This window comes from Phyllobates terribilis, unplaced genomic scaffold, assembly GCF_046119375.1.
Source record: "Phyllobates terribilis strain yellow unplaced genomic scaffold, ASM4611937v1 Scaffold_1__5_contigs__length_1240528914, whole genome shotgun sequence".
NCBI classification, from domain to species: domain Eukaryota; kingdom Metazoa; phylum Chordata; class Amphibia; order Anura; family Dendrobatidae; genus Phyllobates; species Phyllobates terribilis.
The window spans coordinates 425,140,892-425,285,070 of record NW_027362761.1 but is presented as its reverse complement, the minus strand read 5'-3'; the positions used below and the strand labels follow the sequence as shown (position 1 = coordinate 425,285,070).

The 144,179-nt window shown below is 44.2% G+C and overlaps 1 protein-coding gene and 1 long non-coding RNA gene across 2 annotated transcripts; one reads left to right on the top strand and one right to left on the bottom strand.

Moving 5' to 3' along the window:
- Positions 1-59,058: 59,058 nt before the first annotated feature.
- LOC141264974 (uncharacterized) lies at positions 59,059-60,709 on the bottom strand. Its single transcript, XR_012320030.1, has 2 exons — positions 60,605-60,709; positions 59,059-59,477 (listed from the first exon to the last, which is right to left on the bottom strand). It is a non-coding gene; the product is annotated as an uncharacterized lncRNA (long non-coding RNA).
- WDR36 (WD repeat domain 36) lies at positions 60,705-104,561 on the top strand. Its single transcript, XM_073677431.1, has 23 exons — positions 60,705-60,972; positions 63,195-63,222; positions 63,602-63,702; positions 65,749-65,866; positions 75,977-76,109; positions 77,375-77,429; positions 86,016-86,148; positions 86,238-86,413; positions 87,908-88,028; positions 88,838-88,903; positions 89,269-89,352; positions 90,430-90,584; positions 93,929-94,043; positions 95,393-95,558; positions 95,724-95,832; positions 95,934-96,013; positions 98,856-98,963; positions 100,891-100,991; positions 101,114-101,253; positions 101,497-101,613; positions 102,750-102,831; positions 102,933-103,120; positions 103,903-104,561. The coding sequence occupies exons 1-23, from the start codon at positions 60,814-60,816 to the stop codon at positions 104,050-104,052; spliced, it is 2,685 nt and encodes an 894-aa protein (XP_073533532.1). The 5' UTR covers positions 60,705-60,813; the 3' UTR covers positions 104,053-104,561.
- The last annotated feature ends 39,618 nt before the right edge of the window (positions 104,562-144,179 follow it).

The window sequence follows — 144,179 nt, the reverse complement described above, 5'->3', positions numbered from 1 at the left end:
TTGCGCAGCATGTGCACAGCACATGCGGATTATCATTGGGGACCATGGCAGGCCTTCTACCATGCATTTTTTAAGCATTTCTGCAGCGTTTTTGCCGCTGCGGAAACGAATAAAAAAACACATCGTGGGCACACAGCCTAACAGATAAGTTGCAATATTTATTTGTTATGATCTACAACGAGAATGTGATATGTAATGGTGGATGATCCTCTTTAATGTTATGAATCTAGGCAAATGGAAATGGATAGCTAGCTAGCTACACTAGATAGATAGATAGATAGATAGATAGATAGATAGATAGATAGATAGATAGATGGAAAGACAGATACATAGATAGATGGAAAGATAGATAGATAGATGGATAGATAGATATTAGATAGATAGATATTAGATAGATAGATAGATAGATAGATGGAAAGACAGATACATAGATAGATGGAAAGATAGATAGATAGATAGATGATAGATAGATAGATAGATGGAAAGATAGATAGATAGATAGATAGATAGATAGATAGATAGATGGAAAGATAGATGGAAAGATAGATGGAAAGATAGATAGATAGAGTCCATTGCATGTATATTATGTAACAATTTTCTCTCTGTTACAGGATGCTATGCATGAAAGAAAAAGAAGGCGCAGACGTAGAAGGGTACACACTCTCTATTATCTATACTATTGCTAAATGTGCAATGACCATCAAAAGAACATTTCACTACTAAGTAACAGCTATAAAATTAATTATAGGCCTAAAAGTTTTCAATTTACAATTCACACCAAAAAAAATATTTTGGATAATTTTTAGACTAAAAAACATTAATTTTAATGTATAATTCTGTGTCTTTGTACATTATATAGCGTTTGTATTACTTGTATATTAACTGGTCATTGTATTTTTTTCTAGAATATTTTTAACAAAGATCTGTGTCTTCAAATGCTGGGTCTTCGTCAACTGTGGATGATTTATAGAGCACATCCTAATCTCAAATGAAAATGTCCTTCACGAAAATACAAAGACTGAATTATGTGCTGTAAGCTCGTTACAGGTTTATGTGATGTTCATTGTACACAATGTGGGAGATTTATCAGAACTATTGGAGCAGTAACGCATAGCAGCCAATCACATTCTGGCTCTCATTCTTAGTGCTCGTGAAGACAACCGTAGTTTTGGTCCGAGCGCAATCCATCAAAAAATTTGGATCGTTTTCAGACCAATGTTATTCAATGGGGCTGTGCACAAGTCCACTTTTCAGAGCATGCACGATTTACCTCCGACAATCAGATGGCATTCGCCCATTCATGTCGATGGGTCAGTGGAAAATATCGGACTGCACTCGGATGACATCAGACTGTGGTCCGATTTTCACGGACAGACTGAATGGAGAGACTTTTTGGGTTTATTTTAATTAAATTCTCCACATCTGAGAAAATCGGATTACAGTCTGATCAGAGTCTGATCAGAGTGTGATTAGCATAATCGGCCCTGATTTTCTCTGATGGAGAACATACGGTCGTGTGACCCTAGCCTTAAGATGTTCTTTTTAAATTAAAAGCTGACATATGATTGGCTGATATGGCTAATTGCTCCGCTTGCTCCACTTTCCCTTACACTAGTTTTGATAACTCTCCTATTTTGCATACAGGACTGTATTAAGTCTCTACCTTTCCATTACAATATAAGGCCTCATAGAGGTGTTGTATTATTATTACAATTCTCATTTTTAGACCTGCTTATCAATTTAATGCTATATTCACATTGAGTTTTTTTCATCTAGATTTTTCTAACCGAAGAAAAAAAAATCATGTGAAAACATTCAATTTTTTTGAATGCAGTTTTGTGCAAGGGTTGTTTTTTTTCTTGTCCACACACATTTTGCAATAAGTTGTTGTAGGTCTAGAGAGTAGAACATAGTAGTACTAATATGTCCTCTAGTAAGTGTGTTTTTCCTTCTTTTCTAGAATGAAAGAAAGTAATCTTCATATAAAAATTCTCTTGAGAAAGGCTTTATCAGCCGTAGTAATTAGACTACAGTAGATGTTCTACATCACTGATAAATATAAGGCAATACATTGATTGTAACTTATATATAAAAATTCGAATTAAGCGTATAAAATACTAAGTATAATACTAAGTTTATAAATATATATAGATATATAAATTCTATAATATATTTTAGATAGTAGCTTTGTATGCAGAGCTGACAACCTTATTATGAGACTTCTGTGATGTTAGTGTACTTTGTGCTAGTATTTTTATTCCTGGTGGAGGTATACCCTATGCAGATTTCATATATTTACTATAACCCAGTTTTTTGGGGATAATCAGGTACCTATAAAACCTCATTATTGCTGGATTTAAAGGATTTTACTGCAAATAACCACAAATGTAGCAGAACTAAATTTGTCACTACACTGTTTTTTTAAATACTTAAAAGGAAAATCTACTAAAGTCGTCATTTGAGAGAGATGACTACTCCTTCTTGACTCCACTTTATACATGCATGCCCATCTGAGCGTATATGTGGATTAGGTTGGGAATAAGTGAATAAGCAAAATATTATAGCCCTATGGTAGAAGCTTATCTACCAGTGGAAAAAAGGATTGGGTGTATTAAAATCCAACATGCTTAATCATTCATTCTTCCGATGCCCGCCATTGGGAGATTTCTATACATGAGACATCAGCAGCCAATCCAAATCTCAAATGAACAGCCCACTTTAAGGCTGCGTGCCCACTATGCGGTTTTGAAGCGTTATTGATGGGGAATTTCCAGAGCGGAAACGCTTTAAAAACGCTTGGTAATACGTGCCCCATTGTACCCAATGAGAATCCGCATGTTCTGTGCCCATGCTGCGGAATTCTCCGCAGCGGATTTTCTGTGCGGAAAAATCCGCAGCATGTCCATTATTTGTGCGTTTCCGCATGCGGATTTGACTGCTCAATGCATTTGAAAAACACAAGTCAAATCCGCATGTAAAAACACTGCAAAAACGCTTTAAAAAAGCGTGTAAAATCCGCAAGCGTTTTTACTGCCAAGAACATGCAGAAACGCTGCGGAAATTTTCTGCTTCAATTCTGCATCGTGGGCACATAGCCTAAGGAGGATTAGGACATGTGCACACATTAGGTATTTGCTGCGTTTTTGTCCCGTCTTTTCCGCGCAGTTTTGTCACAAAAACGGAAAGATTTCACAGAACTGCCAAAGTGATTGAGATTCCTGAACTCTCATGCGCACATTGCTTATTATTTCCTAGTACATATGAAGCAGTTTAAAACCTGCAGCTTGTCAATTATTTCTGCATTTTTACATAGTTTTTCACTTATTCTAACGATTGGGAAAAAAACGCATAAAAAAATGCATGCAAGAAAATAGTAAAAAAAAAAATATAGCAAAAACGCACGTTTTATGCTGTATTTTCCCTGCTTCAGTATTTGCAGCAGAAATGTCGGCAGCAGATTCTTAACATGTGCACATATCCTTATGACTCTACAGGTTTGCTCCCAATGCAAAACTGTGATATCACAGTGAGTTGTGCTAAAGAGACAAATTCAGCTCTGCTGCATTGAGGGCATGTATTGACCGTACATGCTTACAGATAGAATCTATCTATTGCACTAATATTTTTTCACATTATGAAACCTTGTTTTTCATTTGCACTCAAAAACTTTTGAATACTTTTTTAAACCATATATTTATGGTAATTATTACACTTTCTAGTAACTTTTTTTCATTGTTTATACTTGTTCTATTATTTTAGCGTGACAATGAAGCTCCATTTTGGAGCAGTTAAAATGTATTGCACACAGCAGTTTTATCATATTATTAATATTGACATTGCTCCATTTACACGCAGGGGCAATGCTATCAGGTATAACCCCTTCCCCTGGAAGCATTCTGCGCCCTAATGACTAGGACAATTTCTCAGCTATTTTTGCATGTGCTGGTAAACTTGCTATAAAATATTTATTTTTTAGGTTATTAAAGTGATATTTGCCACTTCTTTAAGGTTTAAACCTTTTTTGTGAGGTAGAATTAAAAAAAAATTCTATAATAATAATCGTATTTTTTCCAACATCGTGTGGCAGCTATTTTGATATATTACATGCCCCAATTAAGGTCGCTGTATTAGGAGCAGGGCTTTGTTTACAATAGATGGGCATATATTTATTTTTTATAATTATTTGCTATGATTTTTTTATATATAGTGTCATTTTTTTTTAAGATGTGTACCAAAATGTCAGAGAAGACCCTTTGGGTTTTTGATTTTTTTTCTTACTTTTTTTTCTGTAACGTATTACCCTTATAACAGAGGGTGCCATTAGCAGCTTACATTAAAGGGGTAAAGCAGTCATGGCAAGTCGCTGTCAGGGTTGTGCCTTACCTAGTTTGAGCCAGCAACATGGTAATGTCACCTTTTTACTTTTACCTAGCAAGGGGATACTTTGTGATCAGTTTATTGTCAAGTGTGATTGTTCAAATCAGCTAATGTTTTGGAGACTGTATGACTATGGGAATTAAAAGTGCACCGTCTTAACCCTACAGTCCCTGCTAGCAGAATATATAGACACTATTATAAAAGCTTGTATTCTGTGAACAGACTGCTCATAGAAGCTGTAGTGATCCCTCCATTCTAGCAATTATTTTATTAGCTTCCACCTTCATACAGGGTGTAACAAAAAAGACGTCTCAATGCCTCCTTTTGAAATGTGAGACATACAGAAGTAGAGCATGACCCTATAAACTTCTATGGGTGCTGTATTATGGCTCTATAAGGCTTGTAGGTTGGACAGAGCGGTAATATGATTGTGTGCATGAGCCTTAAAGGGAATCTGCGACCAAGTTTTGCTTTGTAATCTGAGAGCAGCATGATGTAGGAAAAGAGACCCTGATTCCAGCGATGTATCACTTATGGTACTGCTTGCTGTCATTTTGAATAAATCAGTTTTCTCTGCCACAGATCTAGCGGTTCTCTAAATGCTGAGCTCTGTATAACCCCATCCCCTCCATTGATTTTCAGCTTACAGTGTACATTGTTCATCAGCAGAAAGCTGCTAACCAGTGGTGGGAGCTCATAGCGGGAAGACTAAAAGGCATGAGATAACTAGTCCTCTAGTGATAATCTCACTGATTTTATTGAAACTGCAACAAGCAATCTAGTAAGTGATACATCACTGGAATCAGGGTCTCTGCCACTACATCATGCTGTTCTCATAGTAAACACCTGCTGATAGATTCCCATTAACAGTAATAATCTTTTGTCACAGCAACATAGGTTTATTCTAAATAAATTCAAAATTATAAAGAGATGATTGCTTAAACAAAATCCTATTCTTTCACTTCCATTTAGGTTGTTGTACTGTAGCCCAGTCTGGTGAAAGTCAACACTTTTGTCTAATTGTTCTGTATTATCTTTTGCATATTACTTTTTGGATTGTATTGTAGACTGTCTTAAAGGGGATTCCCAGCCTTGTAACGATATTTTGAATAAACATTATATTAAATTTTAAAATAAATGTTTGTTTGCCTTCACTTTACTTACCATGCCACCACTTACCTGTTCCCTACAAATTCTTAATTATTCCAATGCAGCAAGGACATGTTGTCCAAACCCATGATCTCAACAGGTAATCACTGGCCGCAGCAGTGCTGTGTCACCATTGTGTTCAGTGGTATATATAAAGAGCAGAGAACTGATTTCAAAGGTAAATAAATATTTTTGGGGCATGTAAAGACACCAATTTTAAAGAGGATCTGTCAACTCTCCTGACATATCTATTTCAGTAACTGTTTGCATACTCAATAAAATAGCAATTTGTTGTGCTGCTCTTTTGCTATTCCTCCTACAATCTGGTGTTACCATTCATCTTGTCAAATGAATGTGTCCTTGCACAGTACGCACTGTAAGGGTAGGTGCAGACGACCATGTATTCTCTCATCCTAAAGAATCGGGTCGATTGTCAATTCATGGAAATCGGACTGCACTCAGATGTCATCTGAGTGCAATCCGATGGTTTCCACAGACTCATACGAATATCGGATCAAACTCGGCCATGCAACAAATTTTTTCTTCGGCCAGCTCGGTCCGAGGAAAAAATCAGACTTTTGCACAGTCCCATAGGACCATTGGACCAGGTGAGATCCAATGTTATGTTGGATCGCACTTGGACCATCAATACAGTCATCTACACCTGCCCTTGCAGAGTTTCGGGAAACACTCCCAGTTGGTAAAAACAAGTTGTCAGAGGAATGACACAAGTTTCAGTTATAGAAAAGGTGCTCCAGAATTGTAAAATTATTTTACAAAGGGAAGAATAATTATTTACGAAAACCAACATGTCAAGAGAGCTGATATTCTTCTTTTACAATCTTTACACGACTGGAAAACCCCTCAAATTGCTTATATTTTTTTAAATATAATTTCAATTTTGAAAAACTTGTTTATGAATTTGTCTAAACCATTTAAAACCAAAATGTTGAAAACTATAATTAATACTTTTAGTTTAGAAGCATTTGAACTGTACTGATAAGTATAACTGAACTTTACTATGTAAGTAATCTTAATGTTAACAAATGTTATAATTAACATTATTTTTAACGATATTAAATTATGGGACAGATTAATATTTAGAAATATAACACTATTAAGAGATTAGTTACATTTAAAAATACCCTTATTTACTGTCTGCTCATTGATTATTTTGTTGTCATAATGGTCATAAAGAATATTTACTGGAAAATATATCTGTTAAAACCACTGCTAAACCAACAGTGCATGCTATAATTTATATACCATGTTTTTCATTTCAATTTGTGAAATGTATTGAAGACTGAAGCTATGCTGACCTTACTTTGTACTGTTGTAATTTTATAATAAATAAAATAGTAGTACATTTATTAAACTGTTTGATCATTTCAAGGATATCGCCAGCAGAACCCGTTTCATGCCCTACTAGATATCATAAAGGGAGTTTGCCATTCTCACTATATGACCCAAAGTACAAAGCATAGCTGTTATTGTAAAGAATATTGCCAACTTAGCCTCAATTTCAAAGACTTTCAATTATCAGTATTGTGGATGTGCTGCCGCTAGGAATGGTGATAATATAGAATTACAGTAAAATAAATACCTTTTATTGAGGTATTTTCAAATCACAAACCGTTTTTCAGCTGCATATTGTAGCCTTCATCGGGTGTTTGGTTGTCCTTTCCTGTTCACCTGTGTTTTGCTGCAATGACCTGGCAATATAATTACTCAATATATAAACATCAGCAGACAGTGATCAAGTGCTTTTTTTGTATATCCTGTTTTCTGACCTTTGTATTCTGACCAACCATTTGCTTTTTGACTTTGTTCCTGACTAGACCTCTTAGTATTGACCCCATGTCACGACACCTCTTGCCTCTGGTTTGCTCCTCCGGCCAGCACCCCTTCCATGGAAGCAATCCAGTGGATGCTGTTGTAAGACAAGATCCCTGTACAGGGGTTATGTCACGATTTAATCACTCACTGTGTCCTTGGGACGCTGTGAGTATAAGTCAACCCAACCTATAGGATCTGGTGTGTGCTGGACTGTCAGTATGGTGAGTGACAGCCCAATCGTCAAATTTGAGGCTGGGGTGTGCTGGCAGCCTCAAATTTGACAGCCCTGCTGCTCAATTTGGCCTACCTGCGGGCTTTCCTCCAGGTGTCTCCTGCTCGTGATAATTCTCTAGCTGTTTAACTGACTAGCTATGAGCAGGCCATTGTCAGTTGTAGCTTTGCTCAGTGGGGTGTGTGCTCAGTGCTCTGTGTCTGATTTCCTGATCTTTTTTTGCCAGACCTTAGATTTATCTTGACTATTTGTGTACTTTATCCCTTTTGCTCTTGACGCTCTCTGACCTCAGGTACCTGACCGCGGATTTGGTCTATGACTATCCGTTTCTCTTATCCCCTCTTCTTGATGTACCCACCTGGCATTTGAACCCAAACTGTGACTTGACCACGCCTTTGTCTTGGCCCTTGTACTACAAGCCCTCCTGGTATCTGAGCTCGGACCCCCTAACTACCCTGCCCCATGGCTTGTCTGTGAATAGTGACTCAGTGTGACATTACAACTGACCTTTACTATTTTTTGCCAGCATGGATCCCATGCACATGCTTGGTGATCATGTGGCGAATCTGACTCAAGTGATTCAAGATCTAGCTGAAAATCACCAGAACCTTGAATCTTCACAATCCCAGTTGCAGGGCCAGGTGGATGGCTTTATGAAAACTCCCCATATCTCTTCATTGCCACCAGAGACTGCAAACTGCACCTTATGGCGTTCAGTTGGTCTCCTCCGAACCAGTAGTGGCCTATCCTGATAAATTTTTGGGGGAGAAAAAACAGTTTATGGTATTCAGGGAGAGCTTAGGCTAATTTTTACCGTACAACCCTGGTCTTCAGGTGATGAGTACCAGCAGGTGGGAATAGTCATGTCCCTATTGCGAGGGGGTCCTCAGACTTGGGCATTTTATTTGTCCTCACAAGCCCCAGAATAGTCTTTGGTTGACACCTTCTTTGATGCCTTAGGGGTTATCTATGAGGAACCCGACAGAATCCAGGCAGCTGAGGCTGGGATCATGAACCTGACACAGGGGAGCTGCCCGCTGAGGACTACTGTACTAAATTCTGACAGTGGTCCACTGAGGTTCAGTGGAATGATGCGGCCCTCAGGTGCCAATTTTATAGAGATCTGTCTGAATCCCTGAAGGACGCTCTGGCGCTGCATGATCCTCCTTGTTCTTTGACGGAGGCCATAACCCATTCTGTACGGATGGACCGCAGAATTCATGAGAGGCATGGTGAGCAACAGGATGCTTTGCATACTTCCCTGGAGCATGCGGTAGAGCCAAAGGAGGTTGGCTGCCAGTTTTCGTGCTGTGGAGAAAAAGCATAGACAGGATCTTGGAGTCTGTTTCTACTGTGGTCTCAGAGCTAATTTTTTGAAGGACTGTTCAACTCGCCCTCAAGCAAGCAAGCTGTCGGGAAAAAGTCTAAGTCTGGGTAATAGTTGAGGAGGTCAACCAGACTTCCAGGTACCCTTTTTCTGCTCTAATAAAATACAGCTTAAAACGGTTTTGTCTTTCCAGTACGAGGTATTGCCAGCATTGGCTTTCATTGACTGCAGGACTGCAGGTAACTTTATTGATTCTGGACTGCTTCGCAAATTAGGATTAAAGATAGCTAGTCTGGAAAAACCCATTCAAATTTTTGCTATTGCCAAAACACTTACTTCAGAACTTTGTCAAATTGTAATGGTGGAATTCATGCTTCAAGTAGGAGCACTTCACTCTGAATCCTGTCCTGTTTTGTCTGGGATAAGTTACTTTCTGGGGAGGTATTGGGGCTTCCATGGTTGCTCATTCACAGTTCTTTTATTGATTGGTGTCAGAAGGAAATTGTTAAATGGAGCCCCAGTTTTCACTAGAAATGTCTAAATTTGGTACAAAAATGCTATGCAAGTCTGGAAGGTCAGCCTGGCTACCTGAAACACTTTGAAGATGTACACTGATGAGCAAAAGGGTAACACTGTTTTGAACGTTTGACTTTCAGGCTCCATATCTCACCATCCACTACTGCTTCAAGCGTGATACTACCATCATTTTGTAGACAATCATCTTGGCTATCGCATACATAAATTTGACTTGCAGCAATTTAGCATATGATTAGTTATGCAGATTCTTGTCATGTCACTGCATTGTTACTGTTTTGCCCCTGGTGGTGGAAAAATCTTTTTCTTCCTGTATACTACAAATTACGAATGATGACTGTTTAGAATTGAGGAGCAGCCGTGAATATTTCCCAAGAAAAGAGAAACTGCACCATCCAACTCATCGATAGCGCTCTCACGGCCAAGAAAATTGCCAAACTGCATCATGTGAGTGCCATGACAGTTGGAAGAATACAAAATGAAGTCCGTCCATCCATTCAAAAGCCAGGAGGTGGATGTCCAGGCAAAATATTGGAGTCAACATATCGGCTCATCACAAAGTCTATCAGTTCTGGTGCGACAAACATGGCAGTGGAGGTGGCTCATATGATTCGTAATAGTGAGATCACAGATGTCCATGCAAGCACCAAGACTTACACAAGTCTGGAATGGTGCCCTGAAAAAAAGTGAAAAGGCTTCGACTTCAATATCGTCATAAGAGGTGTCGGATAGAATTTGCAAAAAAGTATGAAAAGTGGAAAATAGAAGGTTGGAAAAGGGTGGCTTGGAGCGATGAGACAAAAGTCAATAGACTAGGCTCTAATTGGTGTGGAGTGTTGGAAGGGAGGCCACAGAGCAGGAGGTTGCAGTAGTCGAGGCGGGAGATGATGAGGGCATGCACTAGTGTTTTTGCAGAGTCTTTGCTGAGGAATGAGCGGATCCGGGAGATATTTTGAGTTGGAGCTGGCAGGAAGTGGAGAGGGTTTGGATATGAGGTTTGAAGGCAAGATCAGAGTCAAGGGTTACCCCGAGGCAGCGAGCTTGTGGGACTGGGGAGAGTGGGCAGCCATTAACTTTGCTGGATAGGTCAGTTGGGGGGGTTGAGTGAGGTGGGGGAAAGGTGATGAATTCAGCTTTATCCATGTTAAGTTTTAGCAGAGAAGAAAGATGAAATAGCTGAGTTGATATAGGGTCAAGAGAGGTAGATCTGTGTGTCACCAGCATAGAGGTGATACTGAAAGCTGTGAGACTCTATGAGTTGTCCCAGGCCAAAGGTGTAGATGGAGAAGAGCAGGTGCTCTAGAACTGAGCCTTGGGAGACACCGACAGATAGGGGGCGAGATGAGAAGCTGGTGTGTGAGTGGGAGATGCTGAATGTCCGGTCTGTTGGGTATGAAGAGATCCAAGATAGGGCCAAGTCCATGATGCCAAGAGATGAGAGAGTCTGTAGTAAGAGGAAATGATCCGCTGTGGCTAAGGCAGTTGACAGGTCCAGAAGTAGGAGGACGGAGTAGTGTCGCTTGGATTTGGCGGTTAGAAGGTCATTGGTGACTTTAGTCAGGGCAGTTTCAGTGGAGTGATGCGGTCGGAAGCCAGATTGTAAGCGGTCAAAGAGGGAGCATGAGGAGAGATGGGAGGACAGTTCAAGGTGGACTTGTTGTTCCAGTAGTTTTGAGGCATCGGGGAGAAGTGATATGGGGCGATAGCTAGTAAGAGAGGATGAGTCTAGGGAGGGCTTTTTGAGGATGGGTGATTGAGGCATGTTTGAAACATGAGGGGAAGACACCAGTTGTTAGTCACAGGTTGAAGAGGTGTTGATCTTCTGTAATGGTGGAGAAGTTGGTTTTGGAGGAGGAGGGTTGAGTAGATATGAGGAGGGGCTGAGGGGACTTTAGGCAAAAGCTTTGTCTGATGTTGTCGGTATTCTGCTTGAAGAATGAGGCAAACTCTTCAACTGAGATGAGAGGGAGGAGGCACAGGGGGACGGAGGACAGAATTGAAAGTGTTGAATAGCTGTTTGGGGTTGTGGGAAAAGGAGGATATGAGAGATGAGAAGCAGGTTTGTTTTGCGGCAATGAGTGTGGAATTGAAAATAGTGAGGGATTGTTTGAATGTAATGAAGTGATAGTTGGAGTGAGACCTTTTCTATCTCCGCTCAGCATCCCTGGAGACCCGTCGCAGTTATTTAGTCATGTTGGTGTGCCAGGGTTGCCTATTGAATCTGCGAGCTTTGGTAAGTGTGAGAGGAGTGATCGAATCGAGAGCTGCAGCTGTTGAGGCGTTATATAAAGCAGCAACATCAATTTATGTCTGTAAGAGCAGGAGAGATTGAGAGAGTGAGTGCAGGTCAAGGTGTTTGAGATTTCTGCGAGGGTGTGCAAGTTTGTGGAATGGGGATTGTGGACCTGGATAGGAGAGGGCAGAGAATGTAAGTAGGTTGTGGTCAGAAAGAGGGAGAGGAGAGTTAGAGAAATTAGATAGGGAACAGAGGCGGGTGAAGATGAGGTCTAGTGTGTGGCCATCTTTGTGAGCAGCAGACCATTTAGCAAGGCTGAAGGAGGAAGTGAGGGATAGGAGCTTAGAGACCGATGAGTGGGAAGTGTCAATGGGGATGTTGAAGTCACCTATGATGATAGTGGGGATGTCAGTGGAAAGGAAGTGAAGCAGCCAGGTGGTGAAGTGGTCGAAGAAAGTGGTGGCTGACCCTGGGGGGCAGTAGATGACAGCCAGTTGGAGGTTGGAGGGGGAGTAGGTGCGCACACAGTGCACCTCAAAAGAAGGGAGAGTAACAGAGCGTGGTAGTGGGATTTGGGTGAAGGTGCAGGTATCTGACAGGAGAAAACCTACGCCTCCACCATGTTTGCCGCTGGGGTGGGGGTGTGGGAAAGGTGGAATCTGCCATACGAAAGTGCGGCTGGAGAGGCCATGTCAGACGGGGTGAGCCAGGTTTCGGTGATGGTGACGAAGGAAAGTTTGTTAGTAATGAAAAGATTATGAATGTAGGAAAGTTTGTTGCAGACGGAGCGAGCATTCCATAGAGCTCCTGTTAGTGCAACTGGGGAAGCGGGGACTGGGTGGATGGCTATGAGGTTAGAAAGGTTGCGAGAGTTTGTGGTAGATCGTGGATAGGAGGTAGAAGTGACTGTGGGGATGTGGTGAGGAGGACCAGGATTTGGAGAGATGTCGCCGGCAGTGAGGAGCAGAGAAAGTGTTAGTAGGTGAGAGTAGGAGAGGGCATGAGGTGGCTGTCCATGTTTGGAGACACAGGATTTAATGTTGAGGAATAGTTCTGAGGAGGAGGTGAGATGGATGGGGAGGATAGAGGGAGAGATGAAGAGTTCATTACTAGGAGTAGGAATTAAGGGGGTTAATATAAGTGGAGGACTATAGGGGAAAGAGTGGAAACTAACAGAAACATAGTTAAAAGAGAGTAAGCAGTCAAAGTGTGGGTTACCTGACACCTGCCCTGACTAACTGCCTCTGAAATAACTGCCACTTAGCGCTAAAGCCTTTACATTTTATCTGGGCCTGAACGTACTGCCATGAAAAACTATGTGAACGAAGGTTTATGGAAGTGTCATATCCATCCTTCCTCCTCCCTGAGCCTGCAGGCATTTTCTTTGTAAAAAAGAAAGATGGTGACCTCCGTCCTTGCCTTGATTTCCGAGAACTGGACAAAATCACTGTTAAGAATACTTACCCACTTCGACTCATCCCCAACCTTTATAATCAGCTTATGGTAGCTAAGTGGTTTTCTAAGCTTGACCTTAAAGGGGCTTACAATTTGATACGCATCAAGAAGGGTGATGAGTGGAAAACTGCGGAGGCTTTATTCGAAAATCTTCTCATGCTATTTAGGTTAACCAATGCATCAGCAGAATTTCACAACTTTATGAATCATGTTTTTTCTGATTACATTGGGAGATTTGTTGTGATTTACTTTGATGATATTTAAATTTTTTCACCTGATTTGGACTCTCCTCAGGAACATGTCAATCCATTTAGTATTACAAAGATTGAGGGAAAATTCTTTGTTTGCAAAAATTGAGAAATGTATTCTCTGTTCAGGAAGTTTCATTTCTGGGATACATTTTATCGGCTGTTGTTTTTAAAATGGATCCTTGGAAGGTGCAAGCTATAATAGATTGGGTTCAACCTAGTGACCTGAAAGCATTGCAATGTTTTCTAGGATTCGCCAACTTTTATAGGAAATTCAACTAAAAACCTCTTACTGATCTCACATGTAAGGGGGTGGATCTCAAAGTTTGGTCACCGGATGCTATTGGGACTTTTGAAAATTTGAAAAAGTGTTTTATGTCTGCTCCTGTTCTAATCCAATCTCATCTTCTTCAAGAACCATTCATTGTGGAGGTGGATGCTTCAGAGATAGAAATAGCGGCTGTTTAATCTCAGGGGCCCAAAACTCTGACTAGTTTGTGGCCACGTGCATTTTTCTCAAAATAATTTTGTTCGCTGAAATTATGATATTGGGAATCGTAAGTTACTCCCTGTTAAATTAGCCTTTGAAGAATGGAGGCATTTTTTGGAGGGGGCAGTTCATCAAAACATTGTGATCACTGACCATAAGAATTTAGCTTACATTGAATCAGCTAAACGAAAAACTCCTAGACAGGCCAAATTGTCCTTACTTTTCTCTAGATTCAATTTCTCTATCACATTCAGGCCTGGGTCCAAGAATGTGAAGGCTGATGCATTGTCACACAGTCTTGATTCAGTTTTGCCTCCAGAACCTCCATTCTCCCTAAGTGCATTGTGGTTTCTGTGGTATCCTCAGAGTTGGAAGCAGGGATCCGTAAAATTCAGTCATTGGCCCCGTCTGCTCCAGGTGCAAAATTTGTACCTGTGTACTTAAAATTGCATCTGTTACAGGAGTTTTATGATTCCGTCTTGAGAGGTCAATCTGGAGTCACAGCTATGCAGATAACTATTTCCAGGCTCTTTTGGTGTCTGTCTATGAGTAATGATATTAAAGATTTTGTATCCGCTTGTGAAGTCTGCACACGTGCTAAAGTCTGTCTTAAGCGGCCGGGGAATTGGCTCCATTGCCAATTCCAGAAAAATCGTGGACTCATCTGTCCAAGGATTTCATCATGTATTTGCCTCTGCTGATGGGAAAACTTGCATTTGGGTGGTGGTAAACAAGCTAATTTTGTTCCTTAGTCAGGGTTACCTAATGCAGAAACACTCAAAGGTTGTTTGTCATGTGGTGAGGTTGCATGAAATTCCTCTTAACATTGTGTCTGATAAGGGAGTGCAATTTGTCTCCAAGTTCTGTAGAGCTTTTTATAAGAAACTGGGGATTGACTTGTCCTTTTTCTCTGCTTACCACCCTGAAACCAACAGTCAGAGAGTACAAATCAATCTTTGGAGCAAATTTTGAGGTATATTTTGTTGCGGCTCAACAGGAGGACTGGTCCTCATTCCTACCTTTGGCTGAGTTCCCCTTTAATAGTTGGGTCAATCAATCCATTGGAACCTTGCTTTTTTTGCAATTATGGTTTTCATCCCCATTTTCTAGGATAAGTTCTGAGTTTCCTGGGGTAGAGATCGTCATACAGATCGGGGATGTCTGGAGGGAGGTTCAGAAGAATATTGGAGTTGCTTACGTTCGCCAAAAACGGAAGACTGGTTGATGATGTTCCTATTTTTAAACGTGATAAGGTTTGGTTGTCATCCAGAAACATTTAACTTAAGGTACGTAAGGTAAGGAAGTTGGGTCTGAAGTTCATTGGGCCCTATGAGATAATGGAAGTGATCAATCCAGTGGCCTTTAGGTTGAAGTTTTCTCTGTCTCTTCACATCCCTAATGTCTTCCATAGATACCTGTTGAAGGAGTTTGTCCCTTCAGTGATGTCGCCCTCATCCTCACCTCCTCAGTTTGCGGTCGATGGCAGTTTATAGTACCAGGTGCAGAGAACTGTGGATTCTCGGATGGTCCAAAATTCCCTCCAGTACCTCATCCATTGGAAGGGACATGGACCGGAGAAGAGATTCTGGGTTCCAGCCTGATCCATGAAGGTCAATTGATTGGTCAGAGCCTTTCATTCTAGGTTTCCTGGAAAGTCTGGGGGTCCGGTGGCCTCCCATAGAAAATTGGTTACTCTCACGGTTTCACCAATCACTGTTTCCTTGGGACGCTATAAGTGACAGTTCAGCAGTCCTATATGATCTGGAGTGTACTGGACTGTCAGTATGGTGACAGCCCAATTGCCAAATCTGAGGCTGAGCACTCAGTATTTTGATTGACAGCCCTGCTGCGCAATCTGGCATAGCTTGCGGCCTTTCCTCCAGGTGTCTCCCATTCTTAATAATTATCTAGCTATTTAACTAACTAGCTATGAGCAGACCATTGTCAGTTGTAGCTTGGCTCAGTGGGTTGTTAGCTCAGTGCTCTGTCTGATTTTCTGATCTTTTTTGCCAGTCCTTGGATTTATCTTGAATATTCATGTGTATTATCCCATTTTCTCTTGATGCTCTCTGATCTCAGGTACCTGACTCTGGACTTGGCCTCTGACTATCTGTTTCTCTTATCCCATCATCTTAACGTACCCTCCTGGCATTTGACCCCAGACTGTGACTTGACCACGCCTCTGTCTTGTCCCTCTGTACTACGAACCCTCCTGGTATCTGACCTCGGACCTCCTGACTACCTTCTCACACCTTGTCCATCAGTAGTGACTCAATGTCACAGATTAAAGGGTGAAAGCCGGGGTTCCTCTGGAATCTACCTGACGGAGTGGCTCGCACCAAGTCTGTCTGAGGTAGCCATACAATAAAATATAAGCTCATTTTTGTGCAATTAATTCCACTTCTGAAGGTACAGTATCTTCTAAGAAAATGTTTTGAGCCATTAAGTATCTGAGACTTCTTATGCTTAATCCAGTATCTTCATGGGATCTTTCTGCAGTCCTGAATCAATTGTTTACTTTTCCTTTTGAGCTGCATCATGAATGTGACCTTTGCCTTTTAACATGGAAAATCCCTTTTTATGTAGCTAATTCTTCTGCAAAGTGGGTCAGGGAATTACAAGCTCTGTCTGCTCAAGAACCCTACATCAGGTTCTGTTTGGACTGTCCCATACTAAGAATGGTTCCTGGTTTCCTTCCTGTAGCTCCAGTCAACAACATCAATCAATATACTTACTTGTTCTATATAATGGTTCCGAGGCTAATACTTAGTCTTTTCATCTTCTTGATGTGACGAGATCGGTTTAAATTTACCTGAAAAAAATGCAAAAGTTCAAGAAGCTGGAAGCTATATTTATTCAGTTCCAAGGAAAGGGGAAAAGCATTTAAGTCTTTCCTCAGCCATTGGATACAAGGCACGATTACCTTCTGTTATTATAAAGAATATCTTGTCATTCTGATCTGAAAGCCCATATGGCAGTAGCTACTTCCTGGGTCAGAAAAGGATTATGTCTCCATGGACGAGATATGCTAAGCAGCCACTTGATAGATTTGATAATAGATTTGATATCAGCTGATAGGCGCCCTTTGGCAAAAAGTACAGGAAGCTGCTTTTTGCTAGATACCTCTCCACCTCCCACTCCCTATTTTTGTACTGCTTTGCTCTCACTTTATTTGCTGCCTGAGGATGATAAGGAAAGTTTACATTTACTCATTAAAATTTATTCTTACTGCCACCCCGAAGGCAGCACAGGTTTTCTTCTATTAAAATCTTAAAGCTGTCAACTCACAAAGTGAGTCATTGTCTCAAATGCGCTACAGTATATGTGTGGAATGTGCAAACAATTGATGTTTCTTCTAACAATAGTGCAATAGTGGTGTTGAGACAGTATCAAGCTTTAATATCATGTAGATGCATAAATGCCAAATGTGGGATGATCCCTTTTTCCCAAGCAAAATCTGAATAAAAGAAGGTGGCTTCAGCATCCAATGAGCATACTCTTGCTTTAACATGGCATCACAAATACAGAAACAGCAGCAACATTGGACGGATTCCGCTGAGCTATATCATATATGTTGTTGTACTGCGATCCATCCATGACCAATCAAATGATTATGTTGAGCTGTACGGTTGTTAATACTAAGTATCAATCGCTTTGTATGAAGGACCCTGATTAGACTCCCATTGTTGTACTTCATTATAGGCCTCGCAATCCCTGCTCTCTGGCTTTAGCAGTAGGGACATTTCCCTTTTCCAGTCGACATGAGCACTCCATAACAATGGCACACCCAGATATTTTCTCTAAAGCCATGAATGGAGAAGGCACATACTGATTCGTAATGCAACTAATCAAATATGAGGAGGCAGTTTAGGTTGACCAATGTCGGCCCTTCCTAGTAAGCTGGAGAGCCTCAGTGCTGTAGTAGCCAATGCTGAAGTCTTAACCAATCAAGAATATTTTTTCTGAGCATTCCCAGTAAGATTGGTTATGCAGTCCACATGCTGCAGTCGACTCACAGATCTATTCTTATTTTTATCTTTTTCTGTATTGTTTGTATAGTTCTTATTAAATCACACTTGATCTTGAACATATATACCTATGGTATATTGGTAATGCTATTATAATGTTCTATGACATGTTTGTTATAAAAATTGTATTTATTGGTGGATACAGTTTGTACAGATGTTTTGATTGTTTATAGGCGGGTTAAATAGAAGAGCTGTGTACTCCTGTATTAGGGCTTGCTCACACGAGCGTATATCATGACTGAGTGCTATCCGGGTACAATACTATGGGGCAGTGCAGATCTGCGATTTTTGATCATGCCAAATAGAAACAATCGCAGCATGCTGATGATAGGATTACGCGCACCTATACAAGTCTATGTGTGCATGTGAAACATCGGACTGCACTTAAGTTCTCTGTCTTCTCCACACCTGCGCTGCGATTCTCTCATTAAGGTGAAACTCGGATCAGACTCTGACAGAGTTTGATCCGAGTAACATTAGCATAATTGGCCCCATTTTCTCGCATGAGATAAACAACGGCCACGTGACCCCCGCTTTAGCTTGAGAAAGTCCCAGACTACACTCTTTATTGGAAGGAATATAAACAAAACAACAATTTTGACTCTTTAAATTTAATTGTATGCTTTATTTCAATTAAACCATTTTTTATTATTAAAACTGAGATTTGGGTTTTATTGTACATAAACACACATAAATATATATAGATATACACTGTATATCTATATATATTGTGGTAGATTGGCTCACTTGGCTGCTTTCAGAGGTAGACACAGGAACGTTTCTTCTACTGATTTATTTAAACATGGCATAAACCAGTTCAGGATTTAACAAAATAAACATGGCCTTTCTGCCAAAACAGCAAAACAAAAGATAACTTATAGCACAGTCCATATGCCTGTGGGATTCGCCCAATCAGGATAAAATATACTTCAGCTCCCACTGGAGCTCCAGACTGGAGACTTTCTTGCCTACAATACACAGACAGAAAAAAAAACTCAGTGGCCGGGCATTTAACCTGCTGAACCACACCTTTGAGGTGGAGATATGCTGGGTAGTCATCCCTCCCATCTCTTATAACTACTCACAAAGAAACCAACCCTATCATGGCCGATTAACCCCTCTCAGCACATAAAATGCTGGAGAGAAACTTCTGGGTTTCACATCACGGATGTTCGTGATCCATATCTCCCCTCACATACATTGCTAGTGACCCTGTCACAATATACACTGTGTTCCAAATTATTATGCAAATAATATTTTCTCCGATTTTCCCAAATTACCTATATGAATTGCAGTCATTTTAATTTTCCAGTCAAATAACTATTAGAGTACAATTGAAAGGTTTTTGTACAAACTGCCTATGATAACAGTATATTTTTAAAAAAATAAAAAACTCAAACTGCACTCAAAATGCATGTTCCAAATTATTATGCACAGCAGAGTTTTCAACCTTTTCATTTTAATAAAGAACAAAAAAATGGTCATTTTTGAAATTATAAGCATAGCAGGTTATTACAAACTGAAATCAAACAGTTTTCAACTCAAAACTTTATTCTAGGTGATGTTACATTTGCACATAGGACCGCTTGTTCGAAAGGAGCTTCTGAACTCTCTCGTCCATTGAATTTGTCAGGTTTTGGATGGTTTCTGCTTTAATTGTTATGCATGAGGACAGAATACCCTCCCAGAGCTGTTGCTTAGATGTGAACTGCCTCCCACCATTATAGACACTCCTTTTGATGATGCTCCAAAGGTTCTCAATGGGGTTGAGGTCAGGGGAGCATGGGTGCCACACCATAAGTTTGTCCCCTTTTATGCCCATAGGAGCCAGAGATGCAGATGTGTTATGTGCAGCATGAGACGGGGCATTATCATGCATGAAATGATCTCGATGGTCCAGATGGATGGAGTGGAGGATGGCTGGTTGATGGACACCCCATGCAAACACGGCTACGGCGCTAACAAGGAGGAGGTGGAGTATTGTTTTGGGCTGGAATCATGGGGAGAGAGATTGTCGGCCCTTTTAGGATCCCTGAAGGGGTAAAGATGAACTCCATAATGTATGTTGAGTTTCTCAAACAGCACTTCCTGCCATGGTTCAAGAAGAAGAACCGTGCATTCCGAAGCAAGATCATTTTCATGCATGATAATGCCCCGTCTCATGCTGCACATAACACATCTGCATCTCTGGCTGCTATGGGCATAAAGGAGGACAAACTTATGGTGTGGCACCCATGCTCCCCTGACCTCAACCCCATTGAGAACCTCTGGAGCATCATCAAAAGGAGTGTCTATGATGGCGGGAGGCAGTTCACATCTAAGCAACAGCTCTGGGAGGGTATTCTGTCCTCATGCAAAACAATTAAAGCAGAAACCATCCAAAACCTGACAAATTCAATGGACGAGAGAGTTCAGAAGCTTCTTTCAAACAAGCGGTCCTATGTGCAAATGTAACATCACCTAGAATAAAGTTTTGAGTTGAAAACTGTTTGATTTCAGTTTGTAATAACCTGCTAATGCTTATAATTTCAAAAATGACAATTTTTTTGTTCTTTATTAAAATGAAAAGGTTGAAAACTCTGCTGTGCATAATTTGGAACATGCATTTTGAGTGCAGTTTGAGTTTTTTTTTTTTTTAAATATACTGTTATTATAGGCAGTTTGTACAAAAACCTTTCAAGTGTACTCTAATAGTTATTTGACTGGAAAATTACAATGACTGCAATTCATATAGGTAATTTGAGAAAATCTGAGAAAATATTATTTGCATAATAATTTGGAACACAGTGTATATATGACAAGGAGATAGGAATTTTGCCACCATCCAGAAATTGGCAAGGCCAAAAATTGTTAATCAAAAGTAGGGGCAGGTTCTTGGACTTACTAGGTCACTCTCAGGTCATCAAGCATGAGCCTCACGTTAGGGTCAATTTAAAGCCCTGTAGGCTCTGTGTGTTGGCAGATGTTGCCCAGCTCTCGGCTTTGGGCAGAGGGGGAGGGTATGTAGCAATGCTATGTAGGCTAGGGTTAAATCCTAGCTCTGCAGGTTTTTATTAGTACACCTGGCTAGCGCTGCATATAAACAGGCTAGGTGTTCATCAAAGGGTCTATACTGTTTAGTTAGCACCTGGACAAGACTATTTTATTTTTATGATTTTGTTGTTTTGGCACTGTGTAACCTATGGAAAGCAATAAAAGCTGGACGTGTTTGGACCAAAACTGCATTGCCTGTGTGAACGCTACCTAAGACCTATTGCCTACCAGAGCGAGTGAATCTTTACAATATATACAGCATTGGCCAAAAGTGTTGGAATCCTTGAAATTTTACCAGAAGTTAAGTATTTCTCCCAGAAAATTATTACAATTACACACTTTTTGTTATACACGTTTATTTCCTTTGTGTGGATTGCAGCAACACAAAAAACTGAGGTAAATTGGACATGATTTCACACAAAATCCCAAAACTGGGCCGGGCAAAATAGTTGGCACTGTCAACTTAATATTTGGTTGCACACCCTTTGGAATAAATAACTGCAATCAATCGCTTCCTATAACCATCAACAAGCTACTTACATCTCTCAACTAGAATTTTCGACCACTCTTCTTTTGAAAACTGCTCCAGGTCTCTCATATTTGAAGTCTGTCTTCCCCAACAATTTTAAAATCTCTCCATAGGTGTTCAATGGGATTTAGATTAGGACTCATTGCTGGCCACTTCAGAACTCTCCAGCTCTTTGTTTCCATCCATTTCTGAGTGCTTCTTGAAGTATGTTTGGGGTCATTGTCCTGTTGGAAGATTCATGACCTAGAACACAAATCCAGCTTTCTGACACTGTGCATTACATTGCCCCCAAAATCCTTTGGTAATCTTCAGATTTCATGATGCCTTGCACACAGTCAAAGCACTCAGTGCCAGGGGCAGCGAAACAACCCCAAAACATCTTTGAACCTCCAGCATATTTGACTGTAGGTACTGTGGTTTCATTTTTCCACAAGACGTTTTCACAGAAGGATTTTGGCTTACTCACACACATTTTGGCAAACTGCAGTCTAGTTTATGTCTCTGTATCAGCAGGGGGCTCCTCCTGGGTCTCTTGCCATAGTGTTTAATTTCATTCAAATGTCGACAGATAGTTTGCGCTGATACTGATGAACCCTGAGCCTGCAGGACAGCTTGAATTTTTTTGGAACCTGATTGAGGCTTATCCACCATCCGGACTATCCTGCATTGCAATCTTTCATCAATTTTTCTCTGCCATCCACATCCAGGGAAATTAGCTGCAGTTTGTAAACTTCTTGATTATGTTGTGCACCGTGGACAAAGGAACATCAAGATCTCTGGAGGTGGACTTGTAACCTTGAGATTGTTGATATTTGTGAGAAGCTGGCGATGGACTAAAGACTATTGGACCAATGGACATAGAGCAGAGTTCACGTCTCTAAGGGATGCAGATTTTTTCCAGCATGGAACACTGGTTATATCTATCTTATTGTCGTGTTTTATTGGAGATTTGTTTTCTCGTCAGATTAGGTGCACGAGTCTCTCCTGGAGAGTGTTCAGACTCGGGAATCGCTGTTTCCATTCAGTAACAGTAAGCAGAGGAAGAAGTGCAGGTTGGATCTTAAGTATACGTAAGGCCAGACACAAGATTGGTAATCAGGTAAAGCAATCATTCCATTACTCTTGTTAGTGTCACAGATGCCTCAATTGAGCCATTGTTTCATATGACACTGTACGTTGACTCTTGTTGTACGTTAATTTGTTAATTTGTAAATGCCTGCTGAGTACATATCGCATCAGCCCACTGCAGTTTACTAATCTACACAATTTAGGACAAATATGCATGTTAGTTGAACAGTCAAACAGTGAAGGATTTCTTCCCCCCTGCCTTCACCCAATCCTGTGGAGGAATGTCATGAATGGGAGCTGTGGGTATAAAGTCTCTGGCTCCCTCTTCAGAGAGGTCTACAGGAACAGCTCAAGGAACAATGGCTTCATCAGGTGGAATACAGGTCTGCTGCTCCGACATGTGTATAACAAACCATGTGTAATTGTAATAATTTTCTGGGAGAAATACTTCATTTCCTAGCACAATTTCATGGGTGCCAAAACTTTTTTGTGCAGCGTGTATGTATATATATATATATATATATATATATACACACACACACATGAAACACCACATCCTAGATATCACTGAATTAGTTATTCCAGTTGCAAATCTTTATTCATTACATAGTGGAATGCTTTGGAAACAATAAAACATCAAAATTATCAATGTAAATCAAAATTAATATCCCAAAGAGGTCTGGAATTGGAATGATACTCAAAATCAAAGTGGAAAATCAAATTACAGGCTGATACAACTTCAGTGGAAATGCCTTGTAAGATGGCGTGCTGGACTGTCGTGGATGGAAGGTATGTGTCCCCGAGGTGCCAAGCCTCGGTGATGTAGGACCTGGAGAAGTAGGGTCCAGCACACATAGTGCTGAGAGGTATTTTAATGGGCCCGAATTATGGGTCCGGGTTTTACGAGCAGTTGAAAAAGCTGGGTGGGATCAGCTGCTCACTTACCTCCAGTCCAGGTTCTGATTTAGGGCAGCAGGTGCTATCTCACTCTGTCTGTTTTGTAAGATGAGGAGGCCTTGCATATGCTGCTCAGACCTTGCTGGAGTCAGAGAAAAGCACTGACATTTAAACGGCTGAGCCAGTGCTTTATATGGACTGGTTATTTTTAATTTTTGTTCAGTTATACCTTTTGTACCTGGAAGAGGCTGTTTCAGTTTGTTATCCAGCATGGTTTATGGACATTTAGTAAACTGCACATTTATTTGAACCGATGAACTGCATTTCTGTGTGTGAACAAGCGTCTACCACAGAGCCAATCCCTCACAGCCCCAAGACAACGAAATGATGCTCAGCAGTGTGTGTGGTCCCCATGTGCTTACAATGCCTGGCCATGCTCCTGATGAGGCAGCAGATGTTCTCCTGAGGGATCTCCTTCCAGACCTGGATTAAAACATCAGTCAACTCCTGAACAGTCTGTGGTGCAACGTGGCGTGGGTGGATAGAACAAGACATGATGTCCCAGATGTGGTCGATTGGATTCAGGTCTGGGGAATGGGCAGGCAAGCCCATAGCATCAATGCCTTCATCATGCAGGAACTGCTGACACACTTCAGCCACATGAGGCCTAGCATTGTCATGCATCAGAAGGAACCTAGGGCCCACCGCACCTGCATATGGTCTCACAATGGGTCTGAGGATCTCTTCCTGGTACCTAATGGCAATCAGGGTACTTCTGGCTGGCACATGGAGGGCTGTGCGGCCCTCCTACGAAATGCCTCCCCACACGAGTAATGACCCACTGCTAAACCGGTCATGCTGGAGGATGTTGCAGACAGCAGAACATTCTCCACGTCGTCTCCAGACTCTGTCACGTCTGTCACATGTGCTCAGCGTGAACCTGCTCTCATCTGTGAAGAGCACAGGGTGCCAATGTCGAATCTGCCAATCTTGGTGTTCTGTGGCAAATGCCAATCGCCCCCACTTGTGGACCCTCATACCACCCTCATGGAGTCTGTTTCTGACAGTTTGAGAAGACACATGGATGTCAGTGGCCTGGATTTATATAGTGTTACCAAGTTAATAGTTGAAAAAAAGAATAAAAATGGTAAAAAATAAACATTATACTCACCTTCCGATGTCCCCCGGACTTTTCTCCGCTGCATCCGGTCTCTTGTACGGATCGCGGTGGTGTGAAAGGACCTTTCATGATGTCATTTAGTCATGTGACAGATCACGCGACTGCCGACGTCAGCGGTCGCGTGACCTGTCACATGACTAAATGACGTCATGGAAGGTCCTTTCACACCACCGTGAGCCGTACAGGAGACCATACGCAGCGGAGAAAAGACCGGGGGACATCAGAAGGTGTGTATAATGTTTATTTTTTATTTTAAATTCTTTTTTAAACAGGTACCATGGTACCCGGGTCTGGAGGAGAGTCTCCTCTTCTCCAGACCCGGGTACCATCCGCACATTGAATCGCTTAATATCCGCATGTGCACATGTAGTGATGCGGATATTAAGCGACTCAATGCAAGTCAATGGCGGCAATTACGCTGCGTGTCCGCAAAGTTAATGGACATGCTGTCTATTTTTCCGCAATGATAATCCGCAGCGGAAATTTCGGCAGCATGTGCACAGCACATGCGGATTATCATTGGGGACCATGGTGCACGTATTACCAAGCGTTTTTTAAGCGTTTTTATGAAAAATGCATAGTGGGCACACAGCCTTATAACTGCGATCAGACTCCAGAAAGTGAAAGTCCCATAGTAGGACTAAGTAAAAAAGTACCGCTAAGCAAAAAGTGGAATAAAACGCAATCAATCAAAAAAAAGAATGAAAATAAAAATGGTATCACTGAAAACTTCACCTTGTCTCGCAATAAAACAACCCGCCATACAGCTCCAGAAGCAGAAAAAAAAAAAAGTTATAGCTCTCAGAATAAAGCGATGCAAAAATAATTATTTTTTCTGTAAAATAGTTTTTATTGTGTAAAAGTCTCAAACATAAAAAAAGATATAAATGTGGTATCGCTGTAATTGAACTGACCTGAAGAATAAAGCCACCTTATCAATTTTACCACACGTGGAATGGCATAGAAAAAAACAAAAAAAAAAAAACAATTCCTGAATTGCTGGGTTTTATTCATTCTGCCTCCCAAAAATCGGAATAGAAAGCGATCAAAAAATGTCATGTGTCCAAAAATGGTATTAGTAATGTCGTCCCGCAAAAAACTAGCCCTCACAAGACTCTGTTTGGCGAAATATGGAAAAATTATAGCTCTAAAATATGGCTATGCAAAGCTATTTTTTTCCAAAAAAAGTCTATTAGTGTATGACAGCAACCAAACATAAAAACCTGATATAAATCTGGTATCACACCAACTTGAAGAATAAATTAGTCTAATCGATTATACTGCGCGAGGAATGGTGTAAAAAATAAATAAAAACAATTCTTGATCTACAGTTGATTTGTTCATTCTGCCTCCCAAAGATTGCAGTAAGGCTCGGCGCACATTTATCCAGCACTCTGCGCTTACATTGGGGTTTCCATGTAAATCTCTGAAATATGTGATTCAGATGAAACCCCCAGTGGAAGATTCCCTATAAGGCAGAGGGAGGCACTGTGGATGTCGCCTGGCTATTATCCGGCGGTGTCTGTCTTTTTAGGCATGCATAAAAGTGCAGTTGGCTGCAGTTTTGTGCACTTCGGAAAAGAAGTATAACGCTGAACAGAAGCTAGACGGAGTCCAGAATAACTCTCTGCTGCCTCATTATAGTGAATGGATTCCTCGGGGATGTCATCTGAATCACGTCGTTAAGAGATTTAGATGGAAACCCCGATATACAGTAAATGCTCAGCATAGAGCGCATGATTAATGTGATCCCAAATGTTATATAAAATGTTCCCAACAAAAGCTTCAACTCAATCCTAAAAAAAAGCCCCCACTCAGGTCCATCATCTGTTAACGGAAGTATAGGGGCTTCCACGTTACTGGTAGTACAAAGGCTCTGGAAAAGCGCTATAGCTCCTCGCTCCTCAAAAGAAATCCAATGAATTCCCGAGTCTCGCCTTGTGGCTGACCAGTACTGTACAGCCACATATGGGGTGTTGCTACGTTCACCAGAAATTGTGGGACAAATTTTGGTGCATTTTTACCCACTTCCTCTTGTGACAATGTAAAATCTTGGGCTAAAACAAAATTTTGGTGGTAAAAATTTAATTATTTTTTCTTCACTGCCCAATGGTATAAAATTCTGTGTCACATCCATTTTGTCAATATGATCACTGCACTCTTAGATGAATTCGTTGAGAGGTGTCATTTAGAAAATGGGGTCACTTATGGGGGGTTCTGCTGTTCTGGCACTTCAGGGGCTCTCCCAGTGGGTCATGGCGCCTGCAAACCATAACAGTAAAATCTGCACTATAATATGGCGCTCCTTCTCTTCTGAGCTTTGCACTGTGCCTGAAAAGTATTTCCCGATTAAATATAGGGTATTGGCATACTCAGGAAAAAATGGTCCTCAGTTTGTTGTAAAAGTTTGTCCTATTAGCCCTTATTAGAAATATTAAAAACTTGGAGCTAAAACAACATTTTAGTGGCAAAAATATAATTTATTCTTTCTTCACCGTCCAATAGTATAAAATTCTGAGGCACATGTGGTGTCAATGTAATCACTATATCCCTACATGAATTCATTGGGGAGTGTAGTTTGTAAAATGAGGTCACATATGGGGGGTTTCTGTTGTTCTGGCACCTTAGGGGCTCTGCCAATGTGACATAGCTCCCTCAAACCATTCCAGAAAAATCTGAATTCCAATATGGCTCTTCTTCCGTTCTGAGCTTTGCACTGTGCCTCAAAAGTCGTTTTTGACCACATATGGGGTATCGGTGTACTCAGGAGAAATTTCACAACATATTTGGGGGGTCCATTTTCTCCTGTTATCCTTGTGAAAGTGAAAACATTTGGGGCTAAAACAACATTTTTGTGGGAAAAATATATATTTTTTTCATTTTCACAGATAAAAGTTTTAAAATTCTGTGAAGCGCCTGAGGGTTCAAGGTGCTCAACACAAGTTAGATAAATTCCTTGAGGGGTCTAGTTTCCAAAATGGGGTCACTTTTTGGGGGTTTCCACTGTTTAGGAACATCAGGGGCTCTCCAAACAGGACATGGCATCTGCTAATGATTCCAGCTAATTTTGATTTCAAAAAGTCAAATGGCGCTCCTTGCATTCCGAGCCCTGCCGTGCAGTAGTTTTCTTCCACATATTGGGTATTGGCGTACTCAGGAGAAATTGAACAACAAATTGTATGGTGCAATTTCTTGTTACCCTTATAAAAATGCAAAATTTGGGGCTAAAAGAACATTTTTTGTGGGAAAATCTGATTTTTTTATTTTCACGTCTCAATGTCAAACTTCTGTGAAGCACCTGGGGGTTCAAGGTGCTCATCACACAACTAGATAATTTCCCTGAGGGGTCAAGTTTCCAGAATGGTGTCACTTCTGGGCAGTTTTCACTGTTTAGGCACATCAGGGTCTCTTCAAACGTGACATGGTGTCCGCTAATTGTTCCAGCAAATTGTGTATTCAAAAAGTGAAATGGCGCTCCTTCCCTTCCGAGCCCTTCCGTGCGCCCAAAGAATAGTTTCCCTCCACATATGGGGTATAGCGTACTCAGGAGAAATCGCACAACAAATTTTGGGGTCCATTTGTTCCTGTTACCCTTGCAAAAATAAAAAAAAATGGGTCTAAATTAAAAAAAATTGAAAAAAAGTTAAATGTTTATTTTTTTTTCCCACATTCCAAAAATTCTTGTGAAGCACCTGAAGGGTTAATAAACTTCCTGAATGTGGTTTTGAGTACCTTGAGTACCTTGAGGAGTGCAGTTTTTAGAATGCTGTCAATGTTGGGTATTTTCTGTCATATAGACCCCTCAAAGTCACTTCAAATGTGATGTGGTCCCTAAAAAAATGGTTTTGTAACTTTTGTTGGAAAAATGAGAAATTGCTGGTCAACTTTTAACCCTTATAACTTCCTAACAACAAAAAAAGTGTTTAAAAAGATTGTGCTAATGTAAAGTAGACATGTGGGAAATGTTTTTATTAACTATTTTGTGTGACATATCTCTCTAATTTAAATGCATAAAAATTTAAAATTTTCAAAATTTTCACCAAATTCAGTTTTTTTCAAAAATAAACCATAAGTGATATCGAAGAAGTTTTACCACTATCATGAAGTACAATATGTCATGAAAAAACAATCTCAGAATAAGTGGGATCAGTTAAAGCTTTCCAGAGTTACCTCAGAAAGTGACACTGGTCAGAATTGTAAAATTTGGCCTGGTCATGAATGTGCAAAAATCCTTGGGGGGTGTAAAGGGGTTAATTTGCATTTTATTGCATGAAATAAGTATTTGATACAATAGAAAACAGAACTTAATATTTGGTACAGAAACCTTTGTTTGCAATTACAGAGCTCAGACTTTTCATGTAGTTTTTTGTTTCCACACACAGCAGCAGGGATTTTGGCCCACTCCTCCATACAGATCTTCTCCAGATCTTTTAGATTTCAGGGCTGTCGCTGGGCAACATTGAGTTTCAGCTCCCTCCAAAGATTTTCTATTGGGTTCAGTTCTGAAGACTGGCTAGACCACTCCGGGACCTTAAAATGCTTCTTACTGAGGCACTCCTTAGTTGCCCTGGCTGTGTGTTTCAGGTCATTGTCATGCTGGAAGATCTAGCCACAACCCATCTTCATCATACTGAACTGATGATTTTTACAGCAAAATTTTTGCCGTGAAAAGGAGAACACAAAAAAACAATAGCAAAATTGCATTCTTTCACAATTTCACTCCGCTTTTTTTTCACTATATTTGACAGTAAAGTGAATATCATTCAAAACTACAACTAGTCCCACAAAAAAACAAAAAAAAAAAACCAAGCACTCATATGGTGGTGTCAATTGAAATATAAAAACGTTATGGTTCTTGTTAAAAAGATGAAAATAGAAAAGCAAAAAGAATAAATAAATAAAAGGGAGAAATTGCCAAGTAATGAAGGGGTTAATTAAAACAGTGCAGTAACTTGCAGTTTCTTAATCATAATGTGCCATCATTTTAGCGGAAAGCCTTGAATGCTGATTTGCATTTGTACTTCTGAACTGCAGGAATGTAAAACTTACCATTACATGACAGGCAAATTGAAAACCCAGAACAATACTAGTATTGTGGCCTGATTCAGAGTTAATAGAATATGACTTGTACAAATGCCATGGAGAGTAAACAAACACACTAAAGACAGCTCATTTAGCTTATCTCATGAACCTAATTGGGAGATTCCCCTGCTTTGCCAGCTAAATACTTGTATGAAATAGTGATGTGTATTACTCAACACATTTTTCTGTTAGGAACCCTATGTAAATTATGTGCTCAGCAAATCATAGAGTACAATAAAAGTGTTAGATACAGTATGATAAAATACTAACCTCTTAAATCCCCTGACATTCTTTGTATATTTTATTGCAGCAACCACGTTGCCATACAGCACTTGAATGCTTCAGCCAATCACTGGCCTTTCTGGTGATACCTACATACCGGATTAGACCACAAAGGCTATTGATTGCCTGCAGCGGTCATATGAATGGACGTAATGTTGTAACTGCAGGACATGTAAACAAAAAACAGTATGGATGAGCAAAGTCACATATGTCAAATTCTGGCCCTCGGAACAAATCTAGCCTGTAGAGTGAATATATTTGCCCTGCGACGACAGGAGGTCCCCTGAGTATATTGGGCCCGAGACACCGGGCAGGTCCCCCGCCCAGCATCGCACTTTCGACTATATCGGCAACACAGGGGGTATATATGTATATACTCAACCACCACTTGATAAACAGATCCCAGCAAGTATAGTGGTATAGAGGTTAAAAAGTAACCTTTAATTAATTGTGCGGATAAAAAACCTATATAGACATAGGGTAATAATAAAATAAGGTCACATGGACCAAAACCACAGACATTACTGTCAAATCAAACAGAACTTAATGGCATAAAAATTAAACAGAACCATTCCTGTCCTAGACGTCCTTTATAAACGCTCAGCATACCATCAGTGGTTAATAATGAGAATACAATTGATGCAATAATATTGGAATGATCTCACCAGCCACATAGATAGCTACTGCTCCTAATAGGGATAGTTCAGTACAATCAGGGCGTCAGAACAACGTCAATCATCAGCCTCTGCATGTGACACCACTCCCAACGCGTTTCCTTATCTCCATAATTCTTCAGGGGAGATGTGGGTGTTGATAATCCCCTATTAACAGGGGTGACCGTCGCCAGCCCAAAACTTCCTACAGGCTGCGCAACTTATTCATGCTTCCCATTCTTTTTATATCCGCCCGCATTACTAGAACACTGGTAAGTCACTTCCGGTTCCCGCTGTTCCACATCCGGTCCGTGGAACGTAGGCTGCGGCTGTGACACGCAGACGTCACATCCGGGGCGGATGCCCGGAACCTCATAGGTACAGTGCGGCGTGTGCATCAGAGGAGGACGCGTCACGTGGGGTAAACACAGACCACATGGTATCGCGAGGGGGCCATCATTCACACACGCTGGTCCCCCTAAACGCATCCACCCGGGGATGATGCCGTCTGGAGAAACCCGGATCCGAAAACCCCGGCTAAATAAACAAATGCGGGGGCAAATATTAGTGATACCGCATTTGTCCCCCAATGATTAATGACAGGTGGATCTCATTCAGAAATGAGAACAGCGGGTACACAAAATATAATAGGTATATCCCAGAGACACACATGTATCACCCAGAACAAAAACAACCCCAGGTGGCAGGAGGAGGTGGATACAAGGCAAAAGAGGAGGCTGAGGGGTTGAGGAGCGGAGGGATGGGGGAGGGGCCAGTAGAGACAGGGGCAAGGGACCGCATAATAAATTCAATTGGAAATGGGAAAGAGAGGAAATAATGAAGGAAAAAAGCCTATCCGTCCCTAGTATGTCCCAAACCGCTGATTCCTACCTGGCAGTGGAGGTTGGCACCATAAGAACCTGCGCAATTGGCGCCCTCTATCCCTACTCTTCTGACCCTATTAATCCCTATGCTTACAGAAAAGATCTGAAAGACAGTTGTTCATTCAAACCATATGGAGACATAGTCTGTGTATATCCATTTAGTCTCCCTTTGAAGGATTAGTCTATCTCAGTCACCCCCCCCTTGGGGGGACAGAGATCTTATCAATCCCCATGAATTGCACCACATCCACACGATCTGGGTGTGTAGTATTCACATGTCTAGCCAGAGGGGTATGTTACGGATCCGGGTGGTGGAACCTCTGTGCCGCAGTGCAAGGAGGGACCCAGAGGGGCGTAACTAAGTATCAACTCAGACCGACCCTGGTAGTACGGCGGCTAACGACTCCGTGACCAGGGAGGGACCAAGCAGAGGGACCAGGTGCTACTCTGGGGACGACCTTGCAAGAGAGTAGGTGGCTCCCACGGGTCAGATGACTGGGACTGACCGGTATAGCGGAAGGGCACAACAAGCAGGCAGAAGTCTCTGGGTTAGCTGACAGGTGGTCACGGCACGTGACGGCAGGGCAGGCTGAAGTCTCTAGGTAAGCAGACAGGTGGTCACGGCAAGTGACAGCAGGAGCCTCCAGGTAGGCTATCAGGTGGTCACGGCAAGTGACGGCCGAGCCTCCAGGTAGGCTAGCAGGTAACAAGCAGGTAACAGGCGAGTGCTCCCAGGTGAGTGGGCTAGCAGGCACGGCAGGTAGCAGGCAGGTAACAGGCGAGTGCTCCCAGCTGAGAGGGCTAGCAGGCATGGCAGGTAGCAGGCAGGTAGCAGGCGAGTGCTCCCAGGTGAGCGGGCTAGCAGGCACAGCAGGTAGCAGGCAGGTAACTGGCAGGTGCTTCCTGGTAAGCAGGCGGACTTGCCCATAGACAGACTGGTGGGTTAAACGGAAGACAGACTGTCGGGCTGGAGAGTGGTCAGGCTGGCGGACTGGGACAGTAGTCAGGCTGGCAACTGGACCTGAGGGCTGAAGCAGAGGTAAGTATACTGTGCAACAACTATTGCTCGGGCACCTCCATATTGGAGGAGGTGCCTAATAAATGGGAGGTCCTCCGGCTATTGGCCGGGGACTACTTAGGACGGCGTGCGCGGCCCCTTTAAGAGAGAGGGAGCGCGTGCGCACCCTAAGCACAGTGCCCGGGAAGCAGCGCGCGCCGACAGCAGCAGCAGGAAGAGGAGCGCTGGAGGACGCTGCGCGGGGAGCGAGGAGGTGAGAGGGACGGCGTCTCTGCCTGGCAGGGGGCAGAGACGCCGATGCTACAGTACCCCCCCTTTACGCCCCCTCTTTTTTAGGCCAGAAAGAAATCTTTCAAGGAGAAGCGGGGCGTGGATGTTCTCCTTGGGTTCCCAAGTTCTCTCCTCTGTGCAAAACCCCTTCCAATCCACCAGAAAAAAGATTTTTCCTCTTACCCTCTTAGTGGCCCGGGGCAGGGGAAGTACCTGGATTGTTGGAAAAAGAATTAAAGACAACTGGTTTGAGGAGAGATACGTGGAAGGAGTTGGGAATCCGTAAGGTGGCTGGAAGCTTTATCTTGTAGGCCACTGGATTGATTTCTTTAAGGACTTCAAATGGACCGATGAACCGAGGACCCAACTTGTAGGAGGGTAGTTTGAGCCGAACATGTTTGGAGGAGAGCCAAACCTTGTCTCCCGGACGGAATTGAGGCGGATCCAGACGTCTTTTGTCAGCAAATCTCTTCAACCGCTCAGAGGACTGAAGAAGTGCGGACCTAGCATTCTCCCAAATGGTGGAAAATTCGCTGACCAGAGACTCCGCGGCAGGGTTGTCCACAGAAGTGGAGACGGGAAACGGAATCAGGGGATGTTGACCATAGACTATAAAGCTAGGGACTTGGAAGTCGATTCGCTCTCATGGTTGTTGTAGGAGAATTCGGCCCATGGTAGAAGGTCCACCCAATCAGTATGGTGAGCATTAACAAAGTGCCGGAGGTAGCCGGTAAGGATCTGGTTGATCCGCTCCACTTGACCATTGGAATGTGGATGGTAAGCGGAGGAGAAATCTAGGGTGACATGGAGCAGCTTACACGTAGCTCTCCAGAAACGTGAGGTGAACTGAACCCCTCGATCCGACACGATGTGGAGGGGTAGACCATGGAGACGGAAGATATGAAGGAAGAAGTCTTTAGCTAGCTCAGATGCAGACGGGAGACCAGGCAGAGGGATGAAGTGGGCCATCTTAGAAAAGCGGTCGGCAACCACCCAAATGACTGTACAACCGGCAGAGACAGGGAGATCTGTAATAAAGTCCATAGCAATGTGTTGCCACGGGGCATCAGGTACGGGAAGAGGTAGGAGATGACCGGCTGGTAGATGTCTGGGAACTTTGCTGCGGGCACAAGACGAACAGGCTGAGACGAAGTCTACCACATCCTTGCGCAGGGTAGGCCACCAGTAATGTCGGGTAATGAGCAGGAAGGTCTTTTTCTGGCCAGCATGGCCGGCTAGTTTAGATGAATGACCCCAGTGAAGAACCTTCTTCCGATCTGGTACTGCTACAAAAGTCTTACCGGGTGGAAGACGAGTCAGATCCAAGGGGGCCACATTCATAACCTTGGAGGGATCAATGATGTGCATAGGCTCCTCCTCTTGGTCGGAGGACAGGAAGGATCGGGATAAGGTGTCGGCTTTGACATTCTTGTCCACCGGGTGGAAATGTAGGACGAAGTCGAAGCGGGCAAAGACCAAAGACCACCGGGCCTGACGCGGATTGAGTCTTTGGGCATTTTGGAGATATGCCAGATTTTTGTGATCTGTATAGATGTTCACCGGGTATAGAGCCTCTTCAAGCAGGTAATGCCACTCCTCCAGTGCCAACTTGATGGCTAACAATTCTCGGTCTCCAATGGAGTAGTTGCGCTCAGACGAGGAGAAGAGTTTGGAGAAGAAGCCGCAGGTTACCATTCTCCCGGATGAAGATTTTTGGGTGAGAACCGCTCCGGCTCCGGAGGAGGAAGCATCAACCTCCAGGAAGAACTGTTTGTTGCAGTCCGGACGGTGCAGTACTGGGGCAGAGGAGAAGGCTTGCTTTAAGGAAAGGAAGGCCTCCTCAGCTTCGGGCGACCATACCTTGGGATTTGCTCCCTTACAGGTGAGCGCAGATATGGGAGCAGTCTGGGAAGAGAAGTGCGGAATGAAGAGACGATAGTAGTTGGCGAAGCCCAGGAATCGCTGAATCGCCTTCAACCCCTCCGGACGGGGCCACTTTAGGACAGCAGAGAGCTTCTCAGGATCCATTCGTAAGCCTGTCTGGGAGATGACATAGCCCAGAAATGGAAGAGAGGTCTGCTCGAAGAGGCACTTCTCGTGTTTTGCATAGAGGTGGTTCTGCCTGAGCCTAAGCAGGACCTGACGAACATCCCTCCGGTGTGTGGGAAGATCCGGAGAGAAGACCAAGATATCGTCCAGGTATACCACCACGCAGGAGTAGAGAAGATCACGGAAGATGTCATTGACCAATTCTTGGAAGATGGCGGGAGCATTGCAGAGACCGAAGGGCATCACCCGGTATTCATAGTGACCGTCCCGGGTATTGAATACCGTCTTCCACTCGTCTCCTTGACGGATATGGACCAGGTTATATGCTCCACGTAGATCCAACTTGGAAAAGATCCTGGCGCCCTTAAGGTGATCAAACAACTCAGAGATGAGCGGCAGGGGGTATTTGTTTTTTTACCGTGATCTGATTGAGTCCTCTATAATCAATACAGGGGCGTAGCGAGCCATCCTTCTTATTGACAAAGAAGAATCCGGCTCCAGCCGGGGAGGTAGATTTCCGGATGAATCCCCTAGCCAGATTCTCCTCTATGTATTCGGAAATGGCCCGGGTTTCGGCCGCCGACAATGGATAAATACGCCCACGGGGTGGAGTGGCACCAGGTACCAGGTCGATCGGGCAATCATATGGCCTATGGGGTGGCAGTGTCTCTGCTTCCTTTTTACCGAAGACATCCGCATAGGACCAGTAAGGAGCCAGAAGACCGAGTAAATTAGCTGGGGTAGGTGGTGGACGAGCCGGGCGAACCGGAACCAGGCAGGTCCTGTGGCAGTCCTGACCCCACCGGAGTACTTCACCGGATTGCCAGTTCAGCACGGGTTCATGAGTCTGGAGCCAGGGTAGACCTAGCAATAGGGAGTGGGAGAGTCCGGGTAGCACATGGAAGGAGATTTTCTCAGAGTGCAGCATTCCCACCTGCAGGGTTATGGGTTCAGTGACGAGCAGGATGGTCACCGGAAGGAGTCTTCCATCCACGGAGGCCACTGACAATGGTTCAGCCAGAGCTTTGGTGGGAATCCGGTATCTCTCTACCAGGGACTGGGAAATGAGGTTTCCAGCCGCTCCAGAATCCAGGTGAGCAATTTCAAAGTGACGGTTCTCTCCCCAGGAGATAGAGACAGACAAAGTCAGGGACGGAGAGGGCTTACTTTTCCCTAGGACGGCCTCTCCGAGCGGTCCTAGACACTGGAGTTTCCCAGCTTCTCCGGGCAGGAACGGATGAAGTGCTCCTTACTGCCACAATAGAAACAGCTCCCCTCAGATCGGCGTGACTCTTGGCGAGATTTGACCATCTTGGTCTGGTTGATCTGCATAGGTTCGGGCGACTGCGCCCGGGGAGTGACTGGTTGAGAGGCAGGTCTCTGGAAAGTAGGAGCAAGGTGAGGAAACTTTCTCTCCCGGGTAGTCTCTTTGGTAAGTTCTTGGAACCGGATGTCAATCCGGGTAGCTAGTGACACCAGGTCATCCAGGGTGGTAGGAATGTCCCGACCGGCTAACTCATCCTTAATCCAACCAGAAAGACCCTCCCAGAAGATGGACACCAGAGCCTCGTTATCCCAGGCAAGCTCAGAAGCGAGGGTACGGAACCGTATGGCATATTGGCCCACGGTGAGACTCTCTTGGCGGAGACGTAGCAGAGAGGAGGCTGAAGAGGATTTTCGTCCAGGCTCATCGAAGACTTTCCGGAAAGCAGCGAGGAAAGACGATAGGTCGGACACCAGGGGATCCCCTCTCTCCCACAGGGGATTTAGCCATGCCAGTGCTTCCCCAGTGAGATGGGACATGATGAATGCCACTTTGGCCCGGTCGGAGATGAACTGATGTGCCAAGAGTTCAAAGTGCAGGGTGCACTGGTTTATGAAACCCCGAGCTAGAGCGGGGTCGCCTCCAAAACGAGGAGGTGCAGAAAGCCGGGGCCCTGAGTTGGATGCCGTGGTATTGGTGGGCAGCGGCGCTGCCAGAGCGGGTGTTGCTCGACTTGGGGCAGACACAGGTGGTACAGACAGAGTGTCCAGGCGAGTGTTGACAGACCGCAGGTAGGTCAGGATGGTTTCCTGTTGGGATCTCTAACGAGAAACCTCCTGGTACAGGTCAGCAAGCGAAGGGGCCTGGGGGCCACCGGGTTCCATGGCCCGAGCAAACTGTTACGGATCCGGGTGATGGAACCTCTGTGCCGCGGTGCAAGGAGGGACCCAGAGGGGCGCAACTAAGTATCAACTCAGACCGACCCTGGTCGTATGGAGGCTAACGACTCCTTGACCAGTGAGGGACCAAGCAGAGGGACCAGGTGCTACTCTGGGGACGACCTTGTAAGAGAGCAGGTGGCTCCCACGGGTCAGATGACTGGGACTGACCGGTATAGCGGAAGGGCACAACAAGCAGGCAGAAGTCTCTGGGTTAGCTGACAGGTGGTCACGGCACGTGACGGCAGGGCAGGCTGAAGTCTCTAGGTAAGCAGACAGGTGGTCACGGCAAGTGACAGCAGGAGCCTCCAGGTAGGCAATCAGGTGGTCACGGCAAGTGACGGCCGAGCCTCCAGGTAGGCTAGCAGGTAACAAGCAGGTAACAGGCGAGTGCTCCCAGGTGAGTGGGCTAGCAGGCACGGCAGGTAGCAGGCAGGTAACAGGCGAGTGCTCTCAGGTGAGCGGGCTAGCAGGCACGGCAGGTAGCAGGCAGGTAGCAGGCGAGTGCTCCCAGGTGAGCGGGCTAGCAGGCACAGCAGGTAGCAGGCAGGTAACTGGCAGGTGCTTCCTGGTAAGCAGGCGGACTTGCCCATAGACAGACTGGCGGGTTAAACGGAAGACAGACTGTCGGGCTGGAGAGTAGTCAGGCTGGCGGACTGGGACAGTAGTCAGGCTGGCAACTGGACCTGAGGGCTGAAGCAGAGGTAAGTATACTGTGCAACAACTATTGCTCGGGCACCTCCATATTGGAGGAGGTGCCTAATAAATGGGAGGTCCTCCGGCTATTGGCCGGGGACTCCTTAGGACGGTGCGTGCGGCCCCTTTAAGAGAGAGGGAGCGCGCGCCCTAAGCACAGTGCCCGGGAAGCAGCGCGAGCCGACAGCAGCAGCAGGAAGAGGAGCGCTGGAGGACGCTGTGCGGGGAGCGAGGAGGTGAGAGGGACGGCGTCTCTGCCTGGCAGGGGGCAGAGACGCTGATGCTACAGTGTATCTCTTTTGAGAACAATGTCACGTTGATGTTCGCTCACCCTTTTTCTCAATTCTCTCTTGGTTTTTCCCACGTACTCAATTCCACATACGCATGTGGCCTTATAAACAATACCTTTGGACCTACAATTGATGAAATGCCTAATGGAGAAGGTCTCACCAGTGACATTGCTAGTAAAATTCTTGCCTTGCGTCATTACCTTACACGATATACAGCCACTACATCTGAAACTACCCCTTAGGGGACTTTGTAGCCAGCTATCATTTTGGTGGCCAATATAGTGGCTGTGAACTAACTGGTACCTAAGGGACCTTCCTCTTCTGTAGGTAATCAAAGGTCTTGAACGAACCATAGCACCAATATCCTCATCCATCTGGAGAATAGGCCAATGTTTTTGTAGAATCTTCCGGACCATGTGTGACCTGTTGCAAAAAGTAGTGATAAATCTACATGCATCATCATCTGCAGTGTCTCTGAAGGATGACAAGCTGGATGCAGTGCTCAGCTGCGATCCAGCCTGTCATCTCAATGCCATCCCAGCGTGGGAGAATTCTCCTGCTGAAGCGCTGAGCGCAGGAGATTTCTCCCACGCTGTCAGTGACGTGCATGAGGTGAGCTGAGTTCATTGGACATGAACTCGGCTCATCTGGATGCCGTCACAGTGAGACACTGAGGAGCGCATTTCTCAGTGTCTGCGGCATGGCAAGCTGGATGGCAGCTTTCGGCTGCGATCCAGCCTGTCATGTGAATGTAGCAGAGCTGAAGCTGTCCTGGGAACCATGGAAAGGTAAGGATGAGGTTGCTTTATTATTTTACTTTTATTGCGGAAGACATTGGCTTCAGCTGGAATGGGCGTGATGGTAAGTATGGTTTAATTTAGAACATTAAAGAATTGTGTGTTTATTTTAATTAAAGGACTTTATTCTGGGTGTTTGTGTTTTTTTTAAATACTTTACTAGAAATTCATGGCGGTCATGTCTAATATTGGCGTGACCCCATGAATTTCGGGCTTAGGGCCAGCTGATAATACCAAGCTGGCTGTAACCCCTTTATTACCCAGTGAGCCACTGCACCAGGGCCCTGGATGAGTTGGGTACAGCGCCAGAAGATGGCGCTTCTATGAACGCGCCATTTTCTGGGGTGGCTGCAGACTGCAATTTGCAGCGGGTGGGGCCCAGAAAGCTTGGGCCTCCCTGCGCTGCGGATTCCAGCCCCCAGCTGCCTAGTTGTATCTGGCTGGACACAAAAATAGGGCGAAGCCCCACGTATTTTTTTTTCAAATTATTTCATGAAATTCATGAAATAATAAAAAAAAATGGCTTCCCTATATTGTTGTGTCCGGCCAGGTACAAATAGGCAGCTGGTGGTTGGGGGCAGCCCGTTCCTGCCTGCTGTACCTGACTGGACACAAAAATAGGGCGAAGCCCCACGTCAATTTTTTTAAAATTATTTCATGAAATTCCTGAAATAATTTAAAAAAAATTGACGTGGGGCTTCGCCCTATTTTTGTGTCCAGCCAGGTACAGCATCCAGGAACGGGTTGCCCCCAACCACCAGCAGTCTATTTGTACCTGGCCGTACACAACAATATAGGGAAGCCCTTTTTTTTTTTTATTATTTCATGAATTTCATGAAATAATTAAAAAAAAAATACGTGGGGCTTCGCCCTATTTTTGTGTCCAGTCAGGTACAGCAGGCAGGAACGGGCTGCCCCCAACCACCAGCTGCCTATTTGTACCTGGCCGGACACAACAATATAGGGAAGCCCTTTTTTTTATTATTTTTTCATGAATTTCATGAAATAATAAAAAAAAAAATACGTGGGGCTTCGCCCTATTTTTGTGTCCAGCCAGGTACAACTAGGCAGCTGGGGGCTGGAATCCGCAGCGTAGGGAGGCCTAAGCTTTCTGGGCCCCACCCGCTGCAAATTGCAGTCCGCAGCCACCCCAGAAAATGGCGCGTTCATAGAAGCGCCATCTTCTGGCGCTGTACCCAACTCATCCAGGGCCCTGGTGCGGTGGCTCACTGGGTAATAAAGGGGTTAGGGCCAGCTTGGTATTATCAGCTGGCCCTAAGCCCGAAATTCATGGGGTCACGCCAATATTAGACTTGACCGCCATGAATTTCTAGTAAAGTATTTAAAAAAAACACAACACCCAGAATAAAGTCCTTTAATTGAAATAAATGCACAATTTTTTAATGTTCTAAATTAAACCATACTTACCATCACGCCCATTTCAGCTGAAGCCAATAGTATTCTGCAATAAAAGTAAAATAATAAAGCAACCTCATCCTTACCTTTCCATGGTTCCCAGGACAGCTTCAGCTCTGCTACATTCACATGACAGGCTGGATCGCAGCCGAAAGCTGCCATCCAGCTTGCCATGCCGCAGACACTGAGAAGCGCAGGCATGCTTGCGCTCCTCAGTGTCTGGCTGTGACGGCATCCAGATGAGCCGAGTTCATGTCCAATGAACTCAGCTCACCTCATGCACGTCACTGACAGCGTGGGAGAAATCTCCTGCGCTCAGTGCTTCAGCAGGAGAATTCTCCCACGCTGGGATGGCATTGAGATGATGCTTGCACTCTGCAGTGTCTATGAAGGATGGCATGCTGGATGGCAGCGCTCAGCTGCGATCCAGCCTGTCATCTCAATGCCATCCCAGCGTGGGGGAATTCTCCTGCGCTCACCACATGCTCAGGAGAATTCTCCCACGCTGTCAGTGACGTGCATGAGGTGAGCTGAGTTCATTGGACATGAACTCGGCTCATCTGGATGCCGTCACAGCCAGACACTGAGGAGCGCAAGCATGCCTGCGCTTCTCAGTGTCTGCGGCATGGCAAGCTGGATGGCAGCTTTCGGCTGCGATCCAGCCTGTCATGTGAATGTAGCAGAGCTGGAGCCGTCCTTGGAACCATGGAAAGGTAAGGATGAGGTTGGTTTATTATTTTATTTTTATTGCAGGAAATCGTTGGCTTCAGCTGGAATGGGCGTGATGGTAAGTATGGTTTAATTTAGAACATTAAAGAATTGTGTGTTTATTTCAATTAAAGGACTTTATTCTGGGTGTTTGTGTTTTTTTTCAACTTTGACTATGGGGTTAGTAATGGGGGTGTCTTATAGACGCCTCTCCATTACTAACCTGGGCTTGATGTCAGCTGGCATTATAAGCTGACATCAACCCCAACCCTATTACCCCACTGCCACCGCTACAGGGCAGTGGGAAGAGCGAGGCTAAGTGCCAGAATTGGCGCATCCTATGGATGCGCCATTTCTGGGGCGGCTGACGGCTGGTGTTTCTAGCCTGGGAGGGGGCCAATATTCATGGCACCCTTTCTGGGCTATTAATATCAGCCCCCAGCTGTCTGCCTAGCCTTTGATAGCTATTAAAATAGGGGGGGGGGGCCGCATGTCATTTTTTGGGGGGGTCCCCCATTTTAATAGCTAGTAAAGGCTAGGTATTCAGCTGGGGGCTGATATTAGTTGCCTGGGAAGCTCCGTGGGTATTACCCCCTTCCCAGGCTTCAAACATCTGCCCCAGCCGTCTGCTTAACCTCCGCTAGAGACTAAAATTACGGGGAACCCTACGCCAATTTTTTTTTTAATAAATCCTTTATTTTAACACTAAATGACAAGTACAGTAACCAACACTGTCACTCTACTTATTATATATGTGACTGACATGTTTCTATCTATCTAATCTATGTGTGATGCTCTATTCTTTCTGTTCTAAATTGTCGGGTACCGATGTATGCCGCTGATGAATTGCCGGCCGGCTTTTTTAAAGAGATGGGTGCATGAAAACACTATTATTTTTTTTTAATAAATCCTTTATTTTAACACTAAATAACAAATGAGGTAACCAACACTGTCACTTTACTTCTTATATATGTGACTGACATGTTTCTATCTATCTAATCTATGTGTGATGCTCTCTTCTTTCTGTTCTAAATTGTCGGGTACCGGTGTATGCCACTGATGAATTGCCGGCTTTTCATGTTTCACTGTGAGCACTGTTCCCATCGATTTGGGCAATCACTGTAATGCCACAACCACCATGGCTGTGACATTACAGTGAGTGGCAGACAATCCCTGCATGATTGGTGCTCTAAATAGCGGCAAACATGCAGGACGGGGACCCGAGCTCCCGCCCGAGCATCTCGAAAGTACTCGGCGAGCTCCGAGCATCTCGAGTACTGAGATGCTCGGGCGAGTACCGAGCAGTGGCGAGCATGCTCGCTCATCACTAGTGAATACATAAACTCCACTATTGTTGTACATGTTAGAAAATGTAAAGTACACAGTTAACATTTTTTGATCAAAAAGTGCAAAAGTCATCCAACCACATCAGGGTTCACCTAAATGCGGTTGGTCTGGTCCCTATCACTATTGCTTCACCTCATTGACTCATTGATTTCAGTGTGTTGACGCTTAATGTATATACTTGTGCATATATATATATAAATATATATATACAGTGGGTACGGAAAGTATTCAGACCCCTTTAAATTTTTCACTCTTTGTTTCATTGCAACCATTTGGTAAATATTAAAAAGTTAATTTTTCTCATTAAAGTACACTCTGCACCCCATCTTGACTGGAAAAAAACAGAAATGTAGAAATTTTTGCAAATTTATTAAAAAATAAAAACCGAAATATCACATGGTCATAAGTATTCAGATAGCAAAGTGTTTTCAAGTTGCCCTTTCCTCAGTTCGAAATGTAATTAAGAAATGACAGGAACAGTGGAAATCAAGATAAAATTTGGAAGACCAAGCAAAATTTCAGTGAGAGCTGCTAGTAGGATTGCTAGAGACGTAAATCAGAACCCCCATTTGACTGCAAAAGACCTTCAGAAAGATTTAGCAGACTCTGGAGTTGTGGTACATTGTTCTAGTGTTCAGAGACACCTGCACAAATATGACCTCAATGGAAGAGGCATCAGAACAAAATTCCTGTGTCCGCACCATAAATTTCAGCACCAGAAATATACAAAAGAACATCTAAACAAGCCTGATGCATTTTGGAAACAAGTCCTGTTGACTGATGAGGGTAAAATAAAACTCTTTGGCCACAATGATCAAAGGTATGTGTAGAGAAAAAAGGGCACGCAATTTAAAGAAAAGAACATCATGCCAACCATTAAGCATGGGTGTGGATCAACCATGTTTTGGGGTTGTGTTGCAGCAAATGGCACGGCGAATATTTCACGGGTAGAGGGAAGCATGGATTCAATGAAATTTCAACAAATTCTTGATTCAAACATAACACCATCTGTAAAAAAGCTGAAGTTGAAAAAAGGATGGCTTCTAGAGATGGATAATGATCCTAAACACATGTCAAAATCCACAATACACTAACCCAAAAGGCGCAAGCTGAAGGTTTTACAATGGCCCTCACAGTCTCCTGATCTGAACATGACTGAAAACTGTGGCTAGACCTCAAAACAGCAGTGCATGCAAGACGACCCAGGAATATCATAGAACTGAATGAATTTTCCAAAGAAGAATGGATGAAAAACCCTCAAATAAGAATTGAAAGACCCTTGTCTGGCTACAAAAAGCTGTGATACTTTCAAAAGGGGGTGCTACTTAGCACTAATCATGCAGGGTGCCAAAACTTTTGCATAGGCCCATTTTCCTTTTTGTAATTTTTAAAATGTAAACTATGAAAATATATATATATTTTTTGCCTAAAATACAAAGGAAATGTGTCTTTAACTTTAGGCCTTTTAGAGATCATTTCATCTTCAACTTGCTTAACTGTTTACATGCCATTGTATATGTTAGTATATTGTCCACATAGCGTATTTGTGCACATGTACATTAATTTAATACTAAAGTTGTGTGGGCCCAATTTTTTTCTATTCTTTTCTTTCTTTTTTTTATTTCCATATGTGTTTTTTCTTTTTTTATACCAATAACTATAAGTCAAAACGTATGATTGTGTTCTTGATCAAAGCGTCAAGGGGTTGTCCAGACCTTTTTTTCTTTTTACAACCAAGCCCAGTGTGGACTAAAAATAAAAATATAAAAATGTATATGCTCACCTACTGATTCCCTACCACTTTCAGCTTAATCCAAACTAGAGTTGCAGAAATCCATGTACCTGCCACCAAAACAACCGCATTCAGATAAATAAGTTTTGAGTAATATTTACACAGGCAGCACGTGAGCCCCCGCTGACGTCACGTCAAGTGAGGCGTGACTCAGCGCTGGGGTCCCCGCAGTTGCGGCTGGGTTGTGGGCGGGGTTATTCCCCGCGTCACACCCAGCATCCACTGCGTGCTTTCCCAATGAATGGGGACAGGGAGAGCACGCGGTGGATGCCGGGTGTCACGCGCGTGGTAACCCCACCCACAACCCAGAAGCCACCGGTGGAACGCGGAAGAGGGACCCTCGGCTGCAGCCTGGACTTGTCGTGACGTCAGCGGATGTCAGAACCGGCTGCAGCCGGGGGTCACGTGCTGCCTGTGAGCGGCCACCGATAGCGCCGCTCACAGGCAGAAATAGCACCAGGAGGTAATTGGAAAGAAGCTTCTATTTATCATTAAAACACATTGGCATATTTTTAAAAGTACTGGACAACCCCTTTAAAGGGAACTTGTCACTAGATTCATACCTCCCAAACTGACAGCTACGTATGTTTGACTATGAAATGCTGCAGCTTTTCAAAGAAAAACATACCGTATTTTTCGAACTATATGATGCACCGGACCATAAGACGCACTCCAAATTTTGGGGCGGAAAATAGAAAAAAAATATTGTTTATAAGATGGGGGTCCATCTTATAGTCTGAATATGTACGGTTTATAGGTATCTTACCTGGGGGGCGGTGGAGCAGGGGGTCACAGGAGGCAAGGTCCCTCAGGAAGCCGGCGGAAGTGGAGGAATGCTGAGGACCTGGGGTGTTCCAGCAGCGGAGAGTTGCAGTGGTGGTGGAGCAGGATCGTAGGAAGCAGGGCCCTCCATTCCCTCCCTCAGGAACCTGGTGGCGGCTGCAGAAGAAGAGGTGAGATGCCGCGGTGCCGGTGTCTGGCTGTCGACAGTGAGGCAGAGCGGTGTTCCCTGCTTTCCGGTGGCCGCAGCCATCTTCCTGAAGCCCTGATCTACAGGAAAATGGCTACCCGCGCCGGCGCATGCGCAGACTGGGATCTTGGCAGCCATTTTCCTGTAGATCAGGAAGATGGCCACGGCCACCAGAATGCAGTGCAAACCGCTCTGCCTCACCTCCAACAGCCAGACACCGACCCCGTAGCAACTCACCTCTTCTTCTGCAACTGCCTCCAGGTACCTGAGGGAGGGAACGGAGGGCCCTGCTTCCTGCTCCACCACCACCACAACTCCCGACACGTTCGGACCATAAGACGCACCCTATTTTACTCCTAAATTTGGGGGAAAAAAGTGCGTCTTAGGCTGTGTGCACACGATGCGTTTTTAATGCGTTTCCGCGGCGTTTTTGCAGCTGCGGAAACGCATTAAAAACGCATGGTAGAAGGGCAGCAATGTTCCCCAATGGAAATCCGCATGTGCTGTGCCCATGCTGCGGATTTTTCCGCTGCGTTTATGCTGCGCTCAAAAATCCGCAGCATGTCCATTAATTTTGCGGAAACGCGACGTTTTCGCCACCATTGACTTGCATTAGAACGCGCCAATACTGCAAGACTGCATTTGTACTTGCGTTATTGGCGCGTTCTAATGTGCGGATGGTACCCGAGTGTGGAGAAGATGAGACTCTCCTCCACACCCAGGTACCATAAAAAAGCAGTAAAAACAAGAATAAAATAAAAACTAAATGTATACTTACCTTCTGTCGGCCCGCGCACCGCTCCTGTTTGGTTCCCGGCACTTTGCAGTGAGTTGAAGGACCTGCGCTGACGTCAGAGTCATGTGACGGGTCACGTGCCGCTGACGTCGGCAGGTCTTTCAATTCACTGTTGCCGGCAAGGGAGAACGGAGTGAGCAGGACACCGGGGGCCATCAGAGGGTAAGTATACATTTATTTTTTTATTTTTACCACTCTCTCGGGTCACACTATATAAATCCATGCTGTTTGCATGGATTTATATAGTGTGACCTAGTTGTCACAAGCACTTTCCAAGTGATGCTAATCGCTTGGGAAGCGCTTGTCAATCTGCATGCGGAAATGTCAGTGGGACCGCTTCATTTCCGCATGTCCCTGGCAGGAAAACGCATGTACAATCCGCATGCGTTTTTTTCTGCCAGGGAGAAAAAATCCTGAGCATTTCTGCATCGTGTGCACATAGCCTTTGGCTGTGTGCCCACTATGCATTTTTTAAGCGTTTCTGCAGAGGCAATTCCGCTGCAGAAACGCTTAAAAAACGCTTGGTAGAAGGTCTGCCATGTTCCCCAATGATAATCCGCATGTGCTGTGCAGAAATTTCTGCTGCGGATTATCATTGCGGAAAAATCCGCAGCACTACCAATTATTTTACGGAATTGCGGTGTTTTCGCTGCCATTGACTTGCATTGGACCACATGACATCCGCATCACTACATATGCACATACGGATATCATGCGGTTCAATGTGCGGATGGTACCCGGGTTTGGAGAAGAGTAGACTCTCCTCCAGACCCGGGTACCATAGTACCTGTAAAAAAAAGAATAAAATAAAAAATATACATTATACTTACCTTCTGATGGCCCCTGGTGTCCTTATCCGATCCGTCCTGGCTTACCGGTAGCTCGAGATTGTCTAAAAGGACCTGCCATGACGTCATTTAGTCATGTGACAGGTCACGCGACCGCCGACGTCAGCGGTATCTGTGACTTCTAGTCTCTTCCGCCACCCTGGGGCTGTATACCCAGGCCCGTTGCCTGTATCTGTGACTTCTAGTCTGTTTCTACCACCCTGGGGGCTGAGTTCCTAGGCTCGTTCCTGTATCTTGTTCCTGGTTCAGTTCCTGTCTGAACAGTGTCCTAGCCCGTTACTTGTTTGTCTCTATGTTCGTATCTTTCCTTTTCCTGCATTGCCTGAACCTGCACCTAACTCCAACTCGTTGTCTCTGTACTTCTGTTTGTGAGTTTAGTGTCCACCTGCTACTTCATTGTAAGTACATTGTGTGTATCTGCTCTGCTTGTCTACCGCACCTGCGGGTTTTGCTCTGCTCTGGTTGTCTGCCGCACTTGCGGCTCTGTTCCTGTATCCCAGTCTGTACTGGTCCCTATCCTGCCTGCGTTCCTACCTGCCAGTACCCACCTGTCTGCATACCAGCCATGCCTGCCAGTATCCACCTGTCTGCATACCAGCCGTGCCTGCCAGTACCCACCTGTCTGCATACCAGCCGTGCCTGCCAGTACCCACCTGTTAGTATGCCAGCCTAACCTGCCTGTTCCTGCATTCCCCGGTGTGGGTCAACAGCTGTGACCGGGGCCTGACCTGGAGTAGCACCTGGTCCCTCTGCTCGGTTCCTCCCTAGTTCACGGAGTCGATTGAGCCACCGTGCGACCTTGGTCGGACCGAGTTGATACTTAGTCACGCCCCTCCAGGCACTCCTCGGTTCGTGGTCTAGTGGGATCACTAACCACGCTCACGCCAGTCAGTCCAGGCATGTGCGTAACAGTTTGCTCAGGCCATGGTCCCCGTTGAGCCCCACGGCCCTTCGCTCTCAGAGACATTTGAATTCTTGTCTGGCGAATACGTGCACCAAGGAAAAAAATTTTCTCAAGCTGAGGTCCAGGCGATTTACGCACCAGCCCAAATGGAGCTATCAGCACTCGTTCCTGCGGATCCACCACGGTACTATGGGGATCCAAAACAAAGCCATGCATTTGTGGAGCAATGTATGCTGCATTTCAAATTCTATGCTCACTATTTTCCCACTGATCGGATTAAAGTAGCATTTATGATGTCCTACTTAGCGGGTCATGCCTTGAATTGGATCACCCCCCTATGGGAAGCATGGGATCCTATCGTCTCTGACCTGCAGGCCTTCCAGGTGGCCTTTCTAATGGTCTTCGATGACCCTAACCCTGAGGCTTCTGCTAAAGCTTCCCTTCCCAATATCCTGGAGCAGTCCCGATGGGTGATGCGTGTAGGTAGGCCACCAGCTCTCCAACCTGAAGAGACTGCTGCCCACACAGAATCCACACAGGATGACGATGCTCCACAAAATACTTCTCTTTCCACCCTCAAGAGGCAGTCCAGACGTGCAAGGCGTAGAGGTAAAGGGTCACGTCAAGCTCTGTCCTCCCAAAGACCTCCTGTTCCCCAGCCTGTAGAGGCAGCTACCCGCACAGAATCCATGAAGGATGACCATGTTCGTCAGGCAAAGCAGAGGCCGGAACTCAGTCACAAAATCGGATTGCGGTCCCGCTGCGGTTGTTTGGGACACCCTGACGGTCTTTGTTCAGCGAAGGTTGGAGAATCCCAAGTCATTAGGCTTGTAGGAGAGGCTGCCCTTGGCATTAGTGTTTCCTCTCCACAGATGACCGTGACTGTCTCCGTGGCAAGTGAAGGCCTCAGATTAACCGGAAGTTTCGGGCGTAAAGCCTTGAAGAGTCGGTGTCTGATTCCCGTCCGACAACTCCAGAATCCGGTTTGGGCATTGCCCTACTCAGAAACAGTCAAAATATGTACAAATTAAGCTCCAGATTGGAGCATTACACATGAAGAAGTTCACATTCCATGTGCTGTCTGGTTTACCCACAGGTCGTCTAGAGCCGAGAGATCTAGTGCCCGCTCGGGTCTGGAGATCCTGCATGGTGTTTCCTGGGGGACTGCTGAGGTACAAGGGGTGTCCAGTCCCCATATCTTGAGGACAGTCAGCAGTGTCTTCTTCTTTTTCTTCACCAGATATGCTAGTCGTTGACTTGCTGTGCCCTGAAGTCTCCAAAGGAAGGGAAGCGGAGGCATTGTCCCCACATAATCTCAACGATTGTACCAATGATTTGGCTTCAGGTACTGCCCCGCCTCGCAGACGTATCATCTCAGAAACCAGACTGAAGTTGGTCCCTAAGCAAGGATCCTCCATCTCTAATAAATCTGGAAATAAGTCCATCAAGGCGGTGGCTATCTCCAAGTCTCTGCACCCCTCCAATCAGGCAGAGGACTTCCAGTTGTCTCCTGAATCCTCCGGGGTGCTACCTGATAACAAATGGAGAGAGACTTTTCTGCACCCTGTACCTGGTACTTCGCCCACTTCATCCAGTAAGCTTGGCAAAGTGTATGTCAAGGCGGTGGTTACCCCCGAGTCTCTGCACCCCTCCAACCCGGTGGAGGATCTCCAGTTGTCCCGTGAATCCTTTGGGGTGCTACCCGATATTAACAAATAGAGAGAGACTTTCCTGCGTCCTGTTCCTGGTACTTCACTCACTTCATCTGTTGCTGAGGATGGCTCGATGGGAGGAAGCATCCTAGTCACCAAGATGGTGAGACCAGTTTCGCTCCCTCTAGTGGACAGAAGAGGTAATCTTCTTGAAGAGAAGGATCGGTCTCCAAATTCTCTGCAGAAAATCCTTGCAGGCTTGAAGAAGAGGGGGCGTAAAGGGGGGGGGGTACTGTAACATCTCTGGCGGCGTGCTGGCATGGTTTACCACCTCCTACCATGCAAGACCGCCATCTTACCTATCAGTCCAGGCTGCACATTTTGCTCCAGTACCTGCTGTGTGCATGTTTCTTGTCTGATTGCTTAGGGCGGCGGCACGGTTACTGCCTGATTCTTATAGTTACTGTGTGCGCACTCCTAATGCGTCCCCAGCCTATTGTTGTGAGTCACTGGATACATAAACCCCCTCCACCCAGTAGGAGGTGCCTGAGCAACACTTTCTTTCAGTGTGTTCTGTGCAACTGAGTTGCCAGGTCCTGTTCTGTATTTTGTCTGTTTCCGCCTCCCTGGGGGCTGAGTACCCAGGCCTGTTACCTATAGCTGTGACTTCTAGTCTGTTCCGCCACCCTGGGGGCTGTATACCCAGGCCCGTTGCCTGTATCTGTGACTTCTAGTCTGTTTCCGCCACCCTGGGGCTGAGTTCCCAGGCTCGTTCCTGTATCTTGTTCCTGGTTCAGTTCCTGTCTGACCAGTGTCCTAGCCCGTTACTTGTTTGTCTCTATGTTCGTATCTTTCCTTTTCCTGCAGTGTCTGAACCTGCACCTAACTCCAACTCGTTGTCTCTGTACTTCTGTTTGTGAGTTTAGTGTCCACTCGCTACTTCATTGTAAGTACCTTGTGTGTATCTGCTCTTCTTGTCTACCGCACCTGCGGGTTTTGCTCCTAAATTGCAAGGCACTTTTATTTCCCCAACCATTTCCTCCCTGTTGATAAAAATTAGATCCAAGATGGCAGATTTTCTTGCTCTCTCTTCTACCTTTTGAAAGAAAGTTGACAGCGAGAGAAGATAAGAATTTTCTGGACTCATTACTTTTGGCTGAGAGAGATTCCCAATAGCGATGAGCGAGCATGCTCATCACTACTCGTCACTCGCATCACTGTGCTTGACATGCTTGTTAGTCAGCGATTATTTTTTTAAAGCTCAGGCGAAGCTTGAGTCCCTGCCCAGAATGTTTAGACCTTTTTAGACAGCCAATATACATGCGGGGATTGCCTGCCAGTCACTGTAATGTCGTAGCCAAGTTGATAGTGGCATTACTGTGATTGGCTGGCGGCATAGTATCATCAGGTCTATATAAGACCTGGGACCCTATGCTCGTCACAGTCTACCCCGGAAACAGACACAGTAGGGAGAGCTGCTGCTGCGTGAGGGAGAGAATTTTACCTGCGTTTAGGCAGGGATTTATTTCTGTAATCTGCAACAACAGCCCTAATTGCGAATAATGAATATTAATACTGCTGTTAGCAGTAATTAGGCAGAGATTGTAGTGGGATTGTGTAGGACAGGATAGGGTTTTTTGCACGTCCTTTCTGCTGCTGGGACTCATATTAAATAGCCTTTCTGAGGGCTACTAATAATGTTTTTGCTCTTAATCCTGCAAATTGTTGTGAAAAGACATATCATACGCCATTTACACTGCTCAAGTTGTGCGTTAAAAGCATACAGCCAGACTTGGTTGATTGGAATAGTATTGCTATATAGTGCAAGCAGTGAAAAAGTCCATCTAAGGTGTGCTAAACTTGTTGTGATACAAATACTGCAAAGTGTTCTCAGCATCAAAAAATTCTACGCTATTTAAACTGCACCAGTTGTGCATTGAAAACATATATCCAGACTTGTCCGGTAACCAGTATCATCACTATACTGCTATTACTTGGTAACAAGTCCATCTGAGATGGACAAATTTTACTGTGATAACAATACTGCACAGTTTTCTCAGCAGGGAAATATCATACGTACTTTAAAATGGGCAAGGCACGTGGTAAGGGATGGGGAAGTAGACGTGATGCTGATGGTAAGCGCAGAGGCCGTGGGCATGGTGAAACTGTGCAGTAGCCATGAGTCTGTACAACATAATCCTCACCCTGATCCTCCTTCCTCCCACCATACCGAGTGCACGGAGACAAGTGATCCCTCACTTGGACAATTCGAAGAGCTGTTCATATTTCCATTTATAGATTCTAGCCTCTTTCCCGCTTTAAGCGCGACATGAGGAGATCGCATGTAGCAATGCCAAAATATTTGAGCAGCCACGGTCACAAGAAGGCGACGGTGGGAAAGTGCAATTACTGTCGCAAGAGGTAGATGATGATGACACACAATTGCCAGCAAGTCAGGAGGAAGACCAGGGTGAGGAAGTGGAAGACGAGATGGTGGACGATGAAGTCACTTATCCAACCTGGGAAGGTGACATGCAGAGCGAGGACAGCAGCACAGAGTGGGAAGGATCCGCAACACCACAACAGGCAGGAAGAGGCAGTGGGGTGGCCAGAGACACAAGGCAGGCAACTGTTCCCCAGAACATCAACACAAGGGAAGTAGCCAGTCCAAGGGTTAGGTCTTCCCAAATCTGGCGCTTTTTTTAAAAACTGTCCAGTTAACCCAAAAAAGGCCATTTGCAACATTTGCCATGCCAGCATCAGCAGGGGCAGCAAACCTACCAGTCTGGCGACCACCAGCATGCTCAGGCACATGACAGCAAAGCACCTGACTAGTTGGGCCAAATGCCAGGGTCCAGAAACAGTGTCTGTGGGTGACACCACTGCCTCTTCCCTTTTTCTACATGCACATCAATTCCCTGTCCATGACGTAGGCTAAGATGCCTCCCACCCTGCACCTGTTGTTGCACACTTGCAACCACCATCGGCAACCACGTCCACGTACAGCGTTCAGTTGGCCCTACCCCAATTCATGGAACACAAACGTAAATACGCAGCCACCAACCCACAATACTAAAAGGCCACATTTCCAGACTGCTTGCCCTGGAAATGTTGCTGTTTAGGTGTCACGGGTGTGTCAGAGGTGACAGACAGAAGTCCTGCAGTGGTTTGCAGATCTCCATGTTTGGCAATGCAGACAGCTGCCTAGATAGGAGGCTGTGTTTAGGACCCAGCGACTACCTCACTTTAGTCTGGGTGTATACAGTGCCTACAAGTAGTATTCAACCCCCTACAGATTTAGCTGGTTTGATAAGATGCAAATAAGTTAGAGCCTTCAAACTGCAAACGAGAGTAGGTTTTATGAACAGAAGCATAAATCTTACAAACCAAAAAGTTGTGTTGCTCAGTTGAATTTTATTAAATTTTAAACATAAAAGTGTGGGTCAATTATTATACAACCCCTATGTTTAATATTTTGTGGAATAACCCTTGTTTGCAATTACAGCTAATAATCGTCTTTTATAAGACCTGATCAGGCCGGCACAGGTCTGTGGAGTTATCTTGGCCCACTCCTCCATGCAGATCTTCTCCAAGTTATCTAGGTTCTTTGGGTGTCTCATGTGGACTTTATTCTTGAGCTCCTTCCACAAGTTGTCAATTGGGTTAAGGTCAGGAGACTGACTAGGCCACTCCAACACCTTGACTTTTTCCCTCTTGAACCAGGCCTTGGTTTTCTTGGCTGTGTGCTTTGGGTCGTTGTCTTGTTGGAAGATGAAATTACGACCCATCTTAAGATCCTTGATGGAGGAGCGGAGGTTCTTGGCCAAAATCTCCAGGTAGGCCGTGCTATCCATCTTCCCATGGATGCGGACCAGATGGCCAGGCCCCTTGGCAGAGAAACAGCCCCACAGCATGATGCTGCCACCACCATGCTTGACTGTAGGGATGGTATTCTTGGGGTCGTATGCAGTGCCATCCAGTCTCCAAACGTCACGTGTGTGGTTGGCACCAAAGATCTCGATCTTGGTCTCATCAGACCATAGAACCTTGAACCAGTCTGTCTCAGAGTCCTCCAAGTGATCATGAGCAAACTGTAGACGAGCCTTGACATGACGCTTTGAAAGTAAAGGTACCTTACGGGCTCGTCTGGAACGGAGACCATTGCGGTGGAGTACGTTACTTATGGTATTGACTAAAACCAATGTCCCCACTGCCATGAGATCTTCCCGGAGCTCCTTCCTTGTTGTCCTTGGGTTAGCCTTGACTCTTCGGACAAGCCTGGCCTCGGCACGGGAGGACACTTTCAAAGGCTGTCCTGGCCGTGGAAGGCTAACAGTAGTTCCATAAGCCTTCCACTTACAGATGATGCTCCCAACAGTGGAGACAGGTAGGCCCAACTCCTTGGAAAGGGTTTTGTACCCCTTGCCAGACTTGTGACCCTCCACGATCTTGTCTCTGATGGCCTTGGAATGCTCCTTTGTCTTTCCCATGTTGACCATGTCTGAGTGCTGTTCACAAGTTTGGGGAGGGTCTTAAATAGTCAGAAAAGGCTGGCAAAAGAGATCTTTAATCCACACATGTGAAGCTCATTATTCTTGGTGCCTGAACTACTTCTTAATACTTTTAGGGGACCAAACAGAATTCTTGTGGTTTGAGGGGTTGAATAATAAATGACACTCTGAATTAACTTTTAACGTTTTAAAAAAAAAAAAAATTTGCTGCAGTGCATTTCCCACTTCCAGGCTGATCTACAGTACAAATGTCACAATGCCAAGTTAATTCCGCATGTGTCAACCAGCTAAATCTACAGGGGGTTGAATACTACTTGTAGGCACTGTATATACCTGGTGTGTCTAGGTGGACGTCACCGGTTATACTCATTTCTACTTGGAACTTGGCTGAAGCAGCATCTTGTCCTCTCTAGAGTCTTGAGGCCGTGTGCCCTGTTGGAGTTCTTCTAAAGCTGAGTTGTTGTGTCCCTGTGTTGTCTTCCCCTTTTGTTTTTAGAGTGCTAGCGGAGGCTGACTAGTGCTCATCTCCTTCCACCCCCAGCTATAGCCTTACACAAGGGATAGTATGATGAGGCACGTGATTGGTGACAGCTGCGGAGGCTGTATAGGGACGTAAGGGGGAGACAGGGTGACTCTAGTCCAGATTAGGAGGTCACCTCTTCCCCCTTTCCCTAGTGTCTGGACTCCCTTTCCCCTCTGTGTTGCACTCACACCTGGCATTACTCTTTGTGTTGCACTCACACCTGGCATGACATTAGGCTTGTGGAGACGGAAGCTTTCCACATCCTCATGGTGGTGCAGTCCCTCGCTCCCCAGCCGCCACTATTTCTCCCGGTGTGCTATCCTCACCTTACACAAGCACGTGTCCCATAACATCAGCCGTGCCCTGAACAATGCTTACTGGGAAGGTCCACTTAACCACGGATTCATGGACAAGTGCTTGTGGCCAGGGATGCTACATTTCCCTGACGGCACACTGGGTGAATATTGTGGAAGCCGGGACCCAGACAGACTCTGGGACGGAACACGTGATACCGGCCCCGAGGACTGTGGGCCCTGTTACAAACAAGGTTGCTTCCACCTTCTATAACAGTTGCTGCACATCCTCCTCAGCCTCTATCTCCAAAATGTCAACATCACTCGCAAGCTGGAGGCACTGCAGGACTGCCTCAGCAAAGTGGCAACAGGCTCTGCTGAAGCTAATCTGCTTAGGTGACAAACTGCACACCGCTGAATTGCTGAAAGGTCTAACAGACCAGACTGAAATGTGTCTCTCGCCCCTGAACCTACAGCCAGGCATGGTCGTGTGACAATGACTGTAACCTAGTGGCGGCTCTGAAACTTGGCAACCTCACACATGTACCATGCCTGGCCTATGTGCTCAACTTAGTGGTTCATGGGTTTCTTAAAACCTACCGAGATCTGCCCGAGCTACTTGTGAAATTACGCCACGTGTGTGCCCATTTCCGCAAATCAGCTACAGCTTCCGCCACCCTGGAAGTGCTTCAGGAGCATTTGCAACTTCCAGCCCACCAACTGGTGTGCGATGTCACTACGCTTTGGAACTCATCGTTACATATGCTGGCAAGGTTTTGTGAGCAGCAGAGGGCAGTAGTTGAATACCAGCTTCAACATGCCCGTCGGTATTCCGGTCAGCCTCCGCACATAAGAGCTGATGAGTGAGCATGGATGTCTGACATCTGTGCCTTTTTCCAAAACTTTGAGGACTCAACCAAGATGGTGAGTGGCGATGACACCATAATCAGCGTAACCATCCTGTTTCTCTGTCTACTGAAATGCTCGCTGCTCACAATTAAAGAGGAGGCTTTGCAGACAGCAAGTTGAGATGGAGTAAGAAACTATACAGGGTGATGCTACATAGCCCAGCCTCATTTCATCTTCTTAACGCGGATTGGGTGATAATGAGGAGGAGGAACAGGAGCTTGTTCCGTGCGTACGCAGACTGTACTACCCACACCACTTTCATCCCGTCTGTTCAGCATGGATGGCCTGAAGACAAGGAGGAGAGCGTGGACAAGGAGGAGGAAGAGGAGAAGATGGAGAAGTTGTGATCTTGGTGGAGACAGGGAAGTCTTGGCTGTTGGTAGTCTGGCACACATAGCTGAGTTTATGTTCTGCTGCTTTTCCCGTGACACTTGCGTTGAACGCATTTTGGCCAACATTACTGGTTGAGCACCCTTCAAGACCCACCCTACAAGGAGAACTTTTCAACTCTCCTTCCCGTAGAAAAAGATGTCTACGAAAATGTTGCAGTACCAAAAGGCCCTAGTCGAAGATTTATTAAAAAAAATTCCCATCTGGCAATGCTGCCGGCAGAGGTCACAGTTCCTTGGACAACCAAGGAGTAGACACGAAGGAGACACACTCCAGATGCAGCAGAGGTAGGGGAACACTATTATAGGTCTGGGACAGTTTTCTCAGACCCTCCCATCGCCCAGATCCTGATGCGCGGTGTACTCTGACAAGGAGGGAAAAGTTCTGGAAGATGTTGAAGGATTACCTTGCCAATCGTACCAGCGTCCTCCGTGATTCCTCTGTGCTTTACAATTGTTGGGTATCCAAGCTAGACACGTGGCATGAACTGTCTCTCTACGCCTTGGAGGTCATGGCCTGCCCTGCCGATAGTATTTTGTCAGAGCGAGTTTTTAGTGCCATGGGGGTTTTTATAACTGATTGGCGCATCCGCCTGTCAACTGAAAATGAACAAGGGCTGGATTGGCCCACACTTCTCAACACCGGATGACAGCAGTGGAACATAAACTCAAATCCAGTGTTTTTTTTCGGGTTTATTCCCATGCACCCCTTCCCACCCAAACATGGGTATATGCTTCAGGATTTCGTCTTTTTTGTGTCGTCCTCCTCCTCCTTCACCACCATATCAACAGGGTGATCATGCTACCCTCATTAATAATTTTTAGAAGCCTACCTCTATTCTTTTATAGATATGTGTACCCCCCCAGGGGTAAATGTTTTCCAGCCCATGCACTTAGTGCATGCACATTACCAGTCTAGGATACCCATTCCTTAATAATGGGAAAAAGCGTTTTCTGAGGCCTTCCACTACGTCTCTTCAAAGGAGTATTTGTCACGGGTGTGTCAGGTTTGACAGACAGTCATAAGGGATCCAGCTGTAGAGGGTCGCTGCATTTGGCCTTGCAAACCTATTCCTGATCCTTTCATTATACCTCTCCCTCTAGGACCCATCGGTGATCGTCACCTTCTGCTGCAAATTACCACACCCTTTCTGGATCATTAAATACACTTACTTTCTCCAGAGAGTTGCTGGTGATAGAGTTTCCGCTTCTATTCAAGCCTGAAATTCTAGTAGTCGGCTATAATTTCCTTGGAGTTCCTTTGTGAATTGTAGCCATGTTCTCTCTGGTGTCATCTTAAAGCTAAGTGTATTCCCTTGTTTGTTTCCCTGGTTTGTACTTTAGTTTGCAGTGGGGTTGACTAGTGCTCACCCCCTCCCATCCTTACCTAGGGCCTAGCTCTAGGGTCAGCTAGGGCTAAGGTATCCTGCTCGGCAATAGGTGCGGACGCTATCTAGGGTCTATAGAGGAGTCAGGGTGTCATTATATCTGTTTAGGGGTCTCCATTCTACCCTTTCCCTCTCTCTTTGTAGGGCTCCCTCCCCTTTTCCCATCATTATACACTGGGTTTTCCCCATACCTAGCGTGACAGTATTGGAGTGCCTCCTTCTAATTTTTGGCATCCCTTGCACTTAGTACATATGCTTTACCAGTCTAGGAGACCCACTCCTTAGTAATGGGAAAAACTGCTTTTCGGAGGCTCCACCTTCTAGTTGATATACACATATATTTACGTTCCAAAGCAAACATTACTAGTTTAGTGTCGGGTAAGTGCCCTAAATTCAAGCCAAACAACTCATATCATTATAGCAACAAAGAGGAGAACATTGAGGTTAGCGGTTAAAAAACATAATTTTTATTAATTCAATTTCTTAAAAAATTGCATGTATATTATAGTATACAGTTTTAGATGTAGAGATGGGTACCCAGTAAGGGCTGAAGTACCCAGGCACAAAACAAATACATGGGTTGCAAAAATCAACTGCATTCATTGAACATAGATAAAGGGCTCAGGTAGAATTTATAGCAAGCACACTACACGGGGAGAGGTAGAGATACATTGGTAGTCCATACAATGTTATATGTAGTGGTCCATGCAATAATCTACCTGATGAATCATGCAGCACAGGTGTCTTGCACATAGAAGAGAGTGAATAATTAGATTGATAATACATATAATATCTTGTGCATAACTTCCGTGCAGCAGATTACCCAGTAGATTATATCTTTACAGTCCCTGCAGTAATGAACACTCATAAAAAGTAGAGGACCTGTATAAGGGAGCCCTAGCAGCAAGTATATTAATGAAGTATGCCAAGAAGGCATGAATATGAAGAGAGCTCCCTCCAGACTAAGAGGTCAAAGAAAGAATCAGAGGTAATGCATACCCATGTTAGTGGGATCCGTGCCAGGTCCTCAGCCCAGCCCCAAACGCGCGCTTTCGCAGTGTAGCTTCCTCAGGGGGCGTCCCATCTCTACATCTAAAACTGTATACTATAATATACATGCAATTTTTTAAGAAATTGAATTAATAAAAATTATGTTTTTTAACCGCTAAACTCAATGTTCTCCTCTTTGTTGCTTTACCTTCTAGTTGATGGAACATTTTTGGAAACCTAAAAAGCCGGTGAGTTCTATTAGTATATGATCCAGTGCCTTGTTGTGGGCTGTCAGTTGTTCGTCACATAGAGAGTTCTCACACTGCAGACAGGATTTCACAGCAGGGACAGGAGACTTGGTACAGTAACTACAGAAGATCCTGGCCTCCTCCATATCAGGCGGAGTAGATGCGAAACGCTCCACTAATTTCATCAACACTGCTGGGGAATATACAGTCCTATGTGCTGCTACGGACAAAAAAATTTTTTTTTCAGGGCCGATTCAAATCTATTCTATATTGTACAATATTACTATATTACCTCTCTTATCTGCAATTTGAGTACGGTGAGCTATCGCACTAGGGATAGTGTATTACTGGTATGTAGTCAGAGATTATTGCCTTATAGTCCTTGCTGCTGCAATGGAAAAAAAATTATATTCTATTCCCTATTAATACCGCTGTGTTAGCAACATTTAGTATAGGGACAGGTGCTAGGTATTATCTGCTGGAAATGAGTGTTCATTCTGGTCACATACAGGTGCATCTCACTAAAATAGAATATCATCAAAAAGTTAATTTATTTCAGTTCTTCAATACAAAAAGTGAAACTCATATTATATAGAGTCATTACAGAGTGATCTATTTCACGTGTTTATTTCTGTTAATGTTGATGATTATGGCTTACAGCCAATGAAAACACAGAAGTCATTATCTCAGTAAATTAAAATAATTAACAAAAAACATCTGCAAAGGCTTCCTAAGCGTTTAAAAAGGTCCCTTAGTCTGTTTCAGTAGGCTCCACAATCATTGGGAAGACTGCTGACTTGACAGATGTCCAGAGTCTGGAGGAAGAGTGGAGAGGCCACAATCCAAGCTGCTTGAGGTCTAGTGTGAAGTTTCTACAATCAGTGGTGGTTTGGGGAGCCATGTCATCTGCTGGTGTAGGTCCACTGTGTTTTAAATTAATTTATTTAACATCTTCAATACAAAAAGTGAAACTCATATATTATATAGAGTCATTACAGAGTGATCTATTTCAAGTGTTTATTTCTGTTAATGTTGATGATTATGGCTTACAGACATTTTTTCTCCCTTGTCTTCTATGTGGAGCCTAAAAAAAGCATGTAAAAAACTGCAGTTGCTTTTTAAAGTGCAGAATCAAAACTTTTCTGTACTATAAAAAAACATTTAAAAATGCAGCTTTGCATCTGCATGAAAAATGCATCAAATGAGGAGGAAAGGGCATAAAAAATGCAATAGAGAAGATTGTTATTGTGTAGTTTTGTGCGCTCATCTGCAGAAAACAAAAAACACAGTATTTATGCTACATGTGAACACAGTCTTATAGAAACAAAAAAAGCCAGATGTTGTATAGTGAAGAATCAATAAAAATGAGAAAATTCTCGCTGCTACGGCTGTAAATGAATGAACAACCCCCCCCCCCCCCCCCCCGAGGGTAATAGATTTGCGGCCTCCCGTCCAGCTGTCAGGTAACACTGACTTGCATGCTGGACCAGAGTCCCATGAATCCTCCTGCTCATCTCTAGTCCCAACTATCCCGAATACAGCGGACAGTCCCCCTGCATCTTCTGAATTTTCCTCACTACCACCGCCCCTCTGACAACTCCTCCTGCCAGTGTGGAAAGAAATGGTAAATTGGTGTGGCTAGAGCTGTGGTCAAAATTAACCGCGATGTGCTATGTGCCCCACATGACTAGTCCCTCTTTCTGTTCTTCATAAGTTGGGAGGTATGTGTGCAGATTTAGTTGTAGAAAGTCCCAGACCTGCCCCCATGCAGGAATGGCATCAATTTCAGTCACAGAAATTTCTGCAACCAAATCTGCATAGTGTGAATTCACAGTTACACTGATACAGTATAGGGTTGTAATCTGTTTTTAGAAGCTATGAGGCAGCAGGAAGCCATTATAAAACACAATGCAGCTCCTGATGAGCCCCTTGAAGCAGCCTATTCACCCTTGTCCTATACTGACACTAATATATATATATATATATATATATATATATATATATATAATACAAGTAAACAATAAGAATATACACTAATAAGAGATGAAGAAATAACTAGACCCGCCGCTAAGTATTACCGCGCCAGCAGCTGACAGCGCCACAGAAACATCGTCCCACTCTCCTAGGAACCAGGACAGCGTGGAACACAAGTGCAGGCATCTGCGCGGCGGAAGAGTGAGAGTGCGACACTCACAGCCGGAAGTCCTATTGCAGCCCGTGTTGTGGAGCCTGCAGCTTGCCTACACGTGGTTGTCACGGTGCATCCGGCTAGCTGCTGTGCTGAAACATGGAGGCGGAAAAAGGAGGCCGGGGAAGCGTGTTATTCACCGGGTACCGCTCCATGGGCATGTACAGTAATCACTTACCCCACGTAGTGCGCTACCACAAGAAGCACAAGGAGTTTTACCTGGTCACGGCTGTGGGGAAGACTTTCCACACGTATAATGTGAGTATGCTGGCAGTGCAGTGGTGGTAATATACAGGAGGCTTGTGGCAGCTTGTCTATGAGGCATGATGCACTACAAGGAGCAGACTGATTGTGGTCAGTAGTGATCACTGCGTCCTTACACCTTACTGATGGGTCATTAGCAGGCGAGCCGGCTCTGTAAAATGGGAGCCACTTGTGTGTCCGAATAGCTCTCACTGGGGGTTAAATTGTGATGTTCAGCTCCTGATCCTACTGAAACTCTCCACCTGCATCTGACTGCGGTGATTTTACTGTAAATGTGTTCTCCTGCCTGTGAATACATACTTAATAGGGATCCGTGTGGGACTGCCCGTCACTGCTTATAGGTAGACTGTGCTGATGAGTGTCACATACCCGGCGATATGACGAGTCGCAGCACAGAAGTGATGTTTTCACTTGATCAGACATGGAAGAAATCCGGTTATTTTTAGCTCACTGGTTTAATTTTGTTATAAGTTCTAAAATAAATATGGGGAGAGACGTGACATAGGAATCAGTTTGTTTCCAAGGCTTCCTAACCTGCTTTATACAATATCCCAAGATCAGGACACCACCATTCACCATGTAAAATATGAAGCTGGTTAAATTTAATGTTGACTTTCTATTATCCTAAAGCTGCTGCCTTTATAAACTAGTGGGTGGTGGGGACAAACTGACCTGCTCTGTCCACAAACCACAGCTGATTGCTAGAGGGCCCAGTTGGGAACCCTTTGTGAACAGGTTATTTTGAGCAGTATATCTATAGGTGGAACAATTCGTTTAAATGTATGATTGTGGACATGTCCTCGCTGGAGGAAACATTGTTGTCTCACTACTTGTACTTTTCCCGCGTATTCCTTATGAAGGTGCGTGCATGATATACAGGTGCATCTCACTAAATTACAATGTCATCAAAAAGTAAATTTATTTCAGTTTTTCAATACAAAAAGTGAAACTCGTATATTATATAGAATCATTACAAACAGAGTGATCTATTTCACGTGTTTATTTCTGTTAATGTTGATGATTATGGCTTACAGCCAATGAAAACACAAAAGTCATTATCTTACTAAATTAAAATAATTTATAACAGCTTGAAAAATGTTTTTAAAATCCGAAATGTTGGCCTACTGAAATGGATGTTCAGTAAATGCACTCAATACTTGGTCGGGGCTCCTTCTGCATCAATTACTGCATCAATGCCTCGTGGCATGGAGGCGATCAGCCTGTGGCACTGCTGAGGCGTTATGGAAGCCCAGGTTGCTTTGATAGCTCGTCTGCATTGTTGGGTCTGGTGTCTCTCATCTTCCTCTTGACAATACCCCATAGATTCTCTATGGGGTTAAGGTCAGGTGAGTTTGCTGGTCTATCAAGCACAGTGATACTGTTGTTTTTAAACCAGGTATTGGTACTTTTGGCCGTGTGGACAGGTGCCAAGTCCTGCTGGGGAATGAAATTTCCATCTCCAAAAAGCTTGTCGGCAGAGGGAAGCATGAAGTGCTCTAAAATTTCCTGGTAGACGACTGTGCTGACTTTGGTCTTGATAATACACAATGGACCTACACCAGCAGATGACATGGCTCCCCAAACCATCACTGATTGTGGAAACTTCACACTAGACCTCAAGCAGCTTGGATTGTGTGCCTCTCCACTCTTCCTCCAGACTCTGGACATCTGTCAAGTCAGCAGTCTTCCCAATGATTGTGGAGCCTACTGAAACAGACTAAGGGACCTTTTTAAACTCTTACGAAGCCTTTGCAGATGTTTTTTGTTAATTATTTTAATTTACTGAGATAATGACTTTTGTGTTTTCATTGGCTGTAAGCCATAATCATCAACATTAACAGAAATAAACACTTGAAATAGATCACTCTGTTTGTAATGACTCTATATAATGAGTTTCACTTTTTGTATTGAAGAACTGAAATAAATTTACTTTTAGATGATATTCTAATTTAGTGAGATGCACTTGTATCTGAATTGAAAGGTTTCCGGAATCATGGGCCGCATAAATCAAAGATGGGCTTCGTAATTATAAATATCCATGTTTTACTCTGAAAGGCAACAAGGTTTCAGAAAAAACGTACAGGGAGCTGGGAACAAATTGATTAAGTGGACAGGTCACAGTGACCGGCTCTCCTCCGAGTTCTCTCCTTCCCAGCTCTTCTTAACATCCAGGTTTTTCCTATGTGTTAATCCTATTTATTTTTATTTTTTTTAAGGTAAACAAGCTTGGTCAAGTTGCTGCCAGTAAGTATAGAATCAGTTTGTAAAAAATTACAGTTGTTTAACCTGATGATATTCTTGTGTGGAAATGTTTTGTTTTCTCACTGACCTCAGTTATTTCCATTGTGCACATCTCCAGGCTTTCACTTGCATGATGTGTACATTTGTTTATTTTCTTTGCTGTATTACTGTATGCGGACAGATCATTCTCTATAAATGGAGATCATATGGAAATTTTCCAAATTGAAGACCCCAAATTGGTCCTAAGTCATTTAGCCACTGTGTAATAATCATATTGAAGCCATTTCTGTATACTGTAATGAGAAGTTGCTCTGCTCCTTTATCATTGCAAGCATTTATCCACCTTGTCAGTATAATTGTAATGTGATATATCCACTTTCAGGCAACGCACTTCCAGAAAATATTAGTTGTCTTGCTGCAGACCGCATGCTGGTGTTTGCATCTCATGGAAATCTCCTTAAAGCATTTGCTAGGAACAAAGAGGTTTGTAAAATCTGTTGCTTCATTACTTTAGTTGCCTCTTGACTGAATTCTTCCCTTTTAGGCCAACTTCGTGTATCAATGTTTCACAGTCTGTGTACAGACAGCAATGTACAACCTGACTGTGGGTCTCCTGACTCAAACAGCCTCATAGGCATATATATATATATGAGGCTGTTGGGTTTAGGTTAGGACTTCCAAAGCCAGTCCTTACTTGGACCATGAAACACGCATATATGTACCCAGGCATGGGAGGCTGTTTATATTACCTTATCTGTATTCTTAGTGTCTATTTGCTTTGGAGCCCTCCTTTAGGTCTCGTGTCTATGGCCATATTATACTGTACAGCATACTGTTTGTATGGAGTTGTAACAAGGCATCTATAAAAAAACCTTTTTGACAGTGAGTGTGATCAATGAGTGGAACAGGCGGCCACGAGAGGTGGCGAGTTGTCCTTCAATGGAAATCTTCAAACAGAGGCTGGACAGATATCTGTCTGAGATGAAAAAAACACAAAATTTGAGCTTGGTTTTAGTTGGTATACATGCAGCACATAAATGCATGTTTCACAATGGCCATGAATCAGAAAAACCTACAAGAAGCAAAATGAACAAAAACCCTGCTGTAAATAAATAAAAAGCAAGTGCATTTAAATAAAATAGGGTTCTTAGTAACACTGTTTTTGATCAAAAATAGTATATACCCCATCCCACCATCGACAAGGTGAACCCGCTCGGGACGGTCCTATACTATCTAATATTAAAAACCTTACCGTGTGTCAAAGTTGACCTCAATGTGTGAATAAGGGCAGACAAAGGACCAAACTGTGAACACCAGCCTAGGGAAGCTTTAAATGTATTATCCTGCTCTAGGAAGGGAGGCCACACCCAGGTTTGCATAGAATCCAAAAAATACTAAGAAAAAAGACAAAGTTTGAGCTTGGTCGCTGGTGGGATGGCTTATATACTATTTTTGATCAAAAACAGTGTTACTAAGAACCCTATTTTATTTAAATGCACTTGCTTTTTACTTATTTACAGCAGGGTTTTTGTTCATTTTGCTTCATGAAGCTTTTTCTGATTCATGGCCATTGTGAAACATACATTTATGTGCTGCATGTATACTAACTTAAACCAAGCTCAAATTTTGTGTTTTTTCTTTGTATATTTTGCATTCTGTGCAAACCTGGGTGTGGCCTCCCTTCCTAGAGCAGGATAATACATTTAAACCTTCCCTAGGCTGGTGTTCACAGTTTGGGACTCAGTCCTTTGTCTGCCCTTATTCACACATTGAGGTCAACTTTGAAACATGGTAAGGTTTTTAATATTAGACAGTGTAGGACCGTCCCGAACGGGTTCATCTTGTCGATGGTGGGATGGCTTATATACTATTTTTGATCAAAAACAGTGTTACTAAGAACCCTATTTTATTTAATGCACTTGCTTTTTATTTATTTACAGCAGGGTTTATGTTCATTTTGCTTCTTGCAGGTTTATCTGTCTGAAATGGTTTAGTGAATCCAGTATTGAGCGGGGGGTAGGACACGATGACCCTGGGGGTCCCGTCCATCTCTAACATACTATGATTCTACAGAAGACTACACAGCCATTGTATTCAGAATCCAGATGAAAAATGGTGCCTCTGATGCAGCATCAATGGTGTCCTCTAAATACATTGCTTTTAAAGGAGAATTTTTCTGTAATATTCAACAGCCTCTGATCACTTAACAGAATACACACTACTGTACACTATTCATCTGTATTGTTGAATTATTTGCGGGTCATAAACTACATTGATACAAAGAACATATTGAATTATTTCAGAAAGCTATGTACTGGAGATATTCTAAAAAACAAAAATCACTATAAATATGTCAGCCAGATATATTTGTAATATGATTTATTCTCCAGAAACCCATGTGGAAGCGTTTTTTTTTACTTTTTGGAATTTCAAGTAAATAAAACATTTGTCTGGTCACTTTGTATTATACTATACGGCTCGGTGCCTTTCTTTCCATATACTTTGGTGTTTTTTTGTTTCTTTTTTCAGGTTGTCCACACATACAAAGGTCATGATGCAGAAATTCATCTTGTGCTGCCTTTTGGTGATCATGTAATTTCTGTGGATACCAACAATACTGTCATTATTTGGGATGTCCAATCACAAGGTAACAAAAATGGAATATTTAGGGTGCGAAGTGTGTTGGAGTAAAATGCATTAAGTTTATTAAGTATCGCACCATGGGTTGTCCTAAAGACAAGAGACACGTTGTGACCAAAAGTTTTTAGACTTACATAAATTTTGGCTTTCACAGTTTTTGTGTTTTCAGAGCTTTTAGTCATATGTCTCTATGGTTACTGTCTTTCAATTATCAGCAATACATACGTTTTTAAACCTTTATTGACAAAAACATCAAGTTTATGTAAAGACTCCATATTTAAAGTGCTGACCCTAAGGGTATGTGCCCACAATCAGGAAATGCTGCCGTTTGACTGTGCGTGCTTATGCAGTATCAAACCCGCAGCGGACAGATGTTACAGCATAGTGGATGGGATTTCTAGAAATCACATGTCCACTCTACTTGCATCTGAGGCTGCGGATCACCCGCGGACACTGACATGCGGCGCATCTTGCAGGCAGCAGCATGTTAATTTCTCTTGCGGAGTCACTAGTCTCAACAGAAATTTGACCAATAGAATATATTGAATGCGGTAAATCAGGTTCAGTGAACACATGCGGATTTACCTGTGTTCAATAGAACGCAACGTTTTGGACTCAGCAAAAATATGCTGCATCCAAAGCGCTGCTACGTCCGGATCGTGGGCACATACCCTTATTTTTCAAGACTTCTGCAATTCGTCCTGGCAGTTGGATAACAGCTCCTGGGCCAAATCTTGACTGGTGGCAACACATTATTGTCTAAATTAGTGCTTGGAGTTTATCACAATTTCTGTGCTTTTGTTTGTCCACCCACTTTTTGAAGATTGACCACGGTTTCTCCATGGGATTGATATCTGGGGAGATTCCTGACCATGCACCCAAAATTTCCTCAGACAAATTAACTTTACCTCAGTCCTCTGCAGTCCAATCCTTGTACGTCTTACATAATGCAGTCTGCCCTTGATGTTTTTTTCTTTGCGTGAAGTTGCTCCCTTGCTGACTTTCATGACACCAGCCCAGCCTCCAAAAGCCTTTGTCTCACTGTGCATGCAGATGCACTGACCTTCCTGCTGCCATGCTTGAGCAAGCTTTGTACTGGTGATGAATTAATCCCATGGCTGCATCCATTTTAAGAAATGGTCTTGGCACTTGCTGAACTTTTGGGCCGCCCTGAAGTCTTCTTCACAGCAACTGAACCTCTCTATTTGTAGTCATTCATGTTCGGATACATGGTTGATTTAGGAGCAATCTGACAAGCAATCTTTTATCGCTTTATGGAAATGAGTTCTTTCAGGCTATGGGGCGTTCGCTGGCCAGAAGATGACACTGCTTTCTCGCTTCATTATCCCATCTTTCTCCCACATCGTCACTGTGCCCCTGTGACGTCCCACGCTTGCGCATTCTGACTGCAGTTGATACTGTTCACCGTTCCGCCTTCTATGGGCATTGGCTTCACTTTTGTTCTGCGCAGCCTCCAGAGAGTCACGGTAACTTCCTCTCCCAGTGTTCTTCGGCGCCAAGAAAAATGCACTCCTGACTTCCTTCCTCCCTCCTGCATAGTAAGCATGTCTTGTCAAAAGATGATATTTCCACAACTCATCATTCATTAGACATACAGGTATGACTCTTTTCAGCAGTCTATAACTTATATGCCCATCTTAGTAGGTCAGATCGCTCCAATGTGGTGACAGATTCCCTTTAAATGTTTTGGATTTTACATTTAAAAGTTTCATTTTTAAATGGGTTGCTGTGGGCTGCCATTATTATTTGCTAGTGTTTATAAGTGTCGGGGCACGATACTCACCACAAATATGGCAGTCACATGGCATAGGAGACTGCAGTCGGCATCTTATCTCAGCACCGTTTTAATTAGTCGAGAGCTGTGCACTGGTTTAAAATTTTTCTCTTGTCACCTGTAATTGTTGTGATCTGAGCAGAGCTGTCATGTCATTGTGACGCTCAGATTACTGTTGTTACCGGTGAGCATTCCCTAGGTATAAGCACCAGCGATGCGGCATTGACGTCATCCAGTGACGTGTACTTACTGCTGGTGAAGTCACTGCCACAGTCCTGGTGCTTTGATTTGACAAACACATTATTGTGATCTGAGCAGAGAAGTCATGTCATTGTGATACTTTGTTCACAGTAATAACCGGTGAACGCTCATCAGATCCAAGCAAACAGGGCTGCGGCAGTGACTTCATCCAGCAGTGAGTACATGTCACTGGATAAAATCACTACAGTAGTGCTAGTGCCCAGACCTGATGAATGCTCACCTCTCATTACTGTGATCTGAGTGCCGCAGCTTAGATCATAGTAATTTATATATTAGAAAAACCCCACACTCAAGATTTTAGTGAAAAATTATATAGAGTTTTTAATGAAGTAGGTACAATAGAATAGACAAACGTTTCGGTCCCTCGGGACCTTCATCAGTGTACAAGGCAAGGGTCATGATGGTGGATAAAATCCACTACGGTTGCTGATCTGAAAACTGTCAATGTATACTTTGTAGTATAAATCAGAAATGGTACGTTCGTGGCAATGGCTGTGGTGTGCTGACCTGTATGCAGTCCAGTGTGAACGCGGTGTCCACCGCTTGTTGACTGCACCACCATTGAACAAGCGGTGCCGAGTGATGTCAGAGGTCAGCGCCCGATCCAAGATGGTGGCGTCCTGTAAAGCGCTCCTGGGCCGGTTTCTTTTTTTTGGAGCCTCGGCCTGGGAAGGCAGGGAGGGCCCTTGAACCGGAGGCACATGGACAGCCGCTCGAGCGATCGTAGTGGCAGCCGCAGGAGCAAGGTATCGAACACCTCTGAACCATCCAGAAAGGAATCATCGCATGTTCCGCCACAGCCTCCGAATCCAGAGCCTAAGAAGAGTAGCGCCAAGCAAAAGCACAGGATTTGTGCCCTATGCCAAATTTCCCTTCCCACAGATTGGCAAAAACAGCTTTGCTCAAGCTGCATTAATAAAACCATAGCAGAAAGTTCTCTGGATTTCGCATCCAATCTAAAATCCATAGTCCACGCAGAGGTTCAAGGGTCCCTGAAGGGGTTACTTAGAGGGAAGAAAAAAATCCCATAAGGATGTCTCCTCCAACTCTGATTCCTCCCAGTCTGTGGATCTATGGCTGAGTGATTCATCATCCTCTTCCTCATCGGATAATGGTAGACCCTGCTTCCCGATTGAGGGTACGGACAAACTGGTCAGGGCAGTCAGATCAACCATGTGTCTGGGGGAGGAGAACGCAACCAGATCCCGGGAAGACCTTATGTTTGCGGGCCTTGGAGAAAAAAAGACTCTCCTTTCCGGTAAACCCTAAAATTCAGGGACTTATTGACCGAGAAAGGAGGAAACCAGAAAGATCAGGGGCCTTGCCCTCCTTCTCTAAGAGAAGGTACCCCTTTGAGGAGAAGGACTCTGAGCCTTGGGATAAAATCCCCAAAGTTGACGGGGTAGTGGCCAGATCATCCAAAAAAATCATCCCTACCCTTGGAGGATTCAGGCATCCTAAAAGATGCCTTTGATAAAAAGGCTGACTCCTTTCTATGTCACACTTGGGAGGCTGCAGCAGGAGGCCTGAAGCCTGCGGTAGCAGGCACCTATGTTGCAAGGTCTCTCTTGGTGTGGCTCCAACAATTGGAAGACCAGCTTAGGGATAAAAAGATCCCTAGGGATAGAATCCTTTCTAATCTGCCCCTAATGCAGGCAGCGTCTGCCTTACTAGCAGACTCTTCTGCGGACTCAGTTAGACTTTCGGCTAGATCAGCAAATTTATCTAATGCTGCCAGACTGGCCTTGTGGCTCAAGGGTTGTCCGGGTGACCTACAATCCAAACATAAGTTATGTTCCCTCCCTTGTGACGGCAGACTCCTGTTTGGCCAGAAGCTGGATGACCTTTTAGAAAAAGCGGGCGACAGGAGCAAAGGTTTCCCAGGATTTTCGGGGGAATCAAAAAGATTGTTTTCGGAGAAGGAAATTTAATTGGGGTCGCCCTCCAGTAGACAGGAGAAGATGGGAGTCCAAATCAAAGAAGGAGTTGGGCTATATGTTTGCAGGATCCTCCTCCATTACTAAAAAGTATTCCCAATGACACTAGACCGGAGGTAGGGAGAAGACTTTCCCACTTTATTCCAGCTTGGGAAGCCATTACATCAAACCCCTGGATTCTGAAGATTGTGAGTGGTGGCCTGAAGATGCGGTTCAACCAGATTCCTCGCCGGACCTTTATGATTACCCCCAAGAGGAAGGGCCAGGAAGAACAGATAGCTCTGGAGTCAGAAATATTGGAGCTAGTAGAGAAACGGGTCCTTCTCGAAGTTCCGATATCACAAAGGGGAAGGGATTCTATTCCCCTCTGTTCATGATATAAAAAACAAATGGGTCCTTAAGGACCATCATCAACCTCAAGAGTGTAAACCTGTTGATAGAGAACCAGACTTTCAAGATGGAGTCAGTGAGCTCGGCAGTGAAGCTCTTGCACTACAATTGCTTTATGGCAGTAATAGACTTGAAGGACGCATATTATCATGTCCCAATTCATCCAGACTACCAGAAATATCTGAGAGTAGCCCTGTTCATTCAGGAAGAACTGAGGCATTTTCAGTTTACTGCCCTACCTTTTGCCTCTCCACAGCCCCGAGAGTATTCATGAAATTAATAGCAGAAGTAACAGCCTTTCTACGAATCAAAAACGTAGTGATCGTTTAATACAATAATGTTACACGAAAGAATAGAAGCCACAAGAACTGACAGCCTGATAACATACTTCGACACCTTGACCCCCTGGATAGATTTTCACACGGACACACAGCTAGCTGCAGCCCTGCGTATTTCCCCTTGATATGGAGTTTGTATATAAAGATGGGCATGATTGGATCATATTAGCTTGGTAGGCCTAATTAAAGGACATCATATTACGTGTCATTTGGGTCACTTTGAGTTTGCCTATCCATTTGTAACAAATTAAAGGTGGACAATGAGATTTAGGAAAAATGATTGACATGGTAACCTCTGGATATCCATTCCCTCCCCTTCCCATGTTGAGTCTGGAGTCTTATTTGTATTTGTTTGATGTGTTACTGTAAAAATGTAAAAAGCGAAGGGACAAATGGACATGAATAGTATTATACTCCCCCTGTGTGGGGTAATTGTCACCGAATTTATTGTTCCTTTTCAAATAAAACAATATGAAACTAAAAACGTAGTGATCGTTCCCTACTTAGACGACTTTTTGGTAATAGGGAAATCAGAAGTCCACTGCTCCAGTCAACTTCTAGAAGTCACGGCGGTGTTGCAACAGCTAGGATGGTTGATAAGTACCCAAAAATCAACATTAACCCCCTCAAGGACTCAAATTTTCCTGGATCTAATCCTGGATTCTCGTCTCCAAGCCTGCTTCCTCCCAAAAGATAAGGTCCACAAAGTAATCAGTTTAGTCTCGAAAGCCATACGGTCTCCAGTGATGTCCCTGAGAGAAGCAATGTCCCTCCTGGGCTCTGACTGCCTGTCTCCCAGCAGTCAGATGGGCTCAAGGGCATATGAGACTTCTTCAGTGGGAGGTCCTGTCAGCGCAGAGATCCTTCAATGGGCGTTTAGAAAGGAAGTTTTCGCTCTCATAGAAGCTGTAGATTCCCTTTCATGGTGGACAAACAGGGAAAATCTGACCTCAGGCATACAGTGGTCCAGACCAGTAGACCGGGTGATTACAACCGATGTGAGCGGCTCCGGATGGGGGGGGTCATCTAGCAGAGCTCTCAGTGCAGGGTCACTGGGCATACCACGAGATGGGGGCATCCTCAAACTTAAAAGAACTTTGGGCAGTGGAGAAATCCCTGATAGGCTTCCTTCCTCGCATTCAGGGTCACCCTGTCCAGGTCTGGTCCGACAACTGGACAACAGTAGCCTATGTAAATCACCAGGGGGGAACAAGGTCACGCTCCCTGATGACTGTGGCAGACAGAATCCTACATCTGGCAGAGCAACATCTCCCATCCCTCAGTGCCCTACACATAAGAGGGGTGGAAAACACAAGGGCAGATTTTCTCAGCTGCCACACCATAAGACAGGGGGAGTGGAGCCTCAACCCGTTGGTCTTCTGACAGAATGTCCAGTTATGGGGGCAACCAGACATAGATCTGTTCGCCACGAGAGCAAACAGGAAGGTAGACAGATTCTGTTCCTTGAACCCAGCTGAAAATCCCCATGCTGTAGTTGCCCTCCAGATCCCTTGGAAGTTCAGGAAGGCCTATGCCTTTCCCCCGTTAGTATTGGCAGTGGTGAGGAAGATTCTCATAGCCCCTTTTTGGCCCAAGAGACCCTGGTTCTCTAATGTCGGTTTCAGATCCCTGGGTTCTACCAGAGAGGCCGGATCTTCTCACTCAGGTATTCCACGCCCAAGCCAGAGGATTCCATCTTGCGGCGTGGAATCTCTACTAAGCAACAAGGGTTTTTCACCAGGTTTAGTCTCTACCCTACTGGGTAGTAGGAAACCAATAACAACTAAAATTTATAGCCGAGTCTGGGGGAAGTTCCTGGATTTTATAGATGCCCCGTTATCAGACAAGCCTCCAATCAAGGGAATCCTGGAGTTTCTGCAAAAGGTGCGTGACCTGGGTCTAGCCACGGGGACTCTTAAAGTTCAGGTGTCTGTCTTGGGGGCACTGTATAATTGTAACTTGGCTGGGAACAAGTGGGTCTCTAGATTTATTAAGTCCTGCGCCAGAGCCAGACCGGTTCGGTCCCTTAAAGTTCCTTTCTGGGACCTGAATCTGGTCTTGAACGCACTTACCAGTGACCCGTTCGAGCCCCTACAGGACGTCTCTCCAAAGATCCTCACCCTTAAAACCATCCTTTTAGTGGCCTTAACATCAGCTCGTAGGGTGGGTGACCTGCAGGCCCTTTCATTCGATCCTCCGTACATGCAAATTCATGATGATAGGGTCACCTTGCGTCCAGATCCAGCATATCTTCCCAAAGTGGTGTCTAGATTCCACAGTAACCAGGAGATTGTATTACCCTCGTTTTGCAGCAATCCGAAAAACCCTGGGGAAGTTAATCTCCTAACAACTAGGTTATGAAATTAACATTCTAGTGAATGGAGGAAGGACCATTCCTTGTTCCTGGCCTTTCAGGGGAGTAGGAAAGGTCACGGGGTGTCCAAGGGTACCATTTCTAGGTGGCTTAGGGAGGCCATTTGTCTAGCCTATACATCCACAGGAGTTTCGGCCCTGGATAATGTCAAGGCTCATTCCACCAGAGCCGTAGCAGCTTCCTGGGCGGAGAGGGCAGACGTCTCAATCGATTAGATATGTAGAGCTGCTACTTGGTCTACACCATCCACCTTCTATAAGCACTATCGGTTGGATCTGTCCTCCTCTGACCTCACCTTTGGGAGAAGGGTACTTCAGGCGGTGGTCCGTCCGTAGGGTGCTCATAATTTTCCAAAATTCTCTCAAGTTGTGCTGTCATGGGTGAGGGGAAAACACCAATGTTACTTACCGGTAGCCTGTTTTTCCTGAACCCATGACAGCACCCCTGGTCCCCGTCCCCCCCCCCCCCCACCCCCTTTTTTCTGGTTCGGGAGGTCCTCTCAATGCTCTGTAATCAAATGAAGCGAGGGAGAGGTACCGCCCTTTTATTTCAGACTGTTTCCTGTCCTTGAGGGGGCGGATCCCTCTCTCAAGGTGTGCTGTCATGGGTTCAGGAAAAACAACCGGCTACCGGTAAGTAACCTTGTTTTTTTTTGTTTGTTTTTTGACAAATTTCCATAAAAAATTTTCACCACTTAAATAAAAAAAAAAACTATACATGTTTGGTATCTGCATACTTGTCCTGACTAGGGAAATCAGATTGCCCAGTATTACCATACAGTGAACATGTAAAAAAAAACAAAACAAAAAAAAACATTGTAAAATTGCACTTTTTATGCAATTTCAAAGCACTTAGAATTTTTTTTTCCGTCTTCCAGTACACTATGTGGTATGGTGTCATTCAAAAGTACAACCCGTCCCGCAAAGAAACAGAAATGGCTATATTGACGGAAAAATAAAGTTCTGACTTTTAAAAGGGGAGGAAAAATCCTGCTTACTTGTTTAATTAAAATATTTCTCCCCTCCCCTGCACGTCAGTGACCTGTGATGTGCAGTTCCCATGGCCGGATCCCGCTCCTGCGCACATCACCTGTTATTCCCTGCCGTCTGTGTACAAGTGTAGAGCAGAGAAGTCACTCTGACTTCCTGGCGGCTGCACACTAGATCCCTGCTCTACATTTATACACGGACGGCAGGGAAATAACAGGTGAAGTGCGCGGGATCCGGCCATGGGAATTGCACATCACAGGGGAGGGAAGAAATATTTTAATTAAACAAGTAAGCGGGACTTCTTCCCGTCCCCTGGACGGGAACACAGTGTAACCCACAAGTAATAAAAAGCAATTTCACAGCCACAAGACCGCTAATATGGGACATACAGGTAAGTATAGATTCACATTTCTATCACCTGTATGCCCATATTGGCAGTCTGATAGGTCCCAGGGGGTGACAGATTCCGTTTAACTAGTTAAATGACGCTGTCAATCTTTGACAGCGGCATTTAACAGCACCGCGCCGGAAGCGCTTCACATGATCGCGGGTCACCGATGGGCTGGCATGACAGCCCGGGGTCTGCAGGAGACCCCTGTGGCTGTCATGTCCAGATTTGCTATGAGTGCTGACCACATTTTAAAAATGTTTTTAAAAATATAAAAAATATAAAAGTTTAAATCACCCCCCTTTCATCCTATTTAAAATAAAACAATAAAAAAAAACAAATACCCATATTTGGCTTTGCTGCGTTCAGAATCGCCTGATCTATCAATATAAAAAAATAATTAATCCAATCTGTAAACGACGTAACAAGAAAAAAATTCTAAACGCCAGAATTACGTTTTTTGGTCGCAGCAATAACGGGCGATCAAAACATCGGATCTACCCCAAATTAGTATCAATAAAAACGTCAGCTCGGCACGCAAAAAATAAGCCCTCACCTGCCCTCAAATCACGAAAATTGGAGATCCTACAGGTCTCGGAAAATGGCACCATTTTTTTTTTTTTTTTTTTTTTTAGTAAACCTTTGATTTTTTTTTTTTCACCACTTAAATAAAAATGAACCTATACATGTTTGGTGTCTACGAACTCATAGTGACCTGGAGAATAATAATGGGAGGTCAGTTTTAGCTTTCAGTGAACGTGGTAAAAAAAAAAAAAAACTGGAATTGCACTTTTTTTTTGCAATTTCACCGCACTTGGGAAAAAAATTCTGTTTTGCAGTACACGATATGGTAAAACCAGTGATGGCGTTCAAAAGTACAACTCGTCCCGCAAAACACAAGCCCTCACATGGCCATATTAACCGAAAAATAAAGAAGTTATGACTCTTGAGAACAAGGGGAGCAAAAAGCGAAAACGGAAAATGCTCCGGTCATTAGGGGGTTAATTTTTTTTTTTCTTTTTTTTTTTTTTCCTTACATCAATAATACTTTACATTTTTTTTCAATTGTTGAGAAACATTTTTCATTGGTGACATATTCCCCAGAACTTAATTTTCATGGCAAGGAATGATTTTGCAATTTATCTGATAACTCTTCGTAACAATCTAGATAAAAAAGGGGCAAACATTATGGAAACCAAAATTTGTGTCAGTCTAAAAAATTTTAGCCACGATTGTATATTCTTTTCTATGAGCAGGTGTAGCACTGTCTTTATTTAGTGATGGTAAACCTGTCAGACCCTTGGTGAACTCGTGCTTCTATAGAGAACCTCTTTCTTTTCTTCTCACTTTTGAAAAGTGATGATGGACTCGAAAACCCATAATATACGGGTTTATAATGTGTATTTAATGCCACAGAACTGTCTGGCTCAATTCACAAATTTAGTTGCCCCCAATTCTGTTTTGTATTGTGAACAGTCATTCTTTACCATAATTACACAAAATGGACTGTGATTCTTTACTAGAGCACTTGCTTTGTTTTATAATCCAAATGCTATGTTCTTCTTCAGAATTATAATATCAGCCAATTAAAGAGCAAAATATTTAATATTTTAAACAGATATTTAAATATTTTATTTTTCCACAGAGGAATATTTACAGCTGAATTTTGAGAAAAACAGTTTTGCTATTTCTGCAATAATGCATCCAAGCACATACTTGAACAAAATCCTCCTAGGAAGTCAGCAAGGCTCTCTTCAGTTGTGGAATGTGAAATCCAAGTAAGTAAGAAATTTCTGCAATTAAAGGGTAATCCAGGGCATTTTTCCTATTTACTTACGTGCCTGTTCTGCACGCCACCAATGTTTGCCGGCTCACAGCGGTTACAGACTGCTCCTGCCGGCGATTCTGCGGCTTCCGCCGCGTCATGTCGACAGAGTAGCTGTTTCTCTTCTGCTCTGCTCTTTAATGGGGCGTGACTGCCGATGTCATGCTAATTGACAGCTTGCTCCCCCCTGCTAAACTATGGGAAGCCGGATGTCAATCAGCATGACGCCAGCAGTCTCGCCTTGTCGACAGAGCAGCCTGGAAGATGAAGAGCTGCTCTGTTGATGTGGAGCAGTAGAATCGCCACCAGGAGCGGTCAGTGGCCACTCTGAGCCCGTGCCAGGTAGTTGGCAACTACCTGCCTGTTCTTAGGCCCATAGTAAAAAATAAATAAATAAATATTATAGTCCCAGAAACCCCTTTTAAATCAGCGCCCCATTGTTTTATCTTCGTCATGCATTAGATGCAAAGTATTTCACAAATGTAAAGGTTGGTTCAACGATCCATTATCGCATATATTGCTTAAAATATTAGCTCTAGGCATTTTTATATAATAAACAACAAACAAAATCTGAGGACAGTTCATAAAGTTTTTGCCTTATCCATAAAGTTAAAGAATCATAATGGTATGGCTGAAGTATGCCACTACTGCAGAGGTTATTATTCTAAGGCAGTGTCACAGTAGTTGACTAGTATGTGTGTGTTTAGTATCAGACTCTATAAAAACTATTTGCGTCTATCAGGATAGACACAAAAAAAAAGTATAAATCTTTCCACTAAACACGTTTTCCTGACTAAATCTGCAGTGTGCCTATAACATATTGAACATTTATAATAATGACAAATCCATTGTAACATGCCTCAGATCAAATAAACTGCATACTCCCCTCCAAGACCGGCATCTCTCTGTTGCCATGTGGCAACATAACGGGACTGTGAAGGCTGCAGCCCATCAGCGGCCGCTGCAGCACTCACATAACAGCAGTGTCGCATGACAGCCTGTGGGCAGACACAATGCTAACATTGCTGGAACGTTGCCTGTCCGGGAGGCAAGTATATGACTCTTGTTTCTTATTTTTAATTTTTTCTTGGCTAATGTATCTCACAGAGGCTTTTTTTGTCTAAATATGGTACAAGTGGCTTTTCAGTAACATAATGAACCGTGACTATCTGTGATACCACTGTGAAGATATTATACTTTATACATTTTCTTTCTTAGCAAACTTTTGTTCACCTTTCCTGGTTGGCAAACAGGAGTGACTGTTCTTCAACAGGTAAGTACATTTCCAGATTTTGTAGCTGTTAATCTGTTGCGTAGTACTGCGGAACGAGATATTGAGAAAGCAGGCTGCATTTATATATTAATGATTTTAATGTTTGGTAATGAATAGTTTATATTCACATGTAGTAACGACATCAACATCAGCAACCTCTAATTTGTAGCACAATTACATACGTTCTCATCCAGAATACCATTTCCGCTTTATTTATAGGGTAGGAGAGGAGTCTAAAACCTTCTATAAATCAGACATTAGTGGGTGATCCAACTCAGGCAAGTGAAGGCATTCACTGGGCCAGAGCAGAGATGTCCCAAGTCCTAGTACATTAAAATTACATTGTTTTTATTTATTTTACTAGTCTGCTTTAGTGAAATGCAATGCAACAGCTGTGCGATGGACCAGATTGCAGGGCGTTAACATGATGATGCATGTTAACAGAGGATGTGCATGTACAACAGTTTTTCTGTGAAAGGACATGGGGCAGTACACAGTGTGTAATTGGATTAGGGCAATGAAGCGGATCACAGCACAGCTTACTTTGCTGCATGCTGCAAAACTTGAGTGCCCTTGTCTTCTGTTCAAAACCTGTCAGTAGATAAATGCTGGCAGCTTGAAAAACTAACAAGTTCCCCCACAACAATGAAATGCATTGTTTTAGAGTCAATGGTAAAATAAAATAATGTTTTTTTTTTTTTGTTTTTGTTTTTTATTGTATACAAAACTCAATTGCTTGCACACAATTTTCTAATACAAATTGATCATTAAGATTGTCCCTTAGATCCCGACGGTGGGTTAGCCATCACAAGGGAGCTTTAGCAGCAACCAGCACATGTACAGTGAAGTAAAGCATGCTGACTTCATCTTTATCTGTACACTGCACGTGAGCTGAAGGCCGCCGGACACATCCAGTGTTATTATTTGAAAGAGAGAATAAGACATAGTGTACAATACCAGCCAAAAGTTTGGATACACCTTTTCATGCAGTAGTTTTCCTTGTTATTATTGGAATGTGCACATTGTAGATTCAGCCTGAAGGCAGCAAAACCACAAATCAATGTATACAGAACAAGGAGTAAAGAAACACTTATGCAACAAACCAGAATTCCTCAAAGTATCTTACTTTTACTCTGACATCTACACCTCTTTTGCATTCAGTAAAGAAGCTTCATCAGGTACTCACCTGGAATAGCTTCCATCAGTCTTTAAGGAGTTCCCAGACATGCTGAGCAGTTATTGGCTGCTTAGCCTTCACTGTGGTCCAACTCATCCCAAACTTTCTCAGTAGGGTTGAGGTCAAGGGATTATGGAGGCCATGTAATCTGACAGAGTAATCGGACACAGAACTCCAACCCTCTCATTCTTGGTCACACAGCCTTTATAGCCTGGATGTCACCAGCTGTGTGTGTATATAAATATATATACACTGCTCAAAAAAATAAAGGGAACACTCAAATACCACATCCTAGATCTGAATGAATGAAATATTCTCATTGACTACTTTGTTCTGTACAAAGTTGAATGTGCTGACAACAAAATCACACACAAATCATCAATGGAAATCAAATTTATTCACCATTGGAGGCCTGGATTTGGAGTCACCCCCAAAATTAAAGTGGAAAAACACACTACAGGCTGATCCAACTTTAATGTAATGTCCTTAAAACAAGTCAAAATGAGGCTCAATATTGTGTGTGGCCTCCACGTGCCTGTATGACCTCCCTACAATGCCTGGGCATGTTCCTGATGAGGTTGCGGATGGTCTCCTGTGGAATCTCCTCCCAGACCTGGACTAAAGCATCCGCCAACTCCTGGACAGTCTGTGGTGCAACATGACGTTGGTGGATGGAGCGAGACCGGATGTCCCAGATGTGCTCAATCGGATTCAGGTCTGGGGAACGGGCGGGCCAGTCCATAGCTTCAATGCCTTCATCTTGCAGGAACTGCTGACACGCTCCAGCCACATGAGGTCTGGCATTGTCCTGCATTAGGAGGAACCCAGGGCCAACCGCACCAGCATATGGTCTCACAAGGGGTCTGAGGATCTCATCTCTGTACCTAATGGCAGTCAGGCTACCTCTAGCGAGCACGTGGAGGGCTGTGCAGCCCTGCAAAGAAATGCCACCCCACACCATTACTGACCCACTGCCAAACCGGTCATGCTGAAGGATGTTGCAGGCAGCAGATCGCTCTCCATGACGTCTCTAGACACTGTCACGTCTGTCACATGTGCTCAGTGTGAACCTGCTTTCATCTGTGAAGAGCACTGGGCGCCAGTGGCGACTTTGCCAATCCTGGTGTTCTGTAGCAAATGCCAAGCGTCCTGCACGGTGTTGGGCTGTGAGCACAACCCCCATCTGTGAACGTCGGGCCCTCATACCACCCTCATGGAGTCGGTTTCTAACCGTTTGTGCAGACACATGCACATTTGTGGCCTGCTGGGGGTCATTTTGCAGGGCTCTGGCAGTGCTCCTCCTGTTCCTCCTTGCACAAAGGTCGGAGGTAGCGGTCCTGCTGCTGGGTTGTTGCCCTCCTACGGCCCCCTCCACGTCTCCTGGTGCACTGGCATGTCTCCTGGTAGCGCATCCAGCCTCTGGACACTACGCTGACAGACACAGCAAACCTTCTTGCCACAGCTCGCATTGATGTGCCATCCTGGATGAGCTACACTACCTGAACAACTTCTGTGGGTTGTAGAGTCCGTCTCATGCTACCACAGGTGTGAAAGCACAACCAACATTCAAAAGTGACCAAAACATCAGCCAGAAAGCATTGGTACTGAGATGTGGTCTGTGGTCCCCACCTGCAGAACCACTCCTTTATTGAGGGTGTATTGATAATTGCCAATAATTTCCATCTATTGTCTATTCCATTTGCACAACAGCATGTGAAATTGATTGTCAATCAGTGTTGCTTCCTAAGTGGACAGTTTGATTTCACAGAAGTTTGATTTACTTGGAGTTATACTCTGCTGTTTAAGTGTTCCCTTTATTTTTTTGAGGTGTGTGTGTGTGTGTAATATGTGGAATGCGCTGGGAACACTAAAACATAAAAATTATCAATGTAAATCAAAATTAATATCCCATAGAGGTCTGGAATTGGAATGATACTAAAAAATCAAAGTGGAAAATCAAATTACAGGCTGATCCAACTTCAGTGGAAATGCCTTGTAAGATGGCAGCTGGACTGTTGTGGGCGGGAGGTATGTGTCCCCGAGGTGCAAAGCCTATTGATGTAGGGCCCAGCACACATAGTGCTGAGAGGTATTTTAATGGGCCCGATTTATGGATCCGGGTTTTACGAGCAGCTGGAAAAGCTGGGTGGGATCACAGAAGTGTGATTTACTTGAAGTTATATTCTGTTGTTTAAGTGTTCCCTTTATTTTTTGGAGCAGTATGTGTGTATATATGTAATAAATATATATATATATATACACAGTACAGACCAAAAGTTTGGCCACACCTTCTCATTTAAAGATTTCTCTGTATTTTCATGACTTTGAAAATTGTACATTCACACTGAAGGCATCAAAACTATGAATTAACACATGTGGAATTATATACTTAATAGTGTTGAGCGAACATGCTCGACACTGCTCGGTACTCGCCCGAGCATCACGCTACTCGGGATGTTCGGCGAGCACCGAGCATTTCCGGGTTACTCAGGCGGGAGCTCGGGTCTCCGCCCTGCATGTTTGGCGCTCTTTACAGAGCCAATGAACATGCAGGGATTGCCAGCCAGTCACTGTAATGCCGCAGCCATGTTGTTTGTGGGCATTAAAGTGATTGGCTGGCCGCACAGCGTCACCTCCCAGACGATCAGCCCGTCATGATTGGTGTGTGTGAGTGTGTGCGGGATGTGTGCGGGTGTGTGCGGTGTCTGTGTGATGTCTGCGGTGTCTGTGTGATGTCTGCGGTGTCTGTGCGATGTCTGCGAGTGTGTGCGGTGTCTGTGCGATGTCTGCGAGTGTGTGCGGTGTCTGTGCGGTGTCTGTGCGATGTCTGCGGGTGTGTGCGTGCAGGCAGACATAGGCCGATGTGACACTACTACTCCCATCGGCCTATGTCTGTCCCCGGTCCACTCGTGCCAGCAGGATCAGCTCGATGGGAGCAGTAGTTCCCATCAGCCTGATCCTGCTATTTAAATTGCCCTACTGTGTCCCCAATAATTTTTAAATACATGTCATTGGTGGCCAGTGGTTGCCTACAATAAATTAGTTCATACATTACCTGTCCCCGCCGATCGCCACCTAAAATAAAGTAAAAAATAAAAATCTACACCTATACTCACCTAGACACCTAATTCCCCGAAGCCATCGATCTCCTGTAATAAAATATAAAATAATAAACCACAACCTTATCCTTACCCCTCCGTAGTAGTCCACGAGTGTCCCACGATGATCTCCAGTTTAGAGCAGCCACATAGAATGTGACCGCTCTGAACCGCTGCCGCCGCTAGAATGACGGGGCCGTAAAGCAGCCCCGTCATTGCATAAGCGGGTTCGCCGGAGTTCAGGCAGCGCTGCTCCGGTTAGCTCCTTTACGGCCCTGCTGTATCGTGAGAAATTCCCACGGTACAGCAGTGCCGTAAAGGAGGTCTCCGGAGCTGCGCTGCCTGAATGCACTCCGGTGACCTCAGTCAGTGGCTCCCGCTGCCGGGAGCGGACGTGTTCCCGGCAGTGTGAGCTTACAGCAGCCATGGACAGCTGTCACCATCTCCAGATGTGACAGCTGTGCATGGGAGATCAGCGCAGGAACGTGGACAGGTAACTATTTTTTTTTAGTAAACTAAGAATTAAATAAAATTGTGTGTTTTATTTCAAATAAATTATTTTTTTCTGGGTGTAGTGTGTTTTTTATTTTTAACACTTTGTAGGTTAGTAATGGGGGTGTCTTATAGACGCCCATCATTACTAACCTGGTCTTCATGGCAGCTGGCGCTGACATGAACCCCAACCCTATTACCCCCTGCAACCGCACCAGGGCAGCGTGGAAGAGCGAGGCTAAGTGCCAGAGTTGGCGCATCCTATGGATGCGCCATTTCTGGGGCGGCTGACGGCTGGTGTTTCTAGCCTGGGAGGGGGCCAATATTCATGGCACCCTTCCTGGGCTATTAATATCAGCCCCCAGCTGTCTGCCTAGCCTTTGCTAGCTATTAAATAGGGGGTACCCCACATCATTTTTTTGGGGGGGTCCCCCATTTTAATAGCTAGTAAAGGCTAGGTATTCAGCTGGGGGCTGATATTAGTAGCCTGGGAAGCTCCGTGGGTATTACCCACTTCCCAGGCTTCAAACATCTGCCCCAGCCGTATGCTTAACCTCCGCTAGAGACTAAAATTATGGGGGATCCCACGCCAATTTTTTTTTTAAATAAATCCTTTATTTTAACACTAAATGACATTTGAGGAGTTAATAAAGATGCAGTCCCTAAATTATTATTTATTTTTTAATTAATTTTTCCCAAAAATTTTGACGTGGGCTTTGCCATATTTTTGTATGCCAGCCAGGTACAGCATCCAGCTTCTATGAACGCGCCATTTTCCAGGGTGGCTGCGGACTGCAGTTTGCACCGGGGGGGGCAGAAAGCTTGGGTCTCCCTGCGCTGCAGATTCCATCCCCCAGCTGCCTAGTTGTACCTGGCTGGACACACAAATAGGGAGAAGCCCCACGTATTTTTTTTTTTAATTATTTCATGAAATTCATGAAATAATTAAGAAAAAAAGGGCTTCCCTATATTGTTGTGTCCAACCAGGTACAAATAGGCAGCTGGTGGTTGGGGGCAGCCCGTTCCTGCCTGCTGTACCTGGCTGGACACAAATATAGTGCGAAGCCCCACGTCCATTTTTTTTCAATTATTTCAGGAAATTCATGAAATAATTAAAAAAAAATTGATGTGGGGCTTCGCCCTATATTTGTGTCCAGCCAGGTACAACTAGGCAGCTGGGGGCTGGAATCTGCAGCGCAGGGAGGCCCAAGCTTTCTGGGCCCCACCCGCTGCAAATTGCAGTCCGCAGCCAACCCGGAAAATGGCGCGTTCATAGAAGCGCCATCTTCTGGCGCTGTACCCAACTCATCCAGGGCCCTGGTGCGGTGGCTCACTGGGTAATAAAGGGGTTAAGGCCAGCTTGGCATTATCAGCTGGCCCTAAGCCCGAAATTCATGGGGTCACGCCAATATTAGACATGACCACCATGAATTTCTAGTAAAGTATTTTAAAAAAACACAACACCCAGAAAAAAGTCCTTTAATTGAAATAAACACACAATTCTTTATTGTTCTAAATTAAACCATACTTACCATCACGCCCATTCCAGCTGAAGCCAACGATCTCCTACAATAAAAGAAAAATAATAAAGCAACCTCATCCTTACCTTTCCATGGTTCCCACGACAGCTTCAGCTCTGCTACATCGAGATGACAGGCTGGACCGCAGCAGAACGCTGCCATCCAGCCTGTCATCCCACAGACACTGAGAAGCGCAGGCTTGCTTGCGCTCCTCAGTGTCTCTCTGTGACGGCATAAAGATGAGCCGATGTCATGTCCAATGAACTCGGCTCACCTAATGCACGTCACTGACAGCGTGGGAAAATTCTCCTGCACTCAGCGCTTCAGCGTGAGAATTTTCCCACGCTGTCAGTGACGTGAATGAGGTGAGGTCATGTCCAATGAACTCAGCTCACCTCATGCATGTCACTGACAGCGTGGGAAAATGACACCTGGCTATGAAGTTCAAAGCTCAATGAGGTTACAAAACCAAAAAAAAGTGGTTTAGTAAGTCAGTAAAAAGTAGGTAAGAGTATTTAAAACAAGAAAATAAGGGTGCCCATACTTATGCACCTGTCAAATTTTGTTTGAATGCAGATTGCACATTTTCTGTTAGTACAATAAACCTCATTTCAAGGCAGAAACATTACTGTGTCCAACAGTTATTACATATATCAAACTGAAATAGCTGTTGCAAAAACACCAATTTTTATAAAACATTAAGCTTAAGATTAATAGGGGTGCCCAAACTTTTTCTTATAACTGTGTGTATATATATATATATATATATATATATATATATATATATATATATATATATATATATATATGTATATAATTATTAATGTACTTTTGACGAGGCAGCAGACCTGTTCATTGGAAGTTGTTCCAGGTGACTACCTGATAAAGCTGCTTGAGAGTATGACAAAGGTGGGTAAAGCTGTCATCAGAGTTTGAGAGGCACTTTGAGGAATTTTAAGGTGTAACACCTATTCTGGTTTGTTTCACATGTGCTTCCTTATTCCTTGTTTCAATGTGTTACCTTGTGGTTTTACTGCCTTCAGTCTGAATCTACATTGTGCACATTCCAATAAGCATAATGAAAATCATTGCATAAACAGGAGTGTACAACATTTTTGACTGGTGCTGTATGAGATACCAGTCAAGTTACATAGTCACACATTACCTTTCACATAACCTCTCTTGTCAGTACGCACAATATACCACAACGTATACAGTATGGAATATAGTATACTAGGACATCAGATGCATCGATAGAAGATGTGTTGGTATGTATCTTACTATGATTACAGAACATCAGATATACCAGTTGCATAGTATGCTGTATAACACCTGGTGTCAATGTGCACAGTATATTGCATACAATGTACAGGATCATACACAATTGGTATATATGATGTAGAACAGCCTGGCTGATCGAAAAAATTGGGATCAGGAGGGAAAAATTAGCGACTAGATGATGCATTGTGGTTGTGCATGTGTCCTTCCCTTTGTCTTCTCACGTCATTCAGTTGAATTTGATGGACGTTTTTTTTGTTCAACCTTATTAACTATGCAACAATGTGTTATACAAGATATTATGTGAACGGTATATCTGATTTCCTGCAGTATAGTTTAATCTCTAGTCACATTTAATATCTGTACCTATAATATGCACATAAAGCAGCTTGAACATTCCTACAGATTGGGTGATGTATTTTCGGGTAATGTACTGAATGGACAGCATATTGATCCAATAATAATCGGTGTACCTGTTCACACCAGCAATTTGTCAACCGGACAGATGGTCCATGTGAAAAAAAATTGGGTGGCTCCCTAGACTGCTCCAGTTACGGACCGAACTAGTGCATGACATTAGCAGGCAGCTCCTGCACTCATCCACTATGGGGTCAAGCACAGGCAGCCAGTCACGTCACAGTCCCCAATATTAGCCCTACCTACATAGCGGGGCAAAATTAAATTAAAAATTCTGAGCAAAAGTAGAAGCGTGTTGAAGAGAAACTGCAAACCGAAAGAATTAAAGCACCCAGCCCTAGTGAGGAGAGTCTTCTTGGAGCTGTTCTCTGGCTCCTTCCCAGCTTGGCTTGGGTGACCGGTTTCTTCCAAAATACAAAACCATTTAGAGAGAAGCCATAACGGATCCTCCGGTGAACTCAACTCTTTTTCTGACCTTTTTTTCTCTGTGATGCTGCAGTGTTTTATTAAAAAGCTTTCCTATAAACTTTCAATGTCACCGGAAGAGTTAAACATAAAAACATAGTATTATGCTAACCATTTTTGTTCACTCATCCATTTACAGTCTCCTGCAGTGGATGTTGTGGCTATTGGTTTGACAAGTGGTAAAATTGTATTGCACAACATCAAATTTGATGAAACATTAATGACTTTTCAGCAAGACTGGGGTCCTATTACTTCAATATCCTTTCGTACCGGTGAGTTCAGGTTTCAGCCTTATTTAAACAAAAAAAAACAACCTACGTCTTGTGTTTGATCTGAATGTTGATTTGTTTCTGGTTTTTAGATGGACATCCAATATTGGCAGCTGGAAGTCCCATTGGCCACATTGGACTATGGGATCTAGAAGAAAAGAAGCTGATGAGCCAAATGAGGGAGGCTCATTCCACTGCCATTGCTGGTCTAACATATGTTCATGGAGAACCTCTTCTCATCACCAATGGTGCTGATAACGCTATACGGGTAATAATTTTTGGATGTTTAAATCGTGTCTCCTTTTATTAGCAAGTGTGCTGTCTAAATCTGTTAATAGTTTTTAGTATTTGTAACTACAAAAAATGTGGTAATATGCTGCCATCTAGTGGTTGACGCTAAGAATACATCTCAGCAGAAGAAAAAAAGTCTGTTCCTCCCGTAGAGCCTACACTTGGCCCACAGACACCCAGCTATTCAGATTAGCTTTTCCTTTTAGCGAACTCTTCCATTAGGTAAGGCTCCAAATGGTGGCTGTCACCTCTCTTGCATCCGGCACCCTCCTTTTCTCCCTAGCTTGTTCTCAGCTTTCCACCTTTTAATGAGGAGATTGCTTTCTTCCCTTTTGGCATTTCCCTGAGAGGTTCTTACACAATCTGAAGTAGAAAAAGCTGTGCAGCTTTACTTGCCTCTCTTGGCTACATTCAGATGCCTTGATGGCTATCCCAGGTCGCCTTTGCAGAGGTCTGATCACCTCTGGGATTACCATTGCACACTGGTTTTGATCTGCCATTGTAGAAGATAGGGCTAAGCTATGGTGCACCTACCAGGGCTTTGCTCACTCCTTCCGTGTGGTAGAAGCCTTCTGGGTTATATGCCTCCTGGCGTCTGTTCTTGTTTTCCATAGGGCCGCTACTTACTCTTCAATCTACATCTTTGCGGAGCTCTTCCCTTGCGTCGATGAATGCATGTTTTAGCAGATGGGTACTGCAAGAGGCAATTACTTGGGTGGTAACCTGAGGGTTGCTGTTCTTCCTTCTGAAATACTATTAGTTTTTTCAACCCCAGGGCCTGTTTTAAGACATCCCATAGTTTGTGTCCCCCAATGAAGCACCTTAGAGAAGAGAATTTTTTTAATACCTTAAAATCTTTCTCGTAGCCTTCATTTGAGAGACACCGCACCCTCCCTTGTTTGAGTGGTCTCTGTTTTGCTTCTCCTACTGCTTTTATACTAAAAAGCTGGGTGTTAAATGCTGGAATAGGCAAGGTGTAGGCTGTTGGGAAGGAGCTGACTCTTTTCCTAAAATGTATTTTTACTGTCAGCATATTACCATAGTTTCTATGTCCCCCAATGAAGGCTACAAGAAAGAGAGGTTTTACGGTGAGTACCAAAAATCCTCCTCTTGCATTGAGTCTTACCTGACAACTAGTTGTGTTGTATAGGATGAAATCTCCTATCATAACCTTCATTTAGTAGTATAAGGTTGCCAGTAGCTTTTGCGAACAGGTGAAGCTTCTCATGGCTCACATCCCTTTTGAGGTCCATAGAAGAAACCAGCTGTACAACTGTTTCACCGGTCTTCACATTTGCAGCGCTGTCTTGACTGCAAATTCAATCATTGGTTTGTATTCTTCTAATGGGTGGTGGTCCCATCTATCAAACGTCTTGCACACCTTGTGAATATTATGTCATTGAAATGTTTTGGGTGAATTTTTTTATGTTTAAGGATAATCTAAACCTTATAAAACTTATTACTTTAATAGGTATGGATCTTTGATGGCCCTGGAGGCCAAGGTCGCTTGCTTAGGTTCCGTGTTGGTCACAGTGCTCCTCCTACTTTTATTCGGCACCATGGAAAGGATGGAAAACAAGTCCTGAGTGCAGGTAAGCCATGATTATTAACCCCTTCACGACATTGCAATTTTCCAGAGGGGGGGGGTTGTTTTGTTTTTTCCTCCCCTTCTTCCAAGAGCCATAACTTTATTTCCTTGTCCACATAGCTGTATGACCCTTGCTTCTTGCAGGAGGAGTTGTACTTTTGAATGACACCATTCATTTTATCATGTGATGCACTGGAAAGTGGGGAAAAAAATTACAAGTGCGTTGAAATTGCAAAAAATGTGCAATTTTTTTTATTTACCATTTTCACTATGTAATAAAACTGACCAGGCAATATGATTCTCCAGGTCCGTACGCAGATACCAAACATGTATAGTTTTTTTTTTTTTTATTGTTCTTATTTAAAATCATTATACTACCATCGATTTGAATGAAAAAAACTTGTTAGTGACACACATTACATCACTAACAAAGCAGTGGGGGCCGTGTACGTAGCAACTAGGACGTGACAGGTGAACAAAAGTTCGGAAATTTGTAAGAAGAAAAAATGTCACTGGCGCGCCGATGGGAGTGTGGAATTACATGCCCCCCCTGCCGGCGTGTATAAAATCCCGCTGTCGGAGATTTAACAGGTTAACAGCCATGGTTGGAGCATATGATGGCTGGGTAAATCAGCCATCATGTGTGGGAAAGATGCAAGCTGGGGTGCGAGCCTGCATCAAAGACAGGGACACAACTTTTGACATACAAGTACGTCAAAGGTCGTGAAGGGATTAAGGGGTTAAGGATGGTGGTTTCTATTTAACATTTTATTGTTATGGATAAATTATATTCCCTGTATTACTTTTCTGCAGGGCAAGATGGAACAATTCAATCATTTTCCACAGTTCATGATCGATACAGTAAAAGCCTTGGTCATGGTAAGTAAATGGGGAGGAAAAACAAAATATAATTTCTCGTGTGCTCCATTGGGGAACGCTGCTAAACCATGGTTCCCCCTGTGTCCCCCAGTGAAGGCTATGAGAAAGAGATTTTACTGTTAGACAAAAATCCTCCTTTTTTGGGGGGTATTTCACTGGGGTGACACAGGTACCATGGTTTAGCTGTATCCCCTAATGAAATCTATGAGAAAGAGATTTTACAGTAAGAACCAAAAAATCCTCTTATTGCCTCTGCGACAGTATCTGTAGCGTATTGTACTGATGCACCACTGTTTTGTAAACTAACCCACATCTTATTTTAAGTAGCACTGCTAATGATGGAATACATGTTTTTTTTTTAATAGGGTCAATAAATAAAGCCAAAGCCAAAAAAGTTGGACTTCGCTGCAAATCCCTAAGACTGCCTCCTGTTGTATCATTTGCATCTGGTGTGTAACCTAAACATTGTTTTTTTTTCCCCTAAAGATAAAGGATTCTTGTCCTAATCATTAATGGCATGTAACTGTAAAAAAATAAATAAAATATAAATGGGAGAGGGTACCCAAAATACTTACCGTATTTTTCGGCCATAAAACGCACTCAGAATAGAGAAAAAAATTTTAATGTGAAAATGGGGGTCTATCCTATAGTCCAAATTTAGCTTATCTGGGTGGGCACCCGCTTCGCTCTGCCGAAACTTTTCTGAAGCCCATTTCCGGAAAATCAATGGCTTCTGCCTTGCACCGCCAGAACCACCCTCTCCCAGCCCAGGGCCCGCAGCATCGCCCCATTCCTGCCACCGCCAGCTTCCTGCAGTGGGGACCCTGCCTCCTGTGACCCCGCTCCACCCCCTCCTTCCTTCCCTGTAAGCTACATTTGGACTGTAAAATGCACCCCCATTTTCCTCACAAATTTGGGGGGGGTTACGTTTTATAGTCTGAAAAATACGGTAATTAAGTCAATGGAAAATATAGATAGTTTTTTATATGTAATGTTCAATGGTTCAGAACAGCAAAAAAGTGGAATTCGAGTAACTAAAGAAAGCAGTGATACTGTGCTAGAGAATAGCCTAAACTTTCATGTGGATTGGTTATAGTAAACATTATTATGTTAAATGTTTATTGTATCTGATATCTGGGACCACCACCTATCCTGAGGGTGAAGGGGCTATTAGCGTTGACTTGGATTAGTTTTCTGCATAGTCGCACTCTCGGCCACTAGCTGTGCTGGGTGCTACTCACGGCCAAATTCACTAGGCTATCACTGTGCTGCCCTCCTTGCCTGAATTAGTGGTCCTAAAAGTGATAGCACTTCCCATTAATGCACCACCTTCTTATAACATTGTGATAACCCGGTAAATGTCCCAACAACTTTGACCTAATGGTGAAAATCTGGAAGGGTTAAGTTATTGTACTTCTACCGTTTTAGTGTCGGAGTTGTAGAATGCCGCTGATTTTGTGTACAGAACTATTGTCTGTGTCCATGGCTTTCTATAGATGTGCTGATATTTTCCTATGATTTGGCAGAGTCTGCACGACAGACTGACTGGGATGGGATTATCGCATGTCACCAGCGCAAATTAACCTGTACTACGTGGAATTTTGTTCGATCTACAATGGGGGCTCACAAGCTGGAGCCCCCAAATTGCATAAATATTGAAACGAAAGACATACATGCAACTGTAAGTATGGTTTATTTTTAGTGCTGTGTAGATTGATGTAATAGGATTTACGAATCAGTAAAACACGTAATTCTTAAACACCTTGCGCCATAATGGCACAACCCATCATACTGTTAAGGGGCAGTCAGTAATGATGTGAGCACAAGAGTTCTGCCTTATCATGCATCCTACACCCAACATCAGCGACAGGAGACCAGACTAATCTCGGTCATTTAACTTCTTAGGCTATGTTCACACATCTAGTAATCATCCGTTAGAACGGATCCAGCAGTGATCAAGAGTTGTGCAGACTTAAGTGTTTTGTGCAGCTTAAAAAAAACTGATTTCAACTTGATCTTTCTTTTTTTTAGCATTGAAGTCTATGGAAATTGAACCTCTAAATAGCCATCCATTTTCTTCCATTTGAAACTGATCTAGTAAGCAAAAAATGAAGAATCATTTTCATTTGAAAGAAAAACAGATGGCTGTTTAACCCCTTAGTGACCACCAATACGTCTTTTTACTGACCTGTGATTTAAGAGAATAGCATTCCCGAGCTGGTGACAATCCAGCAGCTGTCGGCTGTACACTATAGCTGACAACTTGCTCCATCAGGCACGATCTGTGTTGGCCATTCTACCCCTTAGATGCTGCTGTCAATAATGACTAAGGCATCTAGATGGTTAACAGAGTGCCCAGGCTCCCTCTTTATCCCCACCGACACCCGGAGATCAGAATTTCGTGGTCCTGATGGTTTCCATGGCAAATCACCACCAAATAGTGGCCTTAGAGTCTGCCGGCTATAGCGGCCTGTTCAGAAGTTATGAACATTAAGGTGGTAAAAATTTAATTTTTCATTCCTGTCATGCCACTTTGCATTAATTCCTGAAAAGCACCTGAAGGGTTAGTAAACTACCTGACGGCAGTTTTGAATATGTTGAGGGGCGCTGTTTTTAAAATGGTATCACTTTTTCCAGGATATAGGACCCCCTAAAGTCACTTCAAAACTAAACTTTGTAATGCCTTAACAAAATAAAAGAGCATTTTTCAGATGGTGCTGATACAAAGCAGACACGAGGAAAAAGTTTATTAACTTTTCTGTGTGGTATAACTATCTGGATTAAAGGGCTAATTAATTAATTAATTAATGTGAAAATTGCTAATTTTTGTCAAATTTCTGATATTTTTATAAATGACATAAAACATTTCGACCCAAGTTTACCATTACCATAAAATGTTATGTGTCACGAAAAAACACTCAAAATCACCTGGATATGTTGAAAAGTTAGTTATTGCCACATCAAGTGATCCGAAGAAAAGTATTCAATATGTATGAGGAGATTGCTAATTCGTGAACATATATTCCCTCTAAAACAATAGCTTTTATTTAGTTGATTAAAAAACACACCAAAAAATCCAGTGTATTAAAATATCTTGTTGTCTTATTAGAAGACAATAGAGCTCCCTAAGTGATATGATGGCCTTGACCAGCCCTGATATGACACTAATTGAATCCTGCCTAGCTTGGAGGTTGGTACCCTAAAATTGCGTATTTGGCGCCCACACTCAGCGACAGCTGTCCCGGTCTCTCCCTGTTAATCCCTATCAGGTGATCTAAACAAGGTATAAAGGTGACTGCCTAGTCTAATACAAAGTTGCTCCTATTTCTAATCAAAGTATACAGGCGATATTGATAGACATTTTAACAAAAATAAAATTGATACTTATCTTGTATCATATTCGCGCCTCAACGCGTTTCCCCAACTGTCTGGTTCATCAGGAGGTAGATGTAGATATTATAGATTCATAAAAAATGGAGCTGCATGATGAAAGCTGCTGCAGGATGGCTGGCTCTAAGAGCTATGTCAGAGGCCAGGTTTAAATATCCCCCTTGTTAATAGATAGAACATTCCCCCACGCCCCCTCAGAGAGAGCTTATCCATGTATCAATGGGCTCCCCTGTCCCCAGGAGATGAAGTGCGCATGTCCTGTGTATAAGCACAAGAGGCTTACCTCTCCCTGCGTAGAAGCCGGCGTGCCATGCTGGAAGTGATGAATGCGCTCCACGCTGGAGCGCAGGAAGGCTACAGCCCTCCCATGAAGCGTGCGCTCACTCACGCCAGTGAGGCTGCGCAAGTGATAAAGAGCATAGGCAGCCGGAGGAGGGGATCCCTCCGCCGGTTTGATAATATGTGGGCTCCAGCCCGGGGGTCAGGGCTGGTCAAGGCCATCATATCACTTTGGGAGCTCTATTGTCTTCTAATAAGACAAGATATTTTAATACACGGGATTTTTTGGTGTGTTTTTTAATCAACTAAATAAGATCTATTGTTTTAGAGGGAATATATGTTGACGACACATCAAGTGATCCATAGACGTCAATGTTGGAAAAACAAACTGATCCAATTGAAATCCGTTTTTGTTTCTTTGGTTTTTTTTTTAATAGCCGGACAAAAAAGTTGTTTGCACATGTATGGAAACCTATCAGCCGCAGAGCCAAATAGACCCAATAGACAAGAATACACTGCAAGACTCATAATTTGCAGTGTATTATGCAGCTCTTGAAGGCTTTCAATGATCAAGTTTCTTAGTTGACCAAGAAGAAAAGTCAAACTAAATTATAAACAATTAGAAATATACATAATTGTTTTTCTGCATCAAGTAAGGTATGTTCAATAAAATAATCACATTATCCCGCGCAGGGAACAAACAAAAATAAATAAAACGCCAGTAAGGACTACAAGATGTCCCACATAAAAAGCAACTGAAATACCCAAGTCACCAAAACGCTAAAAATGTTACAAATCTAGGAACGAGATAAAAAAAATGCTTTATTGTTCATAAGAAAAGAAGAACATGAAGAAAATGGAAAATAAAACTTGTCCTGCAGAAACAAATCATCACCTGGCTGCTTATATAGAAAAATAAAGTAATGGCTTCTGAAATGTTTAGATAAATTAAGAAAAAAAAAATCTTTTACCCAGCCCATCCATACAACTGTGTGCGTGACACATCCAAGGCAAAGCTTAGGCCTTCCCATCTGCATCATAGAATCCTTCATTGTCCGTAGATGCTGCCCTCCACCTCCAGTTGGTTTTCTTCACCCTTAATAATAATAATAATAATAATAATAATTTTTATTTATATAGCGCCAACATATTCCGCAGCACTTTACAATTAAGCAGGGACATGTACAGACAATAAAACCAATACAATGTAACACATTTCACCAGTTACAGGAGGACTGAGGGTCTGCCCCGTAAGCTTACAATTTATATGGAAAAGAGGGGACACAATAGAATGAAGAATTAGGCAGTCATTGCTGATGTTTCTTGGAGCTGACATTTCTTGTTTTTACTTTGCAGGCTGTAGAAATCACAAGCTGTGGTAATTTTGTAGTGATTGGATTGTCTGCTGGTAACGTGGATGTATATAACATCCAGTCTGCAATTCACAGAGGCTGTTATGGGAAAGAAAAAGGCAAGTGCTCCTTTGTGCATGCTTTTATTATTCTTATCAGTACTATATGGACCATTTATTTACAAAATGCATGAAAAGAAAAGAGGACGTTGCAGTATTTCATTGTGTTGCTCTGGAGTATACTTGTCGGCCCCCAAAAAATAAATAAAATCTGATTACAACTTTTGTGATCCTATCCCTGATTCACACCGCTAACTTCTTTGAGTATATTCTGATTGTATTTATATCTACTAAAAGACTGCACCAGTGTTCTGTACTTGAATTTTTGACTATTGGTGTCACCACAAGGAGTTATGTCAGTCTCTTGCTGTAACTGCCCAGTGTAACTTGCCCTCTTTTGCATGTCCTGGTGGTGCTGAGCTTTACAAACTCTGCTTTAGAACTAAGCTAAGTGCATATTACATTCGTGCCTACAGTCATTGAAATTAATGTGTGAACACGATGTGCATTTACACTGAGAAGTTATCGTGCACGAGCACTCCTAGGAACGCTCGCTTCACTATCAATTTTGCAGCTTATACAATGCAATCTTTTGTGCTGCACCAAGCACAGATTTTCTCGGCTGTGTCGACTTGTGAAAACCTCTTGCACTGCCGAGAGCAGTGGCAGCCTGCAAGCACAGAAGGATCTATTACATGCCATTCTGTGCACATCAGAAGCGTGCTCTGTATGATGTGTAAACAGGCTTCATTTAAATAAAAAAACAAACTCTGATGGCAAATAAATTGCTGGTCCGCTGTCATTTAGTGCGCTGCATGTTGAGTGTAAGTGCAGCTGTATTCTTGGTGTGTCTGTTTTAAATTCTGCAGATATGGCACTGATTGACGACTTGTCCAAAAAGTTTCATTTAACAGCTTAAATGTGGTGACACACTTATCTGAGCGAAGCAGGAAGCTACAGGTGCTGCCAATATTACGTTTTTCAATTTATTTGACCCCATAAAATATTCTTACGAACAGCTGAGAATTTTTACTTTTCTTTTTGTAAGATTATTATCTCAATCCGATACGGCTTCAGGTGCTGACTCTGTCCTGGTCCCCTTGCTGGTCTTTGTTTACCAGTGTTCATTTATGATGTGACCTGTCAGCACTGCCGCTTCACCGCTGCAGGGTCACAGGGACTAGCCCACGACATTACTGGAGCCAGAAGAGCAGAGATGAGCAGGGGCCTGGAACGACCGACACAGAAGTGCCAAGGGATTGGAAAAAGGATTATTATATTTGTTATTTTATACCATTATCTTCTGTAAGAGATGTAATGGCCTTGATTTTGTTTTTGTAACTGTGACTAATTGGCACAAGTGCATCCATATCTCAGGTTATAAGGAATGTACTTTGTATGTTTTTCAGCTCATGATGGCGCTGTCAGAGGGGTTGTAGTGGATGGTTTAAACCAGATGACTATTACCGTGGGCAGCGACAAACTCCTCAAGTTTTGGAAGTTCAAGTCTAAACAGTTAATGCACACAATAGACCTTACTGTCTCCCCTACATCCACCCTGCTCCATAGGGAGAGGTAAGTTATGTATCACTTGTGCCTTCTTCTGGATTGTATGTTTTATTTTTACTTTTTGTAGGAGTCGCTACATGTCTGCACATTAGATTTTTTTTTTCTCCTTAAAAATGCTATAATGCATATGTTTCACATGGACCAACGATGAATAAATGTTTACCACTACAGCGGTATGTTTTCGGTCGCCCTGGATGACTTCAGAATTAATGTTTTTGATATTGAAACTTGTAAACTGGTGCGAAGGTTCCCTGGACACAACGGAAAGATAAATGACATGGTGAGGACAGTCGCATCACTTTCATGTACTGTGGACAGAAACGTATCTTATTTTTGAATGTCGTTATATATAATAATTTTTTTTTTTTTCTTTCTCATAAGACTTTCAGCCCTGACGGACGATGGCTGATGACGGCATCTATGGACTGTACTGTGAAAGTATGGGACTTCCCTTCTGGATGGTAAGACTGATACAGAACAGAACCTTGCCTGGATTTACTTAGTAATTCCCACTCCCTATTTAATGTCAGCGTCCTGCTTTTTTTATTTTAATAATAAGTTTAACCCGCAGCTATTACTTTTTAAGCTGTGTGGACTTGTAAAGCTAGCGCTTTTGTTCACTGTGACCATTCAGCTCATTTAGCAGAAGATGCACACAGCATGTATGCCATAGATGTACCCGTTTTATGCCAAAAACTCCTTCTGGCATATGTTTGGCTGGTAGGCTTCAGTATATTGAAACAAAATCACCAGGATTAGGGAAGACTGACAAATCAGTGTTGTAAATATATGGGGGCAGAGCTAACTACCAAAGCTGTGGGATATATTACTACATAGGCATAAAAGTTTTATTTGATCCGCTCCCATTCCTGTTTTTTCCCTTCTCTTTGAAATTGAGTTTACATTTATATAACCAGTAGTATAGACTTAATGCTTTAAGAAAAAAAAATCCTGAGATGGCACAATTGTTAAAATTAATTTTGTACATGTACATTTTCTTATACCTCTCCACTTTCAATACAAGGGCATCCCACCAACAAAAATGTATTAGGTAGTGAATAGATGTAAATAGGCCAGTGACTACATAGTATTATCATTAGTTTTTGGTATTTGTTTTTTTATATGAAAATATCTAATTTTATGAAAAGATGTAATTTCGAAACCAACCGTGTATATATCGCTAAGAGGTTTTATACCAACTGTATATGACTCGCCCCCCCAGGGCCGTGGGGCACCCGGAACCGGGCTTCAGTGCGATGATGGGGGTAGTAGTGGCAACCCGATCCCGTGGCTCAGGGTGGTCAGACCAAATGCTGTGGCAGTCTATTTTTAGAGTTATGAATGTCCGACTACGCCACCCGTGGATTGCGGTCAGGGATGACCGCCGCTGCCAGGCAGACCGCTGAGGCTGGTGTGGTGTGCAGCACAGGGGTAGGATAACTCCCCACGGGAAGAGTGTAGCCTCAGGGCAATGTAGGTGGATGCTGGGGGTGATGGTGTAGGCCGCAGTAATAAGAGTTCAGAGTCCGCTTCAAACAGTCCAGGGTCTTTATTGTAGGTATTACTACTGACCCAACAGGAGTACTGGGCAGGAATGTGCCTGGGTGTCTGAGGGCATTCGGGCGAGCCCCACTGGTCAGGGTGAGTGTGAAGGCCTACCGTTCTCTCTCTGCCCTTGCTGACTATCCCCCTTTTCGTGGTGTAATAGCCCACGTCCCTGAGCTGGCCGTGTACTTTGCCTGTATGGCTTGCGACTCGGGCCTTAGGTACCTTTTGCTTTTCCGTGCTGTACCGGTCCCTCTGTGTGGCGGAGCCTCCAGGCTTCTTAGGCCAAGGGACCTGAAATCCCTTGCGCGTTGGTTATCTGCTGCAGGGCTTGCAACCCTGACAGCCTCGGACCCAAATGTCCGGTGGTGATTCTCTCAGCCAGGACCGGCTCTCGTCACCTCTGTCCCTGGCTTGCAGCTTCTCCTCTGCCTCACGGACTACTTGGCTACAGCTCAACTGTCCCTCCTTCTCTGGGACTAGTCTCAGTCCTGAGCTAGGTCTTCCAGTTCTCCCTAACCCTGCCCTCAGTTCCCGCTTTTATAGGGGCAGCCTGCTCCCCCTACTGGCCTGGGACAGGAGGTGCTGTATGCTAATTGTCCCTGACCAGGGAACCTCCCTCCTGCTCTCAGACACAGCCTTTAATATTTGTGGCATCCAGGCCTGGGGTGACACCTATACATCATATCAAATGTCAAACATTACATACAATGTATTCCACAGGCCAAAGTTTCGTGATTTCCTTTATGATCCCTCTTTGTATATAATAGCAATATAGCATTGTGTAAAGTTTTAATCTATTTCATCCATTGTCCAGCCATGTATGAGTCCAATAGCAGGAGAATTGTATAAAAAAAAGTCTACTAAATGTAAAATCTCAAAAAGTAGATTAGCACTCACCATGTAATATAATTAAAATATCCGTTTATTTTCTTTGCATGGTCAATGGGTACATCCTTTTTTGGGAATAGTGCCGATATTTATTGTTCTATTATATGAGGTTACTAATATTAGTTGTAACACAAAATTTGAGCTTGGTTTAAGTTGGTATACATGCAGCACATAAATGCATGTTTCACAATGGCCATAAATCAGAAAGAACCTACAAGAAGCAAAATGAACATAAACCCTGCTGTAAATAAATGAAAAGCAAAAGTACATTTAAATAAAATAGGGTTCTTAGTAACACTGTTTTTGATCAAAAATAGTATATAAGCCATCCCACCGCGACAAGGTGAACCCATTCGGGATAGTCCTACTGTCTAATATTAAAAACCTTACCATGTGTCAAAGTTGACCTCTGTGTGAATAAGGGCAGACAAAGTACTGGGTCCCAAACTGTGGACACCAGCCTAGGGAAGCTATCCTGCTCTAGGAAGGGAGGCCACACTGTGGTTTGCACAGAATGCAAAAATACAAAGAAAACAAAAATCAAGCTTGGTTTAAGTTGGTATACATGCAGCACATAAATGCATGTTTCACAATGGCCATAAATCAGAAAAACCTACAAGAAGTAAAATGAACAAAAACCCTGCTGTAAATAAATAAAAAGCAAGTGCATTTAAATAAAATAAGGTTCTTAGTAACACTGTTTTTGATCAAAAATAGTATGATAGCCATCCCACCAGCGACCATTATTAGCAACTAATATTGTATGAGTCATTGACAGACATGGTATTATTGGCATGTTAAAGAATAGAGTTGTATATGTGGAAAGGAAAATGTCTCAGTTGTCTTTTTTTTTTTCCCCTCTTGCAGCCTCATAGACTGTTTTCTGTTGGATTCACCTGTTGTGAGTCTCACAATGTCCCCCACAGGAGATTATCTAGCAACTGCCCATGTGGATGACCTCGCCATTTACTTATGGTATGTCATGTTTCAGAATACACTTAAAATCAAAGTAGCCTTTTTATTGTTTTGTTTTGTCATAAGGCCTCGAGACCCAGATACCTGACGGCCCCACAGCACACAGCCCCAATTGCTATATATACATACATATAATATAAATATATAGTGTGTGTGTGTATATGTATGTATGTATATGTGTGTGTGTATGTATATATGTGTGTATATATATATATATATGTGTGTACATACTGTATGCATGTGTGTATGTATGTGTATATACACTGCTCAAAAAAATAAAGGGAACACTCAAATAACACATCCTAGATCGGAATGAATGAAATATTCTCATTGAATACTTTGTTCTGTACAAAGTTGAATGTTCTGTACAAAGTTGAATGTGCTGACAACAAAATCACACAAAAATCATCAATGGAAATCAAATTTATTAACCAATGAAGGCCTGGATTTGGAGTCCCCCCCAAAATTAAAGTGGAAAAACACACTACAGGCTGATCCAACTTTGATGTAATGTCTTTAAAACAAGTCAAAATGAGGCTCAGTATTGTGTGTGGCCTCCATGTGCCTGTATGACCTCCCTACAACGCCTGGGCATGCTCCTGATGAGGTTGCGGATGGTCTCCTCCCAGACCTGGACTAAAGTATCCACCAACTCCTGGACAGTCTGTGGTGCAACATGACGTTGGTGGATGGAGCGAGACATGATGTCCCAGATGTGCTCAATCGGATTCAGGTCTGGGGAACGAGCAGGCCAGTCCATAGCTTTAATGCCTTCATCTTGCAGGAACTGCCCTCATACCACCCTCATGGAGTCTTTTTCTAACCGTTTGTGCAGACACATGCACATTTGTAGCCTGCTGGAGGTCATTTTGCAGGGCTCTGGCAGTGCTCCTCCTGTTCCTCCTTGCACAAAGGCGGAGGTAGCGGTCCTGCTGCTGGGTTGTTGCCCTCCTACAGCCCCCTCCACGTCTCCTGGTGTACTGGCCTGTCTCCTGGTAGCGCCTCCAGCCTCTGGACACTACGCTGACAGACACAGCAAACCTTCTTGCCACAGCTTGCATTGATGTGCCATCCTGGATGAGCTGCACTACCTGAGCAACTTCTGTGGGTTGTAGAGTCCTTCTCATGCTACCACGAGTGTGAAAGCACAACCAGCATTCAAAAGTGACCAAAACATCAGCCAGAAAGCACTGGTACTGAGATGTGGTCTGTGGTCCCCACCTGCAGAACCACTCCTTTATTGAGTGTGTCCTGATAATTGCCAATAATTTCCATCTATTGTCTATTCCATTTGCACAGCAGCATGTGAGATTGATTGTCAATCAGTGTTGCTTCCTAAGTGGACAGTTTGATTTCACAGAAGTTAGATGTACTCTGTCATATTCTGTTGTTTAAGTGTTCCCTTTATTTTTTTTGAGCAGTGTATATATGTGTAAATTTCCATATTTTCCTGTCCCCTCAAACTCCATCCCTAGACCTACTGACTGTGCAAGAGGAGAACGCAAAATTTAAAGAAATTATACAAAGAGATCCCAATAGATTTTCATAATTCCACAATGATTTGATTTACAAATCTTCTGAAATGCATCCTCTTTCAGAATTTTCCATTTTGGTCACGGGGAAGGAAAGTTGTGTAACAAAAACATAATATACAGAACACAACCCTCTTAAGGGCAGTAACCTGAAGGTTTTCATGTGTTGTAGTGATCTGAGTGAGCAGATATTAACCCATGTGAACGTCCATGGCAGCTTATCTAAGCCTTTCTCCTGCTGTTTGTGTCCAGCTCTATTTTTATGACATCTCTACCACTTTGTGTCAGTTAACAATATGTTCGGATTTTTACAAACTGTTTTTAGGACATTTTTTCATCATTAGATTTTAATTTTGTATGTATATATAAAATATGTGTTGGGTTTATTTCAACAGGTCAAACAAAACCTTGTTCTCCTTGGTTTCCTTACGACCTCTTCCGTCAAACTATGAGCCAATGGTGGTGATGCTTCCTGGTGCAGCCGACGACACTGAGGGTAAGTAATAGTCATTATACATAGTCATGATGTCTTTTTGTCATCTTATTTTACTTTGTTTTATTTGATCAATGGTAGTGGGTTGTTGTTTTTTTTGACCATTTACTTTTTCTTGGCTTTAGAAGACATAGTTGAAGTAGAAGATACCAGTGATGATATGATGGAATATGAATCACCGGAACAACTAGGAGAAAAGTTGGTGACCCTATCACTCTTGCCTGAGTCAAGGTGGAAAAACCTCTTAAACCTTGATGTCATCAAGGTACTGTATCCTCTGCAAGCTGCACATAAAGTTTCCATAAGTGAATTTTAAGCTCAGAAGAGAAAAGGACTATAAAATACATTAATGTATCATGAACATTAGGATAAGAGGGAATAGAGTTGAAAATCAGGTTTTTGTTTTCACATGATATGGGAGCTTTTACATAAATGCTGCTTGCACAAACTAAAATGATTGATATTTTAAAATTTAGCATGTATCTATAAACATATAATTTTTTTTCAGAGAAGGAACAAGCCTAAAGAGCCTCCAAAGCTCCCCAAGTCTGCACCTTTTTTTATTCCAACCTTGCCTGGACTTGTGCCACGTTTTGCTTCTGAAGCGCAGGATGAATCAGCCCAGGTGAATTATGGCTACTTGTACCGGCTGCCTGCTCTGTTATTACAGTGACAGAGCAGTGATCATGTGTATATATACACATACATACATACATACATACATACATACATACATACATACATACATGTGTGTGTGTATATATATATATATATATATATATATATATATATATATATATATATATATATATATACACACACATAATATGTATATATATATACACATATACACACACACGTATGTACATATACACACAACAGATTATATATATATATATATAATCTGTTGTGTGTATATATACTTACGTGTGTGTGTGTGTGTGTGTGTATATATATATATATATATATATATATATATTTTAATATATATATTTTAATATATATATATATATATTTTAATATAATAGCAGAGCTTCCCTTTTGATGAAATTGCATGGAGTGCACGACTGAAGTTCTCCACAGGGGAAAGACACAAACTTCAATCAAAGTTACTGCTCAAGACTAAGGGACGGTACTACAGCAGGCAGAGATTGCACTGGTTCTAGCTGCCTATGTGATCCTGGACTGATGTATAATAGGATTGATAGCTGAGCATAGAGAAATAAATGCAGGGTGAAATTTTGTAATTGAGATGGAGACTGAACTCGTGCAAGTATACCATGTATAAGAGAGGTGGCATGTGATAGATGATCAGAGTGAGGATGAAAATAAATCGCCTGTCTGCTTCTTTTACTATAATATATACCCTTAAAGCAAATCTTTTAATGGCAGCATAGTATATGGACAGGTCTGCTCTCCTATTAGCCAAAATGGCACAAAAAATATTGGGCTTATAAGGATGTAGTGTAGGTTATTAAGCAAACGGATTTAAAACATTTAATGGTATTATGGTTGCGCATTGTTTTATATTGTATATTCACAGTTGGAAAACTAAAAAGGATCTACATGATTAGAAAAGCCTTGCTTCTTTTTTTCAGAAAGCGCACCACACTTGCACATGAGTTGTCTGTCATTGCAGCTCAGCTTCATTGTTTTATAAAGTAATCTCCAGTAAAAAAAACAAAAAAACTTTTACTACTAATTCTTGCATGTGACATGTATTAACTTGTTAATTTTATTCTATTTTTTTCACCCTTCTAGTCTAAGATTGTAAATCTTGGAGTTCTTGAACCGAAATCTGCTTTTTGTGTCCAGCTTGAAGAATCACTTGTCCATAACAACTGTGAGTTCAAATAGATTTTGTGATTGAGTTCATTTTTGTGGGAAGAGAGAAGGATATAAAGTAGAAGAGCTAAGACCCTCTGTATATGCTAATCGTTGCAGATGACATTCCTCTAAAAACTATAAAGGAGTTAGGACCTTCCAGCATTGACACAGAGATACGAAACCTGGCTCCAGAAGGTGGTGGTTCTGTAGAGGTGATGCAGAGTTTCTTAAAGATGATTGGGAGCATGCTGGAAACAAAACTTGATTTTGAGCTAGCCCAGTCATACCTTGCTTTATTTTTAAAGGTAAGTGATTTAATCTTCATAATTGCAAATATTTATATCTGTCTATGTAGCTAATCACTGAAAAAATGAAACATTCTAGCATTGAAAGTCCTCTTAAGGGAACTCGAACCTGCGATAGTCTGATCACCTACTCTATACAGCAGTACTGCAGTATTGCTACGTATACTAAAAATCATGGTCTCCTTTGAAGCCCAGCCACAGACTGAGGTTCAGTGGAGCTCCATGTTAGCAGTTATGGGGGTCTTAAGCAGACCTTCGGCTGCCATAGCAAACCATCGGCCGCATGGAATGACGTGTCCTCCATCCTTTCGCTCTGTTAATGTGGCTGTCTGAGATTGACAGCGACATTTAACAGTTTAATGCTACGCAGCTGTTGGAAGAGAGATAATAATAATTTTTATTTTTATGACGCCAATATATTGCGCTGCGCTTTATAATTTTAGAGGGGACTTTTACAGACAAAGACATTACAGAATAGATGTAACTCAAATACCTAAAGGAGTTGGGGGTCCTATGAAGCAGATCCTGGCTGTGACACGCCGCTATTATCTGTCAGGCATGGGGCGGGCTCAGCCAGTGAGCCTGTTCACGACTTGCCCCGTACATGTACGGCGGATGTTCGGAAGGGATTAATTCTACAACAGCCCGCTAGGATCATCACAATAAAATTCACATTGTTGAAATCTATTCATATTAACAGAGAATATGTCATCTTGGTGAAGTTTAGGAACGTTGGCCTGGATCGTTCATTTCTGGTAACTTCTGATCTGAATGTTTTGCAGATCCACCTGAGGTTTATCTCCTCCCAATCAACATTATTAGAAGAGATTTCCGTATTATCAGCAAATCTGGAAGAGACCTGGCTTCACATGCAGACCTTGTTTAACCAGAGCTTGTGTGTGCTAAACTACATGAAAAGTGCTTTATTGTAAATTCTTCCAATTTTACTGTTTAGGTTTAGAAAATGAAACATTTTTTAGCCAATGCAGAGAATTTTCCAGCGGTGCTTGCCGTGTGCATGTACTACAGCAGGATGAGCGCTTCTTTTACCACATGGCTGCGGCTGGTAAGGATCGCTGAATCTCTATGCAATGAACTCTGCCATTTTCTTTGAGAAAGAAAGGGGATGGTATATACTTGCCACTTGGGAATTTTCAGCATTTTGGAAATCTAGAAATCTGGAACCCACTAGTGATTGTGATACGCTTTTCCAGTCTTGGGGTACATTCTTTTTTCTAGGAATGTGATATAGTCTGAATATTTTGCTCTTTTGGCATGTTATAAGAATAATTGTAAACTAGCAGAAGTAAGAATGGCCTTTTCCAAAGTTTTTATATACAATTATATCTTCCGAAATGCTGCGACTTTACCTGGAACAATATTGTAAGATGAATGCACAGTATCATGTGTAAATATAATTACATTTATGTTTGCAGTTTTATATCTTGTACTATTCTTAGGACACTTTACAGATTCACTAAACTTTTACAGTATATTTGATGCTGGTAAAGCAAAGAAAATAGATATTTAAGTTAAAAAAAAAAAAAAAAGTAGTCTGTTTTTTAGTTAAAATCTACATTTTGCGGTCACCACACAGAAATGGCAAGATTTTGTACAGCACTTAGACTGCTTGTGTCATACACAAAGCTACACATGGTGTAAATGATTAGGACTATGATGCTCACACATCCACTAGACTATAAACGCTCATTGTCTGCAGTGACCAACACTCAGCTCTCCTCAAAGTGAAGTAATCTAGATGTTAAAAATACGCAAAGTAATCCCACAATGTCTTCATTTAACTCCTTAGTGATCATATAACATATATCTACATCATATGGTCGCAGGAGGTGTATGGAGCGGGCTCAAAAACTGACTCGGCTGCCATCTGAATGTTGCAGCAACTTCTGGAGCAAGCTCTGATTGCTGCTGTTTGACAGATGTATCTACATGATTAATCAGTGGTTGCGTCATTTAACCCCTTTCCAGCATTGAATGTACCAATGCATCTTATTTTGCTGGGAATTCCCACAAATGGGCATCCTGATGATCATGCAGACACAGGAGCTGTGCCCAGCACAATCTCTGTGGGAGCGTTGCTTAACTGATAGCAGAGTTTCTACCGTAATAACCAGACCAGGTTGGCTGATTAAACCTCTAAATGACAAGATCAATAGCGATCGTGGCATTTAGAAGATCGTGAGAGAGATGGTGGATCCATCTCTCACCCCCATTTGTCCCTCTGAAAAAGGTGGTTCTCATGACATCCAAAAGTCATTATACTGGGTCTGCTAGGTACGGTCTCCTGTTAGACCATGCTTAAGGCACGGCTTAACAGAACTCCTGTAGTGTAAAACTGACAGGTCAAATACCCATCAGTGCATAAGTGTTGCAGGGTATCAGACCAGTTATCATCAAATAAGTTAAAGTCCTAGGACTGAGTAAAAATGGTTGAAAAAAAAAAAAAAGCACAAAATAAAAAACAAATAGATCACGAAAAAGTGTTTTGGCAATAGATACGCATTTTTAAATAAGTCTCATTTAGATCCATGGGAATTCTGCGCTCGCTTTCTGACGCCTCCTCTTCTCTTTTCTGGCAACATGTTCTAGTTGCTGGGCTAGTCCAGCAACCATTGCAGGTTTTGCATCTCCCATGAACCCATAAATTCACCGCTGACCCACCGTTGTTTTCAGTTTCACAAGAGCACAGGATCTTGTACCTGAGTAAGCTCCACTACCGGTGGGGGGCAGCTCTGTCCCCAGCAATGCTCTCTTGCTGGCACATTTCTTCACCTCAATGCTTAACCCCAGGGAGTCTCGCTCCAATCCTCCAGCTATTGTCCTAAACTTTGCATGTTTTTCCTGTAACAGGAAGTTTCTCTCTGGTCAGACTTAGTCCCTCTGCCCAGATTGCAGTCCTCCCACCATGCTATCCTCCCATGAGCCCCCCACTGCCCGCAGCTCTGTCAGTTGCCGACCTAACCAAAGTGTTTCCAGACCTTGGTCTCTGTCATAGAACGACTTTCCAGTCCTGCTACCACCACAGGGGTACCATCCGCTTCCCTGGGAGTTCAGGAGCCTCATGGTAGGTTTCCCAAACCTACTGTGGTAAATCATGCAGAAGTTCCAAAAAGCGTGCCCTCACTAGCTCATCTTCCAGTTCTTCATTGCCTTCAACGTCCTCCAGCATAGCATCTCTTTCCTCCGGCGGCTCAGGAGTCAGACCCACGTTCAGAGTCCGGTCTGACAGGAAAAGCGAACACCCTCCTTTAGGCCAGCTCCCTCATGGTGTCCACGAATCCATCAGTGCCGATCCAACAGATTTTTAATCAACGGAACTGAAGGTAAACTAATCAAATTTGCAGACGATGCAAAGCTAGGAGGGATAGCTAACACTAGAGAAGACAGAGAAAGGGATTTAGAAGGCTATAGATGAGCTTAAACAATGGGCAGCGACTAATTAACAGGGAGAGATGCAAGATTCTACATCAGAGCAAGATGAATGAAAATTACATCTACAGAATGGGAGGAATAGAACTAAGCAACAGCACGTGTGTAAAAGACTTGGGTATACTAATAGATCACAAACTGCAAAAAAGGCAAACACCGTTCTGGGATGTATTAAGAGAAGCATAGAGTCTAGAGCATGTGAGATAATTACTCCTCCTTGGTCAGACCTCATCTGGAATACTGTCAAGTTCTGGACATCCTGTCTCCCATCAGGGATATAGTGTGTTGCTTCCTCATCTGTGGAGGGCTATTTATGGGGCCATCATACTACGTGGAGTACTATTTGTGGGGCCATCATACTTTTTGGAGTGCTAGGTGGCAGCAATCATACTATTTGGAGGGATGTGTGAGGACCATCATACTAGTTGGAGGTATATGATACTGTGTTGAGGGCTATGTGAGGGCCATCATACTTTGTGGAGGGTTGTGCAGGGCCATTATACTGTTTGAAGGGATGTGTGGTGGCCATTATACGGTCTGAAAGGCTGTGTGGGCGGTCATTATACTGTCCGAAGGGCTGTGTGTGTGGGAACACTAAGGGGCTTCAATATAGGCAACATCACTTTGTAAGGACTTCAGAATCGAAGTATATGCTTTGTCCACTGCCAATTTGTATTCATTTTTGGTTGAAGGGGGCCCAGTTAGGACTTTTGTTATGGTACCCCATGATTTCTATGTATTTCCCTGCCCCTGTGATATGTGCTGTTTCCACGATAATCTTCAATCTGCTTCAACTCCAGTGGAATTTGTCTGGGGTGTGCTGTCAGAAGGGTCCTATTGCTGTGAAGTGCTGAGTCCATCAGTGATCGCTGATTTCTTCCATCTGGGGTCTGCTGGTCTTGTTTCTGAGGTTAGTTCTGCGGCCTGTGCAGCTCCGTATTAATGGAATCACACCCTGTCTGTCCATACATAATCTTCTGCCACGTAGTCTTGTTACTCTGCAACTACATCTCAGCTAGAGAAATGCAATACTAAAACACAGTTCGTACTGTTTTCTTCTATGCTACACAAAAGTAGTATAATATGTCTAATTGCCTCTGCAATATTCTGGGCAAACCTGATGCCATGCTCCTCTGGCAAATCTGCAAAATGAGATTCTGATTTGGCTATTATCCTAAGTCATATTGCACGACTCGTTAAAGGGTTGATTGTGACTTGTAGGACTGCTTCTTATAGGTGTCTTTATAGAGTTCAAGTCCTCTTTTTCTCTGAAGAGGAGATTTGCATATTAAATTTCCCAGAGGAGCATTGCAGGGCAAATAAGCCTCCTTACCTTGATATGCCAGAGCCGGTGTGTCACTCTCCACAAGGAGAAACGTGACCTGTAGAAAGTTTTTGTTGAAGAAGTAGTTAAAATATCAGTGACCTCTGCATGAATGTTTGCTCATCTTATGCAGTAGATACAGGAGATAGGTGGCCACACTGCTGACTTGGAGCAAAAACTGGATTAGTTTATAGAGGTGCTGTCTTCACAAGACACTGAGGTCAATAACATCTGCCTGACCTAAATACTGTTCTTCTTAAACTAAAAATCTATGCAAATTTGATATCACCATAATCGCACTGACTTGGACAATCATGTTTTCAGGTAATTTTTACCATACAATGAACGCCAAAAATTAAAAACCTAAAAAAACAATTGCATAATTAATTACCGTACATATTTTTTTTTCACCATTTCATTTCACTTGGATTTTTTTCCCCATTTTTCAGTACATTGTAAAAACGACAGCTTGTCCCACAAAAAAACAAACCCTCATTCATCTTTCAATGGAAAAATAAAAAAAGTTTTGTCTCTTGGAAGAACAGGAAAAAACGAAAGTGCAAAAACTAAAAAATTCCTGATTCTTTAAGGGTTAAGCACTTCTCTCTGAGCTCAGGTTTATGATGGTAGAACTACCCGCCTAATATGCATAAGCCATATATTACATGCCAAAGAGGCATTGCTTTCCTGTTCTTCCAGTACAGAATCTGAGAGCATTCTTGGCACTAAATGTACAATGTAGAGAGCCACTCCATAATGTTCTTCGATGCCAAACGCCCTGATATGAAAAAGTTATTTTGATAAAGTAGAGACATGTTTTTATTCCCACAATGGGAACCATTTTTTAACCTATGACATAAGAATTTGCTAGGGGTTCTGATCCTTCCTTAAATCCAAAAATCCGATGTAACTCAAGCTAATTTTGTCAGTCGAATACATGTCCAAAAACCTCTTCTAGTGCTTAAATGGAGTCTGTCAGCAGAATGTGACTATTCGATTCAAGATGCTCAGGTAAGTGCATCTTCCCACCTACCTTTTTTTCTTCCACCTAACTGACCAAGGGTGCACAGAGCGCATGTGCTTGGGTTGAACATTAATTTTGTGCTGACAAATTATTATTAAGGCTACGGTTCACACTTAGTATTTTGGTCAGTATTTTACATCAGTATTTGTAAGCCAAAACCAGGAGTGGGTGATAAATCCAGAAGTGGTGACGTGTTTCTATTATACTTTTCCTCTGATTGTTCCACTCCTGGTTTTGGCTTACACATACTGATGTAAAATACTGACCACATACTGACCGTGTGACCGAAGCCTAATGTTGGATCTCATATGGGCAACTATTCCCTTTTTGTCAGTTCCATTTTTAATTGGAATCTCCTAATTTTGAAAACCATTAATCATGTACAGCCTGACTTGAATAAATTAATTTCTAACCTATTAACGCTTAAAAAAAAAAAAAAAAAAATCTAGTTTGTGGGAAGACTCTTTTGGATTTATTTTGAGGTAAAATGTTTTGTCAGTAATTCTCAGAAGACTAATACTGACAAATCCATATAATTTTCAAGCTGTGACTATTCCCAGAGTTGGCAGCTGCACGTCTTATCAGAACAAGGTTATACATTGGTTTGAGTTGCAATGTCCCTACAGACCAGCCAGCAATGTTGCTTTGTTTAATGAAAGTGTCTCAGGTGCGCCAACATTACAGGATTTCCCAAAAAGCATATTTATTAATTTTCTGATTCTCTACAAAGCTGATGCAAACCATGCACTCTGCTTGTTCCTATACACTGGTGCAGCTCATACCAATGTACTGTACTTACAGTGGCATTTAAAAGTTTGGGCATCCCTGGTCAAAATTACTGTTATTGTGAAAAGTTAAGTTGAAATGATCTAAGGCCTAAAGTTAAAGATGACACATTTCCTTTGTATTTTAGGCAAAAAATATATATTGAATTTTTTTTACACTTCAAAAATGACAAAAAGGAAAATGGGCCAATGCAAACGTTTGGGCACCCTTGGAGATTTGTGTGCTCAGATAACTTTGACCAAGGTTTCATATCTTAAGTAGCCTGTTAGGATTATGGCTTGTTCACTATCATAGTTAAGAAAGGCCAGGCGATGCAAATTTCCCAGCTTTGTAAAAATTCAGACTCTAACCTTTTGCCAAAAACAGCAGCTATGGGTTCTTCTAAGCAGCTGCCTAGCACTCTAAAAATGAAAATGATAGAGGCCCACAAAGCAGGAGAAGACTATAAGAAGATAGCAAAGCGTTTTAAAGTTGCCCTTTCCTGAGTTAGAAGTGTAATTAAAAAATGTCAATTAACAGGATCAGTGGGGGACAAGATAAGGTCTGGAAGACCAAGCAAAATTTCAGTGAGAGCTTCTCGTATGATTGCTAAAGAGGCAAATCAGAACCCCCGCTTGACTTCAAAAGACTTTCAGAAAGATTTAACAGACTGCAGTTGTGGTACATTGTTCTACTATTCAGAGACACCTGCACAAATATGGCCTTCATGGAAGAGTCAAAAGAAGAAAACCTCTCCTGTGTCCTCACCATAAAATTCTGTGTCAGAAGTATGCAAAAGAACATCTAAACAAGCCTGGTGCATTTTGGAAACAAGTCCTGTGGACCGATGAGGTTAAAATAGAACTCTTTGGCCACAGTGATCAAAGGGCACAGAATTTCAGTAAAATCATGCGGGTTATGTTGCAGCCAATGGCACAGGGAACATTTCATGGGTAGAGGGAATAATGGATTCAATGAAATTTCAACAAATTCTTCATGCAAACATCACCATCTGTAAAAAAGCTGAAGTTGAAAAGAGGATGGCTTCTACAAATGGATAATGATCCTAAATACACATCAAAATCCTCAATAGACTACCTCAAAAGGCGCTAGCTGAAGGTTTTACAATGGCCCTCACAGTCCCCTGATCTGAACATCATTGAAAATCTGTGGCTAGACCTCAAAATAGCAGTGCGTGCAAGACGACCCAGGAATCTCACAGAACTGGAAGAATTTTCCAAGGAAGAATGGATGAAAATCTCAAATAAGAATTGAAAGACTGGTCTGGTTACAAAAAGCATTTACAAGCTGTGATACTTTCAAAAGGGGGTGCTACTAGGGAATAACGATGCAGGGTGCCTAAACTATTGCATAGGCCCATTTTCCTTTTTGTCATTTTTAACATGTAAAAGATGAAAATAAATATACATACACTGCTCAAAAAAATAAAGGGAACACTCAACACATCCTAGATCGGAATGAATGAAATATTCTCATTGAATACTTTGTTCTGTACAAAGTTGAATGTGCTGACAACAAAATCACACAAAAATCATCAATGGAAATCAAATTTATTAACCAATGGAGGCCTGTATTACGAGTCACCCCCAAAATTAAAGTGGAAAAACGCACTACAGGTTGATCCAACTTTGATGTAATGTCCTTAAAACAAGTCAAAATGAGTCTCAGTATTGTGTGTGGCCTCCACATGCCTGCATGACCTCCCTACAACGCCTGGGCATGCTCCTGATGAGGTTGCGCATGGTCTCCTGTGGGATCTCCTCCCAGACCTGGACTAAAGCATCCCCCAACTCCTGGACAGTCTGTGGTGCAACGTGACGGTGGATGGAGCGAGACATGATGTCCCAGATGTGCTCAATCGGATTCAGGTCTGGGGAACGGGCGGGCCAGTCCATAGCTTCAATGCCTTCATCTTGCAGGAAATGCTGACACAATCCAGCCACATGAGGTCTGGCATTGTCCTGCATTAGGAGGAACCCATGGGCAACCGCACCAGCATGTGGTCTCACAAGGGGTCTGAGGATCTCATCTCTGTACCTAACTGCAGTCAGGCTACCTCTGGCGAGCACATGGAGGGCTGTGCAGCCCTCCAAAGAAATGCCACCCCACACCATTACTGACCCACTGCCAAACCGGTTGTGCTGAAAGATGTTGCAGGCAACAGATCGCTCTCCACGGCGTCTCCAGACTCTGTCACGTCTGTCACATGTGCTCAGTGTGAACCTGCTTTCATCTGTGAAGCGCACAGGGCGACAGTGATGACTTTGCCAATCCTGGTGTTCTGTGGCAAATGCCAAGCGTCCTGCACGATGTTGGGCTGTGAGCACAACCCCCATCTGTGGACGTCGGGCCCTCATACCACCCTCATGGAGTCGGTTTCTAACCGTTTGTGCAGACACATGCACACTTGTGGCCTGCTGGAGGTCATTTTGCAGGGCTCTGGCAGTGCTCCTCCTGTTCCTCCTTGCACAAAGGCGGATGTAGCGGTCCTGCTGCTCGGTTCTTTCCCTCCTACGTCTCCTGGTAGCGCCTCCAGCCTCTGGACACTACGCTGACAGACACAGCAAACCTTCTTGCCACAGCTCGCATTGATGTGCCATCCTGGATGAGCTGCACTACCTGAGCAAATTCTGTGGGTTGTAGAGTCAGTCTCATGCTACCTCGGGTTTGAAAGCACAACCAACATTCAAAAGTGACCAAAACATCAGCCAGAAAGCACTGGTACTGAGATGTGGTCTGTGTGTAATTATATAAAATATATATTGAAAACCGCACCATTTAATAGTTACTCACTAATGGGTGCCAGGTCTCCAAACAGTCTGTCCAAACTGTTGCATATCAAAGAAGGTATATCAAAAGGCAGCACTCCAAATAATTTTTTAGAAAAAAATGGACTTTATTGAGCCCAAAAAGCAAAGTTTCGGTTCACAGAACCTTTTTCAAGCAGAGTTCAAATGCATAAGGTGCAATATATATAGTTACAAACAGTGATTCAATAATTACAATTAATTTAAACAAAACCATGATTTCACAAGAAAAGTGCATGTCTCAAAATAACGTTCAAGTTACATACTTAGTGATAAATTTAGAAAATACATTATTATCTTCAATATGATCCATAACTTTCATAAAGTGACAAGTGCTTTGATTGATAATTATTAGTGCCAGGTGTAAATTATAAATAATACATATGAGGGTGTGACTCACCCTGCAGCAATCATGCATAAACACATTTCCTACTTCCTCCACGCTATTCTCGGCGTCTCAGAATTCAATCTGCGCATGTCTCCCATGAGGCCCACATTGTTTTGTCACATGACCGGAGAAAACTTAGTCCGCCCATATCGTGACGTCACCGGGCATGCACTTTACACTTGTGACACTACGGTCGCCCTCTTTCTAGTTATCAAATGCCACACAGAAGATTATTTTCAAATATGAATAGAATGTTCGCTTAATTAATATAGTTTGTCCTATCCTCTCCTTTAACCCATAAACTACAAAAACGCGCCCACTTCTTATATCAATGTTATCAAGGACATAATACAATATTCTTATATTGATATAAGAAGTGGGCGCGTTTTTGTAGTTTATGGGTTAGACAATAGATGGAAATTATTGGCAATTATCAAGACACCCTCAATAATGGAGTGGTTCTGCAGGTGGGGACCACAGACCACATCTCATTACCAATGCTTTCTGGCTGATGTTTTGGTCACTTTTGAATGTTGGTTGTGCTTTCACACCCGTGGTAGCATGAGACGGACTCTACAACCCACAGAATTTGCTCAGGTAGTGCAGCTCATCCAGGATGGCACATCAATGCGAGCTGTGGCAAGAAGGTTTGCTGTGTCTGTCAGCGTAGTGTCCAGAGGCTGGAGGTGCTACCAGGAGACAGGCCAGTACACCAGGAGATGTGGAGGGGGCCATAGGAGGGCAAGAACCGAGCAGCAGGACCGCTACCTCCGCCTTTGTGCAAGGAGGAACAGGAGGAGCCCTTCCTGAGCCCTGCAAAATGACCTCCAACAGGCCACAAGTGTGCATGTGTCTGCACAAACGGTTAAAAACCGACTCCATGAGGGTGGTATGAGGGCCCGAGGTCCACAGATGGGGGTTGTGCTCACAGCCCAACACCGTGCAGGACGCTTGGCATTTGCCACAGAACACCAGGATTGGCAAAGTCACCAATGGCTCCCTGTGCTCTTCACAGATGAAAGCAGGTTCACACTGAGCACATGTGACAGACGTGACAGAGTCTGGAGACGATCTGCTGCCTGCAACATCCTTCAGCACGACCGGTTTGGCAGTGGGTCAGTAATGGTGTGGGGTGGCATTTCTTTGGAGGACCGCACAGCCCTCCATGTGCTCGCCAGAGGTAGCCTGACTGCCATTAGGTACCGAGATAAGATCCTCAGACCCCTTGTGAGACTATATGCTGGTGGGGTTGGCCCTGGGTTCCTCCTAATGCAGGACAATGCCGGACCTCATGTGGCTGGAGTGTCAGCATTTCCTGCAAGATGAAGGCATTGAAGCTATGGACAGGCCCGCCCATTCCCAAGACCTGAATCCGATTGAGCACATCTGGGACATCATGTCTCGCTCCAACCACCGTCACGTTGCACCACAGACTGTCCAGGAGTTGGCGGATGCTTTAGTTCAGGTCTGGGAGGAGATCCCACAGGAGACCATCTGCAACCTCATCAGGAGCATGCCCCGGCGTTGTAGGGAGGTCATACAGGCACGTGGAGGCCACACCCAATACTGAGCCTCATTTTGACTTGTTTTAAGGACATTACATCAAAGTTGGATCAGCCTGTAGTGTGTTTTTCCATTTTAATTTTGGGGGTGACTCCAAATCCAGGCCTCCATTGGTTAATAAATTTGATTTCCATTGATTATTTTTGAGTGATTTTGTTATACAGAACAAAGTATTCAATGAGAATATTTCATTCATTCAGATCTAGGATGTGTTATTTGAGTGTTCCCTTTATTTTTTGAGCAGTGCATATATTATGCTCAAAATATAAAGGAAATGTGTCATCTTTAACTTTAGACCTTTTAGAAATCATTTCATGTTCAACTTGTTTAACTTTTCACCACAGTAATTTTGACCAGGGGTGTCCAAACTTTTACATGGCACTGAAGACAAAAAATAAAATGTAAACAAAAACAATGGAGAAGCTGACACTTATGAAAGAAAATAAGTGAAAAAAGTAATATTTCCATCAGTGTTTTGTGTTCATTTATACCATCAGTGTTTCATCTGTTTTCGTTTTATGGAAAAAAAAAATACAAAAAACTGATGGATGTTTCTATGACTCGAATCTAAAGCGGATATGACTCACACTGTCCACATAAAACACAGAATTTAAACATTCACATGTACTTTAATGGGTACGAGTTTCTCCCATAAAAAACATGGATAGAAGATGTACATGAAACATAAACATGTTGCCAAACATATTTTGGAAAGGCATGGGCGAGTTAAAGTGGTATTTTGGATCCCCTTCAGCATCAGGAGGTGAGCGGGGCTTGTGTACAGATATCTGCAGCGTGGCATGCGACAGTGGCAGTCGCATCCTTGTCCTATTCAGTAGATAGGTGTAGACATGACATCACTGGTCCCTGTCATCCCATGATGCAGAAGTAAGTGGAGCCGAATTACTCTCTTAGGCCGACCAGCCTCTGCTGAACCTGTCAGTCTACACAGCATTGCCAGAAAACAGGAAGTGCCAGCCTTTTATGTCTGCTCCAGTGATCAATACAAAAATTTAGTTTTCTTAATAATCCAGTAAATAAATAAGAATAAATATGATCTCTTAGCAATGGCTGCTATACATGTACATTAAATGGAGTAATCTCAAGAGCTTAGCCCACCTTGGACTGCGCGGATGTCGGCTGCATTACACAGCCGGCACCTAAGCGTGACTGATACAATAGCATCTAGCTCCAGTCACAGTAATTTAACCTCTTAAATGTTACTGACAGCATGACAACCTCATTTAAAAGACCTCCAGGAGACCATCAGCTCCCTGCGCAATGCAATTGTGGAGTTACGGGGAGAAACAATGGGCCTTCTGACGGCCTCAATATCTGCATTGTATAACTCCCATGAAGCCCATCCTGTGGGCATGATAGAAATAAAAGCACATACTATTAAGTTGCATTGTATAGGTAGTCAAGCGCTCACAGATTCAATTGCCTTAAGGAGACTTAATAAAATTGTAAAAAAAATATATTTTTACAAAAATGTATGTGTGTGTGTATATATATATATAATATATATTATAATATATAGACACACACACACAGTGGTGGCCAAAAGTATTGGCACCCCTGCAATTCTGTCAGATAATACTCAGTTTCTTCCTGAAAATGATTGCAATCACAAATTCTTTGGTATTATTCTCTTCATTTAATTTGCTTGCAAGGAAAAAACACAAAAGAGAATGAAGCAACAATCAAATCATTGATCATTTCACGCAAAACTCCAAAAATGGGCCAGACAAAAGTATTGGCACCCTCAGCCTAATACTTGGTTGCACAACCTTTAGCCAAAGTAACTGTGAACAATCGCTTCCGGTAACCATCAATGAGTTTCTTACAATGCTCTGCTGGAATTGTAGACCATTCTTCTTTGGCAAACTGCTCCAGGTCCCTGATATTTGAAGGGTGCCTTCTCCAAACTGCCATTTTGAGATCTCTCCACAGGTGTTCTATGGGATTCAGGTCTGGACTCATTGCTGGCCACCTTAGAAGTCTCCAGTGCTTTCTCTCAAACCATTTTATAGTGCTTTTGAAAGTGTGTTTTGGGTCATTGTCCTGCTGGAAGACCCATGACCTCTGAGGGAGACCCAGCTTTCTCACACTGGGCCCTACATTATGCTGCAAAATTTGTTTGTAGTCTTCAGACTTCATAATGCCATGCACACGGTCAAGCAGTCCAGTGCCAGAGGCAGCAAAGCAACCCCAAAACATCAGGGAACCTCCGCCATGTTTGACTGTAGGGACAGTGTTCTTTTCTTTGAATGCCTCTTTTTTTTTTTCCTGTACACTCTATGCTGATGCTTTTTGCCAAAAAGCTCTACTTTATTCGGTCGTCCATGACAGCACCACGTGAGAGAGAGGATCCGCCCATCAAGGACAGGAAACCTACAGGTTAAAAAGGGCGGCCCTCTCTTTCCGCCTCAGTTTAGGTTTCCTGTCCATGATGGGGGACCTTGCAGGCTTACCTGCAGAAGATGGACTCCTGTCCCAGAGAGGGCCACAGCAGGTGGTTGGAGCCGGTCCATCCCGGTCCTCTGGAGACGCCACGGCAGGGCCCATGGGGGCGCCTCCGTGAGCGTTACGGCAGGCACAACATCGCCTCACGGGAGGTAGATGTCCGCCAGGTGTGGGGCCGCTAGCGGGCTTCCTCCCCCCCCCTCGCTACCGCTTGCAGGAGATCCAGGTCGCGCCGGCGGCACACGTGACGGGCGCGACCTTCTGACGCGACTTCCGGTGCGCCGGGCAGGACGCCCTGTGACGTCACCGGAAGGGGCGGGGCTCGTTTGAATTTTTTGGCGCGAGCAGCTGAGCGCCGGGGGATTGAGGACCTGGCGGCGAGTAGCCCACCTGGATCCCACCTGGACCTGGGGAGGAAGACCAAGGAGCAGGTAACGCCCTCCTGGGTAAAAAAAAAAAAAGGAAACACACCCACACATGGTACCGGTATGGCCAGTATATAAAGGGTCTGGTAACATACAGAGGTGCTTCCCAGCCCATTCTTACATTGTAAGCTATGGAAGATTCACAGGAGCTGTCACCTAGGCAACAACATCTGCTGCAGGAGCAGCACTCTGGGGAGCCCTCACAACTAGTGGCGCAGCGTCATTCCCGGCTAGGGTCTGGTCGTGCAACTAGAAGAGCTACCACTAAGAGCAGGAAGGACGGTCCGGTGCAGCGTGATTCCTCGCCATGCATGCTGGATTCTTCTGCTTCTACGGTACCGAAGGTTCTGTGGGGTGAGTGGAATCTTCGTGAAAGTTCTACTAATGTTTCCTCCTTTTTTCTATCTATGACTTTCTTTTAGAGCAAGAAATGTTCCTCGAAGTCCAAGCACAGAGAGTGTGCCTTATGCAGCTGTCCACTCCCTGATTCTTATAGCAAAAGGTTGTGTCAGCTTTGTATCAGCAAAATGATATCGGAGGAGACCCCAGATTTTTTCCTAGGCCTAAGAACTTTAATAAGGGAAGAAATAGGCAAAGCATTGCAAGGTTCAGAGTCTGGGCATATTCCTCAAGAAACCCAGCCGGGTTCAGACTCTGAGCTATCGGTCGCTTCCTCCTCCGCCTTCTCTTCCTCTGATAGTGAGCCAGACAGACAGTGCTTCCCCCTGAAGGAGGTCGATGCCCTAGTAAAAGCCGTCCGATCTACAATGGGGATAGTGGACTCGAGGGTAGAGAAGTCAGCTGAGGATGTTATGTTTGGTGGTCTGGGGCTAAAGAAGAGAAGTGTCTTTCCAGTAAATTCAAGGGTGAAAGACCTCATTGATAAGGAGTGGAGAAAGCCTGACAAGAAGGGTAGTGTTCCTCCATCCTTTAAAAGGAAATATCCGTTTGAGGATGCTATGTGTTCCTCCTGGTTAAAAGCACCCAAAGCTGGATGTTGCTGTTACTAAAGCAGCGAAAAGAACTTCCCTCCCGTTCGATGATATGGGTGCATTGAGAGACCCCCTAGACCAGGGTTCCCCAACTCCAGTCCTCAAGGCCCACCAACAGGTCATGTTTTCAGGATTTCCTTAGTATTACACTGGTGATAATTGCATCACCTGCACAGGCAATAATTCCATCACCTGTGTAATACTAAGGAAATCCTGAAAACATGACCTGTTGGTGGGCCTTGAGGACTGGAGTTGGGGAACCCTGCCCTAGACAGACGGGCTGATACTTTCCTGAAAGGGGCATGGGAGACAGCTGCGGGAGCACTGAGACCAACAGTAGCAGCTACCTGTACGTCCAGAGCCCTGATGGTGTGGCTTGAACAGCTAAACAGTCAGTTGAAGGATGGGACTTCTAGGAAAGACATTATTTCTTCCCTTCCACTGGTTCAGGGGGCGGCAGCTTTTCTTGCTGATGCATCTGTGGACTCGGTGAGGTTGGCAGCAAAGTCAGCAGCACTGTCAAATGCGGCTCGGCGAGCCTTGTGGATTAAAAGCTGGCCAGGGGATTTACAGACTAAGTCCAGACTGTGTACAATCCCGTGTGAAGGGGAATACCTCTTTGGTCAGACCATGGACGACTTATTGGAGAAAGCGGGGGACCCTAAGAAGGGGTTTCCATCAGTTCCTCTAGCCTCCTTTAAGAGATCGTTCCGGAAGAGGAAATTTTTCCGGAAGAGATATTTCAGGGAGCAAGACAAGTCTGATGAAAGAGGTCGAAAAGGTAGAGGTCTACTCTTTGGTCCGTCTCCAAAAATTGAGCAGAAGCCAGGGGATACACAATCAGCCCAGGTGGGAGGGAGATTGTCATTTTTTGTCCCAGCTTGGGAACAGATTTCTCATAGTAATTGGATTTTGAGCCTGATTAAGTATGGTCTTAAGTTTCAATTTAAAGCATTGCCTCAAAAAAGGTTCATGGTTGTTCCCTCCAGTTCTTCCCCAGAACGCCAGGCTGCCCTCGTTTCAGAAGTACAAACCCTAATAAGAAAGCACGTCCTAATTGAGGTTCCGGAAGCTGAAAAGGGTATTGGTTTCTACTCCCTGCTCTTCTTGATTCCGAAACCGGATGGAAGTTTCAGGACAATTATAAATCTGAAATCCCTGAATAATTTCCTTAAAATACACACCTTTAAAATGGAGTCTTTAAGATCCGTAATAAAGTTACTTTTTCGCCACTGCTATATGGTAGTGCTTGATCTCAAAGATGCGTATTACCATATCCCAATTCATAGTGATTACCAGAAATACTTGAGGCTGGCCATTGAAATAGACAGGGTGGTTAAACACTTCCAATACACTGCACTCCCCTTCGGTTTAGCTATAGCCCCACGGGTTTTTACTAAAGTAATGGCGGAAGTTATGGCCCATATAAGAGAAAGGGACATTCTAATTATCCCTTACCTGGATGATCTCCTGGTTCAATGCGAGACCCACCTGCAGGAGACCATGTCGGTCTTAAAGAGTTTGGGGTGGTTTCTAAATTTAGAAAAATCTAGACTATCTCCACTCAAGGTACAACAATATCTGGGGGTCATATTAGATTCCAGGAAACAGCTATGTTGTCTTCCAGAAGAGAAAATTGATAGAATCCGGGAGTTGGTAGAACAATGTATACGTAAACCTATGTCACTCCGTAAGGCCATGTCACTATTGGGAACCTTCACCTCCACTTTTCCTGTGGTTCGTTGGTCACAATTGCATTCAAGAGCCTTTCAGTGGGATGTGTTGTACAATAACGCAGCTTTAGAGGGGCATCTAGACCGTAAGTTTACGCTAGGTCCTCGTGCTATATGGTCCCTTCGTTGGTGGTTACGACGAGACAATCTTGCTAAAGGGGTTCCCTGGGAATGTAGTCCAACTGCAGTCTTGTCCACTGATGCAAGTGCTACAGGTTGGGGAGCTCACTTTGAAGGGAAATTAGTGCAGGGAACCTGGTCAAGCAGTGAGCAACAGTTGTCATCAAATGTTAAGGAGCTTCTGGCGGTGCAGCATGCGTTCAACGAGTTCCTTATATATTTTCAGGACCAGCATGTCCGTGTACTCTCGGACAATCAAGTCACGGTAGCTTACATAAACCACCAAGGGGGAACCCGCTCAAGAAACTTGATGAGGGTAGCAAACGCACTTCTGCTGAAAGCCGAAGATCACTGTCTCTCTCTTTCGGCTACTCATCTAAAAGGCAAGGAAAACATCACAGCGGATTTCCTCAGCCGTACTTCTGTAAAAGGAGGAGAGTGGTCCCTAAATACACAAATATTCTCCAGAATCGTAGAGATGTGGGGCCTTCCGTCTGTGGACTTATTCGCAACAAGAGCTAATCGGAAAGTGGAAAATTTTTGTTCCTTAGACCCCAGAGAAGGACCCCTGGCAGTGGACGCCTTTATGGTTCCCTGGAGGTTTCCTCTGGCATATGCCTTCCCTCCCATGATCCTGCTCCCAGCGGTGATAAAAAAGATCAGGGCAGACCGGGCCAGAGTGATACTCGTATGTCCCTTTTGGCCCAAAAGACCGTGGTTCCCTTGTCTCCGGAAGATGTCCATATCAGATCCCTGGGTTCTTCCGGAGATTCCAGACCTCCTCACTCAAGGGCCACTTTCCCATCCTCCAACCTCGAGTCTACATTTGACGGCGTGGAATTTGAGAGAGTGTTATTGACCAACAAAGGATTCCCTGCAAATGTAGTGAATACTCTCCTGGCTAGCAGAAAACCTGTTACCACCCGTATTTATGCCAGGACCTGGAGGAAGTTTCTGTCCTTTGCAGAAGTTAAGGTGGAGGAGGGGCCCCCTATTGGGAAAATTCTGGAATTTCTGCAGCGAGGCTTAGAATTAGGTCTCACTACCAGTACCTTGAAAGTACAGGTGTCGGCGTTGGGAGCTTTATTTTCTTCCAATATTGCAGATAACTATTGGATAGGCCGTTTTATAAAAGCTTCATTTAGGTGTAGACCCATTACCAAAGCAAAGATGTCTCCCTGGGATTTGAATTATGTCTTAGATGCCTTGACCAGGCCTCCTTTTGAGCCACTAGATTTAGTCTCCCCCAAAATTATTTTCCTAAAGACGGTCCTGTTAGTAGCCCTAACTTCAGCCAGGAGAGTCAGTGACCTACAGGCCCTTTCAATATGCCCTCCATTCACGCAAATTCTGGACGATAGGATTATATTAAAACCTGATCCAGCCTTTCTTCCTAAAGTGGCCACTCGATTCCATAGAACCCAGGAAATAGTTCTCCCAACTTTTTGCTTTCCGCCCAAAAATCAAAAAGAGGAGAGACTTCACACTTTAGACGTTAGGAGGTACGTACTAAGGTACTTAGAAGTATCACATGGCTTTAGAAAGGATAATTCCCTATTTATTTGCTATCAGGGGGCTAGGAAGGGTTGTAAGGCCTCAAAGGCTACAATCGCTAGATGGATCAAGGAGGCCATTTCCCTCGCATACTCCTCAGGGGATAAAGAGATACCGGAGGGATTGAGGGCGCATTGTACCAGAGCGGTGTCAACCTCCTGGGCGGAGAAGACAGGGCTTTCCATTGAGGAGATTTGTAAGGCTGCCACTTGGTCTTCTCCCTCTATTTTCTATAGGCACTATAGATTGGATCTGGGTGGCTCTGCAGATCTCACTTTCGGGAGAAGGGTGCTTCAAGCTGTGGTCCCTCCCTAATTTCCTTCGTCTCTGTAATTCTCTCACGTGGTGCTGTCATGGACGACCGAATAAAGCCTTAGTTACTTACCGGTAACGGGATTTTTCGGAGCCCATGACAGCACCCGTATATTCCCTCCCTTCACTGGTGTTGTGCACTCCTGTAGATTTGATTTCTTTTTGTGCACCCTTGTGGGAAATTGATGAAAAATAATGTACTTAATGTGATTATGTTTTGTTATAACTAACCTTGGCGGTACTCTCATGCTCTGTTAACTAAACTGAGGCGGAAAGAGAGGGCCGCCCTTTTTAACCTGTAGGTTTCCTGTCCTTGATGGGCGGATCCTCTCTCTCACGTGGTGCTGTCATGGGCTCCGAAAAATCCCGTTACCGGTAAGTAACTAAGGGTTTTGTCTCATCTGACCAGAGAACATTCTTCCAAAACGTTTTAGGCTTTCTCAGGTAAGTTTTGGCAAACTCCAGCCTGGCTTTTTTATGTCTCGGGGTAAGAAGTGGGGTCTTCCTGGGTATCCTACCATACAGTCCCTTTTCATTCAGACGCCGACGGATAGTACGGGTTGACACTGTTGTACCCTCGGACTGCAAGGCAGCTTGAACTTGTTTGGATGTTAGTCGAGGTTCTTTATCCACCATCCGCACAATCTTGCGTTGAAATCTCTCGTCAATTTTTCTTTTCCGTCCACATCTAGGGAGGTTAGCCACAGTGCCATGGGCTTTAAACTTCTTGATGACACTGCGCACGGAAGACACAGGAACATTCAGGTCTTTGGAGATGGACTTGTAGCCTTGAGATTGCTCATGCTTCCTCACAATTTGGTTTCTCAAGTCCTCAGACAGTTCTTTGAGCATGGAGAAAGAAGACCAATGTGGTACACACAAGGACACAGGACAGAGGTTGAGTCAACTTTAATCCATGTTAACTGGCTGCAAGTGTGATTTAGTTACTGCCAACACCTGTTAGGTGCCACAGGTAAGTTACAGGTGCTGTTAATTACACGAATTAGAGAAGCATCGCATGATTTTTCAAACAGTGCCAATACTTTTGTCCACCCCCTTTTTTAGGTTTGGTGTGGAATTGTATCCAATTTGGCTTTAGGACAATTCTTTTTGTGTTTTTTCATTAAAGACAAATTAAATGAAGAGAATAATACCAAAGAATTTGTGATTGCAATCATTTTCAGGAAGAAACGGAGTATTATCTGACAGAATTGCAGGGGTGCAAATACTTTTGGCCACCACTGTGTGTATGTGTGTGTATATATATTTTACTATGCAAATATTTTAGGCAGGTGTGAAAAGAAATGTTAAAGTGGTTGTTTGGTCTAAAACTAGAAGTCTGCAGTCACTCTACGTGATTGCAGACCTGTGAATTCTCACATTGTGCGCACTATGCGCTGTGATGATTCTCCAGTGTCAGTGCCGGGAACAGCTGTCATGTGACCACAACTATGCGATATACATACTCATGGCCTCTCAGTGCCAGTGTACTGAAAGAGGCGGGAAACAGTCTAGTCTGATTGTGGCTGCATATCGCAAATTTGCGGTCACATGACCGCCATTCCCAGCGCTGAATCCTCACATTGCACACGATGTGCTTATTGACAAGTCTGCAATCACAATGAGAGACTGCAGACTTGAAGTTTTAGATAGGAACAACCCCTTTAAAAGGAACCTGTCACCACAAAAAACGCTACTTACCCTATATCTACAGGTTAATAGCATTATTAACCTGCCCAGTGTCCGCACTTAGCCGAATGCTGAGGGGAGAAAATTAACTTGGTTCCCTCCGCAGCATTCGGGTTTTAGTCACGGGGGCAGCACCGCTCTGAGAATACAGTAACTGCGCCCCCAGCACTGACTGACACTCGCTCTACATTGGGGCCTGCTGACATTCAGGGCCACGGGTGCAGTTACTGTATTTTCAGAGCAGTGACTGAACTCGCGCCAACCCCATGACTGAAACCCGAACGCTGCTGAAGGGAATAAAGTTCTTTTTCTCCCCGCAGCATTCGGCTAAGTGCAGGTACCAGGCAGGTTAATAACTTTATTAACCTGCAGATTAACCCCATATCTGCAGGTTAATAGCATTTTTTGTGGTGACAGATTCCCTTTAAGTTTATTTTTTATCAATTAATAAAATTTAAAATGAATGAACAAAACAGAAATCTAAGTCAAATTGATATTTGGTGTGACCACACTTGCTTTCAAAACAGCATCAAAGTATCAATTCTCCTAGACACACGATTTTTGAAGGAACTTGGCAGGGAAGTTGTCCCAAACACCTTGGAGAACTAAGTATAGATATAAGATATGCTGATGATACAAACATGCTGGCAGAAAGCAAGAAGGACATGGGAAAAAAAGGTGATCTTGAAGATTTGAGAAGATGGGACTTGACTTGAATTTCAAGAAGACCAAAAATTAAGACTACAACCAATAAGGAAGTCCATATAAAGATCAACAGTGAAGAAATAGAAGTTGTTCATAGCTTCATGACGGGTTGGGGGTCAGCATATACCTGAAACATTATTATTGAAAAAATAGCTGCTGAGTGAAACTAACCTTAAAAACAGCCATTAATCTAAAATTTACCTTCAGTTAAAAAAAATACTTTAACCAAGTATCCTTTTGCCAAAGATCCTTTCATTGTGTAAAAAATGTGGGGGATGGGAGTGGACCGAAACTACATGGGGCAAATGCCCCTGCACACTATGTACCCCTCCACCTTGGAAATTTTGCTTGTATATTTATACAAATAATGAAATACATGATGCAAGCAAAATTTCTAAGATGATGGGGGAGGTAGTACACAGTGTGCAGGGGCATTTGTCTTTATGAAGTTCAGTCCACTCCTCTCCCATCCCCAACATTATGTACAAATTTTAAAAATGACAATGATCCTCTGCCCTTTCATACAAAGTGCTGCTGGCTGCCAGGCTGCCCACCCCATTCCACTGCCACAGTCCACAGACACTGTCTTAGACAGACGATGATATAAGCTAATGTTTGTCTGTGGCAAGTGGCAGGAACACTAGAAGGCAGCCAGCAAGCACTCTGTATAAAACTGCAGGGGACCATCCATTATTCATTGATACACAAAAAACATACTTTTAAGACAGAATACACACTGTGAGACTGAAGCAGCAGGGCTCAGCAGGAGACCAGGCAGGCTGCAGACAAACTCTGGGTCACTGTGCGTGGGTAGCGGCTCCTCTTGAGCAGATGCTGCAGGGCAGAATGACGCTGGCTCATGTCAGCCATTTCATGAACTTTTAAATAGACCCGCGCCCCTGTGTATGCTGGGCCCTGCCTGACGTCATGTGGCAGGGTGGTCCCAGCATCATTCAAACTGCCCGCCCCGGTGGATCTGCAGCTGGCCGGATGGGAGCGGCTGCGTGATGCAGCGTGTCTGTGAATGGCTGCTTTGAACTTTGGTACTGCCCTGATTGACTTCATGTGGCAGGGCGGTCCCAATAGCAGCCAGCCACTCACAGACATGCTGGCTGCATCAGAAGCTCTGTATTTGCACTAGCGCCGGTGGGAAATTTAAATGATGTTGGGACCGCCCTGCCACATGACGTCAGGCAGGGCGGTCCCAATAGCAGCCAGCCACTCACAGACATGCTGGCTGTGACTAGCCCAGGGGATGAGGGATGACTCGGTTACCCGGGCCTTTAGCCTTAAGGAGGTCGCGGTGGTCGGCCTGTACTCTGGGGTCTCTCTTTAAAAGGGCGTTAATCGATGTTAAGTTTATAAAAGAAAGAGTTCGTGACGCCACCTGTGGTTTCTGGTGAGGATCACCAGCGCTGCGCAGTCCACTGAGGCTGATGATAGGGCAGCTTGATGGTATTGCTCTCCACAGGTAGAGCTGGGCCTCAGGGCAGTATAGGAATGGGGATGCAGGACAAGGAGACTCAGCCGAGTCGGAGCAAGAACTGGGACGGACACAAAAGTCACTTCAGTACCTTTTACTGATGGAAATTCAGGCACTCCCCGGAGCACTGTAGGGTGAAGGGTGTATGTCCGGATCCTCCCCAATGAGCAGGTTTTGGGCCTCCTGGTTCTTGCTGCTGCGTAGTAAGTTTCTGACCTGCCTGGAGCTAGGCCTAACTTTGTCTCTGTCCTGCGCTGGCTGACCTTGTGGTAGGGCCTTCTCTTGGAGTTCACGCTCCCGACCTACGGGGCCTATGTATCTCCTGGCTCTGGTACGTATCAGCACTTTAGCAATCCTGGGACCTGTAGTTCTCCAGGGATTCCAGTTTATCTTACTGGGTCGTGGAGATCCCTGTAAGCTTTGGACCCGGGGTCCGGTAACTGCTTCTTCGGGGTGAGCTAGTTAAGCTCCTCTGCCCCCTATGAACTCCTCTCTACTCTTCTGCCTTCGGCCTACTCGGACCCTCAATAGGCTGCTCACACTAACGGCAGCTTGCCGCGCTTCACCGATCTTATGGCGCCGGCACACCTAAAGCTCACCTCTCTGAGCTACACCGAGTCTCGATCTGGCTAAGCTCCACTGCAGGATAGAATGCAGGAGCTGGAACAGGCTTTTGTCCTCTGAGGTAACTCTTTTCAGACTGCACTGAACTCACTGCTAACCAGACTCTGACAGACTTCTGCTCTCTGTCGACTCCAGTCTAGACAGACTAACGGCTGCCTGGCTCCACCTTCCCTTATATATCTCCCTAAGGAGCTCCCCCTGGTGGTCTGAGGTGGAAGGTGGAGATGTGTGAATGGTTATGGGGGCCTCTTGTGGAGGAATCCTTCAATACACCCTTCTGGGTCTGTGATACCAAGCACAGCTGGGCTTCACAACTGCATCAGGCAGCTCTGTATTTGCATTAGCGCCGGTGGGAAATTTAAATGATGTTGGGACCGCCCTGCCACATGAGGTCAGGCAGGGCGGTCCCAATAGCAGCCAGCCACTCAGTCACGCTGGCTGCATCAGGCAGCTCTGTATTTGCACTAGCGCCGGCGGGAAATTTAAATGATGTTGGGTCCGCCCTGCCACATGACGTCAGGCAGGGCGGTCCCAATAGCAGCCAGCCACTCACAGACACGCTGGCTGCATCAGGCAGCTCTGTAATTGCAGTCGCACCGGCGGGAAATTTAAATGATGTTGGGACCACCCTGCCACATGCCACCCTGCCACATGACGTCAGGCAGGGCAGTCCCAACAGCAGCCAGCCACTCACAGACACACTGGCCGCCTGCATCACGCAGCCGCTCCCATCTGGCCGCCGCGGCTGTATATTCACTATCACACGGGAGGACAATTTAAATGATGTTGGGACCGCCCTGCCACATGACATCAGGCAGGGCGGTCCCAACAGCATTTAAACTGCACGCCCATGCTAGTGAATAGACAGCTGCGGCGGCCAGATGGGAGTGTCTTGTGGCACTGGCAGGGCGGGGCGACACAGCATGATTCAAACCGCCTACAGCTGCGGGCCAGCGCGGCTGTGCCTGTGACCGAAAAAAATGCGCATTATAATGGGAGCAATTCATGGGCCCCCTGGGGCCTCAGGCCCCGGGGGGTAGCCCGGATTGCCCTCATTATAATCCGTCTATGAGGGTGAGCATGGATCAAATTTGAAAGTGCAATGACGTCTGAGTCATTGCCAAGCAAAGACTGATCAATATAATTGTGTTCCCAATTAAGATATATGGCTGTGAGACATGGACACTCACGAAAGAAGACAGAAGAAAAATTGATGCCTTTCAGCTGTGGTGCTTCTTCAAATCCAATGGACAGCTAAAATTGAAATCAAAGATGCTCTTCATCATATAAATCCAGACTTCACTGGATTGCATGATCACCAGCCAGAAACTGACCTATTTTACACATATGAGGGCAAATTCATTAGAAAGGGAGATGCTGCTTAAACTGGTCAGTGGTAAAAGAAAATGGGAGACTGAGGGCCCATTGGAAGGACACCATTAAGAATGACATGTGAATGAACATCAAGCAATTGAAAGCAGCCGTGGGAAACGGAAGCATGGCAAGGAATGGCTTATGGAGTAACCAAGGATTGGAAAAGACTCAACGGGTAGAATCAAAATAAAGTAAAAGTATACGTTTGTTATTGCCAAAATCATATTGACCTGAAGAATAGTACTGGAAGGCCATATTTACCGCACAGTAAGAAACAAAATATCTTTCCTGATTTTCAGTACATTATATAGTAGAATAAATGTTGGCATTCAAAACTTGTCACTCCAAAAAACATGCCTTCATCCGGCTATGTTGATAGTAAAACATAAAAGTTATGGCTCTTGGAAGAAGATAAATGAAAAATCACACAACCCTTAAAAGGTTAATGCCATGCTCTACTAAATTATAAATTCTACAGGGTGATTTTTTTAAAACTTCGGAAAGGGTTAAAAAAAATCTGGACAGGCTCCATGAGCAAAAATGTTATTCTCCCGTTGAACAAAATCCACACTAAGAGGCCAATTCATTTTAAACTTTTACACCAAAAAAATAGTCGTAAAAGATTTAAAAAAAAAAAAAAAACACAAAATTTTTGCTCAACACAAAGTTGCACAAAAAAAAAAACTGTCACTTTTGGCCAGTTTAAATCAGCTCTGCCGATATGGGCTGAGTTGGGAAGGAGCCAGGGTGGGACAGGGCCCACTCATCCGTTCAATTAATCGAACATGCCGACATTTTGTACAACACAAATGCTATTCCGGTGTCTAACTTGAGTAGCATTTTTGTCACGGAGCACAACACTCAAATGAAGTGTGACAAATTAAGTGCCGTGCGTCTCTTAATGAATTTGGTGCCTTATACTCCAGCAAGACAGTCTTAAAGCTGTGATCCAGTACCTAAGATGTCCTTTCTAAATATCTATCTTAACACCATAGCCACTTTTGTAATTAGCTTTATTATTAAACGGTCTACACTTCTCCCTATCTAGCTAATCCCTAAATGTGTTTTTTTTTTTAACTGCTCTTCCTGTGACATTTTGTTTGAGAGGAGTCTCAAACAGGACATCCCAGGAGGCTGGGGCTGCACTCACTTCTCTGCAGTGTCTATCTCCTCTCCTAGAACAGAACGTCATTTGTTGGGGGTTGCTCTGCAGTTACTTACTACAGTTTCTTGCATCCTTCTGAACATGTCTATTCTATATGACAACTGCAGCACTAATTAACTAAATTACACATCACTGGAATCAGGGTTTCTTCCCTACATAATGCTGTAAGATTACGTAGCAAAAACCTGGTGACAGATTCTTTTTAATAATATTAAGAAAGACCTTCTCATGTGTTTGCTGCCAATAGAGGGTCTTGATTTGTAAACTATGGATGCTGTTCTCCTTTTGCACATTTTCAATAATACGTTATTTACACAAATCCTTAAATGTAGCATTATTGCATTTCAATGGGACCATGCATATCATCGTGGTGGTAAACACACACAAAGTTTGCACAGTTGACAAAAAAAAATCTTGGCAGCAATATTTCTCCATTTTGCACAGTATTTCATGAGCCAAAATGCAAATGTGGATAAGGCCCAGCCCTCTTATAGTTCTTAGTTCTGATATTCAGCATACAGAAAAAGGAGATGAAAAGGACCAGTTATGTATCATTGAGCACTATCTAATCTATGATGGTAAGACCCATTTACAGGGTTTGATTTTGTCCCATTTAAAACAGTCGATTGACTATATAAAAGTTGATCAGCGCTCGTTTATTGATCTTTTCTTCAAAAACTGAATGAGGAAGACCATTCATTGATACAATCGTTCCATCCCCTATAGCATGGGTGGGGAATCTTCTATTCTGCCTAGTGCCATTTGGATACGGCACAAAATTGTCAACTTGAAAATGATCCTGCTATACTTGGCCAAATAATTAACTCACCCCTAATGTGATGACTGGAACAGCTCCTCTTTGGTGAAACTTGTGATGTTAAATGGTATTGATCATGTTGCTACTCACAACTGCTTTTCCCAGTTAGCGTCGATCTGGAGCACAATCAACTCTCTGTTATAAGTTTTGAAAATAATGTCTCACTGTAGTAAGTTGTTCTGAACACAGATGTATATTACTCTGCATATCTGCTCACAGTGGGAAAATCATCAGTGCTCATGTAACATTTGTAGAATGGAGATCTGTACATGGCATAGGATACACAGGTGCAGGAGCATATACATAACATAGGAGACACTAGGGCTAAAGCATATACAGTAGTGTTCAAAATAATAGCAGTCCAATATGACTAAGCAGATTAATCACTGTTTTTGGTCTAAATTATATTACTACTAGTGTTGAGCGAGCACTAAAATGCTCGGGTGCTCGAAGCTCGGGCCGAGCTCGCCGTGATACTCGGGTGCTCGACCCGAGCAACGAGCCCAATGTTAGTCTATGGGAGACTCGAGCATTTTTGCGGTGGCACCCCCGGCAGTCTTTTAAAAGCCTAACAAGTGCCCAAAACGATAGCGACAGTGCTCAAATGACATGGGGACAGCATGGGGATCGCCCCAGGAAGCATTTCTGAACCCCACGTCACTGCTGTCAACAACGTGGTCAGAGGTATTAAGCCACTTTTATGGGCTCACAATAAAACGTTCAAAAACGAAAGTGAAACTTTTTTCCTGTGGAATATGTTAAGGAACATCCTTTCCAGGGAAAAGACTTGTGTATAAGTTAAAATAAATGACCAAAAACAAAAATACTCCTCCACACCTTCGGCTATGTTCACAAGTAGCATTTTGTATTGCTTTCAACTATGACAAATGCATTCACCGGGAAATGTCATTTTAACATTTTACAACCTTATCTGGCCATGTGCTGTGTGACACATGCATAAAGTGCTGAAAAGACATGGGCACAGCATGGGGAAGACCCCTGGAAGCATCTCTGACTCCCAGGTCACTGTCTAAAAGTGTGCCCATCATAAGTGATCCTTGCCGCATCAGAAGATGCAGACTTGCAACTATCCCCATGCAAGTTCTAGTCCCAGGGCAGTGTTCAATTGTACCTCCCCCATTCCTTGCTATGCAAGCGCAAGTATGCAGCCTGCCACCCACCCACCCCCAGGCTGCAATACCATACTGCTTGCTTGCTTGAACTTGAAATTGGGCCTTTTAGGCATGCGGAGGCGGAATCTGGCCAACATGTCATGCCTGTGTTGGCGGCCTGGAATCCATACTCAGTCCCCAGCTGCCCGGCGGCCGGGTGTCCATACTCGCTCCCCAGCCGCCCCGCGGCCGGGTGTCCACACACGGTCCCCAGCCGCCTGGGGGCAGCCGGGTGTCCATAAACGGTCCCCAGCCACCCCTATTTCTCCTTGGAACATCCCTCCACACACTTTTCTTAGCCCGGCCTGCTTTAGGCAGCATTGGACAAGCCCACCAGAGAACCAGACTCCTCCGGTGGGCCCTGACTTCTCCATCGGTGGAGTTGAGAGTGCCAAGGTGAGGAGCATGATGATGATGACAGAAGTTAGCATCTGCTATGTTTTCTTTTAATGCAAGTGTAAGTGTGCAGCCTGCCACCCACCCACCCCCAGACTGCAATTCCATATGGCTAGCTTGCACTTGAAATGGGGCCTTTTAGTTTGGAGGAGGCCGAAGCTGGCCACTACCTCATGGCTGCTTCGGCAGCGAGGTATCCATACTCAGTCCCCGGCCGCCCCAATTTGTCCTGGTGTGCCTTATACATAAGATTAAGCGCGTATACCAAAACATTACCTGTGCCCTCCCCAGTGCATTTAGTGGGAAGGAGAGCCTATTCCGCTGTAGTGTGTGCATGCCAAACCCCTGTTCATGGTACATGCGAAGATGCCTCCCACCTTGCACCTGTCGTTGCAGACTTGCAACTATCCCCATTCAAGTCCTTGTCCCAGGGCAGTGTTCAATTGTACCTCTCCCATTCCTTGCAATGCAAGCGCAAGTATGCAGCCTGCCACCCACCCACCCCGAGGCTGCAATACCATACTGCTTGCTTGCTTGCACTTTAAATTGGGCCTTTTAGGCATGTGGAGGCGGAATCTGGCCACCACGCCATGGCTGTGTCGGCGGCCTGGTATCCATACTCAGTCCCCAGCCGCCTGGTGGCCGGGTGTCCCCGCTTGCTTCCCAGCCTCCAGGGGGTGGCCGGGTGTCCATACTCGGTCCCCAGCCACCCCTATTTGTCCCGGTAACCTTTCCCACACTTTTCTTAGCCTGGCCTGCTTTAGGGCAGCATTGGCCGAGCCCACCGGACTATCAGACTCCTCCGGTGGGCCCTGGCTTCTACATCAGGGGAGTTGAGAGTGCCAAGGTGAGGAGCATGATGAGGATGATAGAAGTTAGCATCTGCTTTGTTTTGTTGCAATGCAAGCGCATGTATGTAGTAGCGGCTAGGCCTGAGGTTGTCAGCGTTTTGGCGCATATCCTACCTCCTCCGAGGATTGCTGGATGTTTTCCTGCTACTATCCAAGTTCTATGACTCCCGTTAAAACAAAGCTTCAGGTGATAAATGATGGATGAGGTAGTGGCAAAGGAGAAAGAGCAGGAGGAACAGGGACCATTCACATCAATATCAGGCCAGTCAACCAGATATGTCTTGTAGGATATGTTTCTGTAACAAAAGGAGCGGGCCGGCTACACAGTTATAGGGCATACAGTGAGTGCAATGCCTACCAAAAATTTCAAGGCACTCCAATGCCCCTTGGAAATGAAATGGAGGTCAGAGGGCGTTAACTAAACCTTTTTTTCCATTTATAGCAACTGGGTCTCCTGTGCACTGTTGGCCTAAGCAGTGAATGGAAGGCTTTCCAAAAATTATGAGGAACTGAAATGCCCCTTACAAGAGCCATGTGTGGCACCCCAGGGGTCTGGTCACCACAGTAATAGAGATGTTACGTCGGAGAGCAAGTGGGAGGTTTCCTGGTCAGGATCCCTTAAACATGCAACATCCTCCTGCCCCAGTCCTGGGAGGGGAGAATTCTGCCTTTATAAACTGGATCTGGGGTGGGGTTGAGTGAGTCAGAGAACAGTCAGAGTCAGAGTGAGAGCAAGGGAAAGTAACAGCAAGGAGCTCTGTAGGAGCTAGGAGCTAAAGACCAGGGGCTGGAAGCTGAGCAGAGCTCGCCCTGGCAGAAGACAATAGGAACCGGACACAGGAGTCCGAGGCTGTGAGGACTTATATATCCAGCAGCAGAAACCAGACGGCAGGGGATTTCAGGTCCTCTGGCCATAGAAGCCCGGAGGCTCAGTCACAAGCAAGGGACCAGCACCGCCATCGTGGAGCGGAGGCTAACAGAAGGCCCCAAGTCACCAGCCATACAGGTGAGCACTACACGGTACACTCAGGGACGTGGGCTACTTCTACCCGCTTAGAGCAAGGTAGCCAGGAAGAGTGCAGACAGACGGGGAGGCCTACAACTCCACCTGGCCAGGGGAACTCCTGCTTGCTCACAGACTGACCAAGCCTCTTATGCTAGCCAGTACTCCCGGGAGGGTCTACCTTATAATCATCAGTAAAGACCCTGAACTGCACTGCAAAGACTCTGAGTCATTCCTGCTGCACTCGTGCGCCATCACCCCCATCATCCACACTCACTGCCCTGAGGCTATACTCCTCCTGTGGGGAGTTATCCCATTCTCTGCTGCGCACACAACACCAGCCTCAGCGGTCTGCCTCGCAGCGGTGGTACTCCCTGACCGCAATCCACGGGTGGCGCAGTCGGACAATTAACCTCAAAACCTAAGAAAGACTGCCATTGGTTTGACCAGCCTGAGCCACGGGACCGGGTCACCGCCACGGAGACTACAGACCCCAGAGACCCGGCACCGGGTATCCCACACACGTGTACACACGGCCCAGGGGGCGCGTCACATGCAGTACAGCATATTACAAACATAAGTCCCATTATTGGGGAGTGGGTGTCCCATAGTATTTGCTTATGCCTTGCAAGCAAAAGCTGCCAAAAATTAGGACGGAGCAACTTGCAATGCCCCTTACAAGAGCCATGCAGTACAGCATATTACAAACATAAGTCCCATTATTGGGGAGTGGGTGTCCCATAGTATTTGCTTATGCTTTCCAAGCAAAAGCTGCCAAAAATTAGGATGGAGCAACTTGCAATGCCCCTTACAAGAGCCATGCAGTACAGCATATTACAAACATAAGTCCCATTATTGGGGAGTGGGTGTCCCATAGTATTTGCTTATGCCTTGCAAGCAAAAGCTGCCAAAAATAAGGACGGAGGAACTTGCAATGCTGGCACCCTGGTGGTATAGTGGTGGTGGAGGCTGAGGATAAGGAGATGAAGATAAAACAGCCGAAATGAGGAAGCGTATACCCATGTGTGGGTGTGAAGCGGTGCATGTGAATACACCTCCCGAAATAACACAGTGGATTTGACTTTATGTTACTCTGCTGTCATTTGGTGGTGATGAGAAGTCTGGCCCAATCCAGCCCTTGTTCATTTTGATAAGGGTCAGCTTGTCAGCATTGTCAGTTGACAGGCGAGTGCGCTTATCAGTTATAATTCCCCCAGCTGCACTGAAAACACGCTCCGATAACACGCTAGCGGCAGGGCAGGCCAGGACCTCCAAGGCGTACAGAGCGAGTTCATTCCAAGTGTTCAGCTTGGATACCCAATAATTAAAAGGCACAGAGGAATCACGGAGGACGCTGGTACGGTCGGCAAGGTACTCCCTCACCATCTTTTGAAACTTTCCACTCCTTGTGAGAGTACTCCGCGTCTCAGGGCCTGTAAGCTGGGCGGGTGTCAGAAAACTGTCCCAGAACGTTGACAGTGTTCCCCTGCCTCTGCTGGATTGGAGTTGCATCTCTCTCGCCTGTACGCCTTGGTTGGGCAACGAACTGTGACCTCTGCCGCTAGCGTGTTCAGATGGGAATTTTTTTAAGAGTTCTGCAGCAAGGGCCTTCTGGTACTGCCCTATTTTTGTAGACCTCTCCACCTCAGGAATAAGAGAGTGAAAGTTCTCCTTGTAGCGGGGGTCTACAAGTGTCACAACCAGTAATGATTGTCACCCAACATTTTGACAACGCGAGGGTCACGGTTAAGGCAGCGTAACATAAAGTCAGCCATGCGTGCCAGACTGGTAACGGGCAAGATTTCCGTGTCCTCACCAAGATGACGACTGACCATGCTCTCCTCCTCCTCTTCCTCCTCCCCCCTGTCCTCAGGCCACCCACACTGAACCGACGGTATGACACTTGTACAGGTACAACCGTCTACAACGCATGATAGCAGCTCCTGTTCTTCCTCCTCCTCCTCTCCCTCATTGTCCCCCAATGCACTTTGGGATGAGATGAGGCTGGGCTGTTTGTAATCGCCCGCTACGGCTTCTTGATCCATCTCATCATACTCTGGCTGCAATGCCTCCTCTTTAATTCTCTGCAGAGAGCGTTGCAAAAGACAAAAGTGGGATGCTGACACTAATGATGACGTCATCGCCACTCACCATCTTGGTGGCCTCCTCAAAGTTTGTCAGGATGGTACATATGTCAGACATCCAGGTCCACTCCTGAGGTCTTATGTGTGGAGTCTGACCTGAATATCGACGGCCTTGTTGCAGCTGGTACTCCACAACTGCTCTCTTCTGCTCACAAATCCTTTGCAACATGTGGAGGGTAGAGTTCCAACGTGTGGGGACATCACACACCAGTCGGTGTGCCGGAAGCTGCAAACACTGCTGCAACACAGCAAGGGCGGCGGAAGCTGTAGCCGACTTGCGAAAATGAGCTGACAGGCGGCCTACTTTCACGAGCAGATCTGGCAACTCGGGGTACGATTTAAGAAACCGCTGAACCACGAGGTTAAGCACATGAGCCAGGCATGGTACTTGTGTGATCTCACCTCGCCTCAGAGCCGCCACCAGGTTACGGCCATTGTCACACACGACCATGCCAGGATGTAGGTTCAGCGGTCTCAGCCACAGATCTGCCTGCTATTTCACAGCTGTCCACAACTCACAAGCATTGTGAGGTTTATCACCTAAGCTTATGAGTTTCAGCACAGCCTGTTGCCACTTGGTGGAGGCAGTACTGCAATGCTTCCAGCTTGTAACTGATGTGGTGATATCTGAGATGGAGGCTGAACATGAGGAGGAGGAGGAGGATGCGCAGGAAGTGTACACTGTGGGGGCAACTCTGACTGACATAGAGCCCGCAACCCTCGGTGTGGGGAGGATGTGTTCCGTCCCAAGGTCCGATTGGGTCCCGGCTTCCACTATGTTTACCCAGTGTGCCGTCAGAGAGATGTACCGTCCCTGGCCACAAGCACTTGTCCGCGTGTCCGTTGTCAGGTGGACTCTCCCAGTAACTGCGTTGTTGAGGGCACGGCAGATGCTTTGGGACACGTGCTTGTGTAGTGCGGGGATGGCACACCGGGCAAAATAGTGTCGGCTAGGGACAGAGTACCGAGGGACGGCCACCGCCATAAGATTGCTGAAGGATTCCGTCTCCACCAGCCTAAAAGGCAGCATTTCCAACGCAAGCAGTCGTGAAATGTGCGAATTTAGGACTGTGGCCTGTGGGGCGTTAGCTGCGAATTTCCGCTTTCGTTCAAAGGTCTGGGATATGGACAATTGAACGCTGCGGTGGGACGTGGACGTGGACGTTGATGCTGTTTCTTGAGAAACTGCCATAACAAGTGAAGACTGAGAGGAGGGGGCATCTTTACATGCAGTATGGACAGGGGATTGCCTTGCACACACAACAGGGGGTTCTATTGCACGCACAACAGTGGAAGAAGCAGTGGTGACACCCGCTGACACTGGTCGTGGACCCTTGGTTTCGCCCCACAAAGTCGGGTGCTTTGCTGCCATGTGCCTGATCATGCTGGTGGTGGTCAGGCTGGTAGTTTTGTCACCCCTGCTGATGCTGGCATGGCAGGTGGAACATATGGCCTTTTTTGGGTTATCAGCAGAGTCTTTAAAAAAATTCCAGACTCTGGAAGACCTACCGCTTGTACTGGCAACGTCCCTCGTGTTGGTGTTACGGGGAACGGTTGCCTGCCTTCTGTCTGCGGCCACCACACTGCTTCTTCCTGCCTGTTGGGGTACTCTGCCTCCCTCCCCCTGTGTGCTGCTGGCCTCACTCTGCATGTCCTCCTTCCACGTTGGGTCAGTTACTAGATCATCCACCACCTCCTCCTCTTCCACTTGGGCACCACGATCCTCCTCCTCACTTCCTGGCAATTGTGTCTCGTCATCGTCCACCTCTTGTGACCGATTGCCAACGTCGACTTCCTGTGGCCGTGGCTGTTCAAATATTTGGGCATCGCAACATGGGATCTCCTCTTCCACCACTTCAAGCGTATCAGGCGTGGGGCCCAAATATGGAAATGGACCAGTGAACAGCTCTTCAGAGTGTCCAAGTGTGGGATCACTTGCTGTCTGACGACACTCGGCATGGTGGGAGGAAGGAGCATCAGGGTGAGGAGGAGTATGCGGTCGAGACTCACGGCTACTAAGAGTTGACCGTGTGGAAGACAGACCGGGGGTGGTGGTGCCCAGGTAACTGGAAGTATTGTCTGCTATCCAATTAATAACCTGTTCACACTGATCAGTTCTCAATACTGGTGTTGTTCTGTGCTTCCCTAGTAATTCGGTCAAAAAGTGGGAGCGAGAAGATGTGGCTGTTGGTTGTGGCACATTTTCACCTTGGCCACGGCCCCGTCCTCTGCACGAACCATCACCAGAACGTCCACTTCCACGTCCCTTGCCACGCGCCTTGCCCATTGTAAATGAAGTAAAATAGCTTACACTTGCACTATCAATGGAAAAAGGGTAATAAAGAGTAGATTAGAACAGTGGAAGAGGAAAACCACAGTTATTGTTTACTGGGGTATACCACACTTTTTTAAATAGAGATATTTGCGGCTGAACAGTGAGCGACACACTCAAACTGCTTTTTTTTTAGATACCAAAGGCCCAAAACTGGATAGTACAGCGATTTGACCCGTGGAACTGCGAAACCACACTGGGATGTCGGGCCTACACAAGACTATTTTCAACAGATAGATTTTTGTGTCACAACAGTCAGGAGATGCTACTGTTTTTCTTTACGGAAAATATACCAAAACCTGAATAATAGAGATTTTTTACCGTGGGATGGCAAAACCACAGTTATTGTTTACTGGGGTTTACCACACTTTTTTAAATAGAGATATTTGCGGCTGAACAGTGAGCGACACACTCAAACTGTTTTTTTTTTAGATACAAATGGCCCAAAATGGATAATACAGGGGTTTGAACCATGGAAGTGCAAAACAACACTTCTGTTTCTCTAGCATACACCAGACTATTTTCAACAGTTATATTTGTGTCTGAAAAAGACACACTTTTTTTTTGGGGGGGGGGGGGGACACCAAAAGGTTAATAAGACGGGTATTTGTACAGTGTGAAGGAGGAAAAAAGAGGAGGATTTAGATGAAAAAAAAAGGATTTTTCCTGGCCCCCGACACCTGATGCTAAGTCCAGCAATTTCAGCAACAGGAGCACACAGGACTGTAATGCAGCGTTTGCTGGTATAACCACTGTGTCTCCTATACAGCCTGCCTGCCTGGTATCTGGGATGGATATTAGTCCTGAAAAGGACTGTTTGTTTGTTCTGGCAGCCTTTACAGACCCTACACTAACTATTTCGCAGTTTATATCTCTCCCTAAATCAGCAGCGCTGTCCCTACACTGTCTAATCCGGAGCGACTGTGTCCAAGATGGCGGCGCCCGGTTTTAAATACTCGAGGTGACGCTGTGCGGCCAGCCAATCACTGTAATGCCCACAACCAACATTGCTGCAGCATTACAGTGACTGGCTGGCAATCCTTGCATGTTCATTGGCTCTGTAAAGAGCGCCAAACATGCAGGGCGGAGACCCGAGCTCCCGCCCGAGTAACCCGGAAATGCTCGGTGCTCGCCGAACTTCCCGAGTAGCGTGATGCTCGGGCGAGTACCGAGCAGTGTCGTGCATGTTCGCTCAACACTAATTACTACATGTCAAACAATTTACCAGTTGGTGCAGTAGATTCTAAGAAAACCAACAGACTCTGCATTCATGAGCTGCATGTTTTTGAGTCTGTGTATTTGAGTATTATTTGAAAGTAGGTGTGTTCATAATAATAGCAATGTGGAGTTCAATTAGTGAGGTCAATCATTCTGTGAAGCCAGGGTGAAGCCAGCACATGTTGTACATGAATTTCTCCTTGAAAACCTGAGAAATATGGGTCGTTCGAGACATTGTTCAGAAGAACAGCGTACTGTGATTAAAAAGATGATTGGAGATGGTAAAACTTATAAAGAAATGCAGACTGTTGCTGTTCATCTAAAATGATCTCCAATGCTTTAAAATGGAAAGTAAAATCAGAGATACGTGGAAGAAAACGGAAGACTACCATTCGAATGGATTGCGGAATAGCCAGGATAGAAAATGCTCAGCCAATGTTTAGCTCCAGGATGATCAAAGACAGTCTCATTTACCTGTGAGTACTGTGACAGTTAGAAGACCCTTGTGTGAAGCTAATCTCTTAGCATGAAGTCCCCACAAAGTCCCACTGTTAAAAAACAAAACAAACAAAAAAAAACAAGTACTGAAGCGGATACAATTTGCCAAAGAACACATCAACTGGCCTAAAGAGAAATGGAGAAACATTTTGTGGACTGATGAAAGTAAAATTGTTATTTTTGCGCCCAAAGGCCACAGACAGTTAATCAGACGACCCCCAAAACTATAAGTGTGGTGATGCAAGCATCATGATATGGGCATGTTTTTCTTACTATGGTGTCATACTCATACCAGGGATCATGGACCAGTTTGCATATATTAAAATACTTGAAGAGGTCATGTTGCCTTATGCTGAAGAGGATATGCCCTTGAAATGGGTGTTTCAACAAGACAGCGACCCTAAACCCACCAGTAAAGAAGCAAATCTTGGTTCCAGTCCAACAAAATTGAGGTTATGGAATGGCCAGCCCAATCACCGGACTTCAATCCGATACAGTTTTTTCTATTAAAAATGCCGTTTCTGAGGCAAAGCCAACAAAATACAAAAAAATTGTTGGATGTAGTCGAAGCATCCTGGGCTGGAATAACAGTTGACAGGTGCCAGAAGTTGGTTGACTCTATGCAACATAGATGTGAAGCAGTTCTAAAAAAACTGTGGTTATATAACTAAATATTAGGTTAGTGATTCACAGGAATGCTAAATCCTAAAAAAAAAGAGTACATATTAATTTTTTGTTATTTTCTGTAAAGTAGTCAAAAATTATAATTCATGTTTTGAATTAGAAAACAGTGTGCAATGTTCCCAATGCATGGGAATAAAAACTAGTATAAAGATTTTGTGCTTAACTCATGTTTTTGAACACACTGCTATTATTTTTATCACTCCTGTACATCCCATAGGAGATACTGGGACTGGAGCATATACATCTCATAGGAGACGCTGGGGCTGCAACATATACAGCACATAGGAGACATTGGGGCTGGAGTATGTATATCACAGGAGACAGTAGGGCTGGAGTAGAGACTAGAGATGAGCGGTGTTCGACTAGAACTGTTCGCCAATCTCAAATTCGAGCTGTTTTGGGCGGTGTTCGAGTTGTTCGACGAACCCGAACGATTTGCAAAAAATTCGGCTGTTCGAGGTTATGTTCGATAACTGTTCGTTCACCAAAAGCGTGTCCTGCATGTCTGGCGCTATTTAGAGCACCAATCATGCAGGGATTGTCTGCCACTCACTGTAATGCCACAGCCATGGTGGTTGTGGCATTACAGTGATTGCCCAAATCGATGGGAACAGTGCCAACAGTGAAACATGAAAAGCCAGCAATTCAGCAGCGGCATACACCTGTACCCGACAATTTAGAACCGAAAGAATAGAGCTTCACACATAGATTAGATAGATATAAACATGTCAGCCACATATATACGAAGTACAGTGAAAGTGCTGCTTACTGTACTTGTCATTTAGCGTAAAGGATTTATCAAAAAAAATAATAGTGTTTTCATGCACCGTCTCTTTAAAAAAGCCGGCCGGCAATTCAGCAGCGGTACCCGACAATTTAGAATAGAAAGAATAGAGAATCACACATAGATTAGATAGATAGAAACATGTCAGTCACATATATATGAAGTACAGTGACAGTGCTGCTTACTGTACTTGTCATTTAGCGTAAAGGATTTATCAACAAAAATAATAGTGTTTTCATGCACCGTCTCTTTAAAAAAGCCGGCCGGCAATTCAGCAGCGGTACCCGACAATTTATAACAGACAGAATAGAGCTTCACACATAGATTAGATAGATAGAAACATGTCAGTCACATATATATGAAGTACAGTGATAGTGTTGGTTACTGTACTTGTCATTTAGTATTAAAACAAAGGATTTATTATTAAAAAAATTGGCGTGGGGTTCCCCTTAATTTTAGGCTCTAGCGGAGGTTAAGCAGACGGCTGGGGCAGATGTTTGAAGCCTGGGAAGGGGGTAATACCCACGGAGCTTCCCAGGCTACTAATATCAGCCCCCAGCTGAATACATAGCCTTTACTAGCTATTAAAATGGGGGACCCCCCAAAAAAAATGACGTGGGGTCCCCCCTAATTTAATAGCTAGCAAAGGCTAGGCAGACAGCTGGGGGCTGATATTAATAGCCCAGGAAGGGAGCCATGAATATTGGCCCCCTCCCAGGCTAGAAACACCAGCCGTCAGCCGCCCCAGAAATGGCGCATTCATAGGATGCGCCAATTCTGGCACTTAGCCTCGCTCTTCCACGCTGCCCTGGTGCGGTGGCAGGGGGTAATAGGGTTGGGGTTGATGTCAGCTTATAATGCCAGCTGACATCAAGCCCAGGTTAGTAATGGAGAGGCGTCTATAAGACACCCCCATTACTAACCCCATAGTCAAAGTTAAAAAAAACACAAACACCCAGAATAAAGTCCTTTAATTGAAATAAAGACACAATCCTTTATTGTTCTAAATTAAACCATACTTACCGTCACGCCCATTCCAGCTGAAGCCAACGATCTCCTGCAATAAAAGAAAAATAATAAAGCAACCTCATCCTTACCTTTCCATGGTTCCCACGACAGCTTCAGCTCTGCTACATCGAGATGACAGGCTGGACCGCAGCAGAACGCTGCCATCCAGCCTCTCATCCCGCAGACACTGAGAAGCGCAGGCTTGCCTGCGCTGCTCAGCGTCTCTCTGTGACGACATCCAGATGAGCCGAGTTCATGTCCAATGAACTCGGCTCACCTCATGCACGTCACTGACAGCGTGGGAAAATTCTCACGCTGAAGCGGTGAGTGCAGGAGAATTCTCCCACGCTGTCAGTGACTTGCATAAGGTGAGCTCATGTCCAATGAACTCAGCTCACCTCCTGCACGTCACTGACAGCGTGGGAGAATTCTCCTGCACTCAGCGCTTCAGCGTGAGAATTCTCCCACGCTGAAGCGCTGAGTGCAGGAGAATTTTCCCACGCTGTCAGTGACGTGCATAAGGTGAGCTCATGTCCAATGAACTCAGCTCACCTCCTGCACGTCACTGACAGCGTGGGAGAATTCTCCTGCACTCAGCGCTTCAGTGTGAGAATTCTCCCACGCTGAAGCGCTGAGTGCAGGAGAATTTTCCCACGCTGTCAGTGACGTGCATGAGGTGAGCCGAGTTCATTGGACATTAACTCGGCTCATCTGGAGGCCCTCACAGAGAGACACTGTGAAGCGCAAGCAAGCCTGCGCTTCTCAGTGTCTGCGGGATGACAGGCTGGATGGCAGCGTTCTGCTGCGGTCCAGCCTGTCATCTCGATGTAGCAGAGCTGAAGCTGTCATGGGAACCATGGAAAGGTAAGGATGATGTTGCTTTATTATTTTTCTTTTATTTCAGGAGATCGTTGGCTTCAGCTGGAATGGGCGTGACGGTAAGTATGGTTTAATTTAGAACAATAAAGAATTGTGTGTTTATTTCAATTAAAGGACTTTTTTCTGGGTGTTGTGTTTTTTTTAAATACTTTACTAGAAATTCATGGTGGTCATGTCTAATATTGGCGTGACCCCATGAATTTCGGGCTTAGGGCCAGCTGATAATGCCAAGCTGGCCCTAACCCCTTTATTACCCAGTGAGCCACCGCATCAGGGCCCTGGATGAGTTGGGTACAGCGCCAGAAGATGGCGCTTCTATGAACGCGCCATTTTCCGGGGTGGCTGCGGACTGCAATTTGCAGCGGGGGTGGCCCAGAAAGCTTGGGTCTCCCTGCGCTACAGATTCCATCCCCCAGCTGCCTAGTTGTACCTGGCTGGACACAAAAACAGGGCGAAGCCCCACGTCAATTTTCTTTAAATTATTTCATGAAATAATTAAGAAAAAAAGGGCTTCCCTATATTGTTGTGTCCGGCCAGGTACAAATAGGCAGCTGGTGGTTGGAGGCAGCCCGTTCCTGCCTGCTGTACCTGGCTGGACACAAATATAGTGCGAAGCCCCACGTCAATTTTTTTTAAATTATTTCATGAATTTCCTGAAATAATTTAAAAAAATTGAAGTGGGGCTTCGCACTATATTAGTGTCCAGCCAGGTACAGCAGGCAGGAACGGGCTGCCCCCATCCACCAGCTGCCTATTTGTACCTGGCCGTACACAACAATATAGGGAAGCCCTTTTTTTCTTAATTATTTCATGAATTTCATGAAATAATTAAAAAAAATTGAAGTGGGGCTTCGCACTATATTTGTGTCCAGCCAGGTACAGCAGGCAGGAACGGGCTGCCCCCAACCACCAGCTGCCTATTTGTACCTGGCCGGACACAACAATATAGGGAAGGCCTTTTTTTCTTAATTATTTCATGAATTTCATGAAATAATTAAAAAAAAAGTACGTGGGGCTTCGCCCTATTTTTGTGTCCAGCCAGGTACAACTAGGCAGCTGGGGGCTGGAATCTGCAGCGCAGGGAGGCCCAAGCTTTCTGGGCCCCCCCCCGCTACAAATTGCAGTCCGCAGCCACCCCGGAAAATGGCGCGTTCATAGAAGCGCCATCTTCTGGCGCTGTACCCAACTCATCCAGGGCCCTGGTGCGGTGGCTCACTGGGTAATAAAGGGGTTAGGGCCAGCTTGGTATTATCAGCTGGCCCCAAGCCCAAAATTCATGGGGTCACGCC

What these genes read in the sequence shown, in the direction of transcription:
- WDR36 (XM_073677431.1), top strand. Translation starts at nt 60,814, where the DNA reads ATGGAGGCGGAAAAAGGAGGCCGGGGAAGCGTGTTATTCACCGGGTAC. An exon ending in GCTTGGTCAAGTTGCTGCCA is followed by an intron (nt 63,223 to 63,601) that starts GTAAGTATAGAA and finishes ATCCACTTTCAG; the next exon opens with GCAACGCACTTCCAGAAAAT. An exon ending in TGTTGTATCATTTGCATCTG is followed by an intron (nt 89,353 to 90,429) that starts GTGTGTAACCTA and finishes ATGATTTGGCAG; the next exon opens with AGTCTGCACGACAGACTGAC.